We start from the raw sequence: 144,179 nt of genomic DNA, 5'->3' as shown, positions 1-144,179 counted from the left end.
TTTTGGGGTGTTTGTATGTGTGGTGGAAAGGAGTCGGCTGATGGTGAACACTGCTCATAGTTTCAAGCTGGGAGGAGGAAGCAGACATTCAAATGAGGCTCTGTCCGGTGCTGTGCATGTTTCATGTTGCAGCAAAGGCTATTGCGAAGAACGAACATACAGGTGTGTGTGTTTTTTAATATCCCTCGTGAACCATCTCATCCTTGCTTTGCAGAATTTTGTGCCCCTGGAATCCTGGTGAGGCAAGACTTGCAGTTACATTGTGTGGTGCCTGAAAAATAATAATCAAGGAACATTTTGACTTCAGCATCTTCTCTGTTATTAAAAGTGGAGGACAATGAATACCCTTGCACATCTAGAGGGCGTTGTAATAAGCAATGCTTAATTTGTTCTTGACCCATGATTCTACAATGTGTTATGCCAGAGCAAAGTAGAGTTATTTAATGTAAGGCAACCACATAAATGAAGGCAAGTTAATTTAGTTTGTCCACATGATGTCCGGGAACTCACAGGATTCTAATGACAGAGCACAGGGAACTGCCAAATTAGCTCTATTTACAAACTGGTTAAGTCGTTATTTAAATGAGTCTGCTAATACACATGTTTATGCGGATAAACCACCTCTCTCTAATGTATGTTCTGTCTTAATGTAAGAGGGAGGACATGCTCAGCTTCAACCACTGGCATCATGTGCACCAAGTAGGAGCTGGAGCTGGAGCAGTAGTGGAGAACTCTGGCTCATAGCCTTATTAGGCCCATGAGGCTGATTTGGTCCAGCACACACCCCTCTCACCCCATGGACCCATGCACCTGTCAATCACCCAACACTGCAATGACATCTATTGACCCATTTTCACCCAGCTGATCACTGATGCTTGCAGAGAGCCTTGTGTGGTGCTTTGAAGCCACAACAACCAGCTAACTGCTGGTGCTTCAAAGCACTGTGCATGGTTCAATTTCAAACCACGTGGGCAAAAATAGTTAACCTGATGTCACTGATGTCCTGTGACTGACAGGTGGGGGGTTCTGCCTTCCTGCCTCATGGGGGAAGATAAAGTACCAGCATACCAGCCAGATCCAATCCCCTATCCTGATGTAGAGTTGTCTACTATTCTCAAGTCAACTGCTAAAGTTGGCTTGAAATTCCTAGCTCACAGAGGATGTGCCAAAGTTCTAGGTGCCAGAGTATTCACTGACTGTTGTTTATATAGGCCAATGAACTCACATCAATAACATACAGGCAGGAAAACCAAGAGGTGGGTGACCTGCCGTCAGCCCCACAGCTAACGTGGGGAGCTTCAAGATGCAGCCACCCCCCCGCCTTGTTTTTCTGGTAAGGCAGATATTGTTTCTATCATTGCCTTTTTAATCAGGCAAGTGGGGTTTCGTTTTATCGTTTTCACCGCTTCCTGGCTCTTCAGCTGTTTTTAGCTGAAACTACGGTATCTTTGCTGCTACTACAATAGTCACTTCCCCTAGAGAGGAGAACAACACCCAGCATTTGGATAATAATGTGCAAACGGGTAGGCAGACTAGTCTCTTACCTACAGCATCACTATATCAAATTCTTGCAGCAGCTTAAAGCTGAGATAGATGTATTGTGTCATAAACTTTTGCGGATTAGAGGCCGCTTTATCAACTTAGGGTGGCATTCAACTAAGTTTTATTCAGACTAGACCAACTGAAATTAATGGACCTAACTTAGTAGTGTCCATTAATTGCAACATGTCTACTCCGAGTACAGGGATGCGGGTGGCGCTGTGGGTTAAACCACAGAGCCTAGGACTTGCCGATCGGAAAGTCAGCGGTTGGAATCCCTGCGACGGGGTGAGCTCCCGTTGCTCAGTCCCAGCTCCTGCCAACCCAGCAGTTCCAAAGCACGTCCAAGTGCAAGTAGATAAATAGGTACCGCTCCAGCGGGAAGGTAAACGGCGTTTCCGTGCGCTGCTCTGGTTCGCCAGAAGCGGCTTAGTCATGCTGGCCACATGACCCGGAAGCTGTACGCCAGCTCCCTCAGCCAGTAAAGCGAGATGAGCGCCGCAACCCCAGAGTCAGCCACGACTGGACCTAATGGTCAGGGGTCCCTTTACCTTTACTCCGAGTACAACTTAATTGAATACCACTCTTTTGCTGCAATAAGGGCCCATCCAGGCTATACATTTAAAGCACTATGAGACCACTGCAAACCATCATGGCGTCCCCCAAAGGATAATTCTGAGTGAGTTGTTAGGAGGCCCCTATTCCCCTTAATGTGCTACAATTCCCAGAATTCCACGTGAAGAGCGATTGACTGTTAAATGGCTCTGTGAGAACAGAGGTCTCCTAACAACTCTTAGCACCCATAACAAATCACAACGCCCAGAATTCTTTGTGGGGGGGAGGTCATGGCTGTTTAAAATAGTATCATAGTGCTTTGAATGTATCCTAAATCTATCTTATCTTATGTTGTTTTAATTTTTGGATAACGTGCACACAATGAAACAGTGGATTCAGATCAGTTAAGGGTCCAATACAGGATTTCTCCTAAATTTCTACTGGTATGGAAACTTGTTAGTGCTAATTTTTTGGTGTGTGGTGTCATTTCAGTGAGTGGCTTCTGACACTATACCACACTTCCATTTGCTCCTCACCTGGGCACAACCTAGCCATTTTGTTTCCAGCAGCCCAGTCAATGTGCCAGTTGCTACATTCTGAAGGCACACAGGAATCTCAACAACCCAGTTGGGAGCAGCTGTTGTCTCAAGATCTCAACCTTGCAGACTGTAATTGTAGTACGTACACCCTGACTTTTTAAAAAGTATTTTTTTAAATACAGAGGCCTTGTGCAAGATCTCTTGCATTATTATTATTATTGAAGTCCAATGGAAATGGATGCTTGCAAACACGCCCCTAAAGAAATAAATAAAGCACAACTCTCCACTCTGTTCATTGTGAAACAACATTAATAAGGGCTGGCATTGTTTGCTCTTGCTGTCTTGCACACTTGTAAACAAATTAAAGATGCACACACACAGAGGCAGAAATACCTGTGTCCATGCCGAGTAATATGTTGTGGAGAGAGGGAGCGAGGTAATTGAGGGGAGGAGCCAGAACACACAAAGCTGAAATATTCCATCAACTCCCCACTGATGTGGACAGGAAATAGCAATATAACTGTGGGAAACATAAGACAAACCATGCATGCACAGATACAATCAGAATTAAACATCTCATTTGTGAAATATCGCCTCTGCCTGGAAGCATCCAAAGTTAACCTAACAAATTCAGCAAGAATTCCCTCTAATACCATCTTAATATTGAAATAATGTATTAACAGTATGCTTTCACTCAGAAATACATCTTTGACTCTTCCAGGGGTTTTCTCCCATTGCATGAATATGCAGGCAGATGATGAGCTGTGCTATCTCAAAATCTTGCATATTGCATTGTGCACATGGGCTAGTCCTACTAAAAGTTTTATTTTTGTGACCTTGTGCATCTGGACTTGGCCCTCATTTGAATCACTAGCACTTTGACCAATGAAGAGTCTAGTGTCACCTTTGAAACTACAGGTGAAACTCGGAAAATTAGAATATCGTGGAAAAGTTCATTTATTTCAGTAAAAAAAGGTGAAACTAATATATGAGATAGACTCATGACATGCAAAGCGAGATATGTCAAGCCTTTATTTGTTATAATTGTGATGATCATGGTGTACAGCTGATGAAAACCCCAAATTAATAATCTCAGAATATTGGAATATTAAATGAAATCAGCAAAACAAGGACTGCAAATAGAGCAATATTGGACCTCTGAGAAGTAGAAGCATGCATATGTACTCAGTACTTGGTTTGGGCCCCTTTTGCATCAATTACTGCCTCACTGTGGTGTGGTATGGATGCTATCAGCCTGTGGCACTGCTGAGGTGTTAGGGAAGACCAGGAAGCATCAAGAGCAGCCTTCAGCTCTTCTGCATGGCTCGGTCTCATGTCTCTCATCTTTCTCTTGGCAATGCCCCATAGATTCTCTATGGGGTTCAGGTCAGGCGAGTTTGCTGGCCAATCAAGCACAGTAATCCCATGGGCACTGAACCAGGTTTTGGTACTTTTGGCAGTGTGGGCAGGTGCCAAGGGCCTGCTGGAAAATGAAGTTAGCATCCCCATAAAGCTCGTCTGCGGAAGAAAGCATGAAGTGCTCCAGAATCTCCTGGTAGACAGCTGCGTTGACCCTGGACTTAATGAAGCACAGTGGACCAACACCAGCTGATGACATGGCTCCCCAAATCTCTTTTCTGATGAGAGCAGCTTTTGCATCTCATTTGGAAACCAAGGACCCAGAGTCTGGAAGAAGAATGGGGAGGCACACAATGCCAGATGATTTAAGTCCAGTGTGAGGTTTGCACAGTCTGTGTTGCTTTGGCCTTCCAGCCTCAAAAGCCTGGAATACACAAGAGTCCACCATCTTCTGAGGCAGTGTACGTCCCACTGTCAGTCAGGTGGCACAAATCTCCCCTGTTGACCAGGGCTGAGGAACCTCCATATTACCCTCCAGAAACTGTTGAACTCCCACCAGCCCCCACCAACATAGCCAATGGTCAGGAATGATCGGATGCCGGTGGACAAGCCACACCTAACAGATGACTATTTCTTAACTTCAATAAGCGCGACAGTCCCGCAGTTCAACCGTGACAGTCCTGCAGAAAAACTTTTTAAAAAAATTTCGATGGGGAAACTTTAGCGCAGAGGGAGATCTTGGAATGGTCCCGATCCCCACCCGCTCGAGTTACAAGTTTCCAGGGAGCAGCCGGACACACTTTCTTCAATCTACCCCAAGTCTTTTCGGGAGGAATGCGTCCTCTTTTTTTCGGCTCCCCGCCCTCCCCCGGCAAATCCCGGGCCCCGCTGACCACACGGCACCCAGCGGTGCACAGGATCCTACCTCTACCACAGCCTCCCCGCGAGCCCTCCCCGCTTCCCCTCCACGGGTCCCAGCGCTCACGTGGAGCGCTAAGAGCTCCCCCCACCGCTGCGCCAAAGCCCCGCCTTCCAGCCGTTGTCCGCCTCCCATTGGCTGCAGAGAGAGGCTGCCGCTCCGGCGGCGGGCGGGCCCCTTTGTGACGCCACGATCAGCTGTTTGAACGTTCTAATTTCTGAGCCGAGATCAACCGGGGATTCAGCAATAACAGAAAAAAAATAATACCAAGACTACAGCCAGGGGAGGGAGGGCGTCCGGACGCGAGGGCAGCTGCTTGCAGTTTGCAAATGGTGCATATCTTCTGAGAAGACCTGAGACACCATTCACATCACCACCACCTCCTGCTCTTCCTCCTCCTGCATCCTTTTTTGGGGGGAGGGTCTTTTTTTTTAATCGTTTCTATTATTGATTTCAATTAAAACTACCTCACAGACTCTGCCTAAAGCTGGTGCTTAATAATAATAATAATAATCTTGTGGGTTTTCTTTTTGTGTGTGTGGTGTTGTTTACAAAACATTTGATGACATTAAAGGCAAGGTAAGTGCTGTTCTACTCCCCCCCCCCGCTCCCCCAATTCCCTTTGCCCAGGGTGGTTGGTTTATTTCCAAACTTGTATTTTTGTGGCGAAAGGGAGCTTGCGAGTTATTTTTGTTTTGCTGCTGTCGACGTTTTAAGAGTCCATCCCTTTGCATGTAGTGTGCGTATGAGAGAGAGGGACGTTCATCTCTGATATCGATTTCCCTTCTGGTGTGCCATTTGAATTCCCTTTTGTATTTGACAGTCCCTATGCGGCCGGGTGCTTCGCTTTATGTTTCTCAATATGTTGTTATGGACGCGTTGCGATTTCATCCTCTGGTTGGCAGGGAACTCACGAATACATTATATTGAGGTAGGAGACCTTCTAAACCTCAGGAGGGACTGATCTTTGTGTTGAGTTTAGAAGCAGGCTATCTTGACCTCTAGAGTCACCAGGGAGAGAGAGACGGGGGGTCTGGAGGGGAGCGGGCGGCGACGAAGAAAGGCTCCTGTTTACTTCGCCCTTTGCTTTGGCTTGCGAATGAAAAATTGACATATGTGGTGCGTGTATCTATATATCTGTGTATTCTCATCGTAGGTTTTTGAGAGTAAAATATCCCACTTTAAAACCGGATCCCCGAATGTAAGTAATTACAGAATCATTAATAATCATGGTTGCTCTTTTATGATTTTGAAGAGCCTTCGGTAATAAACAAAAGGCTGCGCAAGAGACAGCCAGGAATAATAGGCTGGGGTTCGGGATCTGACTGGTTTGTAACTGACTCTCTTTCTTAGCTTCAAAATGCAGAAAGAGCCTTTTGTCTTGACTGTCTTCGGCTATTAACAACAACCAAATGTTGCAGATATTAATAATACACTGGGAAGGTGATGCGGGTGGGGAGGGAGAGGCGAAGGAGCGGAAAGAAGGCAAAACATCCCCTTGTTTGTGTGGAGCTTGTCTCATTGAGGTCATAACAGGCGAATGGAAAATGTTCATCATAATCAACTGCAGATCAGTGGGGTGGGTTGGCTGCCTGCTTTTTCGCTCAGCTGTTTCCTTGAGAGCAAGCTCTTGTTACCCACTGCAATCCTGCCAGCTACCGCTGCATATGGGCTCCTAATGCAAAATGCGGACTTGATTTGTTGTCCTTGGCGTCACTCCCGCCGGGTGTTTGTTCAAAAATAAAAACGGGAAGAGTTCTGACTTGTGTGTGACTCTTTGCAAGCGAACTACGAACGTGCCTTATTGGATCGCCTCTTGGCTTATAGTTTATAAACCGAGCATGCACTTGTGGATCGGGGTGCGGTGGAGGGCAGGGAAGGCGAGAACCCGCAGCGTCCGGCCTTCTATGGAAATGTATCTCCGCGCCAAGCGCAAAGGGCGAACAGATGCGCTGTTGTGGCGTAACAACAACAAGCTTTCGTGACCTATGCGAGTCCCCCCTCTTCGTCGGGCTTGCAGGAGGCAGGATCGGGGCCCAGGTCTCTCCTCTTGACGTAGTTAAAAGGGAACAAAAGGCAGAGCTGTTGAAACGACAAACAAGGCGTCGCGTTTCCTCGACCTGGAGGACCAGCCGCCGCTCTGCGCTCAGTCAGTTTCACGGCCCTGCTTGATTCTTCACATTCCCTTGTCTTTGCCTCTTTTGTTACTTGTTTCTCCACCAGCGGATTAAGATTAAAGGTTGATCTCAGCCCCCACCCCCATTGGCTGCCTGGGATTGGAAGCCTGGGGTGACGTCGCCGTCATTTGCATATGACATTGAGACGTCACCAAGGCCGGCCCTTTCTAATCCTTCCCTCCCGCTCCCCACCCGCGCGTATTGAAGTTGTCCTCTTTTGACCTGCTGTGTGGAAGGCTGCCATATACTGGAGAGCGCTGAAGATCGGTGCATTGCATTTCTTTTATAATTCGGTGGGCAGAGGACTGCATGGAGCAATGTCATGTTATTTTGTATTTGCACTGCTGAGCAAGAAGCTCGTAGGGTCGGTGTCACAGCAAATAAAGCACCTAAGGGAAGGATGACTAGGGCTCGGTGTGCCTCTCCTTTGGTCCACTTTACTCATCATCTTTTTTTATAGCTTTGAGTGGTAGTTTGGATTTTGGGCTCATTCAGCATGTTATATTTTAACACACATAATTTAATTGTGGGTGTAGCTGGGAAGAGGAGGGGCAGTAGCTCAGTGGTGGAACATTGGCCTGGCTTGCAGAAGGGCTCTGGCTAAAGCCTTAGCCTCTGAAAGAGATCCCTTGCCTGAAACCCTGGAGAGCTGCTGCCAATCTGTGTAGAAAATGCTGAACTAGGTGGACTAGTTGTCTGACGTAATATAAGGCAGCTTCCTGTGTCCATATCTTCCCAGAAAAGCAAAATCCTTTATGCACTATTAAAGCGGAAAAGCCAAATGTACAAAAGAATGATGGGTTGCTTGTGGAGAATTCAGGGTGTGAGCCCAACAGAAAATGTGTTGATGTATTTATTACTACATTTATGTCCCACCTTTCCTCCACAGAGCTCAAGGTGTTTTTTCACATCTCCACTTTATCCTCACGACAACCATGTGAGGTGGGGTTAAGCTGAGAGACAGTGACTGGCCCATGGCCATCAAGTGAGCTTCATGGCTAAATCAGGATTTGAACCCTGGTTTTCTAGGTCCTAGTTCAATGCTCTAATCATCACACCACCTAGCCAGCATTTGAAACCATTGTTCATTCCTCCATATTATTACATGAAAGGCCTTGCTTTGCTGTGGAGATTTTTTAAACAGTTAGAGCCCCCTCCAGTGTAATTAATGCAGCACACCATGCCCAATAATTTGGTTAGCTTGCTGCTTTTAACATCTGTTCTTTTGGGGGCCTTAGACTAGTCCAGCTTTGGATAACTTGCAAGAGGAGCGATGCTGACACTGACAGTATATATGGTAAGGAAGTTTATCACATTCCCTTTTGATGTTCAGTTGGTCTGGTGTCTGTTTTTCACAAGTGATAATTAAACCTGATTTGTGGGTGACAAAAAGGCCAGAGGCACCAGTGTTGGAGCCGAAGTGCCTGGTCCTTTATTGATTTGTGTGTTAAAGTTGATGGCTGTTGCAATGAAACTGAAGTGTAGTCACCGCTCTGAGTTTTACCCCCTGTAGTTGCATGGCTCTAGGGAAAAGATTTAGATGTTCATTTGTATCCATAGGACTACAAGTGACAGACTCCTGCATATCAGCTACCCTGCAGATTAAATGCATAAGGAAACTGCAAAGTTGCAGACACCATATTCATCTATGACCATTCATTTTACAGCTGTGTGACAGGAAGCTATGATGCAGCTGTGTACACACTCCCATTTACTCTGCATCCAGTGTGCTCCTGCCGCAGGTTTGGGAAGTGGTATACAATTGCAGATGTTTGCTGTATCTGTCTTGCCATTTCTTATTAAACCTGGTTTGTGGGTCCTCAATACCAGGAAAGGGCTGTGAGCACTTAGAAAAGGATGCTGTGATTACTAAGACCCAGCATGGGTTCCTCAAAAACAAGTCATGCCAGACAAATCTCATTGTTTTCTTTGTTTTTTGATAGAGTTACAGGCTTGATGGATTAGGGGAATGCTGTGTATCTTGTATGTGTATCTTGATTTCAGTAAGGCTTTTGACAAAGTCCCTCATGATACTCTTCTGGAGAAGCTGGTAAAATGTAGACTGGATGAGGTAACTGTCAGGTGGATTTGTAGCTGGTTGGCTGACTAAACCCACAGAGTACTCGCTAATGGTTCCTTGTCAACCTGGAGAAAAGTGGGGTGCAGCATACTGCTGCAGAGTTTTGTCCTGGGTCCAGGGTTGTTAAACATTGTTATAAATAACGTGGATGAAAGTTTTGAGGAGATGCTAATCAAATTTGCAGATGACATGAAACTGGGAGGTGTACCCATGCCACTGAAGACAGAATTGGGATTCTGTGTGACCTTAACGTCTTGGAGAACTGGCTATAAACCAGCAAAATGAATTTCAATAGGGGCAAATGTAAGGTTCTGCACTTAGGCATAAAGAACCAGCTGTATAAATATAAGATGGGGAACATCCGGATTGCCAGTTGTACATGTGAAAAGGATCTGGGGGTTTTATAGACTATAAGCTTAACATAAGTCAACAGTGTGGCATTAACAGAAGCCTTGTACCCTGGTGCTCTGGTCCACGGGATCACGAAGAGTCGGACACGACTAAACAACAAGTACCCCAGTCAAGGGAAGTAATAGTTCTGCTCTAATTCTGTCTTGGTCAGACCACACCTAGAGTACTGTGTCCACTTCTGTGCACTACAATTTAACAAGGATATTGACAATATGGAAGGTGTGAAGAGAAGGGCAAACAAGATGATCAAGGGTCTGGAATCCCATCCTTATGAGCAATGGTTGAGGGAGCTGGGTATGTTTAGCCTGGAAAAGAGGAGACTGAGAGGAGATATGATAGCCATCTTCAGATATCTAAAGGGCTGTCACATGGAGAATGGAGCTAGCTTATTTTCTCCTGCTCTGGAGGGTAGGACCTGAATCAATGATTCAAGTTACAAGAAAGGAGATTCCAAATAAGCAACAGTAAGAACTTTCTGACAGTAAGTGCTGTTTGACAGAGACTTCCATGAGAGGTGGTGGACTCTCCTTCCTTGAAGGCTTTTTTATGCAGGGGTTAGATGGCCATCTCTCATGTATGACCCAGTTGAGATTCCTGCATTGTGGTCCCTTCCAACTCTACAGTTTTATGAGTCTATAATTCTATGAAACATTGAGGTTTGGTGAATTTCCCTCTAATCCAGCTTCCATCTGTATGAGTACACAGCCACTGTTATGGTTATGGGGTTAGCCCACTGCATTAAGAAATGGGAGTTTTTGTGCCTTTATGCATTCTGAAGTTTGGGGTGAAGATTGTGCAATCTAATACTAAACTGTGACACATTAAATCTGCAGTATAAACACCAGTGTGACAGATGAAGCTTCCACCCTCCCAACCACCATAGCCATCCCCTCTTGAGTAGGAGGTGATGAAGATAGCAATTCTCAAGCATCATAAGCACATATTGCCGTTCTACAGTGTCGTGATGACAGTGGAGGCATTCTTAGATCTATTTTGGAATGTTTTCCTTGGTGAGTCTTGGCAGTTGGCTCCAAAGAATTTGGAAAGGGTTTATTTTGGGGGAGCAACGTCTTGATTCTAAATAGGTATTTGCAAAGCTCGTAACAGTTCTGGAAGTCCTGTCCCTGTTAATTACAAAAACAAAAGCAACCCACTCCTTCCTGCCTATTTTGTAATGTTCTTGTGCTTCATTGGTCTTGGTTTCAATTGTGCTTTCTCTCTCTCTCCCTCCTGGTCTTACCTAACAGGGTTATTATGGAGAGCCAGTGATTCACAAAAGAAGGATAACAATATATGCCAGGTTGAGAGGAAGAAGAATAGCTCATTTTCTTTCTGGTTTTAGTTTCCTTTTGCCAAACAAAAACCTCTCCGGAGTTCACTTGGATTTATCAAAATAATGTGCAGCCACCTGACATCATGAAAGCAGTCACTATATGCAGAAGATAACTGAAAAAAATATCCAATTCCCAGGAAGGACAAACAGATAAGAAGCTAAGAAGAGCTTGCTGGATCAGGCCAGTGGCCCATCTAGTCCAGCATCCTGTTCTCACAGTGGCTACACGGATATCTGTGGGATCCCTGCTGCCACATCCACTACCTCCTCACCAAACCCCCAGAATTTTTTTAATAGACTGGTGCCATATTTTAATCCTGGCCCTGGAGGATCAAAATCACACTTGAGTGTGATCTGCTCTTCTTTGGGACTGAACCGATATCTCATAAAGCTTAACATTTGACTTTCAAATTTAACATTTGACTTTCAAACATATTGGTCAACGCACTGATATTCGTTTGGGCATGCGGTTTTATCCTATTTTTGCAGTTATGCTACACACACACACACACACACAATATAAATATGGCAAATGGATAAAGCATAAGCCAATGGCACAACCTTCCAAGGGATGGAGGAGGCCTTGAAGAGCATCCCATTGGCACTGACAGCAAGTAATTATGTTGCGATTCCACTGGGGTAGAGAAGGAAAAAGCACACAGTACCTGACTGGACTCAGAATTCAAATACCTTGTCCTGTCAACACAAGGATTTTGGCTTGTACTCCCCACCCAGTTTGCGTGCACCCATTTTCCCCTCCCCAAATCTGCTCCAGATGGTTAGGGAAACTCCCAGAACAGATTTAGGGAGCACTGAAAGGCAGGAGATGGGGAGAGCATTATGTTGTGCAAACAAAAATCCTTGCCTTAGCACTATGCTGGATTCAGCATCCAGAGAATCCCAGATTTTTTGTTTTGGTTTTCATCTTCTTCACCTTCTTCAAGTTTCTAGCCCTCATGGCTTTGAATGTATGTTTGAACATATGTAGGAGGTGTTTACTGAAAGTCAGAAGTTTTGCTGAACAGGATTTCCAAAGGATGGAGGCCAGGCTTTCTGTTCAGCATAGCTCTTCACGCATCTCCTAAATTATGCAATATAGCAAAATTTGAAAATAAAACTTATTTTGGCAAGAATTATACAAATTACCTTGCTTTGTATCATTTACCTAGTACACATCTTTATGTTGCATATTATATTATATACAGTATAATAATTTCATACATTATATTTAAATTAATTTAATTTAATTGCATTAGCATACAGCCATAGCAAAATAAGACAATACAAAAATGTTGGAGACAAGCAACCAAGCAAAATTCAAAGCGATATTGCTGGCGTAATGACATTTAAAATACCCTAAGACAATAATACAGAGATTTAGTTGCCAGCGCCAAAAAAACTAGTATGCGGATATAAATAAAGCATAAAATGGCCCCAAAATAGGCTCAGCACATTGAGTTAAAAAGGTAATAAAAGAATTAAAACAGGTCCAGGACTAGGACACACTACCCTGTCAGAGTAGCCCTGAGTTTCAGAGCCTGCACTATGAAGATTGCCACCCCACGTGAAATTTGGGGATTTGCGTCCACAAGAAGTGCTTTCAAACAGTCTTCCTTAGATGAAATGGAGGACGGGATCAAGAGGAGGAGCTTAGGTCTTATTGGGTCATAAATAGGGCAGTAGAAAAAGAAATGTATGAAGTCCTCTACTTCATTCATTGTGCATGGACATAGACGCTGAGTAATAGGGGTCTTAGAGTAGATCCCCTGCAGGAAGGCCGTGGGTATAGAATGGAAACGGGCCATTGTAAACGCTCTTCTCAAATTGGGCTCCGTCAGGTCTATCAAGTAGTTGGCAAGTGATCTTACCACTTTCACTTTAGGGAGCCACATGGAGAGGCGAGCTGAGGTGGACTGTGCCCGGTCCATGGCCTCATCTCTTATAAGAATCCAGGCCCGGATTTTATGTTGGTCCCAAGATGACAGCGTGTCGAGATCTGGGAGGGAGTAGCGTGCAGTAATAGTCTCCATGGCCTTGGACCATTTGTTGGAATGAGAACAAGTTAAAAAGGCTTGCCTGGCTAGTAGGGAACCTGGGGCATTGATTAATTTGCAATAAAAACTAATAATTCTAATGTGGGCTCTCGCAACAATGGAGGGGAGGCCCAGTTCTGTTCTTAACTGTGCAGCAACCGAGCCCTTGGGGAGACCCAGTATCTTTCGTGCAAAAGAGTTTTGTAGAATCTCCAGCCATTGTAGTGTTTTTAAATTCCACCCCCAGATTTCAACCCCATACAGTAACATCGGGAGGACTTTGCTGATAAATGCTTTTCTGATTGGTGGAACCAACTGGCCGCCTTTTGCATAGAAGAATTTCTCCAAGGCTTTGATGGTTCTACGGGCAGCCAGGATGGTCATATTTAGGTGAGCTGACCAGCTAAGCCCATGCTGAAAAGTGATTCCCAAATACTTGAATGCTGAGCAATATTCAATAGAGTGGCCCTCAAAATTCCAGAATGACTTCCGAGTTTTCGTGCCAAAAGTAAGAATTTTGGTTTTGGCGAAATTGATTTTGAGGGAATTGGTATCACAATATGTCATGAGCCCTCTGAGCATGTTGTTTAAGCCCTGCTTGGTTAAAGACAGTATCACCATGTCGTCCGCATAGAGTAATATGGGGATCTTGAGCTGTTGTAAAGAGGGGGCAGATTGATTTAGGGCCTGCATAGTTGTAACGATGTCGTTGATATAGAAATTGAATAGAAAAGGGGCCAAGAGGCAGCCCTGTTTGACCCCTTTATTCAGAGGGAAAGAATCAGAAAGAGCTCCCAGAGGGCCGAATTTTACTCTGGCCGATATGTCATTATGAATTTCCATAAGAAGGAGGAGGAGTCTCTTATCTATGTTGGTGTAACTAAGCTTCTGCCATAGCCTATCTCTGGGAATGGAGTCAAAAGCGGAGGTCAGGTCCACAAAAGCCGCGTGTAGTTTGCAGTTGAACCTGTTTAGGTATTTATCAATCAGGGTAAATAGAACAAGACATTGGCCAGATGTGCTGTGACCTTTACGGAAGCCAGCCTGTTCCGGGTGGAATAGCTTTGTTTCTTCTGCCCACTCGATTAATTTCTCTAGCAAGAATCTAGAGTAAACCTTGTATGATATGTCTAGCAGGCTGATAGGTCGATAGTTACGCGGATCTTGTGGGTCCCCCTTTTTATGTATTGGGATGACTATGCTCTGTTTCCAATTAGGCGGGATCTTAAGAGTGGCATTAATAGTGGTAAAGAGAGATGCAAAAATAGGGGCCCACCACATCTGGTTCAATAAGAATACCTCGGGTGGAATCATATCCTCCCCCGGGGATTTATCCCCTGATAGCATGCTAATTAGTTGTACACATCTCTCTGGGGAGACTGGCTCCCAGGTGGGCAAGGCAGATGCAGGAAGAGTGGAAACTGCGTTTACGTCGGAATCTGGGGCGGAATACAGCTGAGCAAAATGAGAGTGCCAACTGGCTGCTGTGATGTTATTAACGATGAATGAGGGGGGTCTTAAACCTGCATTAATTAAATTCCAGAATTTCTTGTCGTCACGGGTTTTAATGGCCACTGACAATGCCGTCCAGCGTTCTTTCGCAAAGAGCAATTTCTTATGTTGGAGCAACTTCTTGTAGTAAGAACGGAATTGGGCTAACTCCCTGATTTTGCTCTGGGTGCTGTCTGATTTCATATCAGACTGAAGAAATCTAAGCCTACTTCTGCACTGTTTGCATTCTTGGTCGAACCAAGTTTGATTCTTCCAGGTTAGACTCGCACGGGAGGGTTTCGTAAGTGTTGGGAGCAAGTAGGCTAGAATTTGTTGGAAACTTGAGAAATGATTCACATTCATTGTTACCAGCTGAGCTTTCAGGGCTAGGATCTCAGGGGAATTTAGGAGGACTTTTATGTCTTGCTCCAGATAGATATCCCACTTCTTACGACTGGGGGCTAAGGTCAGTGAATCCTGGAGGTGGGGTGAGCTGGGAAGCCCCAGCTGTGTGTGGTGGAAGGAGATGGCAATAGGAAGGTGGTCACTTTCGGTTCTGTTGAACACATTGAAACAATATGCCTTATCATTAAGTGCCGAAGAGGACCAGATATAATCTATAACGCTTGCCCCTCTAGATCCTAGAAAAGTATAGCATCCCCCGGACCAGTCTTTGGGTGTACCATGCAAGCTGTGCAGCCCGCAGTTAATGGTAAACTCCAGCAGTATGATGCCAGCCCTATTAATGGTCTTGTCATGTGAATTCCACGTAGGAAACCACTCCTCTTCTATGAATAGTTGCGACTTATCGGTGAATGAGCTTATATCTGCTCCGATTCTGGCATTAAAGTCCCCCATTATGAGGATCTCTGACTTTGGGAATTCAGCCACAGATTTATCAAGGATAAATCTTAGATCCTCCCAAAACTGATTTGTATGGGAAGAGGAGTAGGTAGATGGATTGTACAAGTTAACACATATGAAGTCCCCAACCGGGCTGTTAGTGATGTGCAAAGTTTGAATACAATTACTCTCTAACCAAAAGAGAGGAGAGATATTAAGTTGAAGCTCCTGCGAAACAAATGTTACCAGGCCTCCACTAGGGCGCCCATACAAATGTGTTTTGGTCGCAGGAATCACAAAGGCGTCATAGCCCAGTAGGGAAGGGGGGGGTGACGATTCTAAGCACCAGGTCTCTTCATACATTATAATAATTGCTATATTATATATAGTATATTAATGATTCATTATTTATGTGTTTGTTTTTCTTTGTGAACAGGATGAACAATTAACATTACCCTCTTTTCTTCTCAGTCACAGGGCAGTGTGTACTTTGTCATAACTTTTTTTTTGAAACTTTATCTGCCCAGGCAACCTAAACCTGTACACACATAGAAATTCTGAAATGTATAATTTTTATGCAGTTCAGCCTTTCGGGGTGCAGAATTTAGGTTCCTTAGGCAGTTCCCTCCCCCAAAAAAGTACTGTATTATTGCAAAGTACACACAGTCCTGGTAACAAGAAGAAAGATGATGTTAATGGTGTGTGCTTATTTTCCCTTTGTGAAAACATGAACAGTTACCATCCAAAGGATGTGCAAAAATGTGCATTGTAAGACAGAGTAAGGAAATTATTGTTAACTAGGGCTAAGCTAGATTCCATCTATGCCAATAGCATCTCAAGCTTCCTTCCCAGTACATTTCCGAGCACAATTCAAAGTGTTGGTGCTGACCTTTAAAGCCCTCAACGGCCTCGGCCCAGTATACCTGAAGGAACGTCTCCACGCCCATCGTTCAGCCTGGAGACTGAAGTCCAGCTCCAATGGCCTTCTGGCAGTTCCCTCACTGCGAGAAGTGAGGTTACAGGGAGCCAGGCAGAGGGCCTTCTCGGTAGTGGCGCCCACCCTGTGGAACGCCCTCCCATCAGATGTCAAGGAAATAAACAACTATCTGACTTTTAGAAGACATCTGAAGGCAGCCCTGTTTAGGGAAGTTTTTAATGTTTGACTTTTTATTGTGCTTTAATATTCTGTTGGGAGCAGCCCAGAGTGGCTGGGGAAACCCAGCCAGATGGGCGGGGTATTATTATTATTAACAACAACAAAAACAACAACTTTTTGATAGGAAACACCAGCTGATATTGCATTCTTACCGCCCTTTGCATATTACAGCATTTCCCAAATGACATGCACAGCCCCAGTTAAAACTGGAGACACACTTGGGTCTTGTATCTAAAAAGGTTTGCTTTTAGAATACATAAGAATAAAAATTACCCACCCTTTAGGGATGAGGGAGTTTTGGGCCTCTAGGTGTTCTAGGTTCCCATCATCCCTGGCTATTGACCCATGAGGATTAACTCTGAATAACCCAATCACACTTATTGCAAGAGATGTCTCTGAATGTTCTTCCCCCAGCAGAGGCTGTGTGGAAATCTCCCAGTTAAACACTGAGAGAAAAAGCCATCTGATAGCTGTTCAACAGAAGAACAGGGTACCTCACTGTGCGTTAGCAGTTTCTCCCATGCATTGTTTGGGAATGACCACCCTGTGGCAAGAAGCTGAGATTACCAGGAGTCTTTGTCGGTGAATGGGGAGGGGCAGTTGCACACAGAAGGTTGATTCCCCCAGCAGAGCTTGGTGGCACCAGCCATCTCTTCCTTTGTGCTGGAGGAGGGGGTTGGAAAGGCCTTTGTCGCCTGAAAGTGTAATCCCCTCTCACTGTGAGCAGATGGCCCCTGCTAGGCTTACTGGCATACAGTCTGAGCTGCATCATGTCACTTTCTTATTTATACAAAGGGGGGGGGGGAGAAGCAGGGGCAGGGAGGTCATTCAGTTACCCCCTATTTCCCACATTATGCTGGGCCAAACTGCTGCAGAACTGGGTCACATCAAGACACACAGGATACAACATCCCAGCATGCTTGCTTTGCTCAGTAGTGAGTACCTCCTCAAGTCCCACTGCAATTTTTTTTCTCCCCTGGTCACATTTCCTACTTTTCTGTCAGTTCCCAAAGCAAGTAAGGCTTGCCAACTCCCACTGAGATATTACTGAGATAGTCAAGGGAGAGCTGGCATAATGTAATGGTTGTAGCAGCAATTCTGTGCACGCTTAATAATTTTCAAGTGAGATCTCCAAGAATATGTTGTAGTGTGGGGAGCTTCTGTTCCGTGTTCAAGTCAGCCAGTGATATCTGCCTCTCCTCACCCCTTGCCCCACTGGGATATTCTGTTCCATTCCAGTCTCCCTCTCCAACCTCAATGCTTGCAAGATAGGACAGGGTGCCACCACTGAGAAGACCCTTGCTCCATTGACCACCCACCTTTCTAGAGGTGGCAAGGGCACCCAAAGGAAAGCCTTACTTGGTGGTTTCAATACATGGGGAGGTTATTATACATTAGGGAGCAGGGCTGCTCTAAAGATGGTTAGGAACAGTGGCTTAGAACAGTGGCTTAGAAACAGTGCCTATAAACGCCAATCATTATTCTTGCTTTAAAAGCTTTGGTTAATAAAATCAATAGAACTACTAGCCTTCTGTGTGTTTATAGAAGGGCTTTAAAGATGGGTCAGAGTGGTGCAGATTCTGTTCACAGTTCAGTCATTTAGGAGGTTGTTGTGAGAAAAGACCTGGTGAAACTTCAGGACTATGTTGCTGGACATTTCATGATGTAATCCTGTGAACTTCTGCTATGGGCATCTGCCATCATATTTACTACTCTGAAAGTCAGCTTGGATTATTGATGGCTTTTAGTGCCTTTTCTGCGAAGGGAATTAGCCACAAAGGTAAGAAACAGGAAAAGAATTTATTAGTAGTGCACCTTTCATGGACTTACACTAAACATTGGGCACACGTCTTTAGCAGGGATAGCTCATTAGGTAGAGCGTGAAACTCTTAATCTCAGGGTTTATGGGTTTGAGCCCCACATTGGGCAAAAGATTTCTAATGAATAAATATAGATGCAAATTTAGAAATAATGTCTATAATTTAAATAGAAATTCAGTGCACCTTACCATAGTTGGGGATGGGGGAGAAATTTGATTCAGTTCACATTTAAAGCCAAATTTATCAAATTGAGTTTTTGATTCAATTTTGATGGTCTGAGAACTGAAGCATAGCCATCCTTTGAAAATTGCATTTATCCGAATTTTGTGATGCAGTTCTCCAACCGACCAGAGTTTTTTAAAAAATGCCTATATTAGGTAAAAGTGTGCATAAAATGAATATGTGTGTGTGAAAATAACATACAAAATGCATTACATTAGGAGAAATTGCTTGCAAAAAAATGTATACATTAGTCAAAACGGTATACAAAAATATTTTCATCAAGAGAAATTTGCACTAAAATAACTAAGAATTTTCATGAGGATTTTTAAGAAAACAAATAAAATTTTCAAATTACTGCAGAAACATGGAGAACCAAGTTAAGATTGGAACCCTGAGGAACTGAGAGGATGGCAATGGTCAGATTCTTCCACCCTTAACCATAATGGAGAAGGCTTTGTGAACAGGTGATCTGTATACCAGCACCTCAAGAGCTGTTGATGGGCAGCTTCAGGGGCCCTGCTCTCCCTCCTTACAGTTCTCTTTCTTTAAACCACACTTGGACTAAACAGCCATTTGGAGGGCACCTTCAAATAGAGGACACCCCTCTGTAAGGTAGGACATGCGGGCTCTCTCTTGCACTATCTCTGAATCATACCCACAGCATGTGGCTATTCTGGTGGTTCTGAGTCAGTGAAACCTGGGCCTCTGTATTCTGTTTATCGAGCAGTTCAGCGAGGCTAATCGTTTCTTACTTCATTACACCCCCTGCCAGGTGCCTAGTTCTATAACTGAAGTTACCCCTGCGGTGTTATGCCTTGCAGGGTTGGTGTCTCACCCACTGTATAAATGAGTTAATCGGATAACTAGATCAAATAACATACATTCATACTAATCTGATCTCACCCATGAAATTCAAGAGGTCCTGCAGATTTACACTCTGGCTAGTATAAAACAAAGCAATTGCCTGTGTGGTCAGAAACAGATAGAAATTTTGTTTATTTCATTTTCTGCCAAAAACGGCAGACCATTTTTTTTAGCTCAATAGTAGGGATTGATTTATATAAACTCTTTGATAATTCAAATATTGTGGTTGTGTAAAAATGTATATAATGAAAGGTTGCCAAACACAGATAGTATGGTCAGATGCACACTGTATATTTAAATCAAATGTAAAGCATATTTATGGCACTTGGGCTTCTCCCACACTAACTTTGAACAGATAGAGGATAAGGCAGTGTGGGCCGCACAACTTGATTTTCCACTAGGAAGACTGCATGATGTAGAGATGTGTTTGGTCCATACTGTAGCCTTTCCGAATTGTGGATTGCACTGTGGGAGGTGAAGAAAGAGCTGAAAGATGATGCTGAGATTCGTGATGGGTTAGGAGGAGAGATGACTGTGGCCTCTCCAGTTTCAACCGATGCAACTCTTTTTGCCCCCTGAGAAGCGCTTGAAAAAGTATTTGAATAAGTAGATGCTAGGCTCTTTGGTTTCAACAAAGGAAGTGTCAGAATATTCCAACAGAGGATTATTCAGGGATGGAATCTTGTTTACCCATTTTACTCAGAGCGCACAATGCACATGCAACACATCCATTGCAAAAGGCATGGGGGCATGTCTTGATTTCGATGGTCTTTTCTTTTTCCAATCCTGATTAGGGAGGTTTGTGATACCATGCAAAATCATTTTGTGTGCACACCGCATTATTTGATAATTAAGACCAATCCAGGGGCGAGGAAAAGTTGAGGTGTGCAACACATAATGCATAGGCAGGAAAAAGTATACGTACTGAGCATCAGGATCTTTGCAAGAGAGTGAAATACCCCCCCCCCCCCAAAGTTAGGATATAACCCATATAATTTGTAAAACTGGAATCCTATATATATCAAAGGTAGAGAACTTCAGGCCACATGCACAACAAACTGGATGGGTCAGTTTTGATGCAGCAACATCTCTGACAGCTAGTGACACTAGTGAAGCCCAAGAGAGTAACAAGTGGCTTCATGATATAAAGCAAACCTCCAACAAATTGGCATCCTTCCTCCAGAAGCTTTGGATTACACCCCCCATCAGTCCCAGGAAGCATGGCCAATGGTCTGGCATGATGGTGTTGTGGTCCAAAAGTTCTTGGAGGGTACCAGGTAGGGGAAGACTGACAGAAAGCCAATTCTTCCATCTCTCATGATCAGGCAGCCTCTCATTACTTTGCAGAGATTACATTTCCCCCAGATGTACATCCTGCCCTCCTTAAAGATCATTTTCCTTCTTGCTTCTTTGATACAGGCAATGTCTTATGATGGGCAGACCTGCCAGCCGGAAGCTCCTCAAATATTCCCTGTGCTCTCTGGATGAACTGCTGTCTCCCCGACCCCCACCTCCTGTGTATTTTCCATCTGCATTGCTCACATTTCCTGTTCTCAGCTGTCTCAGTTCTTTGCAACATGAACATACACTCCCCTCCCACTCTCTCCCCCGGCCCCACACAATCCTCTTTTCAATGTCACTAATGTGACTGAATTTCAGGATGGATTTGCTGATTGGTTGAAAGGCAGAAAATCCATCATTGTCCCCCCTAAGAGCACAGCTGAGCTTGTTTGTGAAGGACTCTGCTCAAGGCTGGAGCTGAGTGGGCTTTGAAAGGAGCCCGGAGCATTCAGGAACGAAGTGCAGGGCTCACATTAGATCCCAGCATTTGTGCTAACAGCAATTTGCCAGCACCACCATTTATTTTTTTTTAAAAAAAGTCCCCTTGCCGGTTTTCACATAGTTCTATCAGTAATTCTGTTGCAAGGTGGAATGCAGACAGAAAACGCAGTACTACAATGAGAATTATAAAAAGATCAGTTTCATTCATTCATTCATTGCATTTATATCCTATCTTTTTCTCCAAGGAGCTCAAGGTGCCATACATGCCTCTGCCCCTCCTCATTTAATTCTTACAACAATCCTGTGAGGTCGATTAGGCTGAGAGGCAGTGACTAGCTCAAGGTCACCCAGTGAGCTTCATGGCTGAGTGGGGATCTTCACTCTGGTTTCCCCAGGCCAAATCCAGCACTCTAACCACTGGACCACACTGGCTCCTATATCAGTAAGAACCAGTTGGCAAAGACTCTGAGGTGTGATATCTACTTTATTTAAATGTTGCTTAACATTCACCCTGATGGAAAGTTCTGGTGGACTCAAAAGCTTGCTTGTCATTTTGCAGTGTTTTGGTTGGTCATAATAAAGTGGCTTTAAAAATTTTAAACACCACAATTTAATCCTTAGCCATTTGTGCAAATGTAACCTATCCCTTCCTCTGCTTAGTTTATTTGATGGGTTCTGTTGCGGGGGGAATCTTATTTATTCAGCATGCAAGAGAATGGCAGATATTAGCAGCAGCAGCAGCACTGCTGTGAAATACTGTATTTTTCGCTCTCTATAAGATGCACCAGACCACAAGACACACCTAGTTTTTGGAGGAGGAAAACAAGAAAAAAAATAATATTCTGAATCTCAGAAGCCAGAACAGCAAGAGGGATCGCTGCACAGTGAAAGCAGCAATCCCTCTTGCTGTTCTGGCTTCTGGGATAGCTGCGCAGCCTGCATTCACTCCATAAGACGCACACATATTTCCCCTTACTTTTTAGGAGGGAAAAGTGAGTCTTACAGAGCAAAAAATACGGTAAGTGGTGTGCTTCATCCCTGCCTGTCTCTGCTCCACCTCACCAAAGCTGGGCAGACGGCAGGCATGTGGGATCCAAGAGTGGCTCTCTGGGTGAGGCAAAGCTGCTAGCTTAGCTTAGTGACAGATGAGGCACTGTTGCTTACCAGAAGGAAAAGGGAGAGAGAACGAGGTGGTGAGGATGTCAGCATGGTTCAAACACACCAGCAGTGCCACTAGATTGGCTCCGCCAGTGCATTTACACTGTGCTGACCTCCTCACTGCCTTCCCTTCCTCATCCTGAAAGATGAAGTGACCTACCTGCTGGGAAGCTGGAATAGCAGCTCTGCTCTACCCCATGAGCCACTTCCAGCGGGATCTACTTTGATTCTAATTAGACCCCCAAGATTCACTGAGCAGAGCCTGGTGCAAAAGACATACATTTAGAATTAAATAATTCTGAGTCCAGGACTTTGTTTTGAGTACTGGAACCGAACAGAGCTCACAGTCCTTCCACCCAAACACCCATTCCAGTTTACCCCCAATCTTTCTTCATTTCAAGTAGTATAATTTCAGGTGGAGAGGGATGATTCTGTTGCTGTTGTTGTCAAACAATTCATAAACATAATTCCTTGCACATCTACTGCAAATGATTAGAGATTGACCAGCAGGTCCCAATGTAACAGAAGCTCACCACTTCAAAATGCAATGACCTCAAGCAAATTCCATTGAAATAAGTCAGACACATTTCTAAGGAAACAAATACAGCCCCAGCTATATGCTGTGTATGAATGCCAACTTACTTGTCTCACAGACCTATGAGATAAACTACCCTACCAGGTTTCTCCTGTGCTGCCTGCCATGCCTACATCCATTGGTGCCAAGTTGTATATGTGTTTGCTGCCATCATAATGGCTTCCACTGCAGCTCCCTGCCTAGGTAATTGCAGCAAGCCATCACTGTCATGTGTAGGCCCCAAAAGGCATTGAACTAAAGGCTCTGGATAGGAAAGGGGTCATTATGAAGGAGGAAGGAGCAACCATCTGCCTTTGAGCCAAATCATAGTCCTTTGCAAATCCAATTGGACAGAATCAGTGGGATGTGGCGAGAGAAGAACTTCTATAGTTAGGGCAGAGGGGATGGAGGAAAAGCAGGAGAAAAAGGCATCAATTCAATAAGATGTGGGGCAAGTATTAACCTATTTGGAAAGCTGTCAGGATGTATTGACATTTCTGGCTGGGAAATCACATTCCACCAGCTGTGTTTTCCCTGGGCTGACGTTTGCTCTGATTTAGCACTAAAGAGCGGGGTTTTTTTCCTGGGAAAAGAGTGGGGTAAGGGCAAGGGTAAAACTAGTGCCTCTGAACTTCATTTGCTGGGGAACATGAGTGTGGAGAGTGCTGATGTGTTCAGGTGCTGCTTGTGGGCTTCTAATATGTATCTGGTTGGCTGCTGTGAGAACAGGATACTGAGTTAGATGGGTCTTTGGCCTGATCCAACAGAGCATTTATGTTCTTTGATATGCAGGGAAAGGAACCGTATAGCATAATGGAGTAAGTAGGTTCATCCCTGAAGTCCCTAATTGAAAGCTTTCCTGGGCACATAAGAAGGCCTTAAGGTTAGCCTCCATGGGCAACAGAGTTGGAGAAAGATAATGTGATATAGTAGAGTTCTGAATTCAAATCACTGCTCGGCCACTCACTCTCTTCTAGTCTAACCTCTGTCGCAGGATTGTTGTGGCAACAACACAGGAGCACTTTGTTCCTCCATGAAAATGCTATTTTCTATGGTCTTGAGACTTCCAGCAGATCCCTCATGGGGTAGTTACATGTCAGATTGATTTGCTATAGTGCTGCCCAATGCCCACGGGTCTGACCAGACAGCGCTTTGTAATAAGTGGGTGCGGCTATTAGTGATGCATTGTGCTGATTGATGTGCTGTGCTGATTAATGGAAGCCCTTTGCTGTAGGAACAGATGGAAGCTGAGCAGGAAGTGATAGGAAGGAATTTCTCTGACAAACAAATCCAAATGTTCCCTCTTCTAAAGGATTATTGGCGATCTGATCCATCACAGTCTAAGATCCCAAAAGAAAAACTGGATCTTGATGTCTCTCCTCTGGTTCTGGATGAACGTGCTGCCAGTTTTCAAATACTTAAAAAGACAAAAGGGTGGAATCTACACACATGTAAAAAACGCTGTGAAAATGCTTTTTTAAAAAAAAAAAGTTTTGAAAAATACATTGAATTTGGCAAAGCTCACTGTTGCCATCTAGTGTCACATTTGTATGTTGCGCTTTACAGCACATTTAAAACGTTTATTTGAAGCTGTATAGCTGAGTCCAAGAAAACAAGCTGTTTACCTCATTCACTGAGTTTTGACAAGTTCAGAACCAGCATAGCACAGGGTTTAAGAATATTGGATAGTATTCCGCAACATGTGCTTGACACAATAATAGTGTACTGGGCGGTGGATTTATTCTCCTTTATTAACAGTCCTTCTGATTCTTCTTAATGCTACCAGTTACGCTGTTCAGATGGACTATAGTGCAGCAAAAGCAAGCCATGAAAACCAGAGCATTTGTTCTTGGGATGGGGTAGGGTTGTCCTGCTTTAGTTGTGCTATAGTCCCTATAGCAATAATGTGGTGGATTTGAAGAAGCATCACAGAACAAACCAAAGCTAGGCTGAGGGGAGCTGACTGGCCCAAAACCACCCAGTGAGCTTCATGGCTGAGTGGGGATCTGAACCATAGTCTCCCAGGGCCTAATTTGGCACTCTTAATGGCTATACCACTCTGGCTCTCATATAGCTTGTATGGCTCTCGTACAGCTACTCCCATGGCATCAAGAGCACAAATCCTCATGACTGTGCAATGAAAAGGAAGACTGAAGGGCATCTTTAGTTACAAGCTGAATTGCAGTGGAGCAAGGGAATGGCAGTGTTGTGCCAAATGCTTTAGAGGAATGGTGAGCTTTGGGGAAGGATTTAAAGAAAGGGAAAGAGCATCACAGAGGTGTTCAGGGATGCTATATCATGGGGGCAGCAAGGGAGAAAGTGCAAAGTCTTTGGAGGGAGCAAGAAACCTCCTAAGATGGCAAGGGATGGAAGAGCTGGAGGAACAAAGATCCCAGACAGGGATGTATTTGAATATTAATGAACCATGCCACCTATCTCCCACTGCTGTGGTCAGGGGGAATATGGAAAGGGGCAGTTGTCTGAGCTGTGACAGGCACACACAGAAACTCACACAATTATCTACTTTTCCTTACAGTATTCCTGACCGGTGCTTAGCACATGCAGCACAAGGCTTAGGGCAGCGGTCAGCAAAGTTTTTGTGGCTTGGGCCGGTTCACGATCCCGCAAACACCATGGTGGGCCGGAGTGCACGCGCACGCATGTGCAAACGCCATTTCCGGCGCTCCTTCCGGCGCGGGGAACGCATGCGGAGCTTCCTGCAGCCAATGGGAAGCCGGCCAGTGTTGTGGAAGGCGGTCCCCGCTCTGCTCTGCACTGTTTTAGCGTGGCACACGGGAGCCAACAGAGTGGGTGGCGGGGGTCCATGGGCTGGTTAAATTTTCCCCATGGGCCACTTCCCCTGGCTTAGGGCCTCCTTCGCTCACCTGGTGCCCCCCCCAGCTAGCTCAGGCTGATGGGAGTTGGCATCTAAAACATCTGCAGGGCACCAGGTTGGCATAAGACAAGCCACGCTTGTTTTCTTTGCCCGCATGTGAGGGGAAGTAGGTTAACCGTAATCAAAGAGAACAGGCTACTCCTTGCCTGGGGCACCCCGTAGGGTGAGAGAACTCAACTCAGCTGTCTTGCAAGGTGTTTATTTCTATAGTAAAAGTGAGGAAGGCCCATCAGGCAGCCCAGTGGGAATGCAGTTGAGAAGGCACTATGTGTAGGAGGCAGAATAAAGGGAAATGGCCGTGATGAATTGGGATGACGGTTCATGCAAGGGTTCCCTTCTCACCCTTCCTCCAGGCCATCTGAGTTCCTCGTGATTCCATCAGTGTTTGGCCTGAATGAATTTTCCCTTTCTTTGGCAGGCCTTTGCACTGAAGCCAAGCGAAGAACCTTATGATTGCACTATCTACGTAACTCAACTCAGATAAGACTCCGCTTAGGAAAACAAGCAGCTCCCGCCCTTGGCAAGGAATCCGTCCACCCAACACTCCCCAACTCGTGCTCCTGCCTCCACACCAGCTTCCACACACTCAAGCCAGCGTCTACAAACTCATCCCCGCCTTTCGTTCCCAAGTCCACCTCCGAAATAATTCTCCAGCCATGTTCCAGCGCCTCACCAGCCTCTTCTTCAGTGACAGCAGCGCACCTGAGGACCTTGAGGAACCTAAGCCGTTTGTCTCTAAAGAGGAAGAAGAAGATGGGTGGCTCATTATTGATCTTCCAGGTGAGAAATATGAGAGGGAATGATCAGGGTCAACCTAGAACGAGTGCTGGGGCAGGGCACCTCTGGCCCTCCAGATGTTGCTGAACTTCAACTACCATCATCCCTGGCTGTTGGCCATGCTTGCTGGGGCTGATGAGAGTTATAGTTCAGCAACATCTAGAGCAGGGTTTCCCCAACCTTGGGTCTCCAGCTGTTTTGGGACTACAATTCCCATCATCCCTGGCCACTTTGTCCTGCTAGCTAGGGAAGATGGGGGTTGTAGTCCAAAAACAACTGGAGACCCTGCTCTAGAGGGCCAATGGTTCCCTATCCCTGACTTAAGAGCCATAACTCTCAAACTGGAGAATTGAGGAGTTGTGGTTTGTTGCTACTAGATAATAGAGCTCCTTCCTGAGGGTTAGCAGCTCAGCTTTCTTCAACGATAAGCAGTTGTTTCTGTGGGAAGAGTAGTGTCCGTGTGTGAAGGATCTGAAGCTCAGTCTGGACAAGATTTGCCTCTGGGGCAGCACTGTTCAGGAAGGGGTAGAAAGAGGCCACCAGTCCTGAGCAGGAGGTGTGGGGAGCCTCCAGGCCCCTATTGGCAGGCGCCATGAGGGAGCCATGGAAAGAGGTTGTGGCTGGGGTCGGTACCATTTAGGTGTGTGGTTGCTTAGTGGCTAGAGTCCTCTCCAAACAAGTTTTTAAGTCTGTCCCAGCCTCCCTCTTTGCAGCTTACCATTTGTGTTTGCATTTTTCCAATCCTCTCCCACGAAATAATACTGAGTGGTATTCAACTATATTTTACTCAGAGTAGACCCACTGAAATTAATGGGCCAAGCTTAGTCATGTTCATTACTTTAAATGGGTGTACTCTGAGTAAAGCTTAGCTGACTGCCACCCCTAACTTGTACTCTGTCTTCTTCCTTCCCTTGTTTCGTATTGTCTCACACCCACATAGTCTCTGCTTCTTCAAACCTTCAATGCTGAGTACTAAAACTAGAACTCAGCTGCAAGCTGAGCTACCCTTGGCCTTGGTAGTGTTTCCCAAAATTCAGATCAGTTTAAGAGGTTGCAAAAGGCAGTTTAAGAGGTTCCACAAAAGGCAGAACTCTCTAAGTAGTTTTGGTTCTCTAGGTTTTGGAATGAAAGGTGTTACTGTGCCCTCTGCGGATCAGGGGATAAATGAAAAATTTCTAAACACACACACACACACACACACACACACACACACACACATATGAGATGAGCAGGTCATGCGGCTAACTACAGCTGGAGACCGAATTCTGGACTGCATGGACAGCAAGGTGAATGTATGCTCATTTTGGCTACACTGCCTAGGGTGGAAGATGCTTCTGTTCTGCCTGGAAGTCACAGCTACCTGCAGATGCCGGAGTGTCTCACAAACCTGGTTCTGAATAAGGCACTCAGGTGTATGGTGCCACTTTTCAACCAAGCTAGAACTCTTGTAGTTCTATGAGTCAGTTAACTTGTCAGTTGCCTGTCTTTTCCTGCTCTGGTGATGGAGCAGCCCAGCTGCCTGTCTCCTTCTCCAGCTATCCTGGACTTATTGGTTGCATGATACAGCAGCAAACAAGGGAAGGAAAGCAGGCATCTGGGCAGTTGCTTTTCCCTTGGGCTCATCTTATGCAACAAACACAAAACTCCCTAGCTGGCTATTCCTGACTTACCCTGTTCCCAACTTAGCATGTATTTCTCTCTCAGTGCTGAGCCCGTTCTATATGCCTAAAATGGAAGCAGAGAAAGAATGAGTTAAGGGTTGGCAGCCAAGTGCAGCCAGCAGATTAGCTCTGCCTTTTGCAGGCAGATCCAGGCTCCAGGGTGGATCTCAGCTGGTGAGTGAGCTACCTCCTTGCTCATCACAGAACAATTGTGATAGAGGCTATCCTTGCCATTAGGGAGCCTTGGCTTTAGGCTGGCTATAATTTTGCTCTGATCTTGTGTTCAGGATTCAGTTGTGCCATTGTTCCTAATCCATACTTTAATTCCCAATCCTGGCAATAGCAGCACTTGCAAGAGCTTCATACATCAAATGCCCTGTCCTTCCAATGAATGGGCTGGCACCAATGAATGAATGCACCAGGCTGATTTCATAAAATTTGAAAGCATCACATTGTCTTTCTTGAAGTCAAACTGCAGTCAGCATTTTTATTTTTGAGCATCCGCTTTATGCTAAAAAAGCCACAAGTACTTGTTATTTGGTGATGGAATAGCTGGAGACATCTTTTTCTTAGTGGCTGAAAGTATTTCGCTCTCTCCGTCCTTCCTTCTTTTTGAGTGATGAGGTCTATTTATAAGCATCATCTAGCTTGATTGAATGCAGCCTGGCTGTAGTTCTTTATTGATTCCTTAATACAGTGGAACCTTGGGTTACCTACTGTCCTCCTTACAAACGCTTCAGATAATGAGCTCCGCTAACCTGGAAGTAGATGCTCCTGGTTGCGAACTTTGCCCCGGGATGCGAGTGGAAGTCGCGTGTCAGTGGCACGGCAGCAGCGGGAGGCCCCATTAGCAAAAGCGTGCCTCGTGTTAAGAACGGTTTCGGGTTAAGAACGGACCTCTGGAACGAATTAAGTTTGTAACCGGAGGTCCCACTGTATATAAACAAAATACACAGAAGTGTCAAACTTCCAGACATGAAACCTGATTCTACATCTACAGCATACTAAGTGAAAGTTGATCCATTTGGGCAAATGAAGCACTGCCCCACCAACCCAGTGGCAGAGGAACCCTCTCTGGCACCCGGGGCAGGGCTGCCCGTATGGAGTGCGCATGTGTGGCATTCCGTGTGTGCACAGTCCGTACGGAATGCTGCACATGCGCACTCCGTATGGGCTGCTGCTTGCATGGTATCCATATGGGCTGCTGCTCATGTGCGGCATCCCATACGGACTGTGCATGTGCAGCATCAATACGAATTGTGCACACCCTCAGCTGCTCTACAGCTGGGGGGAGGCAGGGGCCATCTTGTCACCCCCCAAGTGGCACATGGGGTGGCCCACCCGTCTGCCCCCCTCCTCTGCCCCTGCACCAACCTCAATCTGCCCTCAGACAGCCCCACCTGCCTAACTTCTTGCTTACAACCAGTCCAAGGGACAGCACTGACTGTACAGTGGTGCCTCGCAAGACGAAATTAATTCGTTCCGCGAGTTTTTTCGTCTAGCGAATTTTTCGTCTTGCGAAGCACGAAATCCCATAGGAATGCATTGAAATTCAATTAATGCATTCCTATGGTCAAAAAAAGTCCAAACAAAGCCAAATTTGGTACAACAAGAGTTTATTAAGTGCTCTTTAAAGTCACACATACTGTAAAGAGCATTTCAAAAATTGAAGGGACAATAAATTAAGTTTCTAAACATGACAGAAAAACATTTAAAAATCAACAAAGGGTACAGTACATTTTCTAAGACTCTGGGGGACAACTCGAAGAAGGTTCCTCTTCCACTCTTTGCTTCTTGCTGAAGAACCTGTCCATGGTCTGCTGCTTCATCCGCCTTTTCAGCACCTCCCTGAAAGGCGACATGACCCTCGTATCAAAAGTGTTCGCAAGGTCATGTGCCACGTGCTTGTCAGGGTGGTGCCGCTGTGCAAAAGCCTGCACATCCTTCCACTTCAGGTAAATGTCCCTCAGTTCTTTGGAGGACAGCCGTTCCTCAGTTGCTTCCTCCTCTTCCAGCGAGGCCTGCTCCTGCGCAGCCTCTGCTTGCAGTTCGACCAGCTCCTGGGTGGTCAGCTCATGGTCGTGCTCCTCCACCAGCTCGCTGATGTCCTCCTCTGTGACCTCCAGGCCCATGGTCCTCCCCAAGGCAACAGTGTCCTGCACCACTGTTGACTCTGGTGCATCAGAGTCACTTGGTGCCACACAGTCCGGCCACAGGCTGTGCCAAGCGCAATTCAAATTTCTCTGGCTGATCCCGTTCCAGGCCGTGGTAATCATCTTCAAGCAGGTGACGATGTCGAAGTGGTCCTTCCAGAATTCCCACAGGGTGATGGTGGTGCAATCAGTCACCTCGAAGCATCGCCTGAAAAGCTCCTTGGTGTAGAGTTTTTTGAAATTGGCGATGACCTGCTGATCCATCGGCTGGAGCAGTGGCGTGGTGTTAGGCGGCAAGAACATGATGCTGATGAAGCTGAACTCCTCCAACAAGTCCTCCTCAAGGCCTTTAGGATGAGCAGGAGCATTGTCCATCAGAAGCAAAGCCTTCAGCGGCAGGTCGCTGTCCAGCAGGTACTGTTTGACAGCAGGGCCAAAAGCAAGATTGACCCAGTCCACAAACAGCACACGTGTGACCCAAGCCTTACTGTTGGATCGCCACATGACACTCAGCTGCTCCTTGTCGACCTTGTGCTTCTTGAAGGCCCATGGGTTCTCCGAGTGGTACACCAGCAGGGGCTTGATCTTCAGGTCGCCGCTTGCATTGGCACAGAAGAGCAGGGTCAGACGGTCCTTCATGGGCTTGTGGCCAGGCAACTTGGCCTCCTCCTGTGTGATGAAAGTCCTTTTGGGCATCCTCTTCCAAAACAGCCTGGTCTCGTCGCAATTGAAGACCTGCTGTGGAACGTAGCCCTCCGTCTTCACAACCTCCAGGAACTCCGCTGCAAAGTCTTCAGCCACAGAAACATCAGAACTGGCAGCCTCTCCATGCCTGACCACGCTGTGGATTCCAGATCTTGTCTTGAACCGGTCAAACCAGCCTCTGCTTGCCTTGAAGACTTCTGGCTCGCCTGAGGTTCCTGGCTGTTCCCGGACGAGGTCTGCGTGCAAGGCCTTGGCCTTCTCACAAATGACGGCCTCAGTCACTGTGTCCCCTGCACGCTGCTTCTCTTCTAACCAGATGAGCAGCAACTTCTCCACCTCCTCCAGAACAGCTGGGCGGTTCTTCACGATCCTGGTGACTCCCTTGGCTGCATCAGTCGCAAGGATCTTCTCCCTCATCTTCAGGATGGTCCCGATGGTCGATGGATTCCTCCCGTACTCCCTGGCGAGGTCTGTCACACGCATTCCACCGTCGTGCTTCCGGATGATCTCCTTCTTCATTTCCAGCGTAACCTTCTCCTTCTTCCCCTCGCCGGCCTCTGCAGCAACAGTCTTCTTGGGTCCCATGGCAGCACAGCTCCTACCTGCACAAACCCAAAAAATAAAAAAAATAAAAATCAGTGCTTCACATCCAAAAAATTCAAAAGCACCCAGCCACCCTCCACACAGAAATTCAAACCCAGATTTTTTTTAAAAAAAAAACAGCAGGGTGGCCCAATGGTCACAGAAAATCATAAAAATGCAGAAAAAAACCACACAAGCTTCCAGATTTTTGCAAACCCCTCCCCAACTGTTCCCCCAGCCACCCACCACACAGAAATTCAAATCCAGAATTTTTTTTAAAAAAACAGCAGAGTGGCCCAATGGTCACAAAAAAATCATAAAAATGCAGAAAAAAAACACACACGCTTCCAGATTCTTGCAAACCCCTCCCCAACACCAAGTCCTTGAATTCCAAACACCCCAACCCAAAATCCAAAACCCCCCAAAAAAGTTTTAAAAGTTTAACTTACCAAATGGCTGCAAAAGAAGTTTTGGAAAAGCTTCAAAAATCACCAAAGTCTTCAAAAACCTCAAAAAAGGCTACCACACCGCGTGCTATGAGTTGCTCCTCAAAGTCAAGTCGCAACTGCACCTCTTCAAGCATTGCACCCTGGGTATTAACGGTTTTACGAAAAAGGAAACAAACTTGCAAGACGTTTTCGTCTTGCGAAGCAAGCCCATAGGGAAATTCGTCTTGCGAAGCACCTCAAAAAACAAAAAACCCTTTCGTCTAGCGAGTTTTTCGTCTTGCGAGGCATTCGTCTTGCGGGGCACCACTGTATCTCCTTCTCCTTAGTCTCAAGTGTTGCCCTTGTAGAATTCAGCAGGAACGAGGATAGGGGGAAAAGAAGAATTATTTGACGGTGCCTGTTATTGGCTCTGGCTCTCCCTAGCATTTATCTCCCTGCTTTCTGCCCTATCAGCCTTATTCATGGTCTCCAGCTTTGTGTTACCAGCTTTTGAATCCATCTCTGTGGCTGTTCCTTTAAAACTGGATTGATCTGAAGCAGCTAGCAGGTGATTATGTTTAGCTTTAGCTGCTGGTTTTTGCATAGGTGTCATAGAAAACAGCTTTTTCTGAAAGCAATTCTTTCCAATACTTCTCTAGGAGAACTTTGTGCTTTCTTTCTTTTTTAAAAAACGATTGGCTTAATATTGTTGATAATGACATGACATACCACTTTTAAAGAAACAGTGCTAATTCAAGGTCTCCTTTACCAAATCCAAAGAAGTTTATTCAAAACCTACTCCCAAGTATGTGTGCTTAAGGCTACATCCTTCATTTTGAAGGTCTTCGTGGCTGCTTAGCTGCTAGTTTCTCAGGCAAGTGAAAGCTCCTCCATCTTAGTCACTGATTTTTGCCTTTGCCATTTTGCTGAGCGGAAGTCAGATGACTCAGCACCCAGTGGCAACCAATCTAAGACCCTTTTTGCTTGCAAATTTAGCAGAGAGAACCCAAGTAAACAATGCTCTGCGTCGTCGCACAGATCCACCCTTTTCTGTTCCTGCTGACAATCCATTGCCATGTGGGGGGGAAAACATCCACCAGGCTCATGCTTGTGTTACAGATATTTTTAGATAGCCTAAGAGGGAGCTAAGAATAAAGCTACCTATCAGTTGGAAAGCAAGCCCTGTTTGTTATGTCCTCAAAATGCTTTTTGCCTGGCGTTTGGAGATTGCCTGAGGGTCCCTGCAGACTGAGGTGTTTTGTTTTGTTTTACAGGTGTACTTTCAATATGTCACCGACACAATAATAGTGCATTAGTGGTGGATTGACTTGACTATCCGCACATCGCTTTGATTTACCAGTTGTTCCGTGATGTTTTCCCCAGTGTTGCTGCATTACAGCCAAATCAAAGGGCACTCTTGTGTAACAAAAGTGAGACAAAAAATCCCAGTGATTAAACCTGGCAGGTGCTCTCCCACTGAGCTATGGTCATCCCCCAATGTGTGAATGCTGAGTTATGGGGCAGGAAGAGCATTTCTCATCTCCTAGTTCACTGCACAGCAATAATGAACATGTGGACATAAATCTGACTGCATTCAGTTAGGATTACTCTCTGAGTGGGTTTAACATTCTATCCTTGATAATCTGAAAAGGCCTCGCTGGGTCTCCTCCTTTCTCAAAGCTTTACAGTGATCAGAAACTCAGCTTCTGTTTTTGCTCATCCCGCTCCCTCTCTCAGCTTCCACAGCCCAGACTAATAACAAAACAAGGCTGTCCCAAGACATTTGCTCCACACCAAGAAAAACACAATTACCTTGGAAAACCACATCTAGCAATACTGCCGGGCAACAGATGCCGCAACACTGATTTCAGCTTCACTTCCTGTCCTCACCTTTACTGTATGCAGTGCAACTTGTTGCACACAGAAAGGGAACAAAAGAGGCTTGCCATATCTGAGTGAGAAATACAGTGGTGCCCCGCAAGACGAATGCCTCGCAAGATGAAAAACTCGCTAGACGAAAGGGTTTTTTGAGCTGCTTCGCAAGACGATTTTCCCTATGGGCTTGCATCGCAAGATGGAAACGTCTTGCAAGTTTGTTTCCTTTTTCTTAACACCGTTAATACAGTTGCGACTTGACTTCGAGGAACAACTCATAGAACGCGGTGTGGTAGCCTTTTTTTGAGGTTTTTAAAGACTTTGGTGATTTTTGAAGCTTTTCCAAAACTTTCCCGACACCGTGCTTCGCAAGACGAAAAAAACCGCAAGACGACAAAACTCGCGGAACGAATTAATTTCGTCTTGCGAGGCACCACTGTACATCTGGTGTATTCCTTCGTTGCACGCTTTGAAATACAAAGGGGCCTAGTACAGAGAAGGAAGGCCTGGCTAGGTGCACAGGAGAAGGTGGAGAAACAGAGAAAGCTAGCCATGATGGCTGGGGTTGATGGGAGTTGGAGTCCCAGCTACATTTGAAGTGCCTTAGGTTTCCTTTATCTGATCTAGAGCTATAGGAGCCAACTCTTAGGGACTGTGGGAGCTTTGACCCCCACAATAAAATATTTGTGGGGGGCAGGTCCCCACAAAGTTGATGGGCATTCGCATTCAAACGGGGTGTGTGCACTGCATCATGTGACTGATTATGTAGGATGGGGCTTACCTGGACCCCCCACAATATTTTATTCAAGTTGACACCCCTGTCTAAAGCACAGCTTAATTTGAAGCAGAGTTTGGCCTGGTTTTAGAAATAAGCAGGCCTCTGGGAGGAGAAGCAACATGTTGTCATTGCCTTATAACACAAGTTAATGACAGTCAGTCTCTGCACATCAGGGATTAGGAGAGGGAAAAAACTTCAGAGGTAGAGGATGCAGCTTCTAGCCTTGACTGATATTCCGCACTTCTCTAAAATGGAAGAAAGGAATAGGGCCAGGCCTGCCATTAGACATAGCGAAGGGGACGCCTCAGGCAGTAGATGCTGGGGTGGTGGCCAGTGGTAAGAGGGTAGAGCTGTATGTGCCACCCCATGCAGCCCACCCCCTAACTAGCCTGCTGCTCTCAGGTGCGGTGAAGGATGCTGTCCCATTGCCAGAGTCTTGATGCCGAAATCAGAGCCTTAATTCAAGATCTCTCCGTGAGCACTTAACCATGGGTGCCATTTTCTCCAACTTCTTAACTGCTATGCTATACAGTGGTACCTCGGGTTACAGACACTTCAGGTTACTGACTCTGCTAACCCAGAAATAGTACATCAGGTTAAGAACTTTGCTTCAGGATGAGAACAGAAATTGCGCTGCGTCGGCAGCGGGAAGCCTCATTAGCTAAAGTGGTATCTCAGGTTAAGTACAGTTTCAGGTTAAGAACAGACCTCCAGAACGAATTAAGTTCTTAACCCGAGGTACCACTGTATTCTTCCAATTAGCCCATGTTGTTGACAATGATGTTGTTAGCAAAAGATAGCATGACAAGCAGGATTAGTGAGATTGATGAGCACATCAGGAAAATGCTTGAAGCAAAACAGTTTCCTTAATTTGTCTAGGTTAGGGGCGCATTTTGAAACTTTTAACACAACAACCCCATTTTTTTCTTTTCCCCTTTGTTTCGAAAATCTAAAAATACTTCAGTTCAAGGGGTGGCGGACCTGTGGTCCAGCAGATGCTGTTAGGCTCCAGCTCCTGTCAGTCCCAGGCAGTACAGTGAATGGTTAGGGATAATGGGAGTTGTAGTCCAGCAACATCTAAAAGGCTGCAGATTCTCCACTGCTGCTTTAATAACAGCATGCTTGTTGGTATTTTGATCTCTGTGTTCATTCAGCTACACACCCCGCCAAGAAGTGATGCTGTTTACATTTTCTTTTCTTTTTTAAGATCCTGCATTCCTCCTGTCAGTCAGGGCTAATTATTGCCACCTTCTTCCTGGTACTGGAATTGCACAAACCCTAACCAAGGCCCCTGCTGAACTTCCACCTTCCACTGAATTATATCTTTGGTGATGAGCTAATACTGTCTAGATTGAGTAACATCCTATGAGACACAGGGCCAGTCAGCTGGACCAATGAGATGCAGCCGTGTTGCCAAATGTTTGAGAATTCTTGCACATATGCATGAATAAGGGGCATCCATAAGAGGAATGAGACACTTTGCATTCTCGTACTGAAATATACAAGATTTTCTCACAACAAGCTACCCCCAACTTGGCAACACTGCAAAACTGTGCGCGTGCGCCAGGGTTTTAAAAACTATTAAAACTATTTTTTCCCATGGTCAGTCTTCAATTAACCTTCAACAATGGATCTCCCAAGTAACCTTTAACTTTAAAGTAGCTGCGTGGGAGCTCTGATTTTGATCAGAGGAGTTGCTCTGTTAATTGACCTCTCTAGAGGGCCAAATAGAAGCTGGATAGAGGGACATTGTGTTTTTCTCCTAGCAGAGCTAATAGCAGCTTGGGGGTGATTTAGAACAGGGAAACTGCACAGGGAAAGGGTTAAACACATGTTCCTCCAGTGCAACAGCTAATCTAAACTGGATGGACCTACAACATCGTTCAAGTAGCACCCTCACCCCCCCCAAAAAAGTTTGGACATCCACTCACAGATCCGCCATATGATGTCATTTTGGCCCTCTAACCCATTTTGCAGCCCTCAGGCAGTACCTTCCCACATAGCTAATAATAGTGCCAGATCCAGTATCAGAGGGAATGATACCCAGTGTGGGGAGGCTAACTCAGGTCTGTCACAAACACTTTGCAGGCATGCCTTTTGACATTTTGGTCATATTTTGTGAGATGACCTAGGATAGCCAGAGTAACTCACACTGGCAGAAAGAGAGAGAGAGAGAGAGAGAGAGAGAGAGAGGTCACAGTGCACCAGGAGCTTGTATACGGAAGTCATATCTACCAATACATTCAAAAGACTCCCACCCCCCAAATAATAATAATAATTCATGGGAGTCTTAGTTTGTTAAGGGTGTCAAGATTTATTAGGAGACAACTCAAGGAGCTACAATTCCCAGCACCCTTAACAAGCTGGAGCTCCCAGGATTCTTTAAGAGGAAGCCATGCCTGTTAAACTGACATAAGAGTGCTTTAAATGTATGGTATGGTTGTGACCTAAGGCCCACTAAAATGAATGTTATTTGTATATTTTGCCATATTTTGAAGAGCAAAAAAGAGGACACATTTGCCGGCTTCTACTTTTAACTATGGATCGCTGTGACTCTCATTTTACATACCCATGAAAAAGAGGACGTGTCCTGGAAAAAGAGAACATACGGCAATCTTAATTTGCACAGGAGCACACATTAATCTATGTATGTGATACACATTATCATCAATGTAAACTTTGATGGATAATGTAAGTTAACACATGGGTCCCTGCTTGGTTTATGTTTCAAGCAGAGGAGGCAATAGAGAAAAGAAGAGGCAAGGGTAATGGGAGACGAGTATGTGCAAATATGTTTCTGTGTGCTGATACAGGTTGCATGAATGCAGCACTTGTGCGAAGGAAATGTCCCACCTTTCCCCCCTGCATGCCCTGTGAAGCATCTCCTAAGGATCAGGGTACCCCCAGGGAAGGCCTGGGATGTGGAGTAGGGGATTACAGTCTGCATGGGAGAATCGGATGCTGATAGCTTGTGCTTACTGCTCTCCCAACTTGATGGACCTTCACGGTATTCTATGGCTCATCACTGGTCTATGAGCTTCTGTGGCTATTTTTCAAAGCCAGTTTCTCGTAAGCTAGTGGGAAGTTGCAGAACATGTTCTCCGCACTCTCTGAAGGTTGTGCATTTGCAGAACAGGTTACAACAGTGTCCGGGTTACAACATCCAGAGTGTGACACTGCTGATGTCTTCTTGTCTAGGCTGCTGCTTCATATTACAGCCCCTAGTGGTTAGCCCGTTGCCAAGTTTCCTGAGTATGCCGATGTCTCCTTAATTATGACAGCGGGAAGCAATGATTTGTTGTGCCCCTTGTGAACTAGTGAGTTCTCTCCATAGTGACTGGCCGTTGCTTTGCGTTCCAACTCTACCGATTTTGGCACCCAGACCTGCTTTGCTTTTCCTCCTTTACCTGGAGGTTAGAGATAAGTTTTTCTCGCTTTCCCATAATATGAGAACCCAGGGTCATCCAATGAAGCAGAAAGTTGGAAGATTTAGGATAGACAAAAGGAAGTCCTGGTGGATAATTGTGCTCACTCAAGTGGGTAATATTGGTGTTAAAATTGTTTGTGTGTGTGTGTGTGTGTGTGTGTGTGTCTATATATGTGTATGTCAGTGGGACTTGGTGGCACACCACTGTGTGTAGAGTTGTTGTCTTAATGTCAAATGGAGCCTTTCTGTTTTCCCTCTGCCCAGTCACTGTGTCTGGATTTGGATCTGTTGGGATAGATTGGAAAGGGAGATGAACTGGTGAGGTCTCTTTCTTCTATCCTTCTCCACTAGGGATGCCATCTGTACCAGCCTGCCTGTTTCTTGTACCTTATTTATTGTTTTGCCATCCATTTCATTCTTCTATTACTTCTTTTCTTTCTTCTTTTGAACCAGTAATTCCTTTTAAATATGCATACATTTAAATATATTAGCACATGTGGGTATGATATGTCTGGTTTCCACCATCTTGGGAGAGCTAGGCACTCTTACTATTTGGCAATGCTCTTTGTCACTCCACGTTCCTCTGGCGCTTTGATAACCCACCATGGGAGGACTTCCTTGCTTTGCTTGTGGGTCGTCACTCTTGTTGATTCCCCCTCCTTCAACCAGCATGGTGGCTCACACTTTTGCAAGGCTGGACTGTGTGTACAAGCAACCCAAGGCGTCTCTTGGGGGCTGCCATGTTTTTAGGGGCATTGACGGGGCAACAGACACTCTGAGAGGAGCACCTCCAGGTTCCCTGCCGTTGTTGCAAAGGATGCTGGGAAACTAATCTCAGATGGGGTGCAGCTGCAGTTGCAAGTGCTGCTGGGGCTCACCGCTTGGGTGGCAAGGCGCAGCTACCTCGGGTGGCAAAACATCTTGAGCCAGCCCTGACTCCTCAGGGAAGGTTTTGGGATGAATTACAAAAATGCCTTTGGGGTGTCATTTGTACTAATAATGCCCCCTTTCTCTTCTCCCTCCCTCACCCCCTTCCTTCCCATCCATTGTATATTGAATGTGTGTGCCACCTCTCCCCTCTTAATCCTCTCCCCACCCCTGCACTGCCTTGCACAACCCTTGCATGGCTTTGAACAACGGTAACTACCTTTTTTTTTGCTTTGGTTTTGAATTTTTTTTAATATTATTATTTTTGCTGTCGTTGCTCTTGTTCTGGCTGTCCTCCCGTTTTTGTGTGGGTGGTGACTCTTGTTGTCTCTCATTAGATAGTTACGCTTCAGCCTCCAGTAAGGAGCGGCGGGTAGGTGAGAAGGATTCTGTTTGTGCTTCTCGTTGCCGCCGTGGGTCCCCTCCACCTACCACGTCTTCGCCCCACTCCCTCAGTGACTGTGTCAGCAGGTCCATGCCCTCTCAGCCTGACCCCTGCTTGATGGACGAGAGTTGGTTTGTTACCCCTCCCCCCTGTTTTACTGCAGAAGGTCCTGACCCCGTCAGCATGGAGAGCAACCCCATGGAGGACCTTTTGATTGAACATCCCAGTATGTCCGTCTATGTCACCAGCAGCAGCATCATTGTGGAAAGGGAGAATCCTGAGGAGCACGTCCCTGAAGGGTAAGCTCAGATCTTTCAGGGAAATGAGCCAAGACATTGGCTACTAAGAACAACCTCACCCACTATCAGATTTCATTACCATAATAATAATAAAATTAATTTAGGCAAATGAGTCTTGACTAACGATCTGGGACCATTTTAAAATTAATTCATTAACTGATGAAGAGCATATGCAAATAGTGTCCAAAGTGACAATTGCCACAATCTTTAGAAATATAGATGTCTATGAAATTAAGTATTGTGCGGGTGGTGCTGTGGTCTAAACCACTTAGCCTCTTGGGCTTGCTGATCAGAAGGTTAGTGGTTCGAATCCGCGTGATGGGGTGAGCTCCTGTTGCTCTGTCGGAGCTTCTGCCAGCCAAGCAGTTCAAAAGCATACCAGTGCAAGTAGATAAATAGGTACTGCTGCGGCGGGAAGGTAAACGGCGTTTCTGTGGGCTCTGGCTTCTGTCACAGTGTCCCGTTGTACCAGGAGCAGTTTAGTCATGCTGGCCACATGACCTGGAAAACTGTCTGTGGACAAACACCGGCTCCCTCGGCCTGAAAGCAAGATGAGTGCCGCACCCCATAGTCACCTTTGACTGGACTTAACCATCCAGGGGTCCTTTACCTTTTTTTACCTGTGTGGAAAAAAATAGTGTTCCCCCTGCTCATAATACTATGTGAGAGAGGGGGCTATTGGTTTTTTGTTTTATTATGTATTTTGTGTTCTTCTTCTGCATTTTTCTACTGTAAACTGGCCTGGTATGAAGGGCGGTATACAAATTTAATAAATAAGAATAACTCAGGGACATCCACTGAAGCAGAACGTTGATTAGTTCTGTACTTGTGCCTTTTCTACTTCCTCCATCATTGAACGTGATAACTTCATTTTAAATGAATTGGGTGTGTTATTCTTGCATCTGACTGTTTTGATGTTGTAAATGCAAATGCATTCAAATATAGCTGATTTCCTACACACACTTTTTTATTATTATTTAAGCGACTAGGGTGTAGAAATAGTCCTGAGACCTGGAGGATGGCAGTGAAGCTCATATGTTCCCACCATGTATACAGTGTAATGTGTAACATGTTCAAATGCACAGACAGTTCATTCCATCCCTATCCCTGCAGAGAGGAGGGAGATCGCATGAGTTGTCTCTGCTTACAACTGGTCCTATGTTTTGTGGCAGGCGCATTGGGAGGGCATAACTATTTCTGCTTCCCTCTACACTTATGAGTGGACTGCTTTCGGTAGCTTTGATGAAGAAGGCCTTTTGCAACTTTAGGGGAAGTCTCTTTTATGTCCTCTCAAGTAGGCCTAATCCTGTCAAGAGCCTTGAACCACCCTGAGTCTTGTGCACCTTTGTTTCTGCAGTGAGGTACCTGAACGCCGTTTGCAGCGTCATGCCCCTCACCACTCCACCTCTCTTGCCACCAAGGCTGCCATCTTGGAGAAGGTCAACCAAGTGCGTCGGATTCAGAGGGCAAAGCAGCTGTCGGAGAAGCACAAGTTCAGTCAGAAAGTCATGCAGCGGCAGAACCGCACCAGAGAGTGCCGCCCGCGACGGGCCAAACACCAAGGCAGCTTTGTCTACCAGCCATGCCAGCGCCAATACAACTACTAAGCTACTTCAGGAAGTCTACACTGTGGGGCATTATCCTTTTAACTTTCAGCTTCACCAGTTCCTCACAATGCTTTCTTCAGCCAAGAGGGTCATCTTCGTCCATTTTCTGAAATAAACCCACTCCCCTCACCCCTTTGAGAAAACCTCCTACATTCTCCTGAACTGGCACCGTTCAATAGTTGTTCTTTTGTGGGCTTTTCATGGGCTTTATATCTCCGCCCCCACACCCCCTTTTCAGCAAGAAATACATTTTCTGATCTACAGCTTCCTTTTCTTTTTGGGTTTAATCTTCCCCATTCCCATCCCTCCATCCACGAGCGTGGATTTTGATTTGGATCTGAAGGTGAGAGAAACCGAACATGACCCAGTAAAATGTCCCAGTAATAAGGCTGCAGGTCTATTTTGAAACTCCAATGTGGGTTGTTGTTGTTTTTAAAGAAGTGTTGGAGAAATAGGCATGCCTCTTAGTTACCAAGAAAGGCCATTTATCTCTGGTTATATTCTTGGTCACCAAGCGTCATGAAATCACACACTGGTTATTGTAGAAATTACCAGTGTTAGACTAATTGGTGCTTCCAGTGAATATATCACATTTCAATTTCTTTCCAGTGAGTTACGTACATAGTAGGGCCAAATGGCCTTGTCATTTCCTTTAGTCCCTTGTTGTTGCACTAGGGAGCCTATGACATCAGTGCCTTTCTTTATGACATCACACTCTCTACAGTGTGGTGTCACAAATTGAGATACCAGGTTCATGTGCAAACTGGAACACAAAAATAACAAATAAACCAAACAAGTCCCAATGGAACTACTTAAAACTATATCTTATGACACATGTCTTTCCTTTAAAAATACATGAATTGCATATTTGTTCCTTTCACTGGGCTGATGTGGTGGCTAGTCATGAGGCATTCTGGCATATCCTTAATTTTACTGGGGCTGTAAGACCCATGAAAATCTATGGGAGTTTTGCCATTGACTTCAAATAGAAGATGGATGTCTGAATCTTCAGTTCAGTAGTGTCATGTGATGTGAAATGGACCCTTTGAAAGTTCATTTTGAGCAGCTGTAACTGCCAGCAGTGGTTTATGGGTGCTGCAGAGGTTCACAGTTATTGAAAGGTCAAGCTTGTATTAACGTTGTTCTTAATCACACATGGCCTTTTTGAAATGCAGTGGGCTCTTCCTCCCTCTGATTACTTGCATAAAAGCTAGCCTAGTTTTTCTTCAAAATATCATTCATGGCTCCATAACTTCATGAGCAAGTGTTTAAACCCATGTGTACAGAGCACAGTTGGATGTGGGAATTTTTTGAAGGACATCAGTGTGTGTGTAAGTGTAAAATAAAAGAACTTCTAAAAAGGAAAAAAACCAACAAATTTTAAAATCCTAAATTTGCATCTTTACCCCATGCATTTTATCCTGAGGCTGATCATGGCAAACTTCCTCTAATGAAAATATTTCCTTGTCCTAAGGAAGCAAATTATTAAAAGTAATCTGAATAAAATAAAAACAGACGTTTGGCAGAGACTCTTGTTCTGAGGACTTATATCAGGTTGAGTTCTAAGGGCACCAACCAGATAAGTTTGTGACAATTGCTTTCAATGGGAAACAGATATGTAAATAGTCACATTTCTTCCATTGATTTCAGTGGGATGGCAGGATCATGCCTTAATATTATGTTTAGTGGGAAAACATCATTTTTCGATCCTTGCCAACAGCAGAGCACTTCATATTCATTCATGTTATCTTATTCTGGTGTTGATGCTAATGCCAAGGACTTCAGCAAAGAAAGGGGCTTACACATAATTTTAGAGGTAATAAAGTATGTTGGAGGAAGTAATGAAGGATGTGAGATAAGAGGTTGAATGAGGCTGGAGGGATGAAGTAAGTGGGTTAAAGACAGAAGGTGAAATAAAGTGTCCTATGCACACTTTCTCGAGAGTAAGCACCACTGAATTCAGTGGATACACAGGTTCAGGCTGCGTGTCAGTGAAGAAGGGATCTGAAGTTGTTGACCAGGTGTAAGCCAAAGACATGGAGGTCTGGACCCTGGAGAGTAGAATGAATACCCTCTAGAGAACAGCATCAGTACCCACACTTTGAAGAAAGTCTTTTAGAATCTAGAGCACCCAATAAATATAGTCATTAGATTATGAGAACAAATAGCTTTGATTCTGTAGCCAGATGCATGGAGGAGGTCTCCGCTAATCAAGACCATTTCAGGAATAACTGGGTTTCACTCTAATTATTTTAGACAAGCGTCCTGTTAAAAACAATCCCATATGAAATGCCTGCAACAAACCTGTAATTTTAAAAAACATTTATACTGTATTCTTATTCATTTCCCCACCCACCCCTTCTATCAAGTTAATCACAGTGTTCACATCCTGATTATGGTCACAATGACCATTGATTCTTAAACACTTGCTCAGTCTGGCTGAGATCTGCAATTTTCTGTCATATTTAATCTGTACTGAGCTTAGGAATTTCCTATATAAAACCTCATAATGATCATTTGGCACTGTCTATATATACATTTTTAAAAATAAGCTTGATACGTGTTTAGAATAAGAAAGTAAATTATGTACTGAAACTCAGCTGAAAGGAGAAAAAGGTAGCATTTCAGTGCTGTGGTTTTATAGGGTTGCCATATTTCAAAAAGTGAAAAGTTGTTGAGCAACCCTAGGTTTTAGAACCACCCACCCCTTATACTGCATAATATCACATTCTGCATGTGTTTCAAAAGTGAAATTTGGAGAAGGGGGCTGCTATTGAAGAAATATAAGCCTAAAGCCTCTTGGCTAAAGGAATTAGCTGTGTGGTCCTAGGGGTCCTGGGCTGTGTTTCTAAAGTCAATAGCTTTATATTCACATGACACAACTGAACGGAAGATTTCCATCTGAGCTCAATTCAGACTAAAATTGTCTTCCACCTACCCGATACTGGCACTATACCTTGGCAGAACAGCATAGTAGAAATCCAGCTTTGTCAGTCATGTCGATGTTGGGAAAGTTGCCCCTGTTTAATGTCTGCCTGTTCTACTGCTGTCAGATGAGCAAAAAAAAAAAGTCACCCTAAATGTTTCTCCAAAATTTAAACTACTCATCCAAACAGATGTTGGAAACTTACATTTACTATACATTTGACCTGCTGGCGAAGAAGGTAAATAAAGACCAGATCTCACCCTAAAATGTTGGCTTCTTCCTGTTCTTCTGCCATTCCCACCTGTATTTGCCTATTTGCTGACTTCATGACTCTTGAATAGCTGGTGTTCATCACCTTGTCCTTATGCAATTGATGGCAAAACCCCCGTATAGGATCAGCCTTTGTGCCTTTTAACTGCTGCTGAAGAGGCATCAGTTTCAGCCAGTTATTGGTACAGAGGACTTGGCAAGCACCTTAACAAGGGCAGAACCTCAAAACTTGGTTGCTGGCATCCCTTGTCACCAGCTGCATGTTATCTCCAGGAGTAGCAGTTGAGAAAGACATGCCAAAATCCCTGTTCTTCATTTCTGAAGATGACACTAGACAGTTGCCCAAATTTCGTTTTATGTGTAAGTGCTAACACTTCCGCAGAAAGCCATGGGGCCGACCTATCAGATAGAGAATGTCAAAGCTAATTGATTTAATTTTAGTTCTGGGGCAAATGCACTTGACCTGGAACTGAAAGCAGAGCAATTCAATTTATGACTGATTCTTCCACTTCTCCTTTAACTTACCAGGAAGGCGATAGAGCTGGCAGGCCTGAGCATGAGTCCTATGTACCTGTATGGTGGTGGCCACAGATTATGTTGGTTTCATTTGTGTCTGATTAAAATAGGGAGATTAACACTTTCTCTAATCTTGTGAAGTGTTTACATCTTTTTGCCTCTGTCATGTCACATTAAATGCCTTTTACCACTATAGCAGCTCTTGAACAAATCAAGGTGGTTTATTTGAAGAGCTGAAACACATTGGGGGGTGGGGGGCAGGGAGTGCAAATTCAATGAGTTTTGTATGTGGGAATTATCACACAAATGCCCAGATCCGCTTTGAATCTGACAATTCAAAGATATTGAAAGCTGCATCTTGAATGTGATAATTTAATCTGGAACATTAGGAGTTAATTTTGGGGTGGATTTCATATGTTGATGAGTCTATATAGCTTAATATTCAAATTTTGGAAATAAGACTTTTTACATCTCCCTCCCCACCCAAAAAAATCACAAATATTGAATCTCTCTGCTTTTTAAATGTCATTTATGAGAAAGAGAGTGATGTTAGCGATTTCTGTTTTGTTTCACTGGGTACTCTTTATTTTCATTGCTGCAGAAATCAGTTTTGGGAGGGGGCATCTCACCAGAATAGGGCCTCTGTCCCTTTAAGTCTGCAGCTCTACAGCCCTGTGACACACCACGATGTCTGGTTGTGATGGGGAAATTACACCTCAAAGCTTTGAAAGGGCTGGAAGACCCGATCCGTTTAAAATGTGGACATCACCTCTTACTACCACTTAGTCTTACAAGCTGTGGGTGAAATTTATTCCCACCATCTATGCTTCATTGTCAGTGAATCATGATTTACATGGTAATTGAACTTTTGCAAAGAAAGAGAGACTTCTGAAAACACCTGTATTTCAAACAGTAGATGAGTTTGGAGCCTCTCCTTTCTTCTTTCCCCATGTCCTTAAGAATTCAAACTGTTTCATGTCTCCAAAGGAACGTTAGAAAGTCCATTTTTCTAAGTAAAAACTGGATTAGGTCACTTATTTACCTTTGCCTCCAATGCCACATTCTGTCCCCACCTCTGCAACATGTCCAAGAGGTTCTGACACCTTAACCCAGAGATGGGGAACCAGTGTTGTTGGACTGCAACTCTCATAATCCCTGAACACTGGCTATGTTGGCTAGAGTTGATGGAAGTTTGAGTTTTACAACATCTGGAGGGCCACAGTTTCCCCATCCCTGCCTAAAACCAACACACTTAGAAAAAACTATATTGGCTTCAATGGGATATTCTTGCAGGTGTGCTCGGGGAAGGGGGGGGCAGTCCCAGTGTTAGATTCCTTCTAGAGATGTTGCTCTCCTATGGAGGTCAAAAATTATGGCAGTGTTTCACTCTGAGCAACGGGGCCTGGCTTCCTACGTCACGCCCCATTAAAATTAGCATCGTATCTTTGACTACAACCTTAAACATGCTACAGTAAGTTGTGTGATACCGTCCTGGTGATACTGTATAACTGGGTGACTTTATTATGTGAGCTCTTGCTCACTTTGATTGTTTCTGCTGGTTTGGTGCCTTAGCAGTGCACACAAAGAAATGCAGACAGCGGTACACAGGAAAAAGAAGTATTGTACTGGCACAATTTTGCAGGTCTTCCCACCATTTTTCAATTATACTTGAGCACTTGGCCTTCGAAAAGGCTCCTAGGGTAGTGGGCATTCCTTTCACAATGAGTGTAAAATGATGATAATGATGATGATGATGATGATAAATACTTTAACAGCTCACAAGTTGTTGCCCTTTAATGATACTCCAAATCAGCTGCTTGAAGCAGCCGCCTCACTCTGCCTAATGGCAGTGTCAGCCCTAACAACAAGTACTTATCCCATAATATTATTGCTTCCACTCTGAGGACTATTGTGAGCTCAGCCTGAGCTCAAAATATGCCCTGTGTAGTTTATGTTGACCAGATTCGTGGCACCATCATGCCCCAGGCTTAGTTTTTAAAAATGCTAGAACAGGTTTTTAATGTTTTTAATATGCTGACAAGTGGAGCACTAGAGTTTCATCATGTTCCTGTGATGCTAAAGGCAAATGGGGCTATTGCATCATGTCCTGCCAGTGAGCTTCCCCGGGGGATTTTCCTGGCTAACATCAGAGACAGATTGGTGGATTAGAGGGACTCTTGGTTTGATCCAGCAAGACAGTTCTTACGATGCAGGAGAAGGGGGGGGGAAAGGCATTATGAGGCAACAATGCTACCTAGAAAAATAAATAGCTTTGCTGAAGGGTGAATAAAGAACCGGATGACATCACCTGTCCCCCTTTCAAAATTTGATCAGTTTCATAACAAAAACCATTCAACCACGTTTTCTCCTTTGCATGCTGGCCAAGATCCAACATCACTTCAAAGCTAAGGGGGTAATCTCTCAAAGGTGCAGAAATGTAACCAATTTCTTAAGCTCGTAGAACAGTACAAATTTTGGGAAGGAGAAAAGGTGCAATGGTTGAGTGCACGATAGCTGAATTCAGAAAACAGAAATTCAAGCTATTTTTCCCCTCTCAGATCACCGGGATCTAGTTCCCATCTGTGAAACGGGAGCCTCATAGCCATGTTCTGAGAATAAAACAGGATCTAGAGTTCTTATGGTAAACACAAAAACCTCCTTACTGCAGAGTGAATTCCAAAGTCTAATGATAAAATGTTAACCTGCTCTTTGTCTACATCCTATAAACACTGTAATTTAAAACACCTGTATAATGTCTGCATTGTTTTTGCTGTCACTAGCAGTTCAGGAAAGCCATCTTAACATTCTCATCCTGGCAATTCAGTGATCAGTCCCAAGAACGGTGTTCAAAAATACCAACTACATAGTGCTCTCCTGTGTTAAGCCGAAGGAAAGGTGCTTAAAATAATAACTTCTGTGTGTGTTTGTGTATGTGGGTGTGCATTCACATTTGTAAATATGTTACAACAATGAGAGGATGCAAGGATTTTTTTAAAACTTCAACCATTTAAAAGTTGTGACTAGCTGTAATGCTCCTGAATGAATGGCTGGGAGAGTGTTGCAATGGCATTGTTTATGGGATAGGCCAGGGGCAGCCAATGTAGTGCTCTCCAGATGTTGCAGGATTGCAACTCCCATGATTCCTGTCCATTGGCCATACTGACTCCAGTTCATGGGAGTTGTGGGCCAAAACATCTGGAAAGCACTGTGTTGGCTTGGCTACCCCTGGGATCAGTTGAGTTCTAACTTCTTTTTTATTTGTATAAGGAAAATTTACAGCATGGACTCAGGGACAAAACAAACAATGTTGTTACCTTAAAAACACATGTTTTAGAACTGTTTGATTTGGATGGGTATTTTGTCGTTGTATGTATGAGTCTGTTGATTCAAATTTGCATGTCCTAAAGAAATTTTCGAACTTGATAGAACTGCTGTTTTGTTTTTCTTAAAAAAGAAAGATAGATATACCTTAGCATAATTTGTGAAACATACTCTGCAACTAGCTGCTGCCTTTTGGTCAAGGAAAAAAGGACTTGATTGCCACTGGCTTGGCTATATAACAGAATTAAAGCCAATCTTTGGGATGTGACCGTTTTTAACAATGGCACGGCCATATTGCGGTACTCCCGCACGGCACCGTGTGGATGACAAGTTGGAAAAGTGAGAGTGGCCATTTGTGACTCACTTCCTCTTTTAGACCTGTTCTCTTGTAAATACTGTTACATACGTACAATTATATAATATAAATATATTTAAGCAATATTTTTTGTCAAAGTCCCCAAGTGTTTTGAGGGGCACTGAGGAGGCAAAGTGACCCAAGGCCTGTGCTCTGGAGAAAACCATAGCCAAGCCTATCACTGAGCTACAAACCATGGGGGAGCTCTTGCCCACCACTGGAAGTCAATGGGAATGAGGTAGAATTTCACTGGCAGAGAATACTCTGGGATATTTGCAATAAATGGCATAGGGAAGGGACACCTCGACATTCATGTGATTTGTTTAGTGATAATGTAATTAGTCAGCTGCACTTGAAAGCAAAAAGAAAAGCAAGGAAGGCTAAAGCGCTCGATGGCAATCATACATCATGACAGAGATTTATTTTCCCAGTCACATTTAAACGAGTTTTGTTTTTGTGTACTGCTAGCAGCTGTAGACCCTTCCTGACTAGGCAGTAAAGAAGAAACTGAAGTCAGATGCCTAAACACACTAACTAGAAAATAAGTCTCATTTAACTTGTTTCTGTTTGGAATGGATGGTCAAAGCCATCTCAAACATTAAAGGGGGGAAAAAAGATCTCCACAGTGTTTCATTGATGTCTTTGCTGTACGATTTCAGAGACGTGAGTAAGCCCCAATTTAAATAATAGGAAGAAAAGTTTAGTTTGATAGGCCAAACTACATATAATGGAAACCTCAGTTCTATTGACACAGTAAGCGGCCATCTTTACTATGAGGATACACAGTAGGATAACTAAATTTAAATATGTGGTTTTGTTATATCCATACATCTTTATTTCAAAATATACAATTGGTGATGCCTTTTAATAATCCAACGGAGTTCAAAGTTCCTACCTCAGAAAACCTTTTCTGTATTGATTTGTTTGATGCAGAACACGTGAGTGTTGCAGAAGATTCTGGAACACATTCTAGGGCCCACAATGGATGCCAGAGAAGCCTGTTGGGCCAGTCAACCTATGCAAACTAAGAGTAAATTCTAGACTATATCCAATAATCCCCACCTGTAGTTATACATTGCAGAGAAAGTTTGGTAACCTTGTCACAGAGCTCCTAAGAAGCCTTCTGAAAAGAACAATCTTTATTTGACCATAATGTCACATAAACCATGACAACTGCTCTGTATGGTCATTTGTTTCATCCCCCCGCCCCGCCTTAGAAACAAAATCATGTTAATTTGCAGCCAGATGCACCAAACGGAAATGTCCCTTTTAACTCTTTATTTTCTGGCAGTTCCTAAATTCTTACAGAAGGGTGAATCTTACGTACTGTGGGCAACCAGCCAATATCCAGTTGCTGATCTCAGCACTGATTTGTAGGACACAAAAAAGCTAGAGCAGGCGGCTAGGGATACCATTCTTTGGATTACTTAAAGTGTAATACCCATTCACTTCAGGACAGATCCAAGAGAAGTGGATTGTGCTCATTTCAGCTCATGCATAGCTCAAGAGCAAATTGATAGAATACAAAATAAAGCCAGAGCAATAAAACACACACACAGACCTTTCCCATTTGCTGGAATAACTGGCTGGTTTTTGCTAGTGACATGATGCATGCTTCCATCTTGTTTTTCAGTCCTCTTCTTTCCTTTGTTTTTAAGAGAAGGTGATTTATTTTATTTTAGTTCTCACTTTACATTATCTAGGCCTCCATTTTGAACTGAAGTTATCCTCAAAATTGGTCATGGTCAATATATATATACATATATATATATATATATATATATATATATATTCCACCTAATTTCCCATATCGCCCCTTTTACTATTTAAAGTGACATCTCACTGAAACTAAGAAATAAATCTTAATATAAATAATAGACTAGAGATGGGAAACGTAGCGCGTTGGACAACAACACCCATCATCCCTAGTCACTGGTCATGCTGATTGCAGGATGATGGGAGTTCAACAATATCTGGTTCCTTATCCATGTAACAGTCTAAGGTGGATTGCACATGGCAAATCTCCAGCTACTAATTTTGCAGGGAAATCTTACACACCTGATTGAAACGGTTATGCTAGAGGAATGTGCCCAGAGTGTCCATAGTGTTGACATTACAGCACCTTTTGTGATATGCGATTATCATCACAATTGCTGTACCATGTGTAAACATGTAGCTGCATGTAACATGCCTTTGGATAAAGCATTCAGAGATTCAGAACCACCATTGCCATTAAAAACAACAGCCCTAACCCAGCTCCCTCGTTAGCTTTGTGTCCTGTATGGTGAGGACAGGAGACCTATGGCCTCCGAGATGCTGTTGGACTCCAACTCTCATTATTTCTATTCAATGGCCATGTTCTCTGAGGCTGGTGGGAGTTGGGAACCCAACAGTTGCAGAGCCACAAGTTTCCTATCCTCGCTGTATGGACGTCCACATCAAAGCACATTTTCATACTTCGTCTCTGATCTGGAACTAACAGTACGCACATCTGACACTGCATATGTCTTTGACAGTGTTGGGGATGCACACTTCCATCTTGAAGTGCAAGGAAACAAACTTCCTTAGTGATATACTGCATTTCTGATGCCAGTTGGAATGGATGTTTCAGATTCATTAATGTTAACAGGGGTAGGGAGGATGCCTAACCTGGAGGCAAGGCCAAAGAAAGGTGGAGAAGGTACCCAGAGGACTCAAAAGGGTATTCTAGTCTAGGCCCTTTTCCTGAATTTACTAGGGAAATGTTAAGGCAGAGATGAGAGGCACTACTTTCCACATTTGGATTGTGGCTCCAGGTCTCCCAACTGCATTTTAACTCCTTCCTCAGTTGTTCTTCCTTATGATGAAAATATAGTTTATTCTCTTAACAACCACATTCCTAGTCTTTTCCTATTATAGCCTAATTTGACCTGTCAAGTAGCATTTGAGTGGTACAATATTTCCTTATAATCAGCCCTGCTTTTACTCATATTGCTTCACTTCTGGATTATACATCTTCACACTGTATTTATTAAAGATTTGTGCATCTGTCTTTCATACGCCCCTCACCCACTTTCACATGATTTGGCTTCACTATTCTCTAAGGAACATATACATCAAAGAAATGACACAAATTGATTCAGGCCACCATAGTTAATGTCCTACTACACAAAGATGGCTGCAGATTAAATGCTACAAATATATGTAAGTTGGTTTTAAAATTGCAGGCTTTTTTTAAAGGATACAAAGGGCTTGATTTGATAAATATTGTATTTTACCAAGCTAAGGGCCTTTTGGCAAGTTGCAGTTTTGTTCCTTTGTTCTCAGTAGAAGTAATTTTCAGGATGAGAGTCATAAACATGAAATGCAACACAACACAACACAACACTACACTACAATACAATACAATACAATACAATACATGGCCAACCTTTCAACACAAGGTCATCTATACCTTTAGCAAGTACATAGGTGGGGAAATTTCAACAAGTGCAGGTTTTTAGACCCCTTCAGCACTGTGACATGACAATAAACTATTGTTGTTTAGTTGTTTAGTCGTGTCCGACTCTTCGTGACCCCATGGACCAGAGCACGCCAGGCACTCCTGTCTTCTACTGCCTCCCGCAGTGTGGTCAGGCTCATGTTTGTAGCTTCAAGAAAAACTATCCAACCATCTCGTCCTCTGTCGTCCCCTTCTCCTTGTGCCCTCCATCTTTCCCAACATCAGGGTCTTTTCCAGGGAGTCTTCTCTTCTCATGAGGTGGCCAAAGTATTGGAGCCTCAGCTTCACGATCTGTCCTTCCAGTGAGCACTCAGGGCTGATTTCCTTAAGAATGGATAGGTTTGATCTTCTTGCAGTCCATGGGACTCTCAAGAGTCTCCTCCAGCGCCATAATTCAAAAGCATAAATTCTTTGGTGATCAGCCTTCTTGATGGTTCAGCTCTCACTTCCATACATCACTACTGGACAATAAACTATACCTGCTGGAATTCCACTTCTACAGGACCATGGAACATACATAAACCCAGATGCTGAAAGGTTAGGCCTCCTCCATTTGTACCCATGTTTTAATCATGCTTCCAGACAAAAGCACACTGTGAAACCAGGAATCTCTCTGCAGATTCCTGCATCAGTCACAGAAGAACGTTGTGATTTTGGTTACAAAAACGAGTCATCTGACCGCTTAAAACGAAACAAAATGTAGAAAGCAGCCACCACTGATTTCCGCAACCTGTCAATGGAGCTAGGGATATTTCTGCAGCACAGAACCATAGAGAATATGGATCCAGCCACCTTTCCCATGGAAAACCTTTGCTACATTCTCAAATTCTCACATTCTTCCACCAAGTCAGGCCGTTGGGTCCACCTTGCTCAGTATAGTTTACACTGAGGGCTCTTCAGGATTTCAGGTGGGGGTCTCTCCCAGCCCTAACTGGAGCTGCTGAGGATTAACAGAGGGCCTTCTATGTGCACTGCAGAGGCTGTACCACTGAGCTACAGCCCTTTCCCTACCACCAGCATTTTGTCAAAACCGTATTCGGGTAGCTACCTTTTGTTTCTTTTCCGAAGGCTTTTCGAACCAAAAAGTGCTGTTTTGGTTTTAGTCTTAAAAACCCATTAAAAATGTATTAAAATGTATTAAAGCATTTATTTTATTTTAGACACACAAACACACTTACCCCCTTCTCTGCTGTTATAATGCCACTTCCAAAGGTGGGAGGGGGAACCTTTGCATTTCGAATGCACATGCTAGAGAGGCAAATTCATTTCTGGTCATTCTCTCTGTTCTGTTCTGCTGACAGGGAAGCAGGGGCATGGTTTTTAAGCAAGGATCCTTATTGTATGCCTTACAATAGAGGGTTTGACTAGATGAAAGTCTGCCCACCAACCTTTTCCGCATCACTTATACCATAGAACAAATACCTTGTTTAAACAAAATGTGTCCTTATGTGTTTGTTACCTGCTGAAGAAGAATACGGTTGGCTAATGGAAGGAGGAAGCCCATTGCTTGTAGGGTACTGTTTAGGCATTTGCAAGGAGTTGACAGAACAAAGGACACAACTGCCTCAAAGTGTTCTGTGGTGTGCCTGTGTGTATGTAATATGGTTTTGATTGTTAGACTGTAATGGTGTCCTCTTTTTTGGGAGTAGGGGTGGGACAAGAAATAAAAAATATATTTAAACCATAACTGATGTGTTTACTGGATTTCTTAAAATACATGACACAGTGATATAAGGCTTCTAATTAGTCAAATGCCCCACTTAAGAAAATTTGTTTAATAAAGCCTCCATTCTATCAGTGCTTATAGCAAACTCTCAAGATATCTGAAACCCTGCATGAATGAGACATTATGTGGTTTTATAAATGGGATAAACTTGAGGAAACACTTAGATACAAGCCAATTTAGTCCTAGTGGCTACAGCTGGAATAAACCAGCTGACATTTCTCTTGTTTGTTGGCAATTGGGCCATTTGGCAATTGAGACCCAGGAAGAGAAAATAGATACATACTGGTTAATTTGCGCAGGATTTCACATGCCAACCAAATAGAGATCAAAATGAAACGAACCTTTCTGAATGGGTGGGCTACGGATCTAAAAATAATGGAACCTGAGCTAAAGCTTTGTCTGCACATTTACATGGCCAAGTCCTTGCCCACCATTCTACTTCCACATTGCCTCCATGCTCCTTCCATTTACATATGGGCCTCTGCTGCTTTGCTATCTTTTCCCATGTGTTGTGAGCTGCCTTGCCATGGAACAAAGAGTACTTTACCATGTGCCAAGCATGAAAATATTAGCAGATATATGCTAAGATTTTCCTTTTTCCTTTTTCAAGACACTTCTATTCACGGTTTTAAGAATGCTTTGGGTGGGGAAGAGAGACTTTTTAACTTGCAATGATCTATTGCTCAGTAGATGTTCACAACAACCACACACCTGAGTAGTACACATATACATTTCAAAAATGCTAGTTCTACTTCAGGGAATTTATTTCAGTTTCCCCTAGGAATTGCTTGAAGCACTACAAAACCCAGCAAAATGGGGTTTGACCCAACTGGGACAAGAGACAGGCAAAATTAATGTGACCGTGATAATCTACAATTCTGTTTCCAACTCTTGCAGAAGATATTATTTGTATAGAGTAAAGGAGTAAAGCATAACACATCTACTGCGAGAGTTTAATTTTGTTACATGCATGAGGACAGGAAGATCAGTGAGAGGAGCAGAGGCACATAGTCCTAAAGTGTACTTTTAAGGCATGGTGAGCTAATGCGATGCCCTCTAGACTTTGTTGCACTACAACTCCCATCATTTCTGACTACTGGCAATGCTGGCTGAGAATGATGGGTGTTATAGTCCAACAACATGTGGAGAGTTCCACATTGGTTACCACTGCTTTAAATGTTCCCAGAAAGAAAGCATTCCTGAGAAGCAGCCTCCACTCTCAAAACACAGGATATAGCTGAGCTAGGGTTCCAACACTCAACAACCAACAGAAAATGGTCATGTGTACAGTATTACTCTGAAGACCACTGGTCTTGCTAGCTAGGGATGATGGGTAGTCCAAAAACAACTGGAGACCCAAGTTTGGGAAACATTGCTCTAGACCTATATCCTTGGTTCCACACATCACAAGCCTGATTGGAAGTGAACCAAGTAAAGGAAGGAGTAACAAAGACAGTGAAGGACGAGAGATTTGAATAGATCTGCCCTATGATACCAAGGAGTTCGGCTGCTTTATATTTTTAAAAAACATGGCTTAACAAGTTATTGAGGTTGCAGAACTAGAAAGCACTTCTCTTACTGATGTTGTCCCTGAACTCCCCAGTAACCCACACCCAATGTAAAAGGATGCTGGTGTTAAATAACATACAATACAAATTATAGATCGATGACATTTATTTAGAGCACTAGGTAATCCACATTTCACAAACTCTCTCATTTTTTTCCACTGGTCCTTTTCTACAACAAATACATCAAGCCTACTATATAATAAAACTATTTACATTTCCAAGATTGGGCCATATATAACCCTTTTAACTGCTATTCACATACAGTACTTGACCAACAGCACAATACATCATTTTTATATCTAAAAAAACCATGACAACCCTGTACTCTAGTTTCTCCTATGAAAAGTGAAAACGTAGATAAAAATTTACAATTATCTCCTCAGATTCTTTACAACACGCTAAATCTAGTGTGCTATGTATAGACTTTATAAAACCAGAGAATTTAACAAATAACCTGATTCCCCCCAACTCATCATTTAGTCTTCAGAAAAAAGAAACTTTGCATTTACTGGGAACAGGATCATAGTAAAATTAATTACTGTACAGAATTTTAGAGTTTTTGTTTAGTTTTTGTTTTTTTGTTTGTTTTTATATATAGTGAGAAATCACAGCTCAGAACTGCTATCGGTAAAAAAATTCACACATTTACAAGCCTTGAATATCCACTCAGTACTTCATTTGGATTTTCTTCTTTTTGACTGCATAACACTTGCATTTGTTTCTGTTGGGGGGTGAAAGCAGTTTGGAAGATTATTAATTAAACAAATAAAAAATAAACTAGAGGGAGAAGGGGATCATGCTGTATTAACCATACTAATATTTTCTGTTTTAAGGTTTGTCCAGTCAGTCTGCTAAGTTCTCATAAAATGGTCTTACACCTTGCCTCACAGGTGGACCGGCCCTGTCTGGAGGGCACCAGGCTGAGGAACACCTGATGCAACAGCACAGTTTGCTTTCATGTATACTGATGTCTACAGACAAGCATGAACAGTATAAGTAAATTCATTCATCTGCAAAACAAATTTTGCAGAGAGAGGCAAGGTTTTGTCTTCTGCCTTTCATATTTTAGAGTGAAAATATCTTCTAATCCTTAAATATTCCATCTATTTAAGATTTGCAAAGTGACTTTTCAAGCTATTTGCTGTGTTAATGGGCACTGCATATAATATTTTAGAAGACCTTCAGAATGGAAAAGAGAAGGTAAAAAAAACAATAAAACTGGATGCAATAAAATTGTTTCCTTTTCATTCCTAGTTCTATAATTTTGACACCTCATTAAATTAACTCTAAGCCAAAGGGAACATACTGGGTGAAAAAACTGAGCATCTTACCTTTTGCAGTGCTGGATGCCGATGCTGGTCTGGAGGATCTCTTGCGCTGCCCATTCTCTACAGTCTCCTGCACTGCTGAAGATTCCTCCGTCCTTGAATTTCTTCTGCTCGGAGTTTTAGCCTTTTCGCAGCTCTCCTTCGGCTCATTTCTGATAAAAATGATACAAGAGCTGCGTATTTACATACAATTCATGCTACAAGAAAAACAGGAAGATAGCCTTGCAACATCAGCACTAAAGTTTCTTGCTTTGTATGCTTCGAGAAATATTAGTAGGTGACAATACAAGGAACCAAGAACAGAGCTACTTTTATAAATAAAAACATAGGTCCGGTCATTTGAACATATGGAACACAGTGCTAGGACTGGTGTCCAGAAATTACATTCCTCTTTAAAATGAAGGGATGACAAGTATCATTATTTGGAAGCAAAATACCCTTGCCACAGAAAAGCCACAGAAAAGCCAGGCAAGATGTATTTTGGTCTTTTGAGAAAAGAACCAAAGGGGGAACGTTCAGCCCTTAGTCCTAGATGGTTTGTTCCAGTCTAGGGGAAGACTGTATAGTTCAGTACATTTGACTGAAAGGTATAATTATGAGTGTTAGGCTATTTAACAGAATGGGTTCTATCTAGCTAAATTTTACTCGTAGACCTACTGAAATTAATGAACCTAAGAAAGGCATGCTTATTAACATGAATGGATCTGCTCTGCGTAGGACTAACGTTGGATACAATTAGCACACCCTGGGAAGAAACATTATTGCTTTCATAGGAGCCCTAACCTATGTCACTAATTGAAATAAATGCAGGATGCTAAATTAGGTTCACATGCAAGTCTTTGCAGGAATCAGCCACCAGTTTGCACTTTTCCTCTGTGTTAGACAGATTTCTACAAGGCCAAGGAGAAAGAAATTACAGAACACTTTAAAGTTATGTAATACACATTTCTACATAAACCAAGAACAGAAATTACTTCTCCTTTACTATCATTCCATAGTGAATTACTTACGTAACCAGGCCAGAAATAATTGCAGAATTTGCTTCCAGTTCTGAAACAGATAAATGGAGGGGTTACTCTACTGCTGAAGCATATAGAAAAGAAAAGAAAATGGGTATCATTAAGAAATCTAACTGCTACTCTGAGAATAAGTGATAGGTATAATACTAGCAATATTTCATCATGAAAAATCTAAGTAGATATTAGTAGCCTCATCATGTATCACATAATTCTTGATCTAAGGAAATGGAGGTCACTTCAGACTTTAATGGGCCTGATATGCACAATTCACCAGATCATCTTTACAACACTTCTGCCCCTACCAACTCCCATTCCCTGTCTAAGTAAGTGCTATAAACTAAGCAGAGATCAGATGAAGTCAACCCTGTCAACTTTTAATCAAAGTGTAGTACAGTAAGCCTGCAACTTATGCAGGGGTTACGTTCCAGGGATCATACCTAAAGCCAAAATAATGTATAGTATAGTCAAAACCCATTGGGTTCAAGGGGAGTTGGGACTGCCAAAGTCATTTTTCCTGAAACCCCACCCCCTTCCTGATGTTTTTATTTTTTATTTTTGCCCCACACTTAAAGCTGAATGTGCACTAGTTAAATGTGTGTTAAGCTGACGGTTCACTAGAATACATTTACCTACTTTTAAAGAAAAGAAAGCATGCTTTCAACTTGTAATGTTTTATCACTGTTACATTTAGCTTTGAATTTGGAGTATAACTGCAATGTCCATATTGCTAGATGCTGCCAGTTTTATTATGGAGCTTGATCACTTGAGATGAGATCAGATAGTGTTCCCCAGATCATCCTCTGAAAAACAGAATGCCTATCGCTCCTCACCCCAAACAGCAGACATAACCAACTTAATTCAGGTTTTTCTTTACCTTGTGATAAACTGCTTCTAATCTCATCCCCATAACTCCTAAATTTATTGCTCATTTTAAAATAATTTGTGCATAAACAATCCAAAACTAATACAGCTGCAAACTATTGCAGTACACTCCCTTTGCTCTGACCAGTGTCAAAACAGTATCCATGTGATACATTATTTTTGAACTCTTCAGTGTAATACTGTGACTACATACAGTATTTCTTTCAATATAAATTAAAACTCCATCTTGCAGGTAACATAAAATACAGGGAAGAGTTTTATGCGCACATATATTTCCCTATAAACATATATGCTATTTAGTCTAAGGGAAAACATACCTGTTCTTTGAACACTACTTTCTGGTGTTGCAATTGGAGTCTGGGATAAAGAGGCTGAAACAAGATAGATAAGAAGCTACCAATGCACTTTTCAGTCTTAAGAAATACAAACAAGGAATACAAATATCTGGAAAATACAGACTGTTCTGTATCACACTGCAAGATATGAATGTCCCCAAAGTGGAAAACCCTATGCTAAGCAGAAAACTAAAGGTATATCATTGATAGCCCAATAAGTCAAGGAGACAAAAGTATCTGAAAACAATAAAACAAAATCCCCCCCGTCAAAGCATTTAAGGCCTTCTTAGTATCTTGTTTAAGCAATGGGGGAAAAACTATTGTATAAACATGGATGCTATGGAATGCCAATTCTATGCACTGATTTCACTTTGATCCATTATTATATTGTTCGGTTTATTTACAAAATTTAGTATAAAAGCAGACATTTCCAATATCCCCAGTATCTATGGAACATTTGGATTAGCTTTCTTCATATGTTACTTTGTTCATCAGAGGTATGTATTTTCAAATACACATCACATTATTTTACTTGTTACAGAGGACAAATGAACCTGAGACAAGTGAGAAACCAGAGGAGTCAGAGGCATTATATAAAGATCTTTCCACTATGCTGCAGAAGCAATAAATTTGGAAGGCTCTCAGATTACACTCTAGAACAGAATTCATCATTTGAATAGTGTTGTTCAATACGTTATTCAAATGTTATTGCACTGCTATCATTACTAACGCTCAATCTTTGATCAGAGGGATTTGCAATACTTTTACTAAAATGCTTTTTAAAGCAAGGTTTAAATATTGTATTGTTACATTAACTTTAGAAACAAAGCTTATTGTAAGAGATTCCTTCTTCTAGTTGTTCCAGTTCTACTGTTCTAGGCCTCAACACACACACACACACATGCCCACACACAACTCCCTCCTTGTCACCATGACCCATCCTTAATTCATATTTGCAGAATTGGATTCTTGGCGGCAGTGAATGGAATAACAGCCCAATATGTTTATGAGTACATACCCTTATTCTGTGGCGATTCATGATGGTCTTCTGTTTTTTCATCTTCTGGTCCAATCCCAACCTGCTCCGCAGGTAAACTGCAGGTGTTACCATTAGTGCTTGGAATTGTGGTTAGGATGTCAGAGATCACTGGAGTGGTTACAACTGAAAGAACGTTAGTGGAAGGAGTGCTACCTGGTAAGCTTAGAGATACAGAGGCAGAAACAGTGGCAGTAGTACTAGCACTTAAATGGCCAGTTCCGGAAGTGCTTTGTTTCAAAAGAGTGGGACCCGGAGAGGCCACCATATTGTCTTCTAGTTCTACTGGTAACTGTTCCATTTCCAGACTGTTGATGATTGAAATGTCTTGTCCTTGACCTTCCACTTCTCCTTCCACACCGTATTGATCATCCCCTTTGTCAACTGAGTCTGTGACTTTCTTGCATGCTTTGGTCAGCAAAAACTGACCAATTCTGTCCACCTTCCCTTTTCCCTTTGTAGATGAAACTGGACTTCGTCTGTTGACGGAAGATCCAGGGCTCTGATCACCAGATGGAGAGACCACAGCTCCAGGCTGTGAGGTTGCTTCAGCATTTGAATCAGATGTTGACGTCTGAGAACTTAACTCCTCTGGGTTGAAATCTTTGACTTGCTGAATGGAAGGATGCGGAGAAGTGCTTGAAGGAGCCATTAATGAGGGAGAAGGAAGCTGAATAGGAGATGGCAATGAATTAATAACCACTGGCCGACTTGTTGGTATACTTGAGATAGGAGTATTAGAAGACGAGCAAGGAGGAGCAGGCCCTGATGAGAATTTTATATTCTGGGACAAATGCAAAGGGCCAACAACTGCAACAGACTGTGGTATTAAATTAGAATTAGAAGTCATTGGGGTTGCAGGAATTGTACTTGGCTGGGATCCTTTCATAACCTGAATTATTGAGGATGAATTTATAAAAACTGGCGTAATGAACTGAGGCCGAGCATTGGACTGAACTGTTGTTTGTCCTTCAGAAGCAATAACTTTATTGCCAACACTAGGCATGGTGACGACAGCAGGCATTAATGTAGACTGTAGATGAGAGGGCAATGATGCAGGCGTGTTAGATGATGATGTAATAGGGTTGGAAGTTACAAATACTGTTATCTGATTGGGTGGGAGTGATGTAGAAATAGAAGCAGAGCTAACAGGCCTCTGTATTACTGGAGAAATATTCTGGGAAACACTTGAATTTATGTCACCCAGATCTTGTTGCACTTGAGTTGAACAGGCTTCAGAATTTGCAGGTAAACTTAGGGAACAGACAGAGTCTTTACTAGAAGGAGGCTCCTGTTGGGGAGGAGGAATGGCAGCAATCTTTTTGAATTCATCTGCATAAGTCACTGGTGGAGGCACTTCAAGGCTAGGGAGACCAGGAGGTTTAATGGTAACATTAGGAGCCCCAGAATTGTCAAGAAGTTGACTTAAGGATGTTGGTGCCTCCCGCATAGCTGGAGAGATAAGATTCTTGTTTTCTTCCAGACTGGGAAGCTTGTTGGATTCTATAGGAGGGACCTCCCTCTTCTGTTGCTCTTCATGGACCAGTATTTTAATTTCTTGGCTGGGAACGCCTTTCAGCTCAATGTTGCGCTGATCTTTGTTCACTGGGGCAACCTGCATATTCTGGCACACACTCTCTTGGGGGGCGCTAAAGCCATCTTTATTATCCTCAGGAATACCACTCATGACTGATACAGGGATTGCAGGATTCTGGGCAGCTATCATACCATTATTCTGAAAACTTCCAGGCGTAGGCATTTGCAAAGAGGCTGGACCGACCATCATACTTCTTTGTAAATCTATGTTTTGCATGAGCCCTGGATTCTGCTGAGATGTCAAACCTAACTTGGTTGCTTTTGAGTTCTGCCTCCCAGGGCTTGGTGTTGTTTTCCTACTGGATCCAGGACTGGACCTTCTGCTGTTACTTGGACTGGCTCGCTTTGCCCCACAAGCATTGGTTTGCTTTCCTGAATTAATAGCCATGGAGTCCAACTTATGTGCTTGTGGTGAAACAAAACTTGATTGGCTATTCATTGCAAGATTTGAGGGTGCTTGCCCAATAGCCTTCAAAGTGGTTGGATTAAGACCCTGCTGATCAAATCCTCTATTAAGATGGGGCCTGGGAGGCAAAGGAATATTAATCTGAGGAGGAAAGAGGCCTGCAATAGAAGCATTGAGCCTCTCTGGAGACAAACTTATTTCTGATGGCTCTGTGCTTGGTGGACGGTTATTGGGAGTCTGTGGATAGTATGGTCTCGGACTTGCCCTGTTTGGAGTTTTGGGTCTCGATGTTTGTGATGTGGTAGGAACATTCTGAAAATGATGCGGGTGAGGGCCAGTAAGAGAATTAGACTGCTGCTGAGGGCTTGTACCTTGAGGAGCTGACATTGGAGAAGGTCCAGGTTTTGGCCCTGCCATCATTAACTGGTTTTGTGAAACTACTAAGTGGGGTGCTATATTATTTTGAGGCCCAGATGCTAAAGGGACTTCAGGCCCATTTCCTTCTGAAACAGAGGGCACTGATGAAACTTCTCCCAGTGGAGAGCTGGTTGGATTCTGTGCATTATCTGGGTAAACCATCTTTCGTGCACTGTTCACAAGAGGCTGGTTGTTTGGCATTGGGATCCTTTGCTTGTCAGGAGATTGAGGCACTGAACCAGGACCTTGAAGATTAACCATCACCGACATGTTGCCCCCCTGCTGCATCGACATTCTTTGTGAGTCTACATTCAGAGGGCCTCTAGGTTGATGGACACCTTGGGAAACAGGAAGCCTGACAGATTTAGGGTCTTGCTGCATCATGAGCATCATCATCATCTGTTGCTGCTGAGACTGTGTCTGTTGAGGTGTGGGTGGCTGCTGCTGCTGCTGCTGCTGCTGCTGTTGTCCATGCTGCAAAAGCTGAGGAGGTATTTGCTGAAGAGCTCTTTGTTCCATTGGCTGGGCTGGGTAGCCTATAGAGATAAATAGAAACATTCTTTTATCAAAAATCTGCAAGATGTCGCTAAAACTGGCCTCTTTTGTATTGTCTAGTTATGGCAAATATGGAATGCAAGTTGTGATACTGGATAACAATGTAATGTTTGTTTTGTTGAAAAAAACAATAAAATAAGTTTGAAGTGGGTGAAGGTATGCTACATGGACCCAATTAACTAACACGTGATGCAGTCCCTGTCAGTGTACCTACAAGTAGTAGGAATACCAAATTTAGGTTCAGTCATAATAAGCAATGAGTGAAGCACAGTAAATGATAATATTGTATATAAAGAGTACATTAAAAATAATGAAAACATGTTCATCACCTGGTGGCCTGTTTGTGAAGTCCGAAAGCTTATGTCCAGTGTTATCCAAATTTATACCTTGCTCTCCTGGTAATGGTGGCTGATCTGACTCTTCAAGGCCTGCCGGGCGTGGTTCTGAAGCACTAAAGACAGAAATGTGTATGACTAATGCAGTTTGAGTTCTTTTTTAAAGAAAAGAAAGCAAGCTGAAATTCATTACATTATACAATGGGGCAAGTATAGCACATTCATGGCATTTCTCTTATACCATACTTTTGATATTATAGCCAGCTGTGTGTAACCAGGGGCGGACTTTGGCTGAATATTTATTTGGTGCCTTCCCCACTCTTTCCTTCCATTCTGTGCATGTTCTCAAGTGCACTACACATAGTGGGAACTCAAGTGCCGCCTCGCCTCAGTGCCCTGTGTAGAGGAGTCACCTGCAGCGCCCTAAATATGTTGCTGGTGTAACATACAACCACCTCCGGACACAAGTAGTATTAACAACCAAGGTCACTGCATATTTTGTTCCTTAGTTTAAGGCAGAGTTATTTTTCAGCCCTAGATCTCAAAATACTTATATCAGGTAAGAAGCAAAAAGGACTCTTTATCTACCTTGTAGCAACCTTTGCTCAGGATTCCCCTCAAGCCTCAACTGTGTCTCCCATTTTCAGGCCAAAGCACAAAAAATGTAATGCAGAATATGGCAAAAGCCTGCTCAAGTTTATTCAGAAGCAACTTCCAACATGTTCAATGGTGCTTATCCCCTGGTAAATGTGTTTAGGATTGCAGCCATAGTCGCTCAGGTGAAGCAGGGAGGCTGATACCACTTCAAATTAGAATTACTGAAAGCTGGTTATCTTTAAGAACCTTCCATCATGAGACAAATGACAATGATAAAAATATTTGGTTATCAAATATGACTGAAGCAGACTCTGGACTAGAATCACCAAGTTTAGTCAGTCTTGAATCAGAAAATGGTCCATCTCGGCTAATATTGCCTATGAAGCCAGCAGCTGTCCAGTTTCAGGCAGAAATGTTTGGTGTTTTCCAGTTCTGCAACCCATGAGCATTTAAGATAGCTTTAAGCAATCCTTGGGTCCCTAGATGATGTTGGGACTACCATTCCAATCGTCTCTGCCCCTTGGCAACGCTGACTGGATTTGACAGGCATTTAGTTAAACATATGGGGACTCAAGGTTAGAGAAAGCTGCTTTTAAGAGATGTCAGATAAAGATAATAGACCTGGCACCTTGAAAAAACACAAGCTCTATCCACTGAGCTGTGGATCTTCCCTTTGAAGGCCATTCGCCACATATGAAGCTGTTATTTTTAGATTTGGGAGTGAAGTAACAATACACACAACAGAATCACTGTAAGCCAGCCATCTCCTACCTTGTACGCTACAGCAATACAGTTTCCGACCCAGTGTGATATGGCCTGCATAGGCCATGATTAGTTTTTCCCAATTAGACTTTAAAAGCCAGTGAGACAGAACCACTGATATAGCCTTTGATCCAGGGGAAGGGTGAGGCCTGAGAATTCCCCACCTCTCACCACCAAATTTCCTGTTCACTCTAATCACTGCCTATTTCTCTGCAAATAAAACAGCTGCTGTTGAGCCCTGCCTCTCCGCAAACTGATCACAAGCCCTTTGATGTGGCAACAGGGATGTTGACTCGCATGTCAATGTTACACGTTACAAGCTTTCTGTAAATTTCACTTTTAGCGCGTCTATTAAGAGAGCTAGCTCATGTATCCCCAACTTTCTACATCCTTTGTAGCTCTGCTTTAGAACTAGGAAATTGGATAAAGAAGTTACCCAGGGAAGTTACAATTGAGAAGTCTTATCTCTATGGACAATTTTATGCAAAATACAAAAAAAGTGGGGGAAAAACCAGGAAATTTGTTATAGCAAGAAAAATGCTGAGCATTTCTAGGGTAAACACAATTACTAAGAGTGGCATATACTCTATGTCTTTTATACTCCTGCAACCTTGGAAATCAGTGGTAGAGATTAGCACTGAAATCCCTACTTGATACTAGCCCCAAAATTCCACATAAATGACTACCCCAAGGCATGTGGAGGGACCAAGAGGAAGTGGTTTCAAAAGGAAAACCAGCTGAACCCCACTGAGAATGAAGAGAGTTATCAGACACTCTGTGACATACAAACACAATTGCACAGAAATCTGCCCCATTTCCATATCCACCACGGATTCTTCCAGAGTGCCACTATTTTCAATCACATACTGACTAGGAAATTTAGGTTGCACAATTAAAGTGGATATGTTGTTCTTGCACAACAAACCTGCTTTCTCACCCCCAAAACTGAACTTTTTGCAATAAGGAAAGTGATGGGAAAATGCACTGGGAATTGCGCGATAAGATTTGCTTGACATAACAGTATCTAACCTCCCTACCTGGGCTGGCCCAGGATGTTTTGCTCCTTGAGGCAAAACTGAATATGCCACCTGGCTCTTCCTCCTCCTCTGCCACCCCCTACGCTGAATGCAGTGGGGGAGTAAAAGGAGGCTGGAGAGGAATAGGTGGTGGCACACTGCAGTGGCACGCTCCTTGGAGGTCAGAACTGCTGCCTGAGGCAACTGCTTCACCTCATCTCATGGGTGGGTCGACCCTGCTCCCTGCAAACAAATCAGAATGAATGCTCAGTAGACAATTCTGAAACATGGGATAATCCAGGGCTAGCAAATGCAGTGACCACTAGATGTTGTGGGCTAAAACACCTATTAGCCTTAGCCAATTGTTGCAGTCCAAAATGAGTACCATGTAGGCTATCCATGCATTAATAAATGTAACAGAAATGTTCTGCCAGTTCTACATGAATTTATTGGATATAGTATCTTCCAAGTTTAAACCTGAACAAAATAAAGTATTTGTCTCAAAGGAAGGTTCCAGGAGACTAACCATATTAGTCTGCTGTAGCAGAGATTATAAACAGCCTTACTACACCAAAAGAGAGGCTCTTATATTGCATCATCACAATATTTTATAAGCTGTTGGGAGCAAGTGTTTCTTCATCATGCCTCTGATGAAGTAATACTCTCACTTGCGAAAACTCCTGCTGCAATCTATTAGTTTTTTAAAATGCTTATTCACGTATCATTTCCAGAAGCAAACAAAGCACAATACAAACATGAGATGCTTTAAGGTGTTGTTAGATTTAAAAGCAAGCAATGGGTGCCAATCTCTCAGCACTTGTGCAACAGGACTTTTTTGCTCTCCTGCCTCTCGCACTTGGCACCACGCTCCCCCAATATTTATTTGAGGATTGAGAGACCTTCCAGAACACATGGGAATGCAGAGCCATGGGGAAGCAGACATGCTGTCATGTGAGTGATGTTAGATGTCACCCAATGGATATTTTGTTTTGCCTTCCCCAAATTCCCTGCCCTAACATTAACTGCAGTGCTCACCTGTCCAAATTCCACATGGCTGTCAAACATGTGCCCTCTGAAAACTGAGTCTCAGTACTCTTTGGAACTTTGCATCACACTGGGGCTGGCATTCACTCTCGTTTATGCAGAGTTTGACATTAATACACCTAATTTAGTCATGGTTTAGTTTCAATGAGTCAACTCTGAATGAAAAAAATAGTTGAGTATCACCCCATATCTTTAAGGCTACTGTGCTGGACAATGTTCCTTGCTTTTTCACATTTAATCTGCCCTAATCCTTATGGGTTGTGTCTAACAATGCTCAAGAAATTTTTTTGCTCACACAATGGGACTTCTCCTTCCTCTCCCCACATGCACATCCTAAATCTGCTCCACATGGTCCCCTAACCCATTGAATCAGATTTTGAGGGTGTACAAGGGGCTGCAGGAAAGCAAGGGGAAGTTCTGTTGAACACATGGAAGTCTGTTTCATGAATGGCTATAACCCTATATCTTTAATGAACACTAGGTTTTTTACCCATGGATTTCTATACTCTGTCAGAGTCCTAAAATCACACACTTGCAAAATTCCAGTTAAGTGTTTTCAACTTATTTGTGGTTAAAACTGGACATCAAACCTGCTCTACTTTTCTATCTCTTACCATCTCCATTCATTGTTTTACTCAGTAATACATACCGGTAAATGCATTCTCCTTTCATTATTAGTGGGCTATGCATCGGACATTTTTGGTCATGGCTTAGGATTTGCTTAAAAAACGAAAGAAGACATGCCTAATCAGTACATAGGCATGTGATCTTACTGAAACTTAACCTCGCTGGGTTTGAGGTTGCTTTAAAAAAAAAAGTGGCAGAAAGTCCTTTGATTCTATGGATTGCCAAAAGGACAGGGATAGAAAAGGTCTAGAAGACAGGGTATGTCCATAATTTTCTCTTCCGAAGTCAGGAGGGAGGAAGAGTTAGTAAAAAGTTAGTGCCTCCATAAAACTCTTCGGCTAACATTTTTTTTGCTGAAGAAATCCTAAGCAGGCTGAAAAGGGAGAAGGGTGCAGAATTAGAAGTGGGTGTGCTGTATTTGCTAGTAAAATTAGTTTCTTCACATGCACACCATCCTATATCAACTGTCATCATACACTGAAACATACTGGTTGAGATATTCTCTCTCTTACTCTTTCGTTTTCCTCTAGTAATATTTTTTTTCACTTCTGCCATACTCACCAAACAGAAAGTTGGCCAGCGGGGTGGGGATAGGGCACTTTCACTTTACATTTACCTATGTATATATCTGCACCATGTTTCCCGTAGTAGAAATCGCAGCCAGGTTTCTGACCAAATGGAAAAGTTTTGTTCTGGTAGTTTTCCTCCACAATCTAAAACACACTATTGACTTCTTAGGAAACATTAAACAAATAAAATCAAAAAAGGGATCATATGCTTCAAAATAGGTTTTTTAACTTTAAAACTAATTTAATCTCAATTCTGTGTATGGTAAGAACTCCAGTGAATGTGCTATCTTCTGTTCAGGTATATTTAAGTGTGGAAAGTATTAGGAACTGGAAATTGTCAACAGCTTTATACAAATGCTCTAGCTTTCACCTGTATCCACACAATCTTTTTTTCTGCCACCACCAAAATCATTGCCAATGAATTCCAGGGTTTTTTGGGGGGGGAGGGGATCAAATTAAATTCAGAACAAAGTGTGAAAATTTAACTTTATTCAAGTTTATGACCTCTTCTTTCGTTGCTCAGATCTTGTTGGGGTCACTCTCCGATTCTCTGTTGTCTCCCTCTCAGCCATTGTTCCCAGAAGCAGTAGAACCAATTCTGGACTGAAACCCATTAGGAGAGTAGGTGTAAGCTGCATGGCTGGAAGTAGAGGCTGTGTGTGCCTATATAAATGTGTGGTAATAGAATGTGGAGCAACTTGCTTGCTTATTTTTTTCAGTAATGTTTTACTTCGCTTCAAGTGTGAGTGTTATATTTATTTATTTTATAGTATTTCATCTGAAGCAGGTACAGTGGTGGTGGGAGAAATTTCTTTCCCCAAACAGCTATATTTTTTTGCCACTAATAGTCACTGTGCTACCCTCTCCAATCCAGAATACATGAAGGCTCCTTTTAGGGGAAGAACAGGATATATATTTAATAAACAAACAAACATGCTTATCTTAAAAACTCGGAAAAGACACCTCTGACTGTTTTCTCATTCTGATTATGCTTATGTTGAAAGGGCAGCATACAACCTCTGAGATAAATGTTCAAATGTTGTCAAACTTGCTTATTTCAGGGAAACATTTGTGCATCTACAAAAGCAAACCTATCCAATAAGCTTTAGCAAGCAATGTCATCTACTGTTGCCATTACCAGTTTGCAGAGAGAGGCGCAAAGCACTACAGCTGTTAACACCCACAAATATATGTTCTAATGCTCTCATGATATATCAAAAATTCCAGTGTACCAGTGAAATAAGAAAGCAGAATCAGGAGACCCAGAATGTTAACAATCAGTTATAAGGGGATGGGTTTCTTGGTTTAATGCATATTAATCAATAAATGAACTGCACAGAAGTCTCAACTGAAAGGAGAAATCACTCTGGAAGTTTCTTACTCCATCAACTGTACTTCTTTACCTCCAACAACATAATATCTCTGATGCCTGCCACAGATTATTGCTCTTTATCAAGTTATTTTAATAATCTCAATTACTTGTACCAGATTTTCCTTTTGTCTCAGAATCTACAAACTGCTAATCAATTCCCTCCAGATAACTGTTTTGCTATGTTCTGCTTCAAACAAGTTTCCTAAAGGAGTGAAAAAGCTTGATAAGCTACTTTTGTATTTCCACCCAGAGAGAAAGAACTTACACGACTGTTACATATATGCTACGCTAATTTCATTAGCACAGCGTATTAGCAATTAGCAACAGGATATTAAAACTACACAATTTTCGTATTGTTTACTATAAGCTTGATCCAGTGCTTTCACATTGGCACTCACCTACGCTAGACTGCTACATGAAATAGGAGGCCTATGCATACCTTTCATATCTTTAGTGACTAAAAAACCTGCTTTTGCAGCTCATCTGTGACTGGGGTTTTTCTTGAGTGCAGTGATACCCATAAAATACTGAGATTGGCCTGTGGACTGAAGGTTCCTCACCCCTGCCTTAAGTATCTTCTTCTGCTGTGCTCCTATTCAGTCAAGGAACATGAGCTGCAAGTTTGCATTCTGTGATTAAGCAGAAGGGACTGATAGGGGATATGGGAAATGCATACAGAGGTCTCTGAGTGATATCTTAACACAGCTATGTAAGAAGTGCAACTTATATTGTTCTTGTGATGTCATTCTTGAGAAAGCAATGATTCCTTCCAGTGCTATAAGGTTTAGAAAGGCCTACTACTATCTAAACCATACTATACAATACAATACAATACAATACAAGCCACTAAGTTTAACACATCACTGACTTTAGACTCTCTTTTCAAAAGCTACAGAGAATAAATGTCAGGAACATCATTAGTTGCATAAGGAAACTTTACAAAATCAAGCTCTTTGCACAACAAAGACAGCTCTCCCCTCATGTTCTTCAGCTTATTCCCTTTCTTTACCCCCAACTAAACACTACACTAGAGGCTAACTTGAAAAATATTTGTAATCTATTTGGAAGTTTAGGTTGTACTGACATCACATAGCTGGGGACCCGTCTTGGTCAAGTACCTAATTTCTCATTGTTTGCTCCACAGTTTGCACAGTAAGAGCAATAATACTAGCGTATCTTACAAGTGCGCCAAGGTTTAGCAATACACAAAGCACTTCAAACACTGGAAGTTGCTGAGTGTTAGGGTGTTTTTGAAGGAGTCTGAAGGCGACAGAAGTTTGTAAAAGCCACAGTCAACTTAAAAGTCAGACAGCAGACAACAGTGCTTTGATCACATGAACGGCTGTATTCATTGCCTGTACTGCAACAGACTAAGCTAGCCTACCCCAACCAAGTTCCTTTCGACTGTTTTGGCTTACAGACTATGCCGGCTTGGACTAATGGCAGCTGTAGTCCAAAACAGTTGTAGAGTACAAAGTTGGGGAAGGCTTGACTGTTTGACTATGGTCAAAATCTCAGAGGTCCATGTGGCCTTGTGGACTTAAAAGATACATTTAAAGATTGATGCTGTGCATTTCTCTGCCACCCATGAAAAAGCCATGTGACCATCACCCATTTATAAAAACAGGCAACCTTGCTTTTTCCCCCAAGTCATAACAACAACAGAATTCAGAAAATAGTATCTTTTCTTATAATTGTGTCTTTTCCTATTAATGTGTTATAATGAAAAGCCATACACTGCAATCTATTATTATATTCTGAAAATCTAAATGTATGTTCTCAATTTTTAATGACTGATACTTTCTATCACAACATTTTTCATTACACGTAATAAGGTAGAAAAGTGAACTATGGAACTGTGGCCTACTAAACACTGCACGCAGGAAATCATGTGACCAGGGCATCCACAGATACAGACATAAACTTGATCCCCACTTTCTCCTGCTCCTTTTAGGAGGAAAAATGCTGTTGAAATTAGGAAATTTGTGAAAATCCTGACTCACAAATTCACTCCTTTGTGCAGAGGCAGGTAGCACAATCCTGAGACCCACTTAAATGCCCTATGGCCTACTGTAAGTAGAATATTTCTGGGACAGCTACCATACAATTCAACACATTGTATGGAATGAGCATTTTGTTGTAGGAATTACTCTAATACTGGAATACTGTCTCCACTGAACAAATCCACTCATGAACATGTTAGTGTTATGTAACCAATTGTGAAAATGAGGTTTTATTATTTGTGTTACAGTCTAGACACTTTGTTTTTATATAGTTCTACCTAATGTAGTAACAGGACAACAGTCATTTGTCCCATCAATGATCCAGCAAGTGTCATCAAGTGGTAGGCAAGGCTCAAGGCCTCCTTCCCATTACCAGTGTGGCTTTCAAGTGGCCTGGTCTGGCAATTTTTTTCCAGGTCAAATAGACAAGGAAATAGTATACTATTTATCAATACAAGCATATTTTCTGGCCTGCAAAAATGGTGTGAAACACCATGGTAAGTGACGGGGAAAGGAGAGCTGGTATGTGCACTTAAGGAAAGAGGAGTGGGAGCAAAGTTAAGAGAGAGTACTAGCTGGCTGTGATCCAATTGTATCTGGGGCATTTTGGCAGCAATGTCCATAGGCACAGCCCCATACAAAAAACTCCTCTTCCTATAGCCAGCCCTGATTTCTCATCATTCTGTAGACTGCACTGAAAGCCTCAGCAGTGACAAGCACACTATGTAGTAGCATGTCTGAAAGTGCTCTTCAATCATTTATTGTGCCTATAATTCAACTAAAAACCTGTCACTGAGGTTTCTTTCTGGTGCTGCTTTTCTGAGTTACTTCTACATCAGCCCTATTTTTTAAAAAAGAGTTTTCACCTGAAGAGTGACAACACTTGGGGTTCTAACTTAACAACTAACACAAACACAGAATGAATTGTTGGTAAAGTTACTTCTTTAATTGTCTTCTCTTTATTTCTGCATGGGATGGAGGTGTAAATTGCAAAACTGGCATTGCTTTGTGAATTAAAAGTATTTACTTAAAAGAACTGCTAGCAAATGCAAACCTTATGTTCAACTGAAATAGAAACAAACTTGGTTCAGTTGTGTAGGAAACAAAAATGTTAAACCTACTTAATTTGTTCTACTTGCTGATTATTTTTCTTCTTCCTTGGAGGTTTCTTCTTCTTGGGTTTATTGGCATTTTGATTGTTCGGTTTGCTGTTCACACCAAAATGTCCTGCAGATATATCACTTTGCAGCAAGTTTACCAACAAAGGGCTTGTTATTGTGACATCCTTGTTGACAGGAAAACCTGGGTTTTGTCCACAGGAAATCTGATTCCCATTTTGAGCTCCACTAAAAGGAGTACTAAAGGGCATCCCATGCCCAGCAAAATGGCTCCCTGGTGTATTGTTGTTTCCCTGCATCCCTTGCAAGTGAGGAGGCACCATGTTTCCTTGTTGCATAGAAACATCAGGTAGCATTTGTGTCAAGTTCACATCACTGTTTGTAGTAGTGGTGGTATCACCCAGTTGCTGAGACATGTGAGGGTTAGTTCCTGTGGGTCTCAGAACTTGTCCTTGAATCCCCATAACCTGAGAAGGATTGCTGTTCACAGGGCCTTGCTGGGCCATCATCTGTCCTGTGAATTGCACCATGTTTCCCTGCATATTGGGGGTTGGTCCTCTCATTATTTGAGCTGGCCCCGTCATAACATTGGACTGGCTTTGAGCACCGAACGGCTGCTTATTTCCTTGCATCTGATTGGTCATCATCTGCTCCATCATTGAATTTTGCTGCAGCAACACCTGGCCTTGCGGTCCCATCATCTGATTATGTGCAGCCATCATCTGTTGGCCTTGCTGGGGAATCATCTGCTTGGGTGGTGTCATCCTTTGTTGTGATGGACCAAGATTTTGGTTCTGAGATGCTACCATCATCTGGCCCTGTGGCATGAGCTGAGCTCGAGAAAGTATCATCTGGTTTTGAGGATTTAGAGATCCCTGAGGCTGAATGTTCACCATCTGTCCTTGGGAGGACACTATTTGTTGGTGCATCCCCATTAGCTGAGATTGTGGTCCTTGTGGAGGCTGTCCCTGCATGTTGCCCATATTAACTTGTGGAACTCCACTGGTACCTGTCTGCTGGTTGTTCATATTTCCATGAAGACCCATTAAGTTGGTCTGCATCATATTTGATGGGCCATGTTGAACTTGCATCTGATTCTGAGGAGGACCATTTCCTTGACCACCTTAAAAATTTTAATAGTTCAGGTTAGACAATTGTAAACTGAATTGGCATAAGAGCATGTAAATTAATAAACTAGTCCAGAAAATTTTCTCTGTGTTTAACATTTACAATACTGTACTATCAAAATTCCAATATTTGAAACATGGTCTGAAAGTATTTGTGAATGTTGGAAATCCTAAGAATTATTCTCTAACAGCATTTCTGCCAATCATACATGATCAGAACATGCAAAAGAAAGAGGTAACAGATCAGTGGTGGACTAGAACGGGGGGCAAAGCAAATAGAAGTTAACAGCATAATATATTATTCAACAGAGTCATATTTAGAATCTTTTACTGAAAGGCAAATAGGGTTTTATAATGTTTCCAGGGCATTGTCTATGAACAAAATATTTTTTACAAAAGGGTGAAAGGTTCTAATTGGTCTTCCCAGTGTTTCTCTCTCTAAACCCAAGGCCTCTATTGCACCTACTTTACCTAAGACAGCTGTTTACTGTCTCCACAACAGCAAACAGAAGAAGGCATTTTTTCAAAATGGCACTAAATTCATTGCACTATCCTTTCAGATAAACCTAACTTTTGATGTTGACAGTTCTGTGTCATTTAACACAGCAGTCACGTTTCTACACATATAAAAATTACTACTATTGAAAATACATCATTTGCCAAGTAATGTGGATTGTCTCTAATGATGGCTTTGTGCTTGCACAAGGTAAGGCACCAGATTTTCACCAATCCCTCCTATGTTCCCCACTACCACGCCCCAAAAAAATCCCTTGAAGGTTAGGGGCCACTCAAGATTGGATATGGCATAAAGTGCTATAATTAGTATGGGGGATTGGCAAAAACTGAGTGTGTCACCTTGTACTAGGAGCAGCAGTTCAGCTACTCCTAAACCACCGTTGGATACAACACTGTATTGTCATTTAGAGTGAGCTTCCATAAATAAGAAAAGCAGACCAATAATCTATTAAAATTCAGCTACCAGACCTGTGTGCTGCACACTCTGACTTGTTTGCAATTGGGGTGTTCCACTATTTGCAGGTGTCCCTGGTGCTGTAGAAGGCACCTGACTTTGCATGAAGTTCTGATTTGCCTGTCCTGCAGGAAAGCCAGGTGGGAGACGCTTGGGCATTCCTGGACAGAAAAATAACTTTGTTTATTAATTGCATTGTATATTAACATTGATTAATATATTCTTATCATGATACAGTTAAGAGGATAATAAAGCAGGAAAAATGGGGGGAGGGCTATGTTCCACCCTCCAGCTCCAGCAGCCTTAATAAGTGAGCAGCAGCCAGAAGAAATGGAGTGGGGTGGTCTTGTCTTTTGACTCTATGTATGCAAAGGCTTTTTTGGATAAGGGTGTTAATAGTTACTACTATTACAGTGGAACCGCGACTTGTGGACATAATCTGTCCCGGAGGCACATCCGCAACTCGAAGCGTTTGTATCCAGAAGTGTGCGATTTAGCGCTTCTGCGCATGCGTGAGTGGCGAAACTTGGAAGTAACCATTCTGGTACTTCCGGGTTGCCACGGGACGCAACTTGAAAAGACGTAACCTGAAGCGGACGCAACATGAGGTATGACTGTATTAGCTTTAGAGATTCTATGGAATATTATTTAGTCTGTTAGTAAACTTTGTGCTAATTTAATTTAATTTGATAAATTTTAATAAATTAACTGTTGAAACACAATAGGAATATTGTAATTTTAGTTATATATTGTAATTATTGTATTATTGCATTCCGACTGATTTTCGGCAAACCACTCTAAGCACAAATCTGTGAAAATTGTGATATATAAATAAACTGACTATGGACTCAATGACTATGTCAAGTAATGAGAGGCTTGTTTGCCCAACCTAGAAAAAAAAGATTAGAAATGATAATAATGTTTTTCACTATCAGAAAGAATAACCATGTTTGAACAATCATATCACTGCTTAATAACAAGCTTTTTAACTACACGTGCACCCTTAGGCATGAGCAAGAAAATAAACCAGAAAGACTTCAACAGACTATTTTTCCATTTTGTCCAAATTGGGAAATTATGGTTAACAACTTTAGAACAAGCTAAGATATTGTGTCAAAATTAAGCCCAGGGCTAAATATCCTGGCTTGTTCATTTGAAACAGAAAACTAGTTAACAAAAAATTTCCTGGTTTGTTTGCTCTCAGTATGAAGGGAGGAGTAAAGCGGCTGCATACACAGCCAAAACGCTACATATCTCAGCTTATTAACCCAGAAATGATAATCAAACTCTTCTACTGAGTAATTGTTTATTACTAATTATTAATTAAGGATACATGAGCAATGGATTTACATTACAAGAGATTTAAAATCAAACTGTCAGGGAAAGTTCCCATTTATGAAATTATTTCAGCAACTGTACAATCGGCTTTAGAATGCTGTGGTATCTCCTCCCTTGGAAGATTTCAAGCAAAACATGGCCTGTTAGGAAAGCAATAGAGATTTACAGTATTCTGTCTCAAAGCACTGGTTTGGGCAAGGTGATATTTCTTCCAACTCTTATGCTTTTATAGTAATAGCAAGGCAACATACAAAACATATAAACATGTGCAACCTGTCCAGGAAAAACAATGACAAAAATTATTCAGCAGTTCAATTCTTTAATATATCAACAGGAAATTCACATGGTGTTGCATATTAATTCAGTGTTCATAGGTAACTAACTAATTTGCTATAAAGTCTAGGAACAAATATTTTGCAATAAAATGATTACTTACCTCCTAGCCCGGGATGTAAGCCCTGTGGACCCTGGTTTTGCTGTTGCATTACCATGAAGTTTGGAGGTACATTCCCCTGCTGTACCATAGGATTACGGCTAGGAGAATTAATAGGCTGTTGGAACCCCTGGGGGAGAGTATTATTCTGGGGAGGCCTTGGTCCCATCTGCTGCTGTGCTTGGTTAACTGTTGGGGAGGATGCGGGAGATCCTTGCTGAAAAGAGGAGGGAGAGGAGGCAGGAGATTTGTTGGTCAGGTGGGGTTGTTGTAGTGGTGTAGGGACCCGTGAAGGCCCTCCCTGAAGATTCTTCATCTGAGGAGCAGTAAATTGGCCAGAGTTGTTCATCTGAGGAAAGTTTGTGTGTGCCTGAGAAGCTTGTTGGCTTCCAAAAGGGTATGGGGGTGGAGGATGGGAGGGTGTTTGTACCGTTGCCAAAGATGGTCTGACTTGGAGTTGCTGCTGCATTTGTCCAGGCAAAGGGCCCTTTTTCCAGCCCTGGTTAACTGTAAATGTGCCCATTGCGCCTTGCGACGGAGGAGGCTGAACTATTCCAGAAGGCACCTGGTTCCAACCAGGAGAAACTGGAACCTGAGTTGGGGTTGTGAACGAAGGACGAATACCCTGTTGTGGTTGCTGGTGCTGTTGAGGAGGGCGTGGCTGCAATTGTTGCTGTGGTTGCATCTGCTGAAAGTTGGCTGGGTTTATTTGCCTATTAACAGAAACTGGCTGTACTGAATGGAGTTGAGGCACTACAGATCCAGATGGATGATTTTGCTGTTGGATGGCTAGCCCTGACAAAAGTGGATCCACTGAATCTATAAAAAGAAATGGAGAAGAAAAAGAAATATTGTCTGTAGTTAGTCTAGTAATATTCAGAGAAACAAGCATTCTCTTTCTGTCCCTCACAAGCAAGCACACACACACACACACACGTGCGCACACATGCAGCTCAGGATATTTCTCAATAATTTTTTACCACACTTCACATATTTTTGTGAAATGGGGACTAGGCAACAACAACATGAAATCTGCAATAATATTTGAATATTTAAAAAGTGCAGCTCATTCCATGCAAAGAGCTAGTTAAGAGCTTGGGTAAATATTATAGAATGCGTTTCCAGATTAATAAGCAGAAGCCAGGGGAAATAAAACACAAATTCACATTTCTCCAGATATATTTATCCAAGTAAGATCTAAGCTGATTACCTGACTGAGATGTTGGACAAGGTGTTCTAGGTTGCAACTCTGTGTTAGCTGCACTCGTCATCATAGATGATGATACATTCCCACTTTGCTGCATCATCACAGTTGCAGGATTGTTTATTCTTATTAACCCTAGAAACATAACCATATTTTTCATTGTGCAAAGAAGCAAATTGTCAAATTGCAAAGTACAGCATTGCACAGAATGAGAAAAGCTTCAAATCCTGCACTGAAATTTTGAAGTTTTTGTGTGGTATATTTATTTGTGGTATATTCGAGTTTTGAATATATATGCAAGAAAGCAGAAATTCTAACAAAACTGTTGTCTCTGTGGCAAAAGCCACTCCAATGTGGATCGATAAAGGAGAATGAATTGCTAAAGGAAACCACATTGTAGATATCTAGTGTGTTGTAGGGGCCAGAGGCTTGGAACAGAAGCTGGGAGACCAGTGTTCAAATCCCTATGCTGCCATGTAGCTTGATAGGTAACCTTGTGCCAATCACTTTCTCAAAGGGTTGTTCTGAGAATAATATGGGGGTGGGGGAACAATGTATGCCACACTGAACTCCTTGGAAGGGCGCAATAGAAATGTAATGATAAAAAAATAAAATATGAATGCTAGATCATACAAATAGGAACACATTACAAATAAGAGTATCAAATACATATGTTAAGATATGTATGGCCTTCATTATTCTCTAAAAAGGGAGCATGGCCAACCTTGTTCCAGAACACCAATAAGCAATTTAAGAACCAAACCAAAAACAGCAACAAATCCACGGTTACTGACCCTTTGTCTTCTTCAATTTCTCTTCATGGCTTGTTAAATTAGTATCATAAAAAAAATCTCCTAACAAGTGTTTCTTTGTCTATATTATCTGCTTTGTCTTCCTGACTCTACTTTTAATTTTTCCATTGAATTTTACATATTATTTAGCTTTCTTTTTGTGTTTGTCATTATCACTATTATCAGCGGCAAAACCAAACCAAATTATTTACTTTTTTAACTGAATCCAATGGGTGAAATCCAACATTGTGCAAACAGATTTCTTCTCAAGCAAAGGGACATTCTCTTTCCCTATTTAAAAACATTCCTGTTTTTAAATAAAAATCAGGACCCTCAAAAAGACACTTACACAGGCTTCTAAACACTGATTACAAAACTTCCTCACTAGAAGTTAAATTATGTATTATCTCTGAATGGTTATAAGAACAGCATCTATCCTTGAAGGGAACTTTGGAAAATCTGCCATGTAGAATCTTAGAGGTGGCTTCCTCAACCTTGGCCTTCCAAATGTTTTTGGCCTACAACTCTCATGATCTCTAACTAGCAGGACCAGTGGTCAGGGATGATGGGAATTGTAGTCTCAAAACATCTGGAGGGCCAAGGTTGATGAAGCCTGTATTAAGAGGATAAAACATTAAAACAGGCTTTAAAAACCATTCTTCTATACTTAGTTATAGTAAGAAAATTTGCACATGGCAATAAATTGTTAGCAGCCTATAAATGTTCCCAAGAAAAACCCCAAACATTCCACAAACGTGAAAAATCAAGAAGTGAAAAGTCTTTGGAGTTGTATGAAAGAACAGTTGCATATTTCACAAAGTAACGTATCACTAACTTTTAAAAAACTGAACTTGCCTTGGTTTCCTGGTATGGGAAAGCCTGTCTCCATTCGTACTGAGTTGTTTTGTCCAATAGGCCCATTAATCCTCACATCTTGGCCTCGGTTTTGAGCCAATGACAAATTGATGGCACCTTCACCTGAAAGCAATCATTAACAGAGCATAAATATTGCTTCAATATGGCAGGGCAGGAAACTACAAAGTAGCATTTAAAAAGGGCTGTTGAAAAGTGGTATATACGATATACGATGCCTTTATTGTCATTGTCCCACATTGTCCCATGCAGAACCATGAAATTGAAAAAATTGAAAAAATTGGATTCAGATCAACAACATGCATTTAAAACAAACAAATAAGAGGGAATAGAGCTTGCACACTTCTTGGCTTTCCTTAAAAAGTCACTTGAAAGCTTAATATTGAGAGTTCATCTGCCACCCTCGGCTCCTTTGGGAAGAAGTGTTGGATAAAAATTTAATAAATTAAAAACAAACAAATAAGGTTGTTTCTTCTAGTTGCTCCAATCCAGCAATTTTTGTGGGTGTAGATGCTATGATATGTATGTTGAGTTTTCCTATTCATTTTAAATGGAGAAAACAATCCATGCATGTATTTCTTCTGTGCAAGGATTTTCTTTCCTTGCAGCCAAGAATAAGACAGCTAAAAAGCAGAAATATTCTTATATTACCAAAGCAAAGCAGCTGTTAGTCAAGTACAGCTTCATCTTATCATTCTTATCAATGAAGCAGTGGGAAAATATCCAAAATGTAAGCAATAATAATTTGGATCTGCCAGCAGACTGGCATTTTCAAGTGCATGTGAAAATGAGAAGCAGTATGTAAAAAGTCATAGGCTGCCATCATTTAACATCATTTATCAGACGAATTCTGGTTCTTATATAGCAGGTTTTACCCACACTCTCTAGCAACCACAGATGACATGGAGCAGGGGCACGGAAGCTGCCTATTTGATGGCCAGAGTTCATGAGCCATGTGCTGCTAACTGAAACAGCTGGGAGAAGGGTACACACATGAAGGGTACAGATACAAAAGTGTAACATGTATTCTATCCCTGAGGCAGAATATCAGGATGCCAGTGAGGTATACTATTATTTAGTACTCAAAAAGCTAATGGAAATATTTATTTTTCAAACACTGTGTTTCTTAAGTATACTTATACAGTTCAGAAACAAGTGCAAAAGTATTTTCAGCTACCTTCAATTTGAACTGAGAGGATTCCCAAGTCTCTAAGTTGTTGGTTGTTGTTCTGAGCCAGCAATCGTAGTCGCTCAGCTGCTTCACGAGGAATATTGAAAGTAACACGTACACTGTTCCAGGGTTCCACCTTCTTCAGTTTTAACTTTTCAGATTCTTGTTAAAAGGAGAAAAAAAGAAGACAAACTTGTTGACCTACTACAGAGAACGTACATGGTTACTCAAGTACAATAACTGATATCAATATGTAATAGTAACTCTGAGCTACTTCACACAAGACATTTCAACTAGCAATTCAAATGTACACTGTAACTTCAGGAAGAAGAGTGGGATATATATTTTTTTCGCTAAAAATAACTAGTAAAAAGTCTGCAATATTCTAGAGCAATTTAACTTTAAATAAATGAATTGCAATTTTACATGTCTAAATCTAATATTTGAAAGTTAATTAAGCAATCTTTCACTAAAAAAATACAAAAGAGTGAAATACCCAGGTGTAAAAGGCCAGGAACATTGTTCAAAATGATGTCCAATTTCTGTTTGAAGTCATCATCATCAAGATTGCCTTTAAAAGCTACAAAGATTGTGGAATCTTCATAAGGGCTCTCATGTTTAATGTCATCTTCCTCTAGTCCAGAGTCAAGATCCACATCCAGGTCTTCCATGGTTGAAGAATACAATGAAGTGTGGTTATCTTTTAATTTACGCATATCACCCCAAACCATGACTATGTAATTTGCTGCAGTGGAAGCTAATCAGGTATTAAGACAAACCTATAAAAGAAAATAAGTTTGAAATATATTATTTATATATTTAAAATATATTGTTTATAAATACATGCACAATTTTACATCTATACAAGCAGAGCTTATTGTTAATAGTATTTCTATTTTGTTCTTACCTTGTTTAGATCTCAAAATGTATTATGTTCATAAGCTGCTTACATAAAAACTGAGGCTGAAATGAACCCCCACACCCTAAAATAATAATAATCAAAATCACCACCTCAAAACTCTCCCAAAGGAGTCTGTGAGAGAGTCCCAATGACTTTCTCAAAACCCATTTCATCACTCTGCCCCCCAGGAAAGGAAATTATTTAGCAATTTTTAATGGTGGTGGGAAAGCATACTGTGGGGGGAACTGACACAGGATTTGTCTTCTTACAGTGGTACCTCGCAAGACGAAAAGAATCCGTTCCACGAGTCTCTTCGTCTTGCGGTTTTTTCGTCTTGCGAAGCAAGCCCATTAGCGGTTTAGCGGATTAGCGCTATTAGTGGCTTAGCGGGCTTAGCGGATCAGATGATAAGCGGCTTAGTGGCTTAACGGATCAGCTGTTAAGCGGCTTAGCGGATCAGCTGATAAGTGGCTTAGCGGCTTGGGAAAAAGGGGGGGGGAGGAAAAAAAACCCGCAGGAACTCGCAAGACATTTTCGTCTTGCGAAGCAAGCCCATAGGAAATTCGTTTTGCGAAGCACCTCCAAAACGGAAAACCCTTTCGTCTAGCGGGTTTTCCGTCTTGCGAGGCATTCGTCTTGCGGGGCACCACTGTATTTTTAATAATTCTAAAATTCTTTAAAAAAAAGCCCCATCAGAATGAAACCACAAGGGTTCTTTTAGCAAAGTCACTCCCCATTTTTATTTTAGAAAATAATTATGGAATGCATGATAAAGTGATCTATTTATCCAGTTAAGAGTGTAGTTTGGGTCTAGTACCTGGAAGACCAGGGTTCAATCACCACTCAGTCATAAAGTTCACTGGGTGATCTTGGGCCACTCACTGCCTCTCAGCCTACCCTACGTCACAGGGCTGTTGTGGGGATTAAAAGAGGAAGGAGAGAATCATGTATGCTACCTTGAGCTCCTTGGAGATTAAGGTAAAATGAAAATGCAATAACTAACAAATGAACTAAATAAATATATAAATAAATAAATGACGTGTATTTGGCATTTATATACTGCTTGATTGTAAAAACAAAAACAAACAACTCCTCTGAGTGGTTTACAAAAATATGAAGTAAAACATTAAAAAATATCCATTAAAAACAGTTACAACTGAGTATATAAAATCTTTCAACGGTTTAATTAAAATCAAACTTCCTAAAAAAAAGAAAGATAAAATACACATAACTTCTACATGTAAGGATAGGCTTGTCTAAACAGAAATGTTTTAAATAGGCACCAAAAAGAGTACAGCAAAGGTGCTTGCCTAATGTCAATAGGCAGGGAGTTCCACAGCTCTGACACAGCTTTAGCCAGTAGTCACTAGCAGATTGTCTGGTGCTCCTACAGCTGCTATGAATCACTGCTCCCCAGCAATGGGGCTGCCAAATGCAATTGCTGAGAAACCTCTACCTTCACCACAATAAAAACAACTACTATACAGCTATAGAATACTGAGCAACCACTGTACAATTATTATACAAAAGAACAACTATTAGGGAAAGCAGTGACATGAGCATCTACTGGATGGTACCCATGACATCGCTGACATACATACCAAAGCTTTTCTACTTTCTTCAGACGCTGTGCATTTACTAATATAGTACTAAAGGAACAGGTTTTCCTCCCCAGAGAAGGCACCTATCTAGAAAGGCCTTAGCAGATATAAAGTAAAACTAATGTTTTCATTTATCACGTATTAATAAATATTGCTAATAAAAAAATAGCTTACCTGGAGATTCTGTATCAGAAGCTGCATGACAATTTAAGCTGACCCAGAAAAATTGAGCCATAGGAGAATTCAGGTTGCTGGTCTGCTTTTGCAGACAGTGGGAGTCCAATCCTCTGAAAACTTCAGCTGTGACAAATCTGCAGATGTATCCAGTTAAAATTAATTAAGGGGTGGGTTTTCTTTTGCTCTGAACCAAATCAAGCATGGACATCATTATATTAGTTCCTAAGTGTTTCACCAAAAGTCAACATAATCCTTCAAATATTTTTTATCAACGATAAAAAGTAAAACCATCTTTTTTAAAAAAGGATATCCATTCACTGATTTAGTTGGATACAACCCTATATCTGGTAGGTAGAGTGTAAAATGCGAGGAGTGATTTTTAAAAAGTTCTTCATTTATACAGGAAAGTCTCCATTAAATTTGCATATATGGTAGAAGCATTTTTCCGTTTAGCGATTAACCATAGGGCTAACATACTTACATCTGTATTGGTTAATGTTAACTTAGTTATTAAGAAATCTAGTAACAAATAATTTTAGAATGTTAAAAAATAAATAAATGTTTGTTTGTTTGATCTGCGCTGAGGAAGTCAGCATGTCATGTTTTATTTCCCTAATCAAGGGAGAGTTTGCAGAGGCAGAAGTTTACAGAAGGGGTTCTATAAATCTATTAAATAAATAAATAAATAAAGCTAACCAAAATAATTTTCTGATAGTAGTCTCTCCACCCATACCGAGATAAGACTTGGCAAATTATATATGAAATTGGTATACATGTATTTATGCAGCATAGGAATTTTAAATATCTGAGGCCACTCACACATACTGAACACACAACATTAAGGTTGAGTTTTTTCTCCTTTATGCTGATGACTTTATAGCTCACTTAGAACATGAGCCTATGCATGACTATTCACAAGTTAGTGCCAATGAGTTCAATAGGGCATATATGCTTAATGTTTCTTTCTTAAATATTATAATTATTTTATAAGGTTTTATCCTATACAAACATACATGGCAGTAGGTTATACTTAGCTAAATGAGACTTATTTGCAGATTAATATGACTGGATTAGGCTGCATATCTATTAAATTCTGAACATTTGACAATCTGCAACTGGCATTTGCTAATTTCTGAAATACTAAAACCATTTCATTAGTGAATAATTTTATTTGTACATAGGTGATCTGCATTATTCTCTGCTATATCTGCATAGCAAAAGCTCACACTGCAGACATCAATGGCTTGCTAACATTCTAATACTTGTTTTTCTAAGAGGTTGGATACCTGTTAGTCATATCTCCACAATTATCTTAAGTTGAATGACGATCATGTTATCCACAAAATCATACAACATGGTGCCAATCTGGATTAGATTCTGGATGAGGTCCTGTTGCCCTTCCTAGATAACAATAAACCTAAAAGATTTTTTTCAAGAAGAAGGGAAAAATAATTAACTCTCCACAAGCCTCTGTTTCTTAAAAAATAAAATACATTAGCAAACCACATCTTCTTTCAGCTGTTTGTTGTATGCTATCACACTCTAGCTACTGGTGAACAAACAAGAGAATTGTGGAAAGCATTGAATTTAGACCTGTGAAACTTTGATTTGAATCCATCACGCCTGCTTGCACAATGGGGCTTTCCCCCTCTCCTCTCTGTCACATGCCCCCAAGCTTGGCTAGAGCGGGTGAGCCCCCAGAACAATGCACAGGGGAGAAGAGGGGGGATTGTTCCATCTGGCAATGCTTGCACAGACAAGATGTCTGCAAAACCTAGGGTTGACATTTCTGGAATATTGCAGTGTCCGGGCGGAAATTGGCAGAGTTTTTTTTTCTGATTTTCTTCAGAAATAGCTCAACAACCTTGCCCTCCCAAAAAACCTCAACAACTTTTTTGAATCCCACCCTATGTTCATGTGCTATCTACTCATTAAACTCCAATATATATAATTTGTTTAAACAAAGTAAAACCATTTTAGTTTTAGAGTGGAGAAGCAGTAGAGGAGCAAGATTTCCCTACCCATAATTTCCACACTCCAAATTCTCTTCTAGTGGCTTTACCTATAAAGTTTCTAAAAAGTACTTGCCTAAAATACACCTGTCAGTTTGGCATATAGCTATAGGAATTTTCAAACAAACCCTCTCACATGTTCAAGAAGTAACAAGGGCATGACTGTAAGCTTTACCACAACTAATACAGTGGTACCTCGCAAAAGGAATGCCTCGCAAGACAAAAAACTCGCTAGACGAAAGGGTTTTTTGTTTTTTGAGTTGCTTCGCAAGACGATTTTCGCTATGGGCTTGCTTCGCCAGACGGAAACGTTTGTTTGTTTCCTTTTTCTTAACACCGTTAATACAGTTTGTTTCCTTTTTCTTAACACCGTTAATACAGTTGCGACTTGACTTCGAGGAGCAACTCATAGAACGCGGTGTGGTAGCCTTTTTTGAGGTTTTTAAAGACTTTGGTGATTTTTGAAGCTTTTCCAAAACTTTCCCGACACCGTGCTTCGCAAGACAAAAAAAATTGCAAGACGACAAAACTCGCGGAACGAATTAATTTCGTCTTGCGAGGCACCACTGTATGCTCACTGGCCATACCAACCAGCAGACTCTAGACTTTCTCCATACTAAAGAGAATGTCACTGAATTTGTGATGGGGTACTTCAACCCCTCTTATAATAAAATTTCCAACTCCAACAGCTAGACCAACAGGGTCACCAAAACTATGGAACATAAAGTAAGGCATAAAGAAAAGTACATATGATTAGCAATACATGAAACCAAAATATCTCTATTCCCTTTTTACTTACCAAGATGAACTTTCAGAGGCTCTTCATTATATGTTGTTTAAAACGGCATTCATTAATCTCAACCTAACAAGCATTTTAGATGATTGTGTCTCAGCACACTTTGAGTTTAACCCTAAGAAGAAAAACACACACATGTATAATGTTGCTTATGAAAGTAACTTGCACAGTCAGACTACTTGATCAGTCTAACCCTTTGACAGGCAGCAGCTCTCCAAGTCCGGCTATCTGAGATGCAAGGGGCCGAATCTGGAATATTACGCATGCAATGAATCCTATGTATTGCTGAGCTATGGCACCCACCCTTTACAAGCTATTTGTCCAGGAACTGAATAAAATGTCCAAATTACACGTGAAGTGTAAAATAAGGTATCTAATATGGTTGCCCTTTTTTGGATCCATATAAGGCCAGACAAACAAACAAGCAGCTTGACATAACTTTATATAAGGTCATTAGTGCCATAAGCATATCAGACTATAATACTTCTGCCAACTACAAAAATAAAATAAAAGGGGTGCCCAAGTTTTCTCATAGGTGTACAGTTCAATCCAAATGGTCCACAACAGATGTCTAACTCTACCCCTTCTCCAAGAAACATTATTCTCCTCCTCTTATATTTATTATCAGGAAAGCCTAGTTCAGCTTACCAACTTTCCTTTATTAGAAAGGCCTGACAAACATATAGAACTTCTTGCATCCCGTATTAAAGTGGTGGTGTGGTCAGAGTGGCATTGTGCCCAGCTCAAAGCCACTACAGATGGACTTGGGCCACTGTCAGAACCATTGTGTCTGGTCCTATGAGATCCTACGCTGAGAAACATAGCACCTCATAGGTTCAAGCAACCTCCACCATTTATTTTGACAGTGTCAATCTGCTAAGGGGGTCCAATATGATTTCATTTCAAAAGAACTCCAAGCTAACATAAACAGTCTCTCTCTCTCTCTCTCTCTCTCTCTCTCTCTTACACACACACACACACAACCTATTAGGGTACTTTGGATCTCTGTGACAGAGAATGACCTCTAACCATTCTGTCTCTTTATGAATTCCCAACTATGCCCTAAGACTCTTTCTTCCATGATAGTAAAACAATCCAATATGTCCCATACATGTTAAGTTGGAAACTACAAACAGGAAACAAACAGAGAAGCTTTCGCCTACTATCACTCCCTAACTCTAACGGGCATTCAGAGACAGTATATATCTGGTCCTCCAGATATTGCTGAACTTCAACTCCCATCAGCCTTAGAAAACATGGCCAATTAACCAGGGGTGGTGTGAGTTTCATTCAGCAACATATGGAGAGTCAAATGTTCCCTGCACCTGGCATGTAGCTATCAAGACATAAGGAACACAAATGATGTAACTCTAAGCAACATGCATAGAATTTCTAGACAGACTCCCTTCCAAATGCTTACCAGATCTAGATCTGCATAGCTTCCACAAAACTGCTACAACCTGTGCCTTCACACCATGGGCCGGGACCAACATAGAATGCTTTCATGCTTATAGTTATCTAGAACTGGCAGATCCTTAAAAACCTGTCTATATAGCTGTGTTACCTGCCAAAACAGGTAGATGTAGGTGAGAATACTGTCTTGAGGTTCAGCTAAAAGTGGCAATACAGTAATGTTATAATGGCATCTGATTTATTTATTTTTACTTTTCTGCTTTGTAAATATGAAACATTGTTTCATTAGACTGAGAAAACAGTAATGGGCATTGAAACTGTAACACTATTCTTGTCAGTGTTAGAAACTCAGATATACAGTCACAGGAAAAGAAAATACACCCTCTTTGAATTCTGTGGTTTTACATATCAAGACATAATAATAATAATCTATTCCTCACCAGGTCTTAAAATTGGGCAAATGCAACCTCAAATGAACAACAGCACATGACATCACCCTCATAACTCAAAAATGGGAGGAGATAAAAAAATAAAATGTTGGATTTAAACTTAGTTTTGTTCAATAAGTGCACAATATTTTAAGAAAACTGGATGACATGAAGTAAAAAAAAATCATTAAAAATTTGATCACTTGATATGGAATGACCCAGTAATATAACTGAGGCACCCAGCACTGTTAGTCAGGACTGCTTGATCACACTTCTCCAGTGGTGCAACAGTAAAACTGCTAGCACATTTTCAAAGCTCAGCAGGGTTAAGGATGATTTCAAATTGGATGTCGAATGGCGTGTACTAAATGACTCTCAGAGTCCCATCCAACTCTCTAATTCTATGATTCTATGTGTCTATGTATGGGGGTTGCATTTTAAATAATTAAAAAGGTTTAAAGTAATTTTTAATTAATTAAACTAATAGCCAAAATCTAATGCATGTTGACTTTAACATGTGAATCCCTGCTAAGTCTGAAAATAGTTGTTTTGCCCAATTTTTTGGAGTACATTAATGTATATTAAGTGTTGATATTCAGTGATATTTGTCTCAAGTTTTGACATGCACAATGTTTGGTCTACCATTGTTGACACTTGCCAAATCTTAGACCTCCATTGTAACACATGTTACAGTGCCAGACAAGTACATTAAACTTCAGGCTAATTTACTTAACTAGATGCTCATTTTAAGGATACAACAAATAAAAATATTCAGGATTTGTTCAGGAGGAGACTTTAAAAGTATCCAGGTCACAAACCATTTACAGTGCTGGATTAAACCCTGTGGAGGCCCCTAGGCACTCAAAATCGGGGGGTGGGGGGCTCACACATTATCTCCAATATGTTTTTGTAATTTTCTCTCAAGATCAAATCAATTTTATTTTGATCCATTGTCATGGGGCCCCTAAAAGGAAAGGCCCATAGTCTGGTGCCTACTCTGCCCGTAGGGCACAGGTGGACAACCTACATCATAGGGGAAATTTGACCAGACACATAGAAAGTAAGAAAAGGAAAGAAAGAAAACTGATAACAGGTAAGTGTGCAGAACATGAGAATGTGGGGGTTGGGAACTGAACAGCCTTAGCTCTAAGGACCAGAACCTGGTGTAGCAAAAGACAAGAAGTCAGTGCATGTCGCATTTGTTTCTAGAGACCACAAAGCAAGTCTGGAGCAATAGTAGCATGATGGAACTGCTGTAATATAAGATGTGGGTGAACAAATGTCTGGTCGAAGATGCAAGAAGTGAAAGGGACAGATCCTTTAGATATGCAAAGCAGCAACCAGGATTTGGCAAAGACTGCAAAAGGTTAGAGAAAAGAAAAAAGATTATAAGTAATCCCACTATGTGTCTAAAATTTCTTTGTTCTAGGATAACAGTGGGGAATTATTGCAAACTGCTTCAGACAGCTTTTTCTACACAAATTAGTACTGTACACAAAAATCCAAGCACTCAACAGGTAGACTGAAACATGCTACACCAACTTTTTCTAAACATGCAAGTGTGGCCAATTACAGCTACACTATATGTATGGAGATGTGGAATCACCCCCAAATGAGCAGTATGAACATTAATGCTTTCCCTATAGGAAAACTTTAATATCTGAAGTGGCCCTACCAGGACCACTTTAGATGTTGTATTAAAGAATGCAAACTAGATCTGTGAGTGACCTATACAGGTGGCACATATTTTACAAGCAAGTTCTCCTTCAGACTCAAGAGAGAAGGAAGAACAGAAGGTAGAAAGTTGGTTGCAAAAAATGATTTGGAATTTACAGCAGACACAGAGACAACATAAGGAGCGGCATCAATCACTTTTAAAGCCATCTTTTCGTCAATTGGCTTTTTGTTCTCCTATTAGTATTATTGTTACTTTATTCCTTGACTAAATTTTACCTTGTTTTGGTATACGGTTTTGTCATATTGTAAACTGCCTCAGGTGAGCCCACCACAAAGGTGGGCTATACATTGAAGAAGGTCTTTTCTTTGATATATAAAGTCCTAAATGGTATGGATCCAACATACATGAAAGATCAACTTGTCCAAAACAGACCAAACAAAGAGGTGTTTTCACTGTGGGAGGCCTTGTTAGCATTTCTGTTGCCCTAGAAGATTCAAGGCATGGCAGCACATGGAAGAGACTTCTTTCTAGTGGCCTCCAAGGTCTGGAACTCCCTCTCCCAATGTGTCCTGGCACCTATTTTGCACACATTTCAGCACCATGCCAAGGAGCACCTTTTTACCTGAACTTTTGGGGATGGCTGAATCTGTTTTCCCTTTTGTAACTGATGCTATACTTTTTTTTACTGTGAATTGGTGTTTTATGCTTTTTTGTTTAGATCTTATACTTTTTGTTGTAGCCCAGCCCACAATGGGAAACATTGTGTCCCACATTGTGAAGAATATGTAACATATATGTACAAATTACACAGTGTAATAAATAATATTTGCAAAAAGATGTGTGCATCTGCCAAGCCAAAACAAGGATCCTAGCAGTTTTACTCTTTCTCAGTTCAGCTGCTTGCATAATATGTCGTAAGATTCTCACCTTTTGAACTTTAAAAAACCTCTCATATACAGTAGCAGAGATACATAATAGCAACAAGGGCATTTAAAATAAATTTATTTGGTATATTTGTATACCACCCTTTAGGCAAACATCTCCCATGATGGTTTACAACAAAATGTTTACAATATAGAAGAGTTACACCCATCATAAAAGAACCAGAAAGAAGTCAGGAGTTGGATTAATTCATAGAAATGAAAAAATACTCTGTTGCAAAAATTTAAAACTTAACATATTAGGGAATGTATGAGTGGTGGAATATTTCACAACAAATAAATGGAAAACAGAGGCCAGGCTGAGGGAGAAGCACCAACAAAAAGTACTCTGATGCCCAGTCAATTAGTGTACTATGAAAAAAGCAGTACAACACCACACATGACTACTCAGAAGTAAATCCCATGGAATTCAGTGAGTCTTTTACCATGTGTGTATAGATTGCAGCCCGATACTTTTTCCAATTAGTTTATGAAAAACAAAAACTTGCCCAGTAAGAAGATAACTGCTAGATAAAGCACCATATTTTATGTAGAAGACCAAAGGCTGCAATTCACAGTGATTTGTTATTCCAAAATAATTTGCTGTGTAATAAGCTACAATTCTTTTGTTTAAGAGCTAAGGCTACAACTCAGAAAGATAATTGTGTTGGTACATTCTTTTAGCATTTGTAGCCACACAGTTGCATTTCTCCAAGTTCCTACCCACTCACAATTATTTACCAGTGAATTTTCAACAATCTCCAGAAGATTATAGATTCAGCATATTTAAATACTGTATTAAATATTAAGCTCTACATTACATACCTGTTACATTTTATCCAAGATTGTTTAACAGAAATTTGTATTTCCCATTCATTGTTTGGCTACAGTTGATGTTATTTTAACTTTGTACACTGCTATGAAATTTTATGTGAACAGTTGCATACACACACACACACACACACACACACATATATATATACTGAAGCACTGTAATACTAAAGTATATTCCAACAAAGTCAATCACTTGTCTGTAAATACTACTACTTTCCACATCATATTCATTGGGAACTCCACTTAGAAAGGTTCTTTCAGTTCCTGGTCAAACCCATATAATTTGCGTCTTAACCCACAAAATACATCCAAGTACTTATGTGGGGGCATTGTTTTGTTTTGTTGTAACTATTTATTTGTGTTTTTATCTTGTATTTTTATCTTGTGAACCGCCCTGAGATCTTCAGATTAAGGGTGGTATATAAATATAATAAATAATAATAATGAGCCTCTGCATTAATTAGAGAGAATGAGGGACCCTTTCTACCCTTCATTTTCCTTTAAAAAAAGAGTGCCAATAAAACAATTGCTCATATTAAACCAGTATTTTGCTCAAGTTGTTATTAGGGGTTGTATTTGCCCCTATAAGGTAATTTCTTTAGACAAAGAGAAGGCATATCAAACTTAAATGCAAACAAAGTCCAAAGCTAGAATTCTCTTTCCTGTGTTAAATTTGGCAGCCATTTAAGTTACACTTTGCCACCTGCAAAACAACCCTCAAGAGTTTAGACTATAGGAACAAGGGCTGAACAAGCAGAATAATTAGCCAAACTTTAAACCACCAAAGAATCTCAAACCCCCAACAGTCCCAAGCAATTTGCAGAAGTTACCACTATTCACAGGTTACATCATTTGTTATTTCAGTGACATTTCCAGCCAGTAGTGATATGACTGAATTTTCTTGCATTTTAAATGGTAATGTGAGCGCCCTATGACCAAAACAAATGCTTACAATATAATAATAATAATAATAATAATAATAATAATAATTTATTATTTATACCCCGCCCACTCTGGGCGGCTTCCAAAAGAATATTAAAATACTGTGATACATCAAACATTAAAAGCTTCCCTATGCATCGCTGATAGTTTTTGATCATTTGTTTTCAAACAAATATATAAACCCAAAGGAGTAAAATGTGCCATTCAAAATATTCTATAAAGAAGGAACCAATAAGCTTTAAAAACAAAAGTGCTGATATTCTTAGGGTTCTGGGTCCCTTAACTTAGGCCACAGGGTCATCCTCGGACAATGTCCTTTCCCAGGGTTATTCTAGGATAACTTTGCTGTGTGAACAGCCTCTAAGACCAAGTCGTCAAGTGCTGCCAATTCCCATACTTAACAGTAAACGAATTACTCTCCAGTTTTTAAGATTTCAAAAGGTTTCTTGGGATAAGGACCTCTTACTTGGAACATCAGGTAAGAGCCATAATCAAACAAGATACTAAAACTTCCATGGATATATCACATGTTATTTCATATCCAACCTATCATATATCAGAGCTTATGTGACACCAGAAGGACCATTTAATATTAGTAATTTTTGTCTACATATCATGTCAAAAAAGTATTGTGGTTCTAATGAGATTTGTTAACCCCAATTGGCAGCCCACCTACACACAATAAGCCCATCCATATCAACTCTTTCCATTATCCCAACCAATCCAAGTTATAAACCAGCAGCATGACTCTTTGTGTATCTGATAATTCTGAAATAGACATGTGTGAATAATTTAGTGAAAAAGTCAGGCTACAGATAAATTATTCAGTCTGGGCTCCTCAGGACTTTAAGAGAAGCATAAAGCCCGACTACACATACCACTCTGGGCATCTTGAAAAGAGGCGAATCTCACCTCAAAGAGCCTGGCACATTTGACAAGCGATTTAAAAACAAAACAATTGCTGGAAATGTAGCAGGGCAATGCGTTTGGAGGCCCAGTCCTTCTGGACTCAGGGGCGAACCCCTGCTGCCAACTCCACGTGTGCACTACCAATGACCAAGGGAAACCAAACGAAGCAAGAGTTTTGTACCAAAAAAACAGGACTGCCTATGAGACTGGGCGCTGCGAGGCAAAGGGGCGGCCATTGTGTTTTGTCCTGGAGGTCCCCCCACCTTGTGTCTAAACCTGGGCCATTCTCTCGTAGTCAAAGGGCATCTAGTAAGCCGGGGTGGGTGGGGGGGTTGCGGGTTGAGAGACCAGGCCCGAGTGCGAGGACCCCCCCCCACCACCACCACCAACACACACACTTTCCTCCTCCCAAGTCCGGGCTCAGCCAATACGCTGCTTTTCCTGAAGCACATCCTCCCCCTGTTCCCAAAGACCTGGCACCGTCCGTCACTCGCCCTCGGTAGTGCCAGGCCTCCCCGGTCGCCACGCACGGCCCTTGGGAGGCCCCCGCCCCGCCCCCCCCTTTCGTCCCGGGCGACCCTGACCAGGCCCGTCCCTCTCAACGGCTGTCACCAGAGCCCCTCCCACAGCCGGGCCCTGCTCCCCTCGCGCCTGCTGGGGCTGCCGGGCAACTGCTCCTCCGTTCGGCCCTCCCGCCCCCCCCCCCACCCGCCGAGAACCCACCCACTCGGCCCCGCCTCGCACGCACACACCGCACGGAATCCGGTCGCGCGCGTTCACCTGGTGGCGCTGCTGCTCCCGCTTAACGCGCCCGCTCCCGGCCCCCGAAAGAAAGCAGCGGCTTCGGGCAACAACGCCGCCACGCTCCTTCCGCCGCCGCCGCTTGCCCTGGCGGGAAAGGAGAAGCGGGCGGGGTGGTGGGGGGCGGAGGCTGAGGGTGGGGAGAGGTCAGCGCGAGCCCGAACCTCCAGGACACCGACCCTCGAGCCCGGCCGCGGCTCCGCCTCCTCCTCTCCTCCTCAGGGAGGCCACGTGACGGCCCGGCTGCGCGCGCGCCGCCTTGGACCGGGAACGCGCCTCCGGTTTGGGCGGCGGCGGCGGGAGCGCGCTGTTCTATTTTTTTCCCCTCCCGCCTTCTCCTTTCCCTCACGGAGGGAGATGGGGAGGGGGGGTTGGCGCGCGCGGCAGTAGTATCTTCTCTCGAGCGGCTCGGTTAACTTTACAAATCTCAGCGGCTCGGAAAAACAGCACAGAAATGGACTTGTTTCTCCTCTCGGGCGCTCTTAAAGCCAACTTCCTTGCTTGCCGCCTCAGAGAGCTAGGAAGCCTCCGTGTAAAAAACGAGGTTCCTCAAAAAAGAAAGATGCTGAGGAGAGCTTTATCCATCTCCGCTTGCCTCAGTTATGCTACAGTCCTGATTCTCTTCAGGGGATCCATGGCTCAGTCCCCTCGGAGCTGTTGTCTTCCAGGATCCCCCACCCTTGGTTCATCCAATCTAACCCACAATTAATCCTAGAGGGAAATTTTGTCACAGGCTATTAAACCGCTTTCTCTGTCTGGCAGTAGTCCAATACATACTTAACATGTGTTGCTGTTGTGTATGCAGCACCATCACGCATACCCTCCAATATTTCTCCCATGACAATAGGAATATTCCATTATTATTATTATTATTATTAATTATTATTGTTATTATTACTATGGTTGGCTTCCAATATATATAGAAAACATAATAAAACATTTAACATTTAAAAACTTCCCTAAAGGTATGATTACCTACTTATCTCCTTGGCTTGGGGCTCGAGTCCATACTTTCCAACATTTCTCCAATGAAAATAGGGACGTTCTAAGGAAAAGCAGGACATCCCAGGATCAGAAACCAGGATGGCTTCTGTAAATCTGGGACCGTCCCTGGAAAACAGGGGCACTTAGAGGGTCTGCATCATGGGCTCCATGCGTTGTTTATGGGCATCAAGCATTATAGAGTAACGACAATTTTGCCCTGTCATAAGGCGTTTGCTGTTTATATAGTTGGTTGAAATAGAGGAGGCAACAGAAAAAGTAGAGGAAGTGGGTGCAAATGGGGAGAATGTGTGCAATCAGTACTTGGGTGTAAGCCCTGTTGAACTCTGCGGAAATCACACCAGCAAACATGCATAAACATGCACAAGGTGAGACAGGCTCCTTTTTTCTTATCCTTCCATAAAATCCCAATCTCAGCAGCCTTTTCCATTCTCATAATCATAGCATAAGGAAACATGAGCCTCTATACAACATTTCCTGTATAAGCCATCATTTGCTTCCTTCCAAGCGGCCGCTATTGGAACCAGTATCCTGGACTACACCAACCTTGGCTGATCCAGTCATGAGCCAGTGTGGTGTAGTGGTTAAAGTGTTGGACTAGGACCTGGTCTCTGCTCAGGCATGAAACGCACTAGGTGACTTCAGTCCAGTCTTTCAGCCTAACCTACCTCACAGGGTTGCTGTGAGGATAAAATTTAATTATTGGGTTACTATAATATGTAATATGGGCTACTGTAATAGAAGGTCAGAGCCAAAAGGTACCCACTCCCAGTATCTAGTTCCCAGTGTAGATAATCTACCAGGGGAACTGAAGCCATTTCCAGTTCCAGCCAAGTTGTGGATTTTAAATCAAATGTGAGCCACCTAGTCTACGGCCATACTACCTTGAACATGCCCGATCTCATCTGAACTGTGAGCCACCTAGTAGATTTTTCAGATCAAAAAACAGGCTATGAATATACAAAATAAATATTTATACAATGGTTCAGACCTTGACATGCATAGGCCTCAACCCGCTTGTTTCTATGCTACATAATATCCTTGGGTGGGTGGTGATTTGGAAAACTCTGAAATAAAAAAGGGACTCAGTCTTGATATTGACTCTGCTCTTGGTGGTGATAAGCAGGCCTCATTACCTCACATGCTAAAGTAGTGACTGCAACCCAAGTGATTTACTACTATTAGCCTTGCTCCTGTTCTTATGTGCCAAATGACTGGGACTGGAGTGGCAAGGCTGCAAAACTTGATGACAGAATCAGAACTACAGTATCTTGAATGGTGCAGTTCAAGACCTGCCCTCATGTTCAGCACCTACAGCATAGAAATAAGGTACAGTGGTACCTCGGGTTAAGTACTTAATTCATTCTGGAGGTCTGTTCTTAATCTGAAACTGTTCTTAACCTGAAGCACCACTTTAGCTAATGGGGCCTCCTGCTGCCGCTGTGCCGCTGCTGCATGATTTCTGTTCTCATCCTGAAGCAAAATTCTTAACCCGAGGTAATATTTCTGGGTTAGCAGAGTCTGTACCCTGAAGCATATGTAACCTGAAGCATATGTAACCCGAGGTACCACTGTATTTGGAATGTATTCTGTTGTATCTCATTACAGAGATGACCTGTTTTCAATCTTTTCAGACCCAGAATGCGCTTTCAACCCAAACATGCATTTGGGGACCTATCTCTTAATCGTTTACCATATATTTGCATGGTGGTAGTGCTCCTGTTGTGACCCACTTTGGATCAGGCCATGACCCACTGGCTGATCACCAATTTCCTAGATCCACAAGCACAAGGATTCCAGCTTGTGCAATGGATCTTACTCTTCCTCTCCTTTCCCCACATGCCCCACGCACCCTCCCCCAATCAAGTCCAAATGGTTGAGGGAACCCTTAGAACATATTTAGAATTTAAAATTATCACACACACGTAACGCCAATGAATTATAGCAGCTTAATCATGTGAGCAATGGGTTTCAAAACTATAGCTATAGTAAGAGAAAAGCTAAAGAGGATGCAATACCTTTGAGCGTATAATACAAAAAGAAAAGTGTTTTTATTTCTGCCTTTTGTTTGGTGGGAAAATGCATGAACATATTTCTTGTCTGTACAACCAAAGTCACAGTTGTGATAACAATGCATTTTGTGTTACTTGTTTCAAAATAAAAATGATGCTATACAGTAAACGTGTCAACTTTACAATTTGTATTCATGAACTCTGTTTTTCAAAGTATACATTGTGGTTTTTTTAAAATCCCTCTTCCTGCAATTTACCTTCTGGTAAAATTAAACTTTACGCATTTTGGTTCCCAGCAGCAAAGTAAGTTTAGGTGGTGCTTCAGACATTTTGCTCAGTGCCTAGAAGATAGGTGGGGGAGTCCACTGAGTATTTTGCTCTTTACAATCCATATGTTGATCAATCTAACACTTCACACTATAATTTGCTTAGAAGATAAGATACTAAAACAATATGCAGTCAGTCACAGATTAGAAAAGGAGAGGCCAGTTCTTTAGTGCCCTCCTGCAGTAGGTGATCTAGAGAGGGATCCCTATTGCTGGAACAGAGCTACAGTAGAGTGACTGCACACAACTGAAGACCAGTGTCTGAAAGGATAACATTCACTATTTTATATCTTATATATGATATCACATCCTTCCCTGCACTGATTAACTTAAATAACTGCCATATCCCACTGCTATAGCATACACACCATAATGAATTCAGTTTTGAATCCTTCTTTTACCCTTAAGCAGGCACTGAGTGAATCATGAAATACTCCCTCTTCACTTGGGAAAGTTGTGGTCTTCTAGATGTTACTGAACTTACAACTCCCATCATTCCTGTCCATTGGCCAACTTAGTTGAGACTGATGGAAAGTGGAGCAGAACATCTGGAGGGTCACTTGTTTTGCACCCTTGTTCTAACTACTCCAATTTACAGTGCAGTCCTATGCATGCTTACTCAGAAGTAAGCCCCCATTAAATTCAGTGCCCCTTACTGCCAGGTAAATGTATATAAGGAACAAGCATTGACCAAAAATTCAGAAGAACCCCAATCTGATACTTAAGAAAACTGTCCAGTTAGATCCAAAGCCCTTTGGAGGTGGCCTGATTCAGTTTGGCTCCAAATCTCAGTTTGGAAAGAGTCAGCTTAAGACAAGCCCTGAATCTGTCAAAGTATTCCACTTCAGTTCAAGATATAGGATTCATCTAAATCATCTGCACACCCCTAGCTTGTATAGGGTTGCAGCTCTGTGAGCTCATCTTGACTTGGGGTCACCAACCCACAGGCGTACATGTACCAAGTGAGGCCTTCCTCAGCACCCACAGCTTTCTCTCCCCCTCCCCGCACCATCACCTTTCTCTTGTAGGAAAAGAAGGCTGTCTTCAAACCTAATTTGGGTGCAGGGGTGATGACAGCATTTGGAGGTGCCACAGCTACAAGAGAAGGCTCCTTTCAAGTCTAATTCAATGAAGGAAAGTGATTGTCACAGCTGGGAAGGGGAGAGTTAACACGGGGAACCATGTTTGGCCAGAAAGCTGGATCAGATTGTGCCCAAACCTCCATGGGCCACATTTGACAGGTGGGCAGAGATACCAACCTGATGTCATAGGATGTCAGGTAGATCCAAGCCCAGCAGAAAGCAGCTCAGCTTGCATTTGGTACCAAATTTAGTGCTGAATGCAAACTGTGCTTGCCAAGAAACAATTGAAATGCATTCTAAGGCTATGATTGCTCCTTTGTAGTGGTATGGTAAACCTCTGTGTGAGTGTAAGTGTGTATGTCAGTGTGTACATGTGCACTCTGTATGCAGTATGTTGCCTCCTCAGAGCAAAAGAATGGATATATCCCTTCAGTTCATCTTATCTTCACTTGCTGCAGAAATCCACACAAGTGTTAACACATATATGTGGAAATAGCTCTAAGGGATCCATTGAAAAACTTCTGATTAATAATCTTCTATGGCTTTGTATTCATGGACAAGTTTCTAATTTTTCTCTTCTTAGCCCCCCTAAAATCCACTTCTGTTCCCATGAGGAAGAACAAATATGCCAGTTGCTCATTCCATTTTAATAAGAGATTTAACAAAATGTCTTGTCATTAGGACAGGCAAGTGTATATGGAGGAAGGATCCCTATATCAGGGATCTCTAAAAATCTGTACAAAATCAGTTTCTGTGTACTCTATGCACTAAGATGCACTGAACCTTGCTCTCCTGATATTGGAGGCTCGGCCCTCAGTTTTGCCCTCACCAGACAGCTGTTCCCAAATGGAGCCCTACCCTTTCCCTGAAGAAAAGTGAATGACACTCAGGGACAGTAGCCGGGTGAAAACTCCATTATCTATGTCCAAGACTGAGTCTCACTCTGTACAGCCCCACTGCTTCATCTCAATCACTCTATCCTAGCACCTGAAGAGGACCCCAAAATGGCAGACCTGCCCTCCCCACCAGGGAAGAAGGGGTGAGGAAAGATCTACATCAGGAACAAGGGGAGGGGGGAGACTGACATTGGGATCTGCTGCCTCTGTGAACCCTGCAGCCTCACTTTGCCTCATTCATGGACTGGACCTGGACTTTGAAACATAAGGCAGACTGTAAGCATATGTTGGTACATGCAGCCAGTGGCGTAGCATGGAGGTGCCACAGGAGCTGTTGCCCCATGCACAAAATTCTTAGGGTGCAAAATTTCTGCTCCTCTCTCACCTGAGGTCTTGAAACTGCTGAATTGCAGTGCCCTCATGGTGTTTAAGGTGGTCTGGAAGGAATCCCCTCATTTTATTATTTCCTCTTCTTGCACCCTCTTGTGGAGGCAGGTCACTGCTTCTCCCCAACCCCTCCTCTCCCCGCACCCTCCAGTCACCCCTCTGCACTATGGCTAGAAAAGGCCGCATGCGCTTTTGCCGGAGAAGCACCACAGCTCCTGAACTTCACTTGGGGTATGTGTTTATGTGTTCTGGGTTTTTTTCCTCTTTCGGAGGAGGGGGCACAATACTTGCTTTGCCCCGGAAGCTGGCAACCCACACTACACCACTGCTTGCAGCTTGGTTGATGTTGTCATACAAACATTCAAAAATCTCACGTAGGCCATTTAGCAACTTACAACAGAACAAGTGAATGAGCCCTTAACTAGTGAATGATTGTAAACCACATTGAGGTCATCAAAGGACAGTTAACATTCAAGCATAAAGCATGAGCAGTGATGGCTTCTGCAGTGTGTTTGTTCATTTATACCTCCAACATTAGGAAGGGTCATTCTTCGTATTAAGTTGGCTTTCTGTCATGTAAACGTGCACATGAACAAGACAGTATTCATTCAATTCCAGTTCATGGGATATAAGATCTGAAGCACCAGCACAGCTATTAGCAGATATACATACAGAATATGTACAGTAGCCATAGGTACAATAATATGATGGGGGAAAGCAATAAAAGTTATGCACTGATTTAATGTGAAATCAGTATAGGGGAGATATTTTTGTGGGTGTGCATTTAATATGTCAAGTGCTGTGAAATTACATTTTGTTAGGGAGGGAAGTTGTTCAAAAGTTAATGGAAGGATTCTGTACGCTGATATAATTTTTATTTATTAATGGAGCCAGAAGCAGAGTTTTTTCTGTGATTTATATGGTGTAGAACTGAATGCTTTCCATTCAGAAGAGGCCTTCATGCAATCAGTGAATACATGGCGGTGGGTGGGATCATTTATTCCGTTCACTTCACCAATGTGCACATTTTTTAGTTGAAGCTGTACCTGCAGCTGTACACACATTGGCTCTGTCAGCACACTCAGGGATCCAGGTTCCCACATCGGGCAGATAGAACCCACACCAATTCAGCTCCCGACATGTAGGGCTCCCTGTGCATACCTTCCACTGAACATGTGGAAGCTGAGGGCAGAATGTGCTGCTGTGGCATGCGCCCTGCCTCCATGCTTTCACTGATTGTCTATTTCACATCAAGAGAGTTGTTCTGATGTACCCACTATCATCTACACAGAGAACTGAAATATTTGTACATATCTCAAAGTGCTCCCAATGTGAGGTCCTCTTGACTGATTTCTGACATAATAAACTGAGTGTGTCAGCACCCGTGTCTAGAAATAATCTGAAACACTTGCCCATGTCTGTTTGTGTATTTGCCTCTAGTTTTAATAAGCAGCAGTTGTTCTTCTGCTTCACAAATCAGACTAAGACAGACTGATTTGGAGGATGTGTAAAAGTAACTTTGGGTACATCCTCCTTGACATCAACGGAATCACTTGGGTAGGAGACTTTCAGTGTTATGCATAAACTACATTTCTATTGATGGTGTACCTTTTTACTGCCTAGAACTTTGTTTTTGTCCTGGATTCTATCGCATTTCAGTGAAACACTTTCTTTGTATCTCTTTAGCACTTTGTAGGCAATGTTGTTGGCAATTCAGATGAACAGGGTAAACTTTGCAAGAGCTGAGCAGCTGGGTCATATCTGTTTACAAAAAAACTCCACTTCGAATTTATGAAGGGAAGTGAGATAAACTTGGCAAGAAGTCAGCTATAAGTCAATTAAGATTAGAATTTACAATATTTTTCCTGCCCCATTAGTATTTACAGCCAAGCCTCAAAATGCATTAATATAAACTGTCTTAATATTTTTGTTCTTAGTTTACATTTGAGAACGACAATGGTGTGTGTGTGTGAGAGAGTAATATGCAATGTCTTGATCTAGTTTTATTATCTGTATTTTCAGCATAGATTAAGAAAGAAACGAGTACACTGGGCCAAGAGAGAGTGAATATGAATGCATATGAGCCTAAATCTTCTTCTCCTCACCCCCATGTTTTGCCAGTTGTTTTTCAAAGTTAATGATTTGAAAATTACAGTTAACATAACATTTAGGTGAGAAAGGATGGCCTTTTTGTTTATTTTGGTTATGTTGGGCCTTGCTTTATGATTGGATTGCCGTGGTTTTGCCCAAGAAATGCAACAATAAGCTGAAATGGAACTGCAGCACTATGGAAAGCCAAGATTTCAGTTAAATTATTCAGTAGAAGATTACACTGGATCTGCCTGAGTTCTTTCTGCATTAAAATTTGCAATGTTATTACGCTGGTAGGGCTACTTTGGACAGTAGCACGAGAAAACTGAAGCTCAGCTTTCCCCCCAGTATAGATGTACATAGCATTATAATCCAGATCCAAAGTTGAACTACATAAATGTATTGTGTCAAAACACAACAGGGGGAACCTGCAACATGTTGAAATAACTGGCAAGATACCATAGCACTGGTGCCACCAAGAGGACACCATTGGGGCAGAGAGGCAAAATCAGAATTATAAAATCTTTCATTAATATGTGCAGAGGAGCCAATATCCTATTAGAACATGTATGCTGGTACAAATCATTTGACTCACGGGGAACATCTGAGAATGCCCGGGGCTAACTTAACCCATTGTTCTTATTCTGTATTCAGCTACTTGAGAAGGAATCATTCAGAGTTGACTAGTACAGTATCAGAAATAAATGCACTGGACACAGAAATATCTTTGCCTCATCTTCTCAGGTGAATACCAAGGTACCATTTCAAGAGCACTCATACCAGTATGTGTGGCCCTAGCACACAGTGAAGCTGAAACATCCATGACAAATACACATATTGGGAGGTGAAATGCTGGATCAGCCACTGTTTAACCTTTTTTAAATGAGTCAGGCAGCCTATCCACTTTTTTAAAAAAGCAGCCTGTACACACACACACACACACACACACACACACACACACTTATCTCTCTCTGTGTTTATCCTTGCCTTACAAGGGGGAGAGGGGGACATAAAACATTATTTTAAACTGCAGAACTGTTCCAGAGATTGGAGGAGACGGAGTAATGATGTCACATATATTAGCCAATAGGCACCCGCCGCAGATAAGATTTTTCTCATTTATCCCATTCAGACTCAAACCTGTGAAACTGTGATTCTTTCTTTGCCTTTTTAGAGAACTTGTCTCAAAACAGAAGTATGTGTATTTACAGAGGAAGGAACCTGCCACCACTGCTCTCAGAACAGCACATTTGTACACAACCAGTGGTTTGCTTCCTGAATGTTCCCAGTGCTTAGTTTAGAAATATCTCTCTGTGCATTAAATGGCTGGAATCAACCATTGACAGGGTGCTGCTGAAGTTAAACCTATTCCCTGTGCTCATATTATAATAATGCCTGAGATTCTTTTAACTCAAGTTCATAATAACAAAACAAAACAACAAAAAACTAAGGTCTGTATTGTGCCTTTGTCAGCCTTCATTGCTGCATTGGTTTTAGCATAGAAGTGCAGAGGGGTCTATTCAGCAATGGAGAAACCAATAACAAACACTGTTTGTTCCGCCTCAGGGGGAATGATAAAGGGATTGTTTGGGAACATGCACAATGTGTTTTGGAAAAAGCCTTATTTCATGAAGAAACCCATCTGGGAGTTGCTATAATATTGTGGCTCCTGCTGCATCCTCACTTCTTGGGTCTTTCACACCAATTATGAAATTGTTGGTTCTTCTGGCTCCGTGAACAAGAGAAAGGACCTCGATTTTGCTCACCGGCTGACCCCTGCTTGTAAAGTACTTGATATCTTCTTCAGGAAACTCACCTGGTGGAGAATTTTAGAAAAGATTAGTTTTATTGAAAGGGTTGGCAGCAGTCCCCATCAAGGTGCTGATCCATGTGCCAACTGGAACACAAGGAAGGCAGATCCCTGGATCCACCCTTTCCCCCCCCCCCCTATGCAGAGGAATCATGTGCAGTCTTGTGTATGTAGAACATCTGTGTCAACATGCTCACATTTCCTACCTATAGGATCAAGGCACAAGTGCTTTAAAAGAGTTGTAGGGCTTGGTGTATTAATAAGGGAAGGTACCTAAGCTAAATAATAGGAAAATGGCACAATAAATATGCATTTGACTCCCTTGACCATACAGTTAGGGGTGGTCAAACACCAGCCCATGATTCTGATCTGGCCTGTCAAGTTTTTGCAGGGGGAGGGGGCAGTCACAGCCCTATTTACCAGTTGCAATAGAACTGACTAATGAAACACATTTTCTTTTCCACCTCCATTTAGCGCCCATGTGCCATGATGGGGAGGAAAATACCTTTCCTTATTCCTCTGTTGATTTTACCTGCCTTTCTGCTGTTGGAGAGCAGATCAAAGTGCTTTACAAACATGAAAGAGAGCTTGGATCTCCCCCAAATTTCTTGAGTCAATGCTCAAGAAAACATGGTAGCAGACTGAAGAGCTCTTTCCTGTTTCCGGGGGAAAGGCCATAGCTCAACAGCAAAGCATTTGCTTTGCTTGCAGAGGGTCTGAGGCTCAATCCCTGGAATATCCAAGTAGGGCTGGGAGAGTCTTTTGCCTGAAATCCTGGAGAGCTGCTATCAGTCAGTTCCAAGTTAGATGGACCAATGGCCTGACTCTGCATAAGGCAGATTCCTAGGTTCGTTCTGCCCACACTGCAGAAGAGGGAAAGTGGCTAATATTGCAGGTAACATAAGCAAAAGTGCAGAAGCATTGCTTCCACTTCACCAGAGTGAAGTTTCCTTTTCAGCTTCTGCAATGTAGTCAGATACAAAAAGATTCTCCCATCTTACGACAGCCATACGATGAGGTTCAACAAACCATGTCAAGATGAGGAAAAATTACAGAGTAATCTTAGATGTCTCAGGGGGAAACCCTCACCCTGTTTCACTTGTGTCTGAAATCACAGAAGTGAAATAATAAAAGCCCAGACTTCAAAGATCAGTGATCCATACTTACTGTCAACTTCCAGGATATTAGACTGAAGTTGAGGATGAAGCCGGCCTAGCGAAAGACTCTCACTCAGGTTCTTGTTGTAGGTCAAAACGTTTACTAAAACCTGTTAAAAGATCAGATGAAGCAGATGCTAAGGTTTTTGATGAATTGTTTGTGATGGAATCTTGAGTCTTGTTCAGATACTCAAAGTGAAGATGCAGGAGCATGGCTGACACACCTGCCTTCCACCTGTTTGTGGGTATGTCTGCATAGTGGCTTATGCTTTTGGACCTCTACCTATGTACGCATCAGTTATGTGATCTGTACACTAGAAGAAATAGGGTGTATGGATCACAGTATTGGTGTCTGCATCAAATCATCATTCAATAACCTAAGAAGAGCCTGCTGGATCAGACCAATGACCCATCTTGTCCAGCATCCTGTTTTCACAGGGGCCAACCATTCTGCAAACCTGTCCTCCAATGTCTGGGAGTCAGCTATCCTGAAGGGATGGCACTATAGTCATGATCACACACTCCACTTATGCATCCATTATGAACTTATTCCCTCTCCCCAAAAAAGATTAAGTACTTCTATGCAGTCAAAGCCCTTAAGATCAGTGCTATTTTTCTAGAGAAGGAGGTGCCAGAATTCACCACAAACACCTCCCTTGTTCTCTTATAATGGCAATGGCACCCATCTGAGAGGTGCCAGAACTGAGTTCCAGCAAATTCCAGCTGGAAAAAAAAGCCCTGCTTAAGACTAGTATGGTGGTCACATGCTGACACTGAGTGACAGTATTAAGTAGCACAGTTCGAACAACTTTTCACACTTCAAAGCCAATTTACGACTTCAGTAAAAGCTCGGCCCAAAAGAACTGTAGTGCCATCCCAAGGCATTTTACGGTCAGAAGCAGAATCAAGATGGCGCCTATACCACACGCAAACACACAGGTCAATGTTTTTTAAAAGTGTTTTTGCATCAACTCAGACATTTGTTCTTGCCTTCATCTATCCCCTCCCCCCCCCACCTGCCCCTGGCAGGGCTGGTCCTGGAGAACCAGTTCTTTCTCTTGGTAAGAAAGGATATTATATTGCAAGCATCCATCAGTGCTCAGAAGACTGACCTGTGTTATGCTGCTCAAAGCTTTGTCACCACCATTGGCTCCCAAACAAAGGTAAGTCCCACACATCCCTTCTGATGGCCGGACAACAGTGGGTAGCAAGAAAGACAGCGGCCTTTTCCCAGGCTGAATAAAGTTCCTCTGCAGGAAAAATAATTTTGCAAAGCACTGTTAAATATATCAATAGGAGCCTTTCCCCCTCAAGCTTCTGTTTCCTTGAATCTCTGAGGTAATAAATACCATTACCCAATTACCAGACAGGTTCAAATCAGCTGAATGTCAGAAGCCTTTTTCAAAGAGCTGGGCAAGATAGCACTTTGAAACGGTATTTGGAAGACATCTTCAGAAACCTCTGTCAAAATGCTATTTTGCAAAGCACTTTGAAAAGGCCTTCTGAGTCAGCTGGCTGTTGGATCTTCAGAAGCCCCTTTCAAAGAGCTATTTTGCACAGCTAAGAGGTTTTTACTTGCAGTACACCATGGTTTCATTTGAGCCATATATGATGTCAGGTGTACAGCAAGTGGGAGTGGTTTGGTCAAGATGGCCTCAGGAGCCAAATGGGGAAGCGAAGCAGTCCTAATTAGACTCATGGGCCAGAGTTTCCCCACTCCAGCAACAGGGTATCTTTCACAGCACACACCCAGATAATATCACGTCACATTTATCTAACGACATTCACTGCAGGAAAACCAAGGCTCTTTATGGAAAAATATTTATAGTAGACACACATTGGAAAGTCAAGTGGCTCTGAAAACAGGTTAAGAGCTAAACTTGCCAGCCCAGCTGTAAAACCACACATATCGTGGCAAATAAAGGACTCCTAGATCTTAATTATCTGATGGATACATGCACTTCATCAATCATTGGTGCCATGCTCACATACACTTACTATTCATTTGACTATTCATGTCAGACAAATTCATAATTTATTACCAAGCCAGAAGATGAATGGCCTTCTGTTTCGTTCATCCAAGAAAAATCCAGCATCTGACTGTTTAGAAGGATTCCAGAAGAAGTCATTATTCCACTTCCAAATGGCCGGTTCAAGGAACTGGAAACGGACACACACAAAAGTTTGTGAGAATCCAAATTCACAAAGTGATTCACCTGCTGCCCCAGTGCTTATGGTTCTCAGGCTCCTTGTTCTTCCCAGTTCCCTGATACACCCTTGCTCATGTCTGAAACACCTTAGGCAATAAAGAGAGTCCTGCTGGGTCAGACCAGAGCTCAGACTAGTCTGGCATCCTTTTTTTTCACCAGATGCCTATGGAAAATCCAGCAATAGGGTATGAGGGCAGTAGCTCTCTCCTGCTGTTGCTTCCCAGTAACAGATATTTGATGTCATGTTGCCACTGGAAATTCATCCATCATGACTATGAGCCGTTGACAAACTGATCATCCATCATTTTGTCTTATCCTCCTTTAAAGCCATCTATGGCTGCATTCACACTGCAGTTTATTCAATTTTCCCAACGCTTCCCTAGCCACTAATTTTCACATCATATCCAAATTTCACATGACATAAAAACCACATTCTGAAATATAGTGGAATATAGTGCTAGTTTCGTGACCATGTTATTTGCTTTTTTCTTGGCTGATTAGAGCGTGTCCAGACGAGGTGCGGGCCCTCCTGGGGGATATCATCAATTTGTCCCTTGGCACGGGGACATTCCCAGGGGAACTGAAGGAGGCAGTGGTGCGCCCGCTCTTAAAGAAAACATCATTAGATCCTTTAGATCTATCCAATTACCGCCCGGTTTCGAATCTTCCGTTCCTGGGTAAGGTGATTGAGAGAGCGGTTGCTGAACAGCTTGGTGGTTTTCTGGATGAAACATCGGCTCTGGATCCATTCCAGTCCGGCTTCCGCACTGGTCATGGGACCGAGACGGCTCTAGTTGCCCTAACAGATGATCTTCGTAGACAGCTGGATCGAGGCGGGTCGGGGCTGCTGATTCTTCTAGATCTGTCAGCAGCTTTCGACATGGTCGATCACGAACTTCTAGACCACCGCCTTGCCGACGTGGGGATCCAGGGCACAGTCCTTCAATGGCTGCGCTCGTTTCTCTCTGGTCGGGGACAGAGGGTGGCGCTTGGGGGGGAATTGTCATCGCGCCACTCCTTGGTGTGTGGAGTACCTCAGGGTGCGATACTCTCCCCGATGCTTTTCAACATCTTTATGCGCCCCCTCGCCCAGCTTGTTCGGAGTTTTGGGCTGGGTTGCCATCAGTATGCCGATGACACCCAACTCTATCTGTTGATGGATGGCCATCCTGACTCGGCCCCAGACACACTGACTAGATGTTTGGAAGCTGTGGCTGGATGGTTTCGTGGGAGCCGGTTGAAGCTAAATCCTTCGAAGACAGAGGTCCTGTGGCTGGGACGGGGCGATATGGGATTGGGGGGGCAACTCCCATCTCTTGCGGGGGCGCAATTAGTGCCAGCACCGTCCGTTAAGAGTTTGGGTGTAATCTTCGACACCTCCCTTTCCATGGAGGCGCAGATTGCAGCTATAACAAAGGCGGCATTTTTCCATCTCCGCCAAGCTAAGCAGTTGGCTCCTTACCTCTCTCGCCCTGACCTAGCCACTGTGATCCATGCGACGGTCACCTCCAGACTGGATTATTGTAACTCGCTCTACGTGGGGCTGCCCCTGAGACTGACCCAGAAACTCCAGCGGGTGCAGAATGCTGCAGCGAGACTCCTTACGAGGTCTTCGCTGCGAGATCACATTCACCCGGTGCTATACCAGCTGCACTGGCTCCCGGTGGAGTACAGGATCAGGTTTAAGGTGCTGGTTTTAACCTTTAAAGCCCTATACGGCCTAGGACCCTCGTACCTACGGGACCGCCTCTCCTGGTATGCCCCACAGAGAAACTTACGGTCTTCGAATAAAAACATCTTGAAGGTCCCAGGCCCCAGAGAAGTTAGGCTGGCCTCAACTAGAGCCAGGGCTTTTTCGGCTGTGGCTCCGATCTGGTGGAACACTCTGTCACAAGAGACCAGGGCCCTGCGGGACTTGACATCTTTCCGCAGGGCCTGCAAGACAGAGCTGTTCCACCAGGCCTTTGGCCAGGGCACAGCCTGACTCCCTCCCTCGGCAATCTTCGCGGAGCTCTGGCCCAATGGTTGCCAGTGGCTTGAATTAATTAATTTTATAACGAATGATTTTAGACTGTTGTTTATGCTGTACTTTTGTACTGTTTTATTGTTGTTAGCCGCCCTGAGCCCGGCTTCGGCTGGGGAGGGCGGGATATAAATAAAATTTATTATTATTATTATTATTATAACAGAGCTCTCACTCCCAGGTGCCGAATTTTGCTAAAATCCACCTGATTATAAAGCATTTGTTTTAAAAAATCTTACTCCCTCTTTCTAAGGGAATGTCCACAGCAGCATTTCATTCCAAACAGGGAAGCTTAGCTCAATTATTTGTGCCAAAAGAGAAATGTGCAAGATCTAAATGTGGATGTGCAAGATCTAAAAAACAAGTGGAGAAGGAGACAAAATGGTCGCCAACCCTTGAAAAACTATTGAAAAATAATCATGGAACAGACTGTGGACAAATGCACAATACAAATCCATATTGGCAACAACCAGGGAAAGAGCCCTTAAAATGTGCATAGCTGGAACTTAGCACCTAGACGCCTAACGTATATAAACTGAACATTTCTCCCATGTATTGGAAAGGATGTACTACTACAGGGATATATCAGAACATGTAGTGGGGGTGTCTAAAAATAGAAAAATTATGGGGGGGGGGAAGTATTTACAAAAATATATTGGATTACAAGGCAGACAGTCCTCATGACCCCAGGACTGGCTCTACTTAACCTGTATAGTCACAATATATTGCAAACTAGAAATGAAATAGTCATAACACATCTATTAACCGCTACAAGATCAACTATTGCGAGGGCATGGAAATCATTAAAATCATTAACTAAGGACCAATGGTATAATGCAATTTGGCAAACAGCATTATTGGAAAAACTGACACAAAAAATTAAAGGTAGCAGGAGGCCAAAAGAAACAAGATAATTTTTATGCAGTCTAGTGTGACTTTATTGATTACACAAATAATGAGGCATGTGGTAGAACAGTACCCATAGTTTGCAGCACAGTCTGATGTGCATCAAGTATATATTTTGTTTTATTCCCCCCCTCCCCTCACTCCCCCTTCCTGTAAATTATAATTGTTGTTGATACAAAATACCTTTTACGTATGGTCACCAATCTAAGCAGTACATCATTTCATATCTGTAATAACTTTAATAGTTTTGTTATATACACTTTGACACAATTTTGTTAATATGTCCAGAAACATTTATCTGAGTGTTTGTTTTATTTTTCATTTTATGTAATTGTTGCATGTCACATGCTGTAATGTCAACAAAGATATATCTTAATGCAAGCATGTTTAACTGTGTTGCCCGCCCCAAATGCTTTACCTTACAACTGCAACAATGTAGTCATCAGGTCCCATGACAAGGACCTGACTTGCAGAGGGTCCACTTTCCATGGAGAAATGTGGAATGCCATGATCAGAGGGGAACGACTGAGAGTCAATCTGTTGTCGCAGGAAATTTGCCTTGGATTTACTGCATTGACAAGGGGGGGGGGGAGGGAAAAAATAAATTTTAAAATCATACTGTGATGGGGGAGCAGGGGATTAGAACTAGGGGAAAGAGGTATAAAAAATCTATCCCAAAAATTTATTTAACAACAAACCAATGAAACAGAAGAAGTATGTTTTATTCTGTTGTGCTTTTTGAATTTTAAATGTTGTGTTTTGTCCCATCCGCCTCCTTCACAACTGGTGATGCTGTCCGGAGCTAATGGAAACTGTAGTCCAAAACATCTGGCGAGTACCAGTCTGGGAAAGGTTAGCATATAGCAACAACAACCTTATTCTCCCAAATGTGGAGGAGGTAGGTAGCTAAAATGGCACCAACACCCCATACAGAAGAGGGAGGCATCAGAAGTGTTGAAGGGACCCCAAAATTTTGCAGAAGTACAAAAAAACTTTTTTGGGGGGGGAGCTATAACCCAGGGGGTGTGAAACTCCCCCCCAAAATCATGTCAGCATGGTCAGTGGGCTCAGAATACTGGCTGGCAGAAAAACAGGGTGGGTGGGATGAAGCAACCTGGAAGATGACATGGCCAACTGGCTGGAATCAGGAACAAGGACCCTCCATATGGCAACATCTTGTGAGAAGCCCCACTTCTCTCTCAGGATGCAGAATTCCTCAGCTTCATCCCCCAGTCAATGACATCATATCACCTGAGTGCTAGTTTTCTGTATCTGTGAAGCCTCTGTTGCCAGGCAACATCAGCTCTCTTAAAGTCTGGCCACCCACAGCAGGTTAGACGGTCTCGACCTACTCCCCATTGCCCAGAAGACAGAATGACCCAGAAGAAGTCGGCTGCCTCTAAACGAAATGACACAGAATATGTCAACATAAAAAATGATTGTTCATTATGAATCTAGACTTACCTCATCATGTCTTCTACGCTGTGAGAAATGGACACATCGTAGAAAGGGTCCCCCAAACTGCTAGCTAGTGCCAAGACGACTTTTAGTGTCTACATTGAATAGAAAGGAAGACAAAAGGAGTCACGTTATGAAGTAGCCCACCTATTCCATCTCCATTGAACAGTGAGAAGTGTGTGCTCTCATGGCAAGATAGTGCCACTTCCTTTCTGCCTAAACTTATCGCTCCGTTCTCTCTATTATACAGTAATGAGTCAGGCTAGGTGAGACATGAGCTACACGTTTGGATCCCATGACTAGGATTCTTCCATTCCAAATCATACCCAGCATGGCTTCTGTTAGTTTCGAAAAGAAAGAGGCTGTGATTTGTGTGCTCACATGAACAACATACATTTAAAGCACATGGCTCCCCTCCCCGTACTTTATGCTTTTAGCATCTTAGGAATTGTAGTTCTTGGAGGGTAAACTGCTATTCACCAGATTCTTTGAAGGAAGCCAAGTGCTTATATATATATATATATATATATATATTCCAAATTATTACAAATCAAACCAAACTACTTTAATTTAATGCAATTTCTTAATATCAGGTTTCCCGCTCCTGTTGCAAACATATGTCAATCATTTCCTCCCCTAGCTGCATCATTTCTTATTTAGTGTCCAGTGTTCATCCTTCACTTGCTGTTAAACCATTCTTCCAGCTGACTGCCTTTTCCTCCTTACAAACAGCGTCTCTGTTACAACTTATAAATAAAAAATCCAGTTCACATGTGTAGTCCTTCATATACATTTTTGCTCCAGACCTGGTGTCCTGAGTTCGTTACCATCTTCCATTGTTCAGTTCTTTGCAGTGCTTATCTGGAAGGTACAAGGTCCATTCCTTCCGCTGTTTACAGACTAGCATAGGAGCCACTGCCATAAATAACTAACAGGGTGCACTTCCAGCTTCTGCCATTAAAATTCCCCTCTGGAGTTCTTTCTTGGCACACAGTTAAAAGCAATATCTTTTCTCAAATTCAGCCTCTTTTCCACATCTGTTCGGGTGCAGCTCATTCTCCCACCCCACCCCCTCCATTCCTCCAACAACACTCCAGTCCAGATAGTCATAGATAAAATCCATTCAGCTTTGATCAAGGGGGGGGGCACAGCAAAACCATATTAAATTCTTTATTGAGCATAAATCAAAAGCCTCCCCCCTCTTTTTTGAAGTTTCAGACAGAGTAACAAAGCAGGGGAGGACAAGAAAATAAAATACAATTTGAAAATCATAAGAAAGCACAAAGCATCTTGTCCTCCCCTTTCCTTTCCCAGCTGTTGTAGGGATTCCCAAGCTTCAGAAAAGCATAAAATGCCTTCAGAAAGCCAGGCCCAGTCCTTTTGGCAGCTGATTGATTGCAGCCTATTAGCATATGTCGGTCCAGGAGTGCCTCTTAATTAAAGCCAATAGTCCAGATGAAGGAGGAACCATCCACAAATCATGCCAGTAATGGAGGCTTGTCCATGGCGGGGACACACTCCCAGGTCATTCCCACTCTGCCTTTGACAGACATGGGATTGTGTGGCACTGAGGGATGCAGTGAACTCCCTAGACCCCACTGTGGAGCATTGTGAGGATTTATGCCTCATACCGGTAAATCCTCTTTCCCCCCTGCCTGAACTTCCTTGCAGGCCCCAGAGGGCTACGAAGAACAACCACCATTGATCATGGGCGTGACCGGAAACTGTAAGCCAAGTGCTTTTAATGTGCATTTAAATTTGCTTTAAATGTATGGTGTGGGTGTGATTTTTTGGGGGGTGACTTAATCTTTGCCACAAACCCCTACCCTAAATACTGAAGCTGCTGTTTTCTGCTATTTGTTAAACATAGCAGCTGGGGAGGGTGTGTGCGACATTTTCAACAGACATAATCATATGGAGAATTTTTTTTTTTCTAAAAAGCCTCTCATCCCTTCTGGATCAGAGCCACATCACCCAGAAGATCGCAGCCACAGAGATAAGAAAAGAAGAGTCGTTCCATTGTCTGGAGAGGTCACTTCCTGTTCTGCATAGAGAAACCATTTTCAATGTGGCCCAGCGATGGAAGTGCACGGCTATATTGAGGTAGCACCGGTGTTGACATTTTGGCACCCCTAATAATTTTGCACCTGGGACAAGTGTCCCTGTGGCCCCCGCCACACTGCATCACTGGTTGCAGCAAAAGCAAAGGGAGTCTTGTGGCAACTTAAAAGCAGATAGATTTATTGTGGCATAAGCATAGGCCATATGTTAGGGTATTTATTAGTGTATAGCAGACATAGGCAAACTCGCTCCTCCAGATGCTTTGGGACTACAACTCCCATCGTCCCTGACCACTGGTCCTGTTAGCTAGGGATGATGGGAGTTGTAGTCCCCAAACATCTGGAGGGCCGAGTTTGCCTATGCCTGGTGTATAGTGAAAAACATGGAAAGCAATGGGCCCAAATGTCCATGAAATGCAAGAAGTCCCATCTGTGACAGTTCTATGTAAAGCTTAAATATAGCGCCTGTTCACAACAGCAGTAATAGTTTACAGTTTTGCTATCCTAATTTGATGCCTGTTGTATGTAGTAGAAGAAACCACTGTCTCAAATAAGGACTGCACCAACAGAATCAAACTTGCTGCTAAATTCTAGTTCCGCAGTTTTCAAGTTCCTTTGTTGAAAAATTGTCTGTCACTAGTTTCTAAAGTCTGCAATTCCTTGGTCAGATTTGGTTCCCTTTATCCTTTTAAAAAATATGGTTGCTGAGCTGCATGTAATACTTATCTATATGCCACTATATAAAAACTGGTGCCCCTTTGAAAAGGTGTCACATTCAGAGGCCACAGAACCTGATCACTGTTGTCTGTAATAATGTTTTATGCTACTGGCCAAATTTCCCATGATATGCAAGATGCATGGTTAAAAGATACGCCACAAGGAGGTGCTTTCAGCTAATACACGTCAACTATTTGCTATGTTTGCCTTGAGGAAGACAGATACAAAAAAAATAGCAAACGGGTAGTTCATATTCTTTTCTCTTCCAAAAATCTTATAGTTTGAATCAGCTGACTGAAGACTATAATGTCTTCATGCAAAGACCACTAGTTTAATTTTTTTTTTTTAACAACAGTGCATTAGAATGCAGCAAGCCTCTGGTATTTTTATGTTACTAAATCCATTTATGCAAATATACAAAGCCACATTCACACCATACATTTAAAACACTGTGACATCATTTGAAACAGCCACGGCTTTCCCCAAAGAATTCTGGGATTTGTAGTTTGCTAAGGGTGCTGACAGTTGTTAGGAGAGGTATAGCCTTCCCTGCCTCAAACTGCAATCATCAAAGTTTCCTGTGAAGAAGGAATGACTGTTAAACCACTCTGTGGATTGTGAGGGGAATAAGGGTCTCCTAAAAACTCTCTGCACCCTTAACAAATTACAGCTCCCAGAATTCTTTGGGGAAGCCATGGCTGTATATAGTGATATGATACAGATTTAAATGTATGGTGTGAATGTGGCCCTAGGTGGTGATGACCACATTAAGTGCTGAGTATTGTTTTTACTACGGGACACGGGTGGCACTGTGGGTTAAACCACAGAGCCTAGGACTTGCCGATCAGAAGGTCAGCGGTACGAATCCCCGTGACGGGGTGAGCTCCCGTTGCTCAGTCCCAGCTCCTGCCAACCTAGCAGTTCAAAAGCACGTCAAAGTACAAGTAGATAAATAGGTACAACTCCGGCAGGAAGGTAAACAGCATTTCCGTGTGCTGCTCTGGTTTGCCAGAAATGGCTTAGTCATGCTGGCCACATGACCCGGAAGCTGTACACCAGCTTCCTCGGCCAATAAAGCAAGATGAGTGCCGCAACCCCAGAGTCGTCTGCGACTGGACCTAATGGTCAGGGGTCCCTTTATCTTTTTTGTTTTTACTAGAGATGTTTCCCTGGCAGGTTCACTAGAAGAAATTTTAACCAGCAAGTAGAAAATAAGGCTTTTAGGGCATAACAGATAAAATAAATTGGATTTCAGTTCCAATGAGCATTAACTCAAAACCCATGATGATAGAAATTTTGCGTTGCATCCAATGCTAGTCCTATTCGGAGATGATCCATCAAAATAAATTACCATGACTCTCTTAAGAGTATTAATTTCAGTGGATCTACTTTGAGTAAACCTTTGTTGGATTCAACCCTTTGTCACTACATAATAACCCATTCAAGTAACTGTGTTGGTTTATGCTGAATTACAACCATTTACAGTTTCTTTTCCTATATGACTATCCCAAAAGTTCTCAGAGAAGGCACAAGACCACATCACACCATTGCCAGAAACAAAATATTCTGTTAAATGAGTCATACCTCTGTTATCCAGTGGAGAATATTTTCTCTGGCTACCTGACTGGTGATATTGAAACCCTCAAGGATGTTCAGAGCTGTGATCAGGGCAGGACCTACATGTGGAGGTGATGGACTGAGAACAAGGTGGCCTGTTACAGTAAAGGAAGAAGAAAGGTAGGTATTTCCACCTTTTGTCCAGAATGCATTGAAATGACAGTTCTATGAAGCCAAAGGGCACTTCATGTGCAACATCTACATGTCTACTCAGAAATAAGCCTCACTGGGTTCCCTAAGATTGCAACTTAGGACTTCATTTTCCCAGATTGCAGCGTGACAGCCTCTGATGTGTGGAAAACTGTTTTGAAACAAGTGTTTGAAAAGCTGCTTGTGTGATGGACCGGGATTGGGGCATAGCTGTCAACTTTTCCCTTTTCTTGCAAGGAATCCTATTCGGAATAAGGGAATTTCCCTTAAAAAAAAGGAAAACGTTGACAGCTATGGATTGGGGCTTCAGATGAAACACTGTCTGGATCTGCAACATGACCTTCTTCATTCAAAGGCAGGACAAACAGGTTAAAAAAACTGTCTGGGTTGCAATCCTAAAATAAACACAATGATAATGGAATCCATAATGACCAGGGATGATGGAAGCTGGATTCCAGAAATGTCCAGAGAGGGTACCATCTTGGTCAGCTCTGTGCTAGAGACTTTCATGCTATTCTATTCCTGTGGGATGTAGAAAAGCCAGATTGAATATACAAGGGTATGAGGCAGGGGAAAGTGAGATATTCACCAGGGATTACTTATTTACAATTCATGGTGTTTCACAGGTCTTAATTTCTGCCAGAAAGTTGGGCAGAAGAAAAATTAGTTATAAAACAAAAACACCCCAATCTATGCCAGATGTTTAGAAGGCTTGACTTGGCGCCACAATTAGTATTTGCATTACAGCAGCACAGGTGAAGTCAAGCCTTGTTTCCTTTTGTGAGGGTTTCATTAGCTACTGTTTTTTGAGGACTATGGGAGGCGGCAGCGGCAGGAGGGGTATACATTTTGATTAAACTTGGGGGAATCAGGGATTGGGCTTGTGGGTTTCATTAGGGCCTCCTCCTTTTACCCTGTATTCCAAGCAGGATACTAATTAGCAATAAAGTGCAGAAAGATGTATCTGCTTCCTAAACCTATTTTTTATAAACTTAAAATTGGGGGGACACTGGGAATCAATCACATGGCATAAAAGATGCCAACCTAGGTGTCATAGATGTACCATTTTACCTTGATATACTGTGTGGACTGGATTTTCCACCAAGACAGTGTAGTTACTGAAGTCTTCTTCAGACAAGGTGCCTCCAAAGTTAAGGACCTAGGCAGAAAAGGATCACAGCAATGTATTTTCATGCATTATGCTAGCAATATTTGAAATGGACATTTAAGCGTTGTTCAGCTGCCTAAAGAATTGCAGCTATTGATGGTTCCCGGTTTGGGGAGGGTCATGAGCAAGATACCCTCTGTCTCCCCTCTCTGAGAGGGCCAACCTTTCCACCAATTTCACTGCCACTGTCACAAATTCGCTTGCCTTTTCCCTCTGACTCCAACCTGCACAACCAGAGGGACTGCAAAGCAAGTGGAAGAAGATACTCTCTCTTCTTGTTACTGCTTGCATGCTTGAAGAAGGCAGGACCATGGGCAGCAACAGGGCAAGGAGGAGAAACAGAATGGACTGTGAAGCTCCAGAAGTCATCTGTGGGCTTCTATAGAGATGTGGGTCTCAGAAGATTCCCAACAATGCTGACTCCTGGTCCTGGCCCCAATTTTTATTCTAGATCAGTGGTTTTCAAAGTCTCTATGTTCAACGAACTCTTTCCACACCAACCTATTTGTTGAAGAACACTGACTTTGCAGATGATTCTGGGGTCTAATCTACAGTCTATGTGTGGGATAATCAATCTCATATAACCAACATGCTTTATTTGATTATAATCAATGCATGAAGGGGTTAAGACCATAGAGTAAGCTGTCCTGCCAGGCTTAGCTATGGAACTCATCCCCACATAACAGCCTATATTTCCATGCTTTACTTTGCTGCATATTTTGAGATTTTAAATCTCTGCTGGGGCTTTCTCACCAAAGAGTACTTGCCCAAACCTGCAACTAGGCATCCAGGGAATTCTCATTTTTATTACCCCAAGTATTCTATTCTTTGACCAAAACAAAAATCAACAGTGCACACACTAGTTAGCCCTGCATGTTGGACCTTAGAATACAACCAGCATTCCCTACTGCAAGGGAAGATAAGCTGTGACTGTTTTTCCCTAGGAAATTTGGATGTCACCATTACTAATCTGTAATCCTCATGAAGCTTACAAGGAATCCTGGCCAGAACACAGTTTGAAGCCCACCATTTTCAATTCATTTAAACTTGAATAAGAATCAAATCTTCTTGCATTTCCTTACTTACATCAGATTCTCTAGGACATATTCTGTGGACTACCATGAATATGCTTCATTTTCAGGATAGTTAAAACATTGTCAATATCAATGTGTTTGGCTTTTAAAATCCAAAATGATACTTGAATCCTGTGTTGTTTGGTACCATCCCTGCATTTTGCTTTTGTGTCTGCAAAGCTAATAGCTTGGGGGCTGGGGATTTAGAGCTGAAAAACTGTGCATGGGGGAAGGGGCTAAATATTCTGTTGCCCCTAACCAGAACAAAATCAGAATCTCTCCACAATCGTATCCATTTCAGCCTTTTGCTTCAATAATGCTATGAGATCAAGTGCTCCCACACTATTTACCCTAGTGCAGTGCCACCTGCATGTCTTTGACTCGAATGCCCACCGCTTGGTTTCAATGCCAGGTTCTTTATGACACATTGCCTCATCTCAGTTCCTTGTGTTCTTACAAGCATTTGATCCCTAGCGTTTCTTTATTCTATGGCAGCCATTTTATACATTTCGAAAAGGACAGAGGTAGTAAAGCGGGGATTAGGGCAGATTAGTTAAATGTAGATATCTGAATCTCTCTCTCTCTTGCAATGTCCCTTCGCCTTCCCAGGAAACAAAGAAGAGAGAGGGGAGGGGGAGATTTCCCCTGGGATTTAGCAACCTTCCAAAAAGCCGCTCTCTGTGTTTAGTGCTGCTTAGAGTTTTCAGAAATGCTGGTTAAAAAACCTTATGAGGGGTGGTGTGTGTGTGTGTGTGTGTGTGTGTGTGTGTGTGAGAGAGAGAGAGAGAGAGAGAGAGAGAGAGAGAGAGAGAGAGAGAGATGCAATGCACTTTTTTCCGTCGTGATTATTAAAAAAACAGGCTGAGGGGACCTGAAAAGTTGAAATCATGTTGCATCATCTAAATGCAGTATTTATGCCTTTGGTGTTCATAAGTGGGACCTGCACTGTGAAGTACTCCTGTTCAGTGTCCTGTTACAGGGTACTCCATTCCATCGCCCCTCCTCCCCATTTTCTTTATAACCCGAGTCCAAGTCAGCCAGCCTTCTATGCCTACTGAATATGTTCAGATCTCGTTAAGTAGTTTTGGGATTCACCTTTTTAGGTATCCCTCCCTGTTCACATCCTTTGCAGGGGCACTTCAGGAACACAAGGTATATTGCCTCATACCAAACGATACCTTTGGTCCACCTCACTCTCTTTTCTTTCAATCTTTATAACCAGCTAGTATCTACTGATGTTTTTAATTATGTTTTGTGGATATTCATGGACTGAAAGCAGCATGTTGAGGACGAGCGTGAACAATTCTGGACTTAGAAAAAGTATACAGTGGTACCTCAGGTTAAGAACTTTATTAGTTTCGGAGGTCCGTTCTTAACCTGAAACTGTTCTTAACCTGAGGTACCACTTTAGCTAATGGGGCCTCCCACTGCCGCCACACAATTTTTGTTCTAATCCTGAAGCAAAGTTCTTAACTTGAGGTACTATTGCTGGGTTAGCGGAGTCTGTAACCTGAAGCGTCTGTAACCCGAGGTACCACTGTATTTCCGTACTACAAATGGGTTAGTGTGTCACTGAGACTAAGCTGGCAGCCAGTGTCACCTCTTGTAAGTAAATAGGCAGGCAGGCAGGCAGAGACTGGCTGAGATTAGTGGGACAGCACCCTATTCACCCAAATGGTCCAGCCCCCACTACTTTCTAGGACATTCTGTAATGAGAACAAATCAGTCTGGTATCAATGCCTCTCTGGCATCAAATGCACATAACAATCCACACAGAGAAAAGAATCGGGTTGACTCACCTCTGAAATAATCTCTTGTGTTACATTTCCGCTGTAGAAAGCTGAGACCCCTGCCGACCCCAGCAAGTCGAGAAGAGCAGCCAGGTCTGGTCTTCTCACAAACATGCCAGGCAACAAGGGCTGGCCATCTGGAAGGAAGGTCTCTCTGAATTTATCTGAGTAGTTTTGCTCTTCCTTCATTTCTTTTATAGCCGTTGCTACAACAGTGAGAGAGACAACAGAAGGGTGAGTGGAAATTACCGCAAAAGATGCTCAGATCAACGTTTTTGGGGGAAAGGTCTAGGAAGACTGCCCACACAGAAAGGATCTATAGCCTGCATGTGTTGAACATGCCCATGATTAAGGTCTTCAGCAAATATGGCCCTTCTTCAGAGGTAAAAACCTTGGTGGTGGTGGTGCCTCATTTGCTGAACGGCTTCTGCACATCTACCCCCTAATCACCTACTTTGCCAGCATTTATGTGCCAGGTGTTAAGACTGTTCTTTTTGCCAGGTCTTGACTGATAATTGACCAGCTGAACTACTGTACTTTTCTGTCTATAACATACCCCATGTATAAGACACCCCCTATTTTTGGGGACTCAAATTTAAGAAAATGGGGGGAGATGGCACAGAGTTGTTGAGACAACCCAGGGTTGTTAAGCTTCTTTTAGGGGGGGTTGCCAAAAATCGCTCACCAACACACATTGCAAAATCCGACTCCCGTCTGTCCCATTGCCCGCCCAACTGCCGGAGTGTCAGCCAATCAACAGCAGCCATTGACGCAGCAACAAATAACACGCACAACACACAATAGCTGCTGACAGCCGCGGCAGCAACCAATCAAACGTCCACCCTATGCGCTACCCATGTATAAGATGACCCCCACTTTTTGCCATGATTTTTACAGGAAAAAACATAATCTTTTAAAGGTAAAAGTACTGTATGTTGCTCTATGCTGCCTTCTGTTTAGCTGCATTTTGTGTGGTGGCAGTGTTTGGGATTCATCATTTTGCTTTATGATTATATTACTTTAAATGAGAAATGAATAGGCTGAAAAGAGTTTAAACAAATATATTTGTGCACATGCATGAGTGAGAAAGAGAATGGAAATATGTGTGTGAGAGAGTGAGAGATTTTAAGTATATGAGGGTGTCTGCTGTATCCTATATTGCAGGCTACTATGGTATGGTTCATAAATACATTTAGAAATAAGGGCTTTTCCCTGGTCCCAGATGACTGTAAGCAAACATTCCCCATCAGATTTTGCCACCATTGGATCAGGAAAGCAAATCATGGACCAGGTGCTGCCCAGACATTTTTGAGAACTGGACTGGCACAAGCAAATCATGTCTTCAGCCATTTTGTTTCTTAAAGCCCCCATATAAAAGCACCTGAAAACTACTTCAGTGAGGTGGAGCTTTATGGGGAGAAATGTAACGCTAGAACTTTCCTGTAGCAGCCTTTCAGTCCAGTTGTGTGACATTACTCCACACTAGTGGTTGTCAAGGATGCTTCCAGACTGGCTATTTGGGGTTTGGATTCAATCACACACTGGCATCACATGGCACCCTAAATTGCACATCTGGAAAGCTGAGGTCACTACACAAGGAACCAGGGAGGGAAAGAATTGAGAACAAGATTCTTTGGGGCACTTCCACACAGTTGATATTTTCAGGCGGGATTCAATCACATCCTGGCAAATTCTCAGGTTGTACAATTATGGTTGACTGTGAGGTGTTGGGCAATAATCCTGCTTCCACAAAAAAATCAGCCTTTTGCAATGAGGGAAAGGGCACTGGAAAGTGTGGAGTGACACTTGCTTGGACACAATATTGTCTAGCCTTCCCACAGTCGGAATGAATACACTTTCAACAGCCAAAGTCATCAAATCTCCCAGCAAACAAATCAAGATTAATGTTCATTAAACAGATAACCTGGAAGCACCCTAAGAAAAGATGACGTAGAAAAAGGTGGAAGGAGGAACACCTAGTACATTCCAGTTCTGAACATCATAGCTGAGAACAAACATTCATATTTTTCAATGGCACTTTAAAAAAAGAAAAAGAGGGGGGAAAGTATGCAGGTTTGGGCCTGTAGTCTCAGCCTGCAAAGTCTGAGGAATTTTGCATTTTCTAAGATCAAATCATGTGAGACAACGTGTACATACAACCTCGCTTTGCACCTTTTGTTCCATAAATGCACTCACCTAAATCATGTGTGACATTGAATCCATCCTGGGCCACATCTGCAGCAAGGCCCAACAACTGTCTCCATGGCAGTCTGGCAAACACAGAAACATGCATGACATGGCAGCTGGCAGATAGCTATATAACAGTTAAAGATTGCTGCATGTGTTGCAGGTGAGCTGTCTTTGAAAACGGAATAAATTGCCGTGTGATTGTAGCCCTTGAGTTCCTTTACAGGAAAGGCAGGATATAAATGTAACAATAAATAGCACACCATTATTACATGCATGCATCAGTCCTCCAACTGGAGCTGAACAACAGAATGCCTGAGCAGAGAAAATGTTCATACCTCCCATAAGACTGATGTGCTTCATGAAGTCCTTTGATCATGCCTGGAACACCAACCAGAAGACCTGGCTGGATAAAAGGAGGAACAAAGGGAAGCGTAAAAAGAAAACCAAAAATGCCAATTGCACTATTGAAGCCGAATCTCTCTTAAATAAATAACATAAATAAATCTCCAGATGGAAAGCAAGAAGAGCAATGTATTAAGGAGATGAAAGTTTTTTAACAGTTGCAAGCCCTAATGGGCTCTGGAAGAGGAAAGTGGGGTGGAAGATACCAGAACAGGTAAGTTAACGGAGAAGAAATTGAGACAGTTACCAACCAACTACCCCCCCCCCATACAACAAAGGCTCTCTCGCACCTTTGTTTCCCAAGCCTTCCTAAGGCTCTCTTCTTGGATGCTGAAAGGGGCCGTCTCTCGGAAATCAATCACCCGGCTCTCATTCTTCCTGATGTCATGGACCAGCATTACTCCTCCGCTGCAACAACAGAGTAATACCAGTGAAACACACATTGAAAATTGCTTCAGCAACTATGGAATGACTTCTTCCTAGGCTGTGTTCCAGTACAAACCATTGCTACAGCATCTTAAAGTAAGCACAATTTTAAGCCTCGGCCCAGTATACCTGCAGGAGCGTCTGCACCCCCATCGTTCAGCCCAGACACTGAAGTCCAGCTCTGAGAGCCTTCTGGAGGTTCCCTAATTGTGAGAAGTGAAGCTACAGGGAGCCAGGCAGAGGGCCTTCTTGGTAGTGGTGCACCCCATCAGATGTCAAAGAGTTAAACAACTACATGACTTTCTGAAGACAGCCCTGTATCAGGAAGTTTTTAATATCTGATGTTTTCTTGTATTTTTTGCATTCTGTTGGAAGCTGCCCACAGTGGCTGGAGCAACCCAGTCAGATGGGCAGGGTACAAACAAACAACTGTTCCATCATTACACTAAGCAACTGCACTGTGTCCAGCTAAATGGTTCTGCTAGTGTAAAGCCTTTAAGCAGTGCAATGGAACTTCCCCACTGCAAAGCAAGCATCTTTTAAAGCAGTTTTCATTAAAATTGGGGAAGAGACGGGGGGTGGGGTGGAGAGATCTGGGTCCCAGCACAAAAGATCTGGGGTTCAGTCCCCTGGCTACCCTCTAGCAACACCCCTCTTAATCTGTTTGTTAATCCTTTCTAATGGGTATTAGTGACAAAAAAAAGTCAAGGACTTATTACACAGGTAAGTGGTGAGGAAGCCAACAATTAGGTGTGGGGAAACTTAGATCAATATTTTTAAACAGAACCATGGAGAGGCTGTTTTGAATGCAACTGCACAAGTCGCATTAGGCAGTTTTGCAGAGAGAGGTACAAAAAGATTGTCTTTTATGCTTGTGCGAAACTATTCAGATATCTTGTTTGCTGAGACCTGTTGGTATAAGCCTGGCAAAGGATAGAATCATTGGGTTGTAGCCAACAAGTTTTACTCAGTAAACCCATTTAAATTAATAGACCTAAGTTAGTCATGTTCATTAATTTCAGTGGGTCTACTCTGAGTAGGACTAGCCGCGAATGCAACCCATTAATTCAACCACAACATGATATAGAAAGAAGCATTGCTGCTTTTTTAGAGGTTCTGTACCTTTAATAGGTGCAGGACAATGTTATCAGCTTTCCCCGTCTCTTCCTACTGAGAAAGCCCTTCCTCTCTGTGCAGCTGGTGGTGTAAATCAGTGCCTTGGCCTTAGGGGCTTTGTGTTCATCAACAAGTCCATCACAAAACCAGGTGTGATGCCAGCATAGAATTGTAACCAAAGAACTTTGCCCTTCTGAACCATCCAGTTCCCTTCCTCCAGAAGTACATATTTGTGTCGTCACTAGTTGTATAACCAAAGCATAAATCAATGATGCGGACATCCATCTCCACACCCAGTCACCAAAACAAAATGCTAACTTTGTGCCTGGGCGTTGCCAACTCAAGTAGACAACTATTTGTTGTGTGCTCATTGCAGCCCGCTTTGCGTCAGCTGTAGACCTGGGAAGTGACTTATCCCTGTCATTAATTTTAAAAGCTGTTTCTTGATACTGGACCCTGAAATTTAAGGACCTTTTGAAATCTTTGGGCCACCTGGAATCGGATGAAACAAGTGTTTCTGCGAATAAGAAGTGCACTTCCCTTGTTGAGGAATCACCAGAGTTGGCCTGTATACTATAGCCAGAGGGCAGCAATTACAGTTCAGAGACTCTTATTTCCAGACCATCAACAAGAGCCAAATTTCAACACCTGTTCTTTTACATCTTCCTATAGGGGACTCCTTTGCAAGCTGTCTTGGGGGGGGGTCTCTTGAATGAAAAGTGGCATAGAAATAAAATGGAAAATCCATGCTTTCTGCTGAATCGGAATGAATGGCAAATGGGACTGTGGATGAGCTTAGTCTTTAAGACCCTCTTCCTTGCAATTGCTTTAATAGACTAACTCTGTTACCCCTCTGAATGTTGTTATACAGGTCAAGCTTTCATCAGAGTACTGTAACTGGGAAACATGCCTAACAAGCACTTCTCTACTTAAACTGTTGGTGTTCACCTGATACTTTAATCCCTGTTTAAAACAGAGCAACTCTATGCATTAAATCAGCCAGTACTTAACCTTCAACTAGCCTTAGCGTTGTGATAATTTTGGTTGCTGTTCTTTTTTGCTTTTGTTTTTTGTCTTACTCCTGAACATATGTTTTGATTAAGCAGCTTGGGTGGCAAACTAGGGTTTCCAGTTTCAACAAAGGTTTTCTCAAATTCCATCTGATGGGCTGTTATTGAGTGTCTCTGTTTATGTAATATGCTCAAGAACTTCCTGGTGTTCTGGCTATCAAAACACTTGAAATCTCTCTTGCATAAAACCTCTTTAAAACAAATATTCTGATGGCTGAAAGGAGGCCACAGCTATGGGCAGAGGGCCAGGTGTTGAGGAGGTAAAGGTTGATGAAATTTGCAGTTGAATCTGGCCTCTGGAGTGCAGAATCTCCCCTCGCTTGAATAAATGGCAGGGATGAGCAAACTGTTCCAGACGGACACATGCTTGTCTTTTGGAGGAAGATGCATGGCAGTCCTTCTATGGCGCTATACCCAACTGACCTCCAAAGCCACCTTCAGAGTCACAGAAACCTGTCTCTGATCTGCACAGCTTAGAATACCAGGAAGTACCAATAAAAACCTGACAGTGGAGATTATTTAATATATTATCATCCCAGGCCATTTTCCCAGGTGACCCTATCCTAAACTCAACATACGTAGGAAGCCTCTGCCCTACGATCTGTTAGAACAATGGGTTGATCCACACGCCCTTTTTACAAAGGCGTACCTAAGATCAGCCTCACTGACAGAAGCAAAGAATAGGTTGCCTCCTTTCAGTATAGAGCAGGAATGAGTAATCTTTTCCAGCCAAGCAGCCACATTCCCTTCTGGGCAACCTTCTAGGAGCCACATGTAAATGATAAGAAGAATCAAAGGCAAAACTGAGCAGAGCAACAGGTGTGCACTTTACCTTTGTACAGTAAACTAGTTTATGTACAAATTCAGACATTCCTCTCTCTCCTTCATCCAGACAAGCAAAGGCACTGTCAACATTCAAGGAACCATTCAAGCCAGGCAAAGACACTCAAGGAAGGTGCAGAGCAGGGGAGGGTTTGTGGTGCGGCAAGATTCCTGAGGGCCAGATAGAGTGACTTGGGGGCCACATTTGGTCCTCAGACCTGAAGTTTCCCACCAGTGGCATAGAGTGGCCAGAGGTCACTCCCAGCACACATTTTCTTCTGCAGTAGAAAGCAAATAGTGAAAGGAACTGGCAGCTGCCATTGCCTTTCACCGGCCATTGGAAGAAGGAATCGTGTTCCCTTTTCCCAGAGGACAATATAAATAACTGTGGGCACGATGTCACACATTTCCTCATTTAAGACGGCGATGTGTGAACCAGCTCTTGAAGCTTGCATTAATTATCATTCATTAGAACAGTTTATATGGCACAGTTATTGGTTCAGTAGGGCACATTTGCACAACTTTTTTCCTCCACAATCCAAAGAAAAAGAGCCAGTCAAAACTTGCGGAAGGTTTCATTCAACTTTCAGGCTGCCACATGAGCCTGAATTTGCCACATGCAAATCTTAAAACCAGCATGGACTTCCGCACCACCACCTCAGCCAAATAAGGCCCATGTGAGAACAACAAGACCGATATCACCGTGGAGCATTTGCAAAGGTCGCTTCTCCAACAGTCGTAGGAGTTTGCCCAGCAATGACAACAGAACTCTCTTTTCTGATGAGGGCCTGGAGGCTTCCCAGGGTGACACAACAGGATGAAAAATGATAAGCAAAGGAGATTGTGGTGAACACCTACCCACCAATGCCGGCCGTGTGAGGGTTGATGATTCCTGAGCATAAGGCTGAGGTGATGGCTGCATCCACGGAGGAGCCTTGCTTGTTCAAAACCTCGATCCCCAGTGCTGTGCAGCGAGCAGCATCAGTGACTACGGCACCTTGATGGAATATCTGTGGGAAGTCACATTATGCGACAAAAGCTTCATGTGCTGGGGACTAGGTAGGTCCAGAAAGGTCCAGCCTCCATCATGTGTTTATGTTAAAGAAAGGATGGGACCCTCCAGACGTAGCTGGACACCAATTCCCATCAACCCAAGCCAACATGGCCAATGATCAGAAATGATGGCCGTTGTGGTCCTACAACAGTTGGAGGGCAGTGCTTTTTTTTTCTTTCTAAAAAATGTTTAGGGGTACTCTCATTTTCCTACTCATATTGAAATACTGCGCCTCAAAGTGGCCAAACTTAGATTCACAAAATGTTTAGGGGCATGCGTCCCCCCCAGAAAAAAAGCACTGCTGGAGGGCCACAGGTTTTTGTACCTGCTTTAATGCCCAAAGAGAGCAACTTACTTAGGACTTTACAGTGGTGCCTCGCAAGACGAAATTAATTCGTTCCGCGAGTTTTTTCGTCTAGCGAATTTTTCGTCTTGCGAATCACGAATTCCCATAGGAATGCACTGAAAATCAATTAATGCGTTCCTATGGTCAAAAAAAGTCCAAACAAAGCCAAATTTGGTACAACAACCTCCCCAACTGTTGCAAACCCCTCCCCAACTGTTCCCCCAGCCCCTCCCCAACTGTTGCAAACCCCTCCCCAACTGTTCTCCCAGTCACCCAGCACACAGAAATTCAAATCCAGAATTTTTTTAAAAAAACAGCAGAGTGGCCCAGTGGTCACAGAAAATCACAAAAATGCAGAAAAAACCACACAAGCTTCCAGATTCCTGCAAACCCCTCCCCAACTGTTCCCCCAGCCACCCAGCACACAGAAATTCAAATCCAGAATTTTTTAAAAAAAACAGCAGAGTGGCCCAATGGTCACAGAAAATCATAAAAATGCAGAAAAAAACCACACAAGCTTCCAGATTCTTGCAAACCCCTCCCCAACTGTTCCCCCAGCCACCCAGCACACAGAAATTCAAATCCAGAATTTTTTTTAAAAAACAGCAGAGTGGCCCAATGGTCACAGAAAATCATAAAAAATGCAGAAAAAAGACACACAAGCTTCCAGATTCTTGCAAACCCCTCCCCAACACCAAGTCCTTGAATTCCAAACACCCCAACCCAAAATCCAAAAACCCCCAAAAAAGTTTTAAAAGCTTAACTTGGCTGCAAAAGAAGTTTTGGAAAAGCTTCAAAAATCACCAAAGTCTTTAAAAACCTCAAAAAAGGCTACTATGTACACTGCGTTCTATGAGTTGCTCCTTGAAGTCAAGTCGCAACTGTATTAACGGTGTTAAGAAAAAGGAAACAAACTTGCAAGACATTTTCGTCTTGCGAAGCAAGCCCATAGGGAAATTCGTCTTGCGAAGCAGCTCAAAAACGGAAAACCCTTTCGTCTAGCGAGTTTTCCGTCTTGCGAGGCATTCGTCTTGCGGGGCACCACTGTAGATTGTTTTCACAGGTAATGCTATTGACTGCTTTTGTCATGAATCATTACTGAGGAATCATTCAGATAGAGGCTGTATGTAGCAGATGGGTCATTCAGGTCATATCATAAACAAGTCACTGGCAACATTTTTTTTGGGGGGGGGAAGCTTGTCAGTTTTTCCACAAGAAAGGTAAATCCAAATTAAATGGAGAGAGAAAAATAGGGAATGGCACTCTGATGCAGCACGGATCCCACAATAACCACCTGTCTGGAAGCACCTCGAATATTAACTGAGATACAGGAAGCGAAAGAGGTTCTCTTTTGAATTGAATGCATGTTTTGAGCCACAGTGAGGAAAGAGAGCCAGTGTGGTGCAATGGATGTTAGACTATGATAAAAGAAACCAATCGTATAGTGAAGAGACCATAGCTCAGTGATAGAACACATTAGTTGAATGCAGAAGGTCCAGATTCAGTCCCTAGCGTCTCCAGAAGAAAGGATCAGGTGGTAAAGAACATGAAAGATCTCCACCAGGGACCTTGGAGACTTCCTGCCAGTCACTGGCCTAGATGGACAAATTGTCTGACCTGGTATAACGCAACTTCCTCTGGTACTAGTTCAGCTCCCTGTTTATCCATGAAGCTCTCTAGCTTTTCTTGGGTCAGTCATAAAGATGGGATAAAAATACAGGTGAAAACGTTTCAGCTCTAGTACAAAAGCATTAGATGTTGCCTCTGCAGGAGCAGGAACAATAGTGTTGCAGTGGGACCCATCCATCTTGCGTAGAATGTGCCCGGTTACATTTAGGGCTTATTCACACTTGACTTTCCTTTATGCTTTCCAGGCATGGTCCACACTTTAAAGCTCTGTGTCTGGGTTTCTTTTCTTTTCTTCCCCCAGAGCTTTCCCCATGAAAACACACTCTTTACAACTGAACTGGAGCAAATGGCAATCCGCGAAAAAGCTGTTTGTCGTGCTTCAGCTTTGCAGGGTGGGTTTTCATGGGGAAAGCTCTGGGATGGGGAGAACACTTGTACACAGAGCTTTAAAGCACAGACCTGTGCCTAGAAAGAGCATGGCAAAAGGTAAGTGCAGATATGCCCTTACATGCTTAGAGCAGCGCATGACAGAGAGGAACCCGCACTGGGAAAGTGAGGTTCCGATGTGCGGCTCACCCTTTGACAAATGGTGCATTCAAAGTGCTTCATGCTCATGGTAAGTTCGCAACATTGAACGCTGCTGGTAACTATAGTAACTATTACATTCACTATTATAAGCAAGTAGTTATGCAATTTGTAGTTGATCTCGATCTGGCACAGTAAGAGAAGTGTGGCAGTTCCCAAAACAGCACTTTGAATCCCGCTGCTGCATGCAAGAATACATCATGATTAACTGTAGCAAGCAAAATTAGAAGCTACCATTATTCGTGAAAGGCAGGTTCTTCCTACTTCAATGCAAGCTTCCCTATCAAGAGAAAAACAGTCAAATACCTCTTCTTACCTGTGGGTCTCCAAAGTAGATCTGCATGATTAAGGCCACCGTGACTCCTGTAGCAAACGTTAGGCAGGCGGTGATGATCACAGTCAGACCGTCCTGGCGACAGCTGCAGTCCCCGGAGAATGGGTCCTTGCTGGTCTCCCGGAGGGGCGAGACGTCCTGGCTGCCCATTTCCGATGAAGATGAAGGCAGGCGCTGAAGGCGAGCTGATTTTAAGAAGGAATCTGGATCTTCATTCACAAAGGAGAGAAAAGCGACAGACACAGGAGTGAGATGCTGAAAAACTCAGAATCAAAATCATACACAAAGACACTCATGGAACACGGAATACCTGTTCCTGCTCCAGTGGTATTGCTTTTCTGCTCAGCTTGAGCATTCAGAAAGTTTTCTGGCTCTGGTTCCACTATTATGGGATCACGTTACACATACTTCCCTTTAACTCTTGGAAGTTTAATGGCAGTATTAAATTATGAAGTGGGCCACTCTACACCTTGGAGACGACCAGTTTACCCATGCCGCTATGACTCGTGGTCATTACTTCCACCCCACTTGTCATGGCTCCTTATGATACTGGGAGGGTCTACTTAGCATCAGGAAACATAGTAGTAGCTGTAGTAGCTGCAGCGATGCCATTTCCCATTTCATTAAGGAGACAGGGTATTCTCCACAAAATTTAAAATACTGGTCTTTAATATTTAGAAGATTAAACTGTGAGGAAGCACTTTGTATTAAGAACATTTGTCTTGGTACCTCATAATAATTATAGCTATGTTATCAATGCAAGAATGCAGGGGGTGTGCGCACAGCAGTTGGGAGTGGGTTTGATGCAACCCATGTGTGTATGTTTTTCACATCATCCACATAACACCATCTTTTTCCAAATGGCAAACCAAACTTCCCACCCCCACCCCATTTAATCCAATTTTTTCAAATTTGTGGATAATCCAGTAAGGGGAAAAATCTAACATAATGCTATGGGTTAGCGGGAAAACAGGGATCCCGCAGATCTCTGGGTGCCAGATTTCTAAAGTCTTGGGTGCTGGGCTGAGCTTATTTTTCTTCCAGACAGGGGCAGAGGCAGATGATGGCTCTGCTGTTAAGGCATCTGCAAGACCAAAACCCCTACAGGTAACCAAGGGGGTGGTTGCCACATAACTTGGGTGTGGTGTCACACAGGAAAATTACCACCTTTTAAAACTAGGCTTGGGAGAAGGGAAGGAGTTGCTTGGCAAGAGGTTTTCTGGGAAGGAGAAGCAGGAAATAAGTCCATGTGGGGCCTAAAGGTCAGAACCATCTTGGCAGGCTGGCTGAAGGCAGGCTGGGACAGAGAAGTCTTGGAATCTGATGCTACGCTGCTGTGTGGAAAAAGCCTTCCTTGAGATGCGATGCTCTGAACTCTCTCCAAAGTAGACCCAGGTGACAATGTGTGCACAATAAACCATATTTCTTAGAAAACACACACACAAGAGTCTCTGCTGCTCCTTGACTCCCAGCAGAATCGCCAACCCTATGTGAGCACCTGGAACCCCCTGTAATCTTGCTACCGCTTAGAGAGATTGGGGCTTGGATGCAACCTTGGTAACAATAAAATTATGTGTGGATACACTGAAGTACATTATGTAGGTGGGTTGGGGTTTTTGTTTTTTGAAACATGCATGGCAATGTTTCGCTGGGTGCTGTCTATTGCCACACACCATTACTTCCGTTTGCTGATCTCCTGAGCACATAATGGCCATTGTGCTTCCATCAGCCCAAAGGAAAGAATGCAGCATGCCTATTTACACTGGCTATTGCTAAAAAACAAACCCTTCTCCCCAAAAGGCAGCTTTTCCCACCTTGCCTTGGCTGTGTGTGCTTGTGTGTGAAACATAATGTTTCTATTCTTCTCTAAGCCACACCACAGATTTCTGTGTTGGGTGGAGTGGGGAGTTCTGGAGATCGAAGGCACCTATGTCTACACCTGCCTTAGAAATACACAGAGGTTTTTATGGCAGGCTTTGATGTTATTGCGCAAAGCTCTTCCCTCCAGAGGGAGTGGCAGAAGGAACTGCAAATCAGCTCGCGAGATGGGTAATGGCAAAGATGTGAAGCCATGGAAGAAGCAGTCCTTCCATCGATCCACAGAGTGCTCCGGTCCCTGTCCATTCAAGACATTGTCCAGGTCTGAGGTTCTTGCCTTCAGAGAGGAGGAGGCAGAAGGAGCTACAGATCAGCACTGGATAGCTCAGTTGGTTAGAGTCTAGTGCTGATAAAGCCAAGGTTGCAGGTTCAGTCCCTGTCTGGGACAGCTGTATATTCCTGCATTGCAGAGGGCTGGACTAGATTGTCGTCAAGGTCCCATCCAACTCTATGATTCTATAGATACAAAGACAGCAACAAACACAAAAGCATCCCATTTGGTGATCAGCATAGTATTTTGGTCCTTGTCAGTTGATGGTTCCCTCTGACCTTTTCAGTAAAGAAAGTGACAGGAAAATTGCACAGGCTTCCGTCAGATGGACCTGTGAGTTGGATCCTGTCCTTTGTTTCATGTCCCATTTATAATCACATAAAGTCCATAATACAGGGAGATTTTTTTGGAAGGTCCTTTTTGGGGGGTCAGACAGCACAGACAAAATGGCAGGCTCATGCTCGTAACCAAATGATAACATTATTATTATCATTATTAAAACATTTAATGAAATGCTTTTCCACTGAGGTATAGATGCTCTTTATCACAGCCTGCAGAAACTCATCATGTGTTTCTTACATGGCTATGGGCTCGTCCACACTTCCTCTTCTCCCTCTGCTTTCCCCCAGGAAAACTGTTGATAGAAATTTGTTCCAATTCAGCAGTAAACAGTGGGTTTTCCCAGGGAAAGTGGTGGGACAAATGAAAATCCTCTCAGACCCCCCCCCATGCTTTCTAGGCACAGGACAAGTGGAAGTGTGGACACGCCCTAAGAAAACACAAAGATTGTTGACAACCATGTGGAATGGAGAACCAAAGCCCATTTTGGTGGACAGGAAATTTCCTTATCCTACATAGTTACCTAGCAGCAAAGAGTATAGAAAGTTCGGCATGTGTTAGGAAGACATCTGTGCTTCATAGAACGTGAATTTGTGGGCATGCAATGTATCTGTTCACCTGCTTCCATGCTCTCAGTTTGGCTCTTTTTCAGAAGCATGGGAAATCACCCATGGGAGAAGCCAAATGCCATTTATTCCCAGTTAATCCCATGTTAACACCACTGAAGTGATTTGGGGCTAAAGAAGACAGACTAACGTCTTCTAACTCTTAGCTTGAACCTTGTAAGTCCTGACACTATATCTTCATGCAAAATAAGGCAAACTTAGGCAATTTACTGCCTCAGGATATTATGCTACTCCCCATTTACACCGAGATTATGTGCTGAGGTGCCGGGTGTATCAGCAGAACACACATAAGCCCACCCCACCCCATTCTGCCCCTGTCTTGCCCATTTGCAGTGCTGAAAATGGTGCGCTTGTCAGCAGTTGTGTGTGCCAGTCACATACACGTGGGGAGGTGCCAGTACTACTTTTGGGCATAAAGGACCCCAAAGTGGTGATCAGCAAATTAATACAAAATAACTAAATAATAAAAGTACAATAAGTAATTCAAAACAATATAAAACTACAAAGCACCCACCAGTCACATTGGATATTCATGCTCTCGCCACAGACACAACTTGCCAGCATTGCACCTCTCACTTGGAAGCCAAGTTAACTCCTATCCTCCTGTCAGCTGCTCCAAACTTTCACCAAGGAGCAAGCACACTCAGTTACCTGTGAGGAGCACCTTCCCCTTTGTCATGCTCCAAAAGAAAGACTCAAAGGGAGTATCTCCCCCTTGGTGTCTCTCCCTTCAGGACCACCCTACCACGGCTGACTACTGGCAGTGACCCATCATCAATGGCAGCCGCAATATAAATAGGCTCTCTGCTCCCCACCCCCAACAAACCAGCTGTGGCTGTGGCAAAGTTCTTGTTCTCATGGGCTGGGCTAGATAGCCAGGCCTTCTGGCTCCTCCAATATGCTATTTTCCAGAGACAGGGGGAAAGACGGCCACATCTTAGCCAGCAGCAGTCTTGCAACTTTTACCTGCCTCCACCTGCTGTGATTGCCCTAGCTTAGATGGCTTTTACAAAGGGCTTAGGCAAAAGCTTCTGTGGAATTGATATATCAATAACTATTTGCAATGGCAGCTAAAATGGAAGCTGTGTATTCAGAGGCAGTATAAATTCCTACATCATAACTGGTTATGCAGTCTCCTTTTTGCTGTGTACAAATTATATATTGACTGCACAATTGGAGCACAGTCTTTCCCTCAAAGAATTCTGGGCACTATAGTTTAGCCTTCACAGAGTGACAATTCCCAATAAGGTACCCCTGCCCGTACAGGCCAGTTGTGTCCAACTCTAGGGTTGCGTGCTCATCTCGCTCTAGAGGCCGTGAGCCGGCGCCGTCCGAAGACACTTCCAGGTCACGTGGCCAGCGTGACGAAGCTGCAGCTGGCGAGCCAGCACCAGCGCAGCACACGGAAATGCCGTTTACCTTCCTGCTATAAAGCGGTCCCTATTTATCTACTTGCACTTAAGAGTGCTTTCGAACTGCTAGGTGGGCAGGAGCTGGGACCGAACGACGGGAGCTCACCCCGCCGCGGGGATTCGAACCGTCAACCATACGATCGGCAAGTCCTAGGCACTGAGGTTTTACCCACAGCGCCACCCGCAACCCTCTATTCCCAATAGTCCTTAATAAAGACAATTCCCAATAGTCCTTAATAAACTACAGTGCCCACAATTCTTTGAGGGAACGTGCTTCGAATGTGCTTTAAAGGTATAGTGTGTCTTACGTTATCCATGTGGACATGGATCCATGAGGGATAGAGACCACAAAGCATGTGGATTGGAGTAATCAAAGGTGAATTGTAGGAGTGCACATGATCCCTTAAAACTCCCAAGATTCCTGCATTGCAAGGGGTTGGACTAAATGACCCTTGGGTCCCTTCCAACTCTTTGTTGTTGTTGTCATTTAGTCGTGTCTGACTCTTCGTGACCCCATGGACCAGAGCACGCCAGGCACTCCTGTCTTCCACTGCCTCCCGCAGTTTAGTCAAACTCATGCTGGTAGCTTCGAGAACACTGTCCAACCATCTCGTCCTCTGTCGTCCCCTTCTCCTTGTGCCCTCCATCTTTCCCAACATCAGGGTCTTTTCCAGGGAGTCTTCTCTTCTCATGAGGTGGCCAAAGTATTGGAGCCTCAGCTTCATGATCTGTCCTTCCAGTGAGCACTCAGGGCTGATTTCCTTAAGAATGGAGAGGTTTGATCTTCTTGCAGTCCATGGGACTCTCAAGAGTCTCCTCCAGCACCATAATTCAAAAGAATCAATTCTTTGGCGATCAGCCTTCTTTATGGTCCAGCTCTCACTTCCAAACATCACTACTGGGAAAACCATAGCTTTAACTATACGGACCTTTGTCGGCAAGGTGATGTCTCTGCTTTTGATTCTATTATTCTACTTGCCCAGACATAGCCATGCAGTCAATTCCATCCTTGCACCCACTTCCTTTTCTTTTAAAGCCTCCCAAACATGAGTTGAGGTACATAAAAGGTCATCTTTAAGCAGATTTTTGATATTTTTTTTAATCCAGTAATGTAAATTTACCCAACACTTGGCTGCACCAGAGCCAGTGATGCCTTGTTTTATAGAATGCATTGGTGTTACACAATGGGGGGCAGGAAGAAAGTGAAATTAATGTTGCATGCAAATGTATTTCAATGTAACAGTGATATACTTTTACTCTGTTCTCTTGACAGCCCCTGCTTGACGCCACAACTATCATCGCTACAAAGAATGCAAACTGCCCAAAGTTGAGCACTTTTACATTCCTTTGATTTATATTAAGGACATGGTTTACTCTCTCCTACTGAAATCAAGGGGGGCTATAACTGCTTTGCTTTGGCAGGATCATTCTACTGTGGATCATATTACAGAAATAAAATTGCACATTAAAACAGCTCCACACTGTAATGGAAACAGGCAATGGTGTTACTTATGTCACAAACAACGACACACTCATTTCAAGCAATAGTTTGATGCTTGAATATGGGTTTATCTACAAGAAATTTATATACATACAATGTGTACACACAATTTCTTTTGAGCCTTAAATCATCAAATGCTGTTTGTGTGCCACAATTTACCGTTGAGAAATCAAGTAAGCTGTGTCCTAAAGGTATGTCTGTAAATTAAGTGTATACCTGAAGGAGCGTCTCCATCCCCATCGTTCAGCCCGCACACTGAGGTCCAGCACTGAGGGCCTTCTGGCAGTTCCCTCATTGCGAGAAGTGAGGTTACAGGGAACCAGAGGGCCTTCTCGGTAGTGGCGCCCGCCCTGTAGAACGCCCTCCCATTGGATGTCAAGGAAATAAGCACCTATCTTATTTTTAAAAGACATCTGAAGGCAGCCCTGTTTAGGGAAGTTTTTAATATTTAATGCTGTATTGTTTTTAACACTCGATTGGGAGCCGCCCAGAGTGGCTGGGGAAACTCAAGCCAGATGGGTGGGGTATAAATAATAAATTATTATTATTATTATTGCTTATGAATGGGCATAACCAAATTGTGACTTTTATTCATGCTGTGAAGAGGTACAGTATCTATCAGCCTGGCATGCTGTAGCAGTTGGTGTGATGGGATGGCATTTCTCACCTGATCTCTGGTTAGTTGTACTGCTGCTACCTACTAGGAGATAGAGGGGGAGTTAGTGGTAAGGTCAGCATGGTGCAAACATACTGGCAGAAGTACCAGATTGACTGTGTTTGATGCATTTGCAACAGTCCAACCTCACTGCTGCCTTGACTTCCTCTCCTGTAAGCAGCAACATAACCAAACACAGGTCAGGTGAGTAGCAGCGGTCCATCACACTGTTCACTACTGCTAAGAAGTAGTTACTTTCGGGCTTCAATCCTAAACACACTTACCTGGGAATAAGTGCCATTGAACTCAATGGAACTTATCGTGATGTGAATCACAGGATTACACTATTAATATGTTACACTGTTTGGTCCATGGCATCCACTGCTGCCAGCCTGAAAAAGTACGGTATTCCTAAAGCTCCTATGTGCTTGGGGTGGGTGAGTGGGGCTTAACATCCAAACCAGTAATATATATTCTATTTCCCTAAATTTCCTCTTTGTATGTAAAACTTATCGCTCCAGTTGAGGGGTGTGAACAAGCTGCTCCTGCCAAACAGGTCGTCAGGGTACTGTCATCTGACAGTGCTGAGCAGGTGTTCCTCTCCCTGCCCACTGAGTCAGGGAGAAGAGTGCCATCTCATCCCTCCAATCAGGATAATACAGGAAACTCTGTCCCACCCCTTGCGATGACCACCAATGCAGGCAAGTAATGGGATCAACCCTGTTTCCTCCCAAATCAGCCCATACTTATTTGCTTCTTTCAAAATCACTATCAACAAGAGACATTATGGCATAAGTGAAACACACCCAACTTTAACCTATCTCTGCTAAATAAAGATTTGTGTTTCCCTTCTGTTAAAAAGGGGCTGGTATTCAACTACTACTAAGAGCAGACCCACTAAAATTAATGGCCCTAAGTTAGGAATGGCCATTAATTTGAATGGGTCTACTCTGAGTTGGTTGCACACACCCCAAATATTCTGCTTAATGAAACGATATGGTAACTCAGACTCAAACTAATCTTTCTATGTATCCTTGGGGAAAACCACTTCCAACTGCATTTCATTTATAACAGAAGATAACATTTACTGCTTACATCCCCTCCTTCTCAATATAAAACAAATGCCTGAGAATGTGTTTAGATGTCCCACTGAATGGCAATCAATTGTTAGTGATACAAAATAGTATCACCATGCTATTGGTGTAGCAGAAAATGTAGAAGTTATATTGTACACTGCAACTTCACGGCCAATACTTACAACTCTGTTGACATACACGTGTATGTATATATGTGTGTCTGTGTGTGCATATGTAACATTAATATATAAATGTTGCTGAATTACAATGCCTATAACCCCTGCCCTCTGCCCACACTTTCTGGAGCTAATAGGATTTGTAGTTCAGCAACATCTGGAGAACCAAAACACACATAATCTGTGATAAAAGGTATATCTGGTGCTTCCTGCTTGGAGGCTACCATTGGCAGGGAAGTTCAATGTCTGGCAGCATATTTAAACATGCATAAGGGAGACAAAAAATGAGGACTAGATCCCAACAGAGAAACAAAATATAGATCAACACAAATGCAACTTTGTCTATGAATTATAATGATTACTGAGATAAATTATGTTGAGGAGCTTTGAACATTTGAAATGCACAATATGAGCAAAAAAAAGTATTATAATGAATAACTAATAACTAATGTAGTGAAATGCAAAGGTTTTATAGGCATAGATCATTTTATTAATATTTATGCAGAGGGACAGCCCAAATATTTATTTAAAACTTTTTTTTGCAGTTGTATTTTCATGCCAGCTACTAGTTTTGAGAGCTTGGAAGAACCCATCATGTAAAAGTGTCATGCTGGGCACAGAGGTTTGTAAAGATATTGGCAATGGATACCAGTTAGGAGAGTTCATTGACAAACAATGAAACAAACTTCAAATGAGGAAACACTCAGGATTCTAAGCAATGGATACATATGCATCTGAAAAGAGATTCAATAAACGATTGACATATAATCATGGGGGTGCCAAACTGAAACGTTTATTTAGATTTTGCAAATTTCAGAAGCTTGGAGTGAGCAGACCAAATGGAAATGAAAAATACGAAAACACAAGAATGGTGGTGAGTCAGGATGGGACAACGAAATAAAAGTGAAGCACTTCTTTTACATATCGGTTTCAGTGTCCTGAATCTTCCAAGAGATCCTTCATATGCTACAAAGGAGGGGGTGAAACCTGCTGCTTCCCTCCCCCCTTTGCTTCTATTTTAAAGTAAAGATCAATAATTTTGTCTAGTAATGCAAGACCTGTAAAATCCGGAAGAGTACTAGACTCCCAAGTCTCATTCAAGGAAAGATTTGTGTGTCTCACTTTCCACATTATAGTAGAGGTAGAGAAAGAGAAGCTCATGGTTCATTGCAGGAGGATGTACCAAATTACAAATCTGATACCTGTTAGGTCATTCAAAAATCTGGCTACAAAAAATATGCCAAGTATGGATTTTTCTTGCTTTCCTCTTGTGAGTTATCACCAGTATCTGAGATTCACAGCAGTTATCTCTGTAACATGGAGGTTCTATTTGGCTATTCTGACCTATCCACTATAAGTCTGTTTAAATGTTTTTAGAAAGCAATATAAGCTGATGGCAGTGAACTGCAAACGTAACTGCACACTGAATGAAGGAGTACTTCCTTTTGTCAATCCTAAAGCTTCTGCCAATCAGTTTCAATGGGTGGCTCAGAGAGCTCCAATTATGAGACGGGGGCAGCAACCAGAAACTCTACTTTGCACGTTGTCCCAGTACAGTCACATTGCAAGAACTAGTGGAATCTGCATTTAAGTTGGATAGGTCTTGGCTACCTCTGCCAAATTTCATCTGGCTTTTGCAGTGCAGATCTGATACAAAAAGAGTAAAAGTCTCCAAGGGCAGTCTTAATGCTTGCCAATAGTTGGTGAGAGAACAGAAAACTCTGCCCTTGCTATATTTTCCAATTATCTTCACAGAGATAAAGGGAAGGACCTCTGTCCCCCATCCCTCCCCATTTTTCAGGCATTACAGAACAAAAGGATGCCACATAAAGTCTCGACATAATGTAGGATGGGAGTGACTAGGCTCGGTAATTAACTTGGCAGTGCTGTGAAAATCAACATTTTGGGGAAGGCTCATCCAGTCACCCCCACCCAAAGGGGCAGAAGTAAAACCATGAGATGCTGGTTTGGAGCTTTCAGAGAAGGTGGGAGAGTTGGGAAGATAATGAGGAGGGAGGAGGCTGCTTTAGCACAAAAGGGTATTCTGTGGAGAAGCAAACACAGGGCAAACACAAGATCTGGAGGGGCGGAGGACTGGAGAGCCACTCACTTTCTTGCCCCATAGGGGAAAGTAGCAGAGCAGAAAAGGAGAGGAAATGAAATGGGAGATGGGGATGAGAAAGGTGGAGAGCGGCAAAGACAGGAGGAAGGGAAATGGCAGGGATGTGCAAGGAGTTGGTACCCAGGGGGAAGAGCGATGCTCACGCAGCACCATTCTCCGCTATGGGTGGGTGGGGAGAGGAGGCTCAGGAGTCAAATATGGCTGCAGAGAAGTGGGGTCCCGATCCCGGGGCCGGGACGTTCAGAGGAGGCGAGGGATGGCTGCTGCGCCATCCAAATGCTGGTGCCAAATGCTTCTGGGGAAGGGGAGGAGGAAGGGATGGCGCAGGAGGGGGGCGAGATGCGGGAAGATGCTTGCTTAGGACTTGTGGACGAAGGCTGGAGGCAGCGGAGGTGGATGGGAGGATGGAGCATGGAGTCATGGTCGGATGGAGGGTGCAGGGAGCAGGCAGGCAGGCGGCTCCCGCTCTCACCCGTGTCCTGCTCGGCCAGGAACGCGTCTTCCTCCTTCCTGGAGCGCAGGCAGCTCTCGGGGGCGCCGCCGCCGCCGGGCTCCTCCTCGGGCAAGCGGGGAAAGCTGGTGATGCTCATGTAGTCGACGGGCGAGTAGGCGCCCAGGCTGCTCTGCTGGCTCGCCTCCTTCTCGGAGGTACCGGCCGCAGACGACGCTGCGGACGCGGAGGCTGCTGATGCCGCCGCCATCCTGCCTGCCTACTTGCCTGCGCCTCCCGGGCCGGGCAGCCGCCGCCTCCGAGCCAAGGACCCCGCTCCGGAAGTGGCGGAAGGGAAGCCGAGAGGGAGGAGGAGGGCTGGGCTTGGAGCACAGGGACTGCCCACCTGAGCCAGGGGGACCGTGGGGCTGATGGCTGGTTATCTCTTTTCTATGCCGTTTAATAGATTGAAGACTATGTCTAAATGGTGTACAGGAAACAGAAGCAACAACAGGCAACATAATAATAATAATAATAATAATAATAATAATAATAATTTTTATTTATACCTTCCCCAGCCAAGGCCGGGCACAGGGCGGCTAACAAGCAATAATAAAAACAAGTTAAATGAATAGAACTTAAAAACGAAATTAAAATACAACATTAAAATATTGAAACATTAAAATATTAAAATGCAGCCTCATCACAGGAGGAGAAAGGAAAAAGAAAGTTAAGCCAAACTTAAGCCAAATATTGCAAAAATGCACAGTTATACACAGTATAAAAATGAGGCATTAATACAAAATCATATATCTATAATCTAATCTAATCTAATCTAATCTATATCTATCTGTCTACATACACACACACACACCAGCCTTGCATAGAATGGGCCCCTTCCCAAGAAAAGTGGGGGGAAACAAGTTTTGGCGAGCACAGGTGTGGCAAAGACCATAATTACAGGTGCAGGGATGCTGATGGTTAAGAAAGATTTGTATGCCACTCAGCCATTAAATTATTCTCGAATATACAGCTTTTTTTTTTTAAGGACAAGTAGAGCATACAGGGACGTGGGTGGCACTAGGGATGCAGGTGGTGCTGTGGTCTAAACCACTGAGCCTGTTGGGCTTGCCGATCAGAAGGTTGGCGGTTCGAATCCCCACGACGGAGTGAGCTCCCGTTGCTTGGTCCCAGCTCCGGCCCACCTAGCAGTTCGAAAGCACGTCAAAGTGCAAGTAGATAAATAGGTACCGCTCTGGCGGGAAGGTAAACGGTGTTTCTGTGCGCTGCTCTGGTTTTGCCAGAAGTGGCTTAGTCATGCTGGCCACATGACCCGGAAAAACTGTCTGCGGACAAACGTTGGCTCCCTCGGCCAGTAAAGCAAGATGAGCGCTGCAACCCCAGAGTCGTCTGTGACTGGACTTAACTGTCAGGGGTCCTTTACCTTTACCTTTTTAGAGCATACAGAAGATGATCATCTGTAAAACACAGATTAAAATTAGTAAAATGTTTAAAACAGGCATAGATAACTAAATTATATTTGCATTATTTAATAACTTGTTAAGCCCACCTGTCATCAACAAGCAGACCCAAGGTGGGGGTAAAATAAAAGTAAGATAAAAAAACATACAGTTCCATCAAATCATATGAGAGAAATCATTTTATTTTATTTTGATAAATGTATTTGGATAGGAGTGCTTCAAAATGAGGGGTTTCATCCATGCTATATAAATTACATATGCTGTGACTGCAGAGCCGGCCCTACCAGCAGGCAGAGTGAGACCACCATCTCAGGCCACAGGTACTGGGTGTCTGTGAGGGGGGGATGGTGGCAACATATTAGAGGACAGAGCTGCATATACCATGCAGCTTGCCCTGTGCCCATCCTCAGGGATACCACTTGCTGAAAACCACAGGTGGGGAGAGTTGTGTTCATGTCCTACTCGCAAGCTTCCCACTGGCACCTTATCAGAGAAATGGGCAGGGTATTGCCTTTCTTCCTCTCATCTAGATTTCCATGCACCTGAGGGGGGGGGGGGGAGTTCTTGATGTTTGTGGTTGACTCTTCAATTAAGATTGGATGTGTGCTCCAACAATGGAGAGGAAGAATGCACAGCTTTAAAAGAACTAAATTTTAATGGTTCACCCAGTTGCCACAGTGGTAAGGGACAGTCTTACCACTTTGGTTTTTTAAAGGGTTACTTGACTGCTCCTGCTTGAGTCCTACATCTAGTCAAAACAGTTCTTTAACTCTGTTGATCAATTAATTAACTATAGAACAAAAAGAACTGCATGTCCCCACTGGTTCCCCCTAATACTAAACAAGTAGACAATGAAACAGTTCTGAGATATTAATCATATTATTACAAACATAGAGGGGTTGATGTGTTATAAGAAAAATAATTTGGATCCTGGGTTTCTGTGACAGAAACTTTAGAGCATTTTCAAATGTAGGCACTTAAAATGCATTTGATATTTTGTAAAGTGCACAGTGTTCTGGGTTTGTTTGTTTATTTCTATTTCCTAGCTTGCCCTATCTCAGAGGCAGGATGCAATAGATTTAAAATATGCATCTTAGCTGCCCAGTTAAAACCAGCTAATGCGATGTTGAAAGGTAAAATTCCACACCAACTTAACGCCAGGCCTTAACTGCTTGCGCAAGTAAAGGTTTTCCTTTTTTAAAAATGGCAACAACAAATGCCCCTAAATTTATTCTATAAGTTCCCCCAACTCTCTGGAGCACATTTGGGGAGAGTGTGAGGTACACATAGGGGGAGGAGAGTGGGGGGAAACTTGTTGCACTAGCAGGAATCCTTGTGCTAAGTTAGGGCAGGCATAGGCAAACTCCAGCCCTCCAGATGTTTGGGACTACAATTCCCATCATCCCAAGCTAACAGGACTAGTGGTCAGGGATGATGGGAATTGTAGTCCCAAACATCTGGAGGGTCAGAGGTTGCCTATGCCTGAGTGAGTGGAATACTGCCTCAAGTGCTTCCCACAGTACCCCACTAGCCCAATGTCACAGGAGTGCATTGGGTGTGAGGCCATGAAACACAGGAGAAATGTCCATCAACATTTTTAAGGGGAAGAGTTTCACTATATATGTAAATACTCCACCCTTCAATGACCCAGTTCTCAATTTGTGACACGATTATGAGTTACTGTAGATGCACCCTGTAGAATATAACACACCAGCTGTGGTGAATGAGGCAGAATAAGCCTATTGCAAATAATAATAATTAACTGAGCCAGCAACGTATGTGTGTGTGCTGAGGTTGCGTAACTGCAAATTCTGTGAGGTCACATCTATGTCAAGTTGACCTAGGAGTTCCTTGTTAGTCATAACTTTGTCTTGCAACTAGGATCTTCTAATGGGGAAAAAATGTTAGTATCTCCTTTTTTAACATTTACAGTACACACACCTTTGAAATGAGGATTAGATGCGTCAGAACTGGGGGGGGGGGGGACCAATGGGTCAGGAGCCTAGGTCAAGTGGGATCAAGGAGAAAGAAAAATGCCCTCGAAGCTGCCCAGAAATGCCAGCTGCTGTTTCCATACTCAGTACAGATGGTCAATTTGTGGTTGCTTCTACATGACCTCATTATTGAGCATTCTCCCTGATTTGTTTGTGCAAGGTTTGTTGGATAACATTGGCTATTTATTGAGCATGCACTCTGATTAGTTTGCAGGGAGGTTATTCAACATTGCATCAAGCAATTGTTATTCCACTTTGTCCTGGCCATTTTCCCATCTCTTTCGTTATTGCACAAAGTCCAGTTTTGTCAAGGGTAGGAGAGAAGGCTTGCTGTGCAAGAGCACCAAGTCAACTTTTAATTGCGCTACCTGAATCGGGCTTTATTTGATTGAATCCCACCTGGAAATACAGTAGTAACAGCCCAGAAGCAACCTTTAATGCAACAGGGTGATTTC

At 42.8% G+C, this 144,179-nt stretch overlaps 4 protein-coding genes and 1 long non-coding RNA gene across 14 annotated transcripts; 1 reads left to right on the top strand and 4 right to left on the bottom strand.

The window, feature by feature from the left end:
- Positions 1–5,143: 5,143 nt before the first annotated feature.
- TP53INP2 (tumor protein p53 inducible nuclear protein 2) lies at positions 5,144–41,517 on the top strand. Of its 5 annotated transcripts, none has more exons than XM_081009294.1 (4): positions 5,144–5,490; positions 26,170–26,531; positions 39,403–39,748; positions 41,106–41,517. In XM_081009294.1, exons 2-4 carry the CDS (start codon positions 26,408–26,410, stop codon positions 41,353–41,355), a joined length of 720 nt encoding a protein of 239 aa, XP_080865420.1. In that variant the 5' UTR covers positions 5,144–5,490; positions 26,170–26,407; the 3' UTR covers positions 41,356–41,517. The 5 variants fall into 5 exon arrangements, with proteins under 5 accessions (XP_080865420.1, XP_080865421.1, XP_080865419.1 ...); XM_081009295.1 differs by lacking the exon at positions 5,144–5,490 and adding an exon at positions 5,697–5,842; XM_081009293.1 differs by lacking the exon at positions 5,144–5,490 and adding an exon at positions 23,069–23,306.
- Positions 19,622–22,961, bottom strand: LOC308479018. The gene is made up of 3 exons (XR_013987432.1): positions 22,924–22,961; positions 22,442–22,543; positions 19,622–19,926 (listed from the first exon to the last, which is right to left on the bottom strand). It is a non-coding gene; the product is annotated as an uncharacterized lncRNA (long non-coding RNA).
- On the bottom strand, positions 29,642–32,225 carry LOC308478987 (tigger transposable element-derived protein 1-like). Its single transcript, XM_081009254.1, has 2 exons — positions 32,079–32,225; positions 29,642–31,649 (listed from the first exon to the last, which is right to left on the bottom strand). The coding sequence occupies exon 2, from the start codon at positions 31,630–31,632 to the stop codon at positions 29,932–29,934; it is 1,701 nt and encodes a 566-aa protein (XP_080865380.1). The 5' UTR covers positions 31,633–31,649; positions 32,079–32,225; the 3' UTR covers positions 29,642–29,931.
- A 14,089-nt stretch (positions 41,518–55,606) lies between the features above and the next one.
- Positions 55,607–94,033, bottom strand: NCOA6 (nuclear receptor coactivator 6). Of its 6 annotated transcripts, none has more exons than XM_081009172.1 (18): positions 93,450–93,573; positions 87,350–87,493; positions 85,933–86,044; positions 84,408–84,538; positions 83,119–83,255; positions 80,939–81,221; positions 80,449–80,604; positions 79,254–79,376; positions 77,614–77,742; positions 76,407–77,222; positions 74,647–74,793; positions 72,539–73,658; positions 63,422–63,543; positions 60,101–63,073; positions 59,065–59,118; positions 57,857–57,896; positions 56,850–56,998; positions 55,607–56,239 (listed from the first exon to the last, which is right to left on the bottom strand). In XM_081009172.1, the coding sequence occupies exons 6-18, from the start codon at positions 81,171–81,173 to the stop codon at positions 56,193–56,195; spliced, it is 6,111 nt and encodes a 2,036-aa protein (XP_080865298.1). In that variant the 5' UTR covers positions 81,174–81,221; positions 83,119–83,255; positions 84,408–84,538; positions 85,933–86,044; positions 87,350–87,493; positions 93,450–93,573; the 3' UTR covers positions 55,607–56,192. The 6 variants fall into 6 exon arrangements, with proteins under 6 accessions (XP_080865298.1, XP_080865297.1, XP_080865300.1 ...); XM_081009171.1 differs by lacking the exon at positions 93,450–93,573 and adding an exon at positions 89,724–92,149; XM_081009174.1 differs by lacking the exons at positions 87,350–87,493; positions 93,450–93,573 and adding an exon at positions 93,834–94,033 and having other exon boundaries at positions 83,119–83,305.
- Positions 94,034–96,883: 2,850 nt separating this feature from the next.
- Positions 96,884–140,572, bottom strand: GGT7 (gamma-glutamyltransferase 7). Its single transcript, XM_081009243.1, has 15 exons — positions 140,292–140,572; positions 129,746–129,972; positions 126,674–126,825; positions 122,672–122,789; positions 122,315–122,382; positions 121,986–122,059; positions 119,799–119,995; positions 116,830–116,917; positions 115,576–115,703; positions 111,221–111,309; positions 110,175–110,324; positions 106,660–106,777; positions 105,730–105,867; positions 104,628–104,727; positions 96,884–103,466 (listed from the first exon to the last, which is right to left on the bottom strand). The coding sequence occupies exons 1-15, from the start codon at positions 140,518–140,520 to the stop codon at positions 103,303–103,305; spliced, it is 2,040 nt and encodes a 679-aa protein (XP_080865369.1). The 5' UTR covers positions 140,521–140,572; the 3' UTR covers positions 96,884–103,302.
- Positions 140,573–144,179: the final 3,607 nt, after the last annotated feature.

Source organism: Podarcis pityusensis (genome assembly GCF_964106645.2).
Source record: "Podarcis pityusensis genome assembly, chromosome: 6".
Lineage (NCBI taxonomy): Eukaryota > Metazoa > Chordata > Lepidosauria > Squamata > Lacertidae > Podarcis > Podarcis pityusensis.
This window is presented reverse-complemented; position numbering and strand designations above follow the sequence as displayed.

Excerpts from the sequence above, each read along its gene's own strand:
- TP53INP2 (XM_081009294.1), top strand. The coding sequence starts at position 26,408 with ATGTTCCAGCGCCTCACCAGCCTCTTCTTCAGTGACAGCAGCGCACCT. Across the intron at positions 26,532-39,402 it reads GCTCATTATTGATCTTCCAG|ATAGTTACGCTTCAGCCTCC; the intron begins GTGAGAAATATG and ends GTCTCTCATTAG. Across the intron at positions 39,749-41,105 it reads GAGGAGCACGTCCCTGAAGG|TGAGGTACCTGAACGCCGTT; the intron begins GTAAGCTCAGAT and ends TTGTTTCTGCAG.
- LOC308478987 (XM_081009254.1), bottom strand. The coding sequence starts at position 31,632 with ATGGGACCCAAGAAGACTGTTGCTGCAGAGGCCGGCGAGGGGAAGAAG.
- NCOA6 (XM_081009174.1), bottom strand. The coding sequence starts at position 81,173 with ATGGTTTGGGGTGATATGCGTAAATTAAAAGATAACCACACTTCATTG. Across the intron at positions 73,659-74,646 it reads TCAGAGTGTGCAGCACACAG|GTGGTCAAGGAAATGGTCCT; the intron begins GTCTGGTAGCTG and ends AAAATTTTTAAG. Across the intron at positions 63,544-72,538 it reads CAGCAAGTAGAACAAATTAA|TGCTTCAGAACCACGCCCGG; the intron begins GTAGGTTTAACA and ends TTCTGTCTTTAG.
- GGT7 (XM_081009243.1), bottom strand. The coding sequence starts at position 140,520 with ATGGCGGCGGCATCAGCAGCCTCCGCGTCCGCAGCGTCGTCTGCGGCC. Across the intron at positions 122,790-126,673 it reads CACACGGCCGGCATTGGTGG|CGGAGGAGTAATGCTGGTCC; the intron begins GTAGGTGTTCAC and ends CTGTTGTTGCAG. Across the intron at positions 115,704-116,829 it reads AGTCCACACAGTATATCAAG|GCCACCTTGTTCTCAGTCCA; the intron begins GTAAAATGGTAC and ends TTACTGTAACAG.